Source organism: Mirounga angustirostris, unplaced genomic scaffold (genome assembly GCF_029215605.1).
Source record: "Mirounga angustirostris isolate CCGP_5_RB_7025 unplaced genomic scaffold, mMirAng1.0.hap1 SCAF_3, whole genome shotgun sequence".
NCBI classification, from domain to species: Eukaryota; Metazoa; Chordata; class Mammalia; order Carnivora; family Phocidae; genus Mirounga; species Mirounga angustirostris.
This window is the reverse complement of record NW_026991711.1, coordinates 144,655,158-144,799,336: the sequence shown is the minus strand read 5'-3', so window position 1 is coordinate 144,799,336 and position 144,179 is coordinate 144,655,158. Positions and strand designations below refer to the sequence as shown.

Here is a 144,179-nt window from a genome sequence, read left to right as displayed (position 1 = left end):
TTTATTGAGCATTTATAAGAAAACATTACCTTGTTTTGCCTGGAAAAAAAAAAGCCACCTCGACTGACATGAAGTGTCATTGACAATGCAATGGGATGGGCACGCTGAGGGAGCTTGACTGAAGACATTTGTGATTTACTTCAGGTCACACAGTTATTTTATTTATCTACTTCATTTTCATCTTAGGTATCCCTCACAGTACCTGTCGAAATCTCCTTGCTCTACAGACAAGGAAACTGAGTTTCAGAAATACTATGTTTTTAAGCAGAAAATGCTGTGAAAAACAAAACAAAACACAGAAATACTACGTTTTTACAATAGTATTGGATTTGAAAGTAGGTCTACCTATCCCACAATCTCTTGCAGTTTTCTCTTCTACCTTGTGGGATTCTAGCATATAATCCCTGCTTTCCAAATTGTACATTCTCACATGATCAAATGGAAAGAATACCTTCATTTTTCTTCAGAGAATGAGAAAGAGGCAGCTGTAGAGGAGGGATGAGGGGAAAAGTTATGGTCAAGAACGGCCACTTCTTACTCTAACATGTTCACAGACTTACTTTGCCCTCAGCCTGTCCAGACCTTCTACTGTACCCAAATTAGACTGCCACAGTTCCTGGATACACCCTTACTCACCAGCTTCCACTTCTCCATGTTTTTCTCTCCTGGAATTCCCTTTCTCTCCTCTCTGCTTATGGAAACCTGTTCATCCTTTACAGTCCATTTCATGAGTCACTCCCCTTCCATAAGTCTCTTCGAATCTCAGTTTTCCTCAGTTACAGAATAGAGAAAAGAATTTCTACTGGGATCATAATAACTACCTGGCAGAGTCATTAAAATGATCATGTGACACCTCAGTTAGTGATAAGATATAACAAGAAAATAAACACACTATTTCTCACTGTTAAGGATAAAACTTTAGTATGTCCATAGCTTTTATCCTCACTCTTAGATAATGTTCTGGCATTGAAAGTTCCAGTCTAGTCTAATAATTACAAAACTGGCATCCTATAAAGAAAATATCTAAACTCTTACTCAGTGTCAAGCTTTCCTCACTCCTCACAGCAAGGAGGGGAGGTGGGGATGGTTGGCTTTTTAAGCAGTTCCTCCTCTGCCTCCTCTCTCACTGTGCAGGCCACAGTTCTGGCCCCTCCAAAGTCATCCTAGGAAGAAAGGGACTAGAGGAATGGGAGCAGGTTACATAGTTGGTGTAACGGAGTCTGACCTCAGTGCCCTCTGGACTGAAGAAACATTGCTGACTTTTCCTCTGATGGACAGTTTTGCTCTTTGGAGATTCTCACTCAAGATCACCAATGAAACTCCCTTGGTGTGCCCTCTTCTGGGTAGCTCTCTTCTCAGCATTCAGCAACTCACCATTTCTTTGTGTATCGTAACCCACTGAGGCTATTCTTTTGGAAGAGATTCTCTTTTAAGATGACCCAGGTCAACTCACTTTTGGAAGGGGTCTCATTTTGTCCCCACAAGCCAAATTGAGTGGAAGTACATACTACCCCAGTGGATTTGCTATACACCTCTTGACTTTAGACTTCACAGTCTTAAGTCAAACACCATTGTCTATCTCCCTCAATTTCCAGGATACAAAATCTCCTGTAATACAGATACCAAAATCTCCTCAGAGTCTTCACTCATCAGCTTGTCATGAAAGTAAAGCATCCTATTCTCATGAGGAGGGAGCAGAGAATAATATCACACAAAGACATCTTTCTAATCTCCAACTTTGTTCTATTATATCAACTGCAAGGTATGATCAAGCTGGCAGGGGCATCTCATTATCCCTTAGTGTATTATGCAAAGGTGGTCCAGCACTTCACTTTAGTATCTGGGGCCTTAGGTGGGGGGAGAGAATTATTCCTTGGAATCTACTACATTGTTCTTTTTCTTTGAGTTCCATTTTAACAGTCTATTACATAGATAGTAGGCTTAAGCAGTAACTAAGCCATGCATGTGAAAGTCATTAGGCACCAAGGAAGCTTTTCTCTTTCTCTCTCTAGAGTCAAACCTTAATTCTGCTTCTCCTTGCTCATAAACTCTCTAAACTGTCTTTGTTTGTCTTGCACATACAAAAAACAGCTAGCCCACAGCTTCCAATGTTATGTTTGCTCCCACATACCAGCAGAGACTAATTAGTTTGAGTACCATGTCGAAATTCCTAGAGAAGAAAGATAATTGGCCTAGTCTGGACCAGGTGTCTATCCCTGATCCAGCCACCTTTGTCCAATAAACAGGTTATCAGAGCCTCTCCCCCAAGGCAGGGAAATTCTTAGAGAAAGGAGGTAATAGGCTGGGTAGACACTCCTTAACCGTGTCAGAAATACATGTATTGCCCGGCACAAGTTCTAGCCTAAGTGAATACTTAGCATGTTTTTCTTCCCTTTCAAGACATTTATTCTCTTCTGAGGAGTTAGATATACTGGACATTGTGGTTAGTTTTCCAACATTACTGTCCCTCTTCCTTAGTCACTATCCAAATTTTCATTCAGATACCTTCACCTCCCCTGAACATCTCATACACAATTGTTCATACACAATCCCTCTCCCTGGTCACAGTTATTTGTTCCAGAATGACTGATCTCAGGCTGACCAAATCAAAGGACAGGTTTTCTGATGGTTTCTGGAAGAATGGTGTCCTCCCTCTTCTGAGAACACTCTTGAAAACAATCCCCTCTATGGCCATAGATGTGCCTGGAGAAACACATTCCCATGGAAGTTGTCACAACCATCTTGTGACAACAAAGTAGAACCAGGCTTAAGAAGAAGCTGAACCTGCATGAGACAAAGGAGAGATAAAAGGAAACTGAATCTTGAAGACATGATTGAGGTAGCTGACAAACCAACCCTAAAGCCAATTTATATGTCAACTGCCAGTTATATGAGCCACAAATCCTATCATTTTAACCAGTTTGGATTGGATTCCAGAAAGACCTAATTTGTATATTCACCCAAAATTCTAACATGTGAGGACAAAATGTCAGTGAGTATATTTGCAAAAAATTCTGATGTTCCCTAGAGGACATTGTAAATGAACTCTCTAAAAAAAAAAAAAAAGAATCAAGAACTAAATCTTTCCAAAAAGAGGATAAAAGCAATCTTCTCAATAAATATAGCAGATACGTACAAAACTCAGGGAGAGGAGTAGGAAGGTGCTTGAACTGAATCATAAGAAATGGCTGAATTTATAGTAAAAGGTGATATTTCCAGGTAAGCTCATGGGATCCCCTATGGGTTGTCCTCTAACTCTGCCAATGAAGAGTTAGATCTAAATCTCTCAAGAAATTGAAGAGGATAACAGGAAATATGTAATACCTGGTAATACAAATAGGACCTGAAAGTTAAAAAGTCTACTCTACATGGATACTACATACATTAATAATATTGCTAGGGGGATTATACTTTCTATCACCATTAGTAGGCTCATCTAAAGGAGCCCCTGCACACCAGAACCCAGGACCAAGAGGAGACAGGGAGACCTCAGCCACCCTGTGTCACACTCCAAGGTAAGACGGAAAATGTCAGACAGGCAGCAGTCCTGAGACCAGTATGGGGCCCATGCATGTACTACCCGTAAGAACTCTATACCAGAAACCCTGAAGAACCCAGAGAAGAGAACTTTGTCATAGGAGTTCTAGCAATACCAAGAGATCAAGAGAGGTAAGAGAAATAGTTTAGAAAAGAGTACTGCTTTTTTTTTTTAACCATTGTTGTTACCTAGTTCTCAATTATTTTTTATGCATGGGTAAGAAATCTTACATTTGTGCAATGAAATAATATTTTGAAATACATTACTATGCTTTTCTTTTTGGCACTTCCTTGTATTTGTTGTTGTTGCTTGATCTTACCCCTATTCAAAACTGGAGCTGTTCATTACCTCTGAGAGGATTAAGATTGTTATCATTGAAAAGGAAAAAGTCAGTAATCAGAGTTTGGCTTTTGGCTTCCAGAATTAGGTTCCTAAAATCAATTTCAGTAAGGATAGTCTTGAATTTGGGTTTCGATTTCAAGAGACAAGCAAGAGATTGAGATAGACAAAGTTTTTGTTCTTTGTGTGTTTTTTGTTTGTTTTTAACTCCATAATCTTTCCTTTAAATGTCAAGAAATAAATCCTGGAAGGCTGAGAAAAGAGTTTTTACTAAAAACCTTTAAATATGAAAAATAGAGGAGATCTCAGAAAGGCAGTTTTCTATCCCAAAGAAAGGAAACAAAAAAATAACAAAACCTCCCTTAGGTGTGGTATCTTGGACTGCTTAGGGGCTGCTGTAGCGAAATATCACAGACTGGGTGGCTAAACAATAGGAATTTATTTCTCACAGTTCTGAGGCTGGGAAGTCCAAGATTAAGGTGCTAGCCTATCCAGTTCCTTGTGAAGATCCTCCTCCTGGCTTGTAGATTGTCACCTTTTTTTTCTCTGTGACCTCATTGGCAGAGAGAGAGAGCAAGCATATGGTATCTCCTCTTATAAAGACACTAATCATATTGGATCAGGGCTCTACTCTTATGACCTCCTTCAACCCTAATTATTTCCTTACTCCAAATGCAGCCAGTCTGCGGGTTAGGATTTCAACATATAAATTTTGGGGGGACACAATTCAGTCCAAAGCATGTGGAATGGATCCTCAGGGTGAGTAAAGCATGGAAGTGAATCATAGATGAGTTTCCAGAGAGTCCCCTGCCCTGCCTCCTCCCCAGGTGAAGAGGAGAGTGGGTTAGACAATAAACAGCTGGCAGAACACTCTCAAATAGCTCAGTTCTATGAGCAAAAAGGACTTTAATTTGTTTTGGGCCTGGAATTCTGATTGGAGGCAGCCTCAAAGAGTGTTCTATGCCAAATTGCCATGGGTTTCATAAAGTAAAGGGCAATCAGGAATATTTAGACTGAGAAGACCTATGAGAGCACCACCCTGTGTGCAGCACCTTCATCTTTATCTGCAGACATTTATACATGCTCAAGTTAGAGTTGCTGTAACATTTAGCAGAAGGCTGTAAGGAGTCCCCTAAACCAGACACTGATGGGAATAAGAAAATTTCACTGGACCTGAAATACTAACAAAGCTGAAATAGGCTCTAGTCAGCAATGGAGTTTGGTCTATTTCCTCCGGACTCAGTGGCTGCTACCATTTGTTGGCATTCTACTACTCCAATATACCATGCTATATTTTAGTAAGAAAACACTTATTTTTATTAGCATAGTGTTGTTCTGGAATTTTTTTTTAAATGGATGCATCCTTATACCAAAGCACAACTGCTCACAGAGCTTAACCTCCTACTACAAACAACTACAAAACTGGACAAAGTGGATGAAACAACTGTTTTTATACATTGAATAACTGTACTTTCTGAGAGAAGGGAACTAAGTAAGATGAATCCTGTGGTTGCTCCAGGAATCCCTGGACTGCAGTACAGGGAGGATAAACCCAAACAGAAGCTCGTGGATATAATGGGTTCAGAAGACAGAGCTTAGAGATGAGGGAGGCTGAGGCAGCTAGAATTTGCAGGGAGAATTACCAGAGAGGAGGGAACTATGTAAAGAATGAGCCCTAGAAATCTGCATAAAGGTCTTTGGTGTGTGAGGTGAAATTCAATATTGCCAGCCAAGAAACAAGTGCTGGGAGAAGATCATTACTAGGGAGCTGTAAACTAAACTATCCTCAGAATTTACATAAACCTGGGAACCATTGAGTTCACATCAGTGTGAGTGGAGAAATGTTGTCAAATACATGGCATTTCATTAGCGAAACCAGAAGGTTCAGGGGTAGTAGTGGGTTTAAAGGCTACTATAGGCCTCTTTGAAAAACTGAAAGGCAAGCTTTGAATGAATCAAGCTGATCTGCAAGTTGCTTACCCTGCCAGAGCAATATCTGATACTCTTTAAAGGAAGATCACAAAATCCAGCACTCCATGGCATAAAATCACAATGTCCAGCATCTGTTAAAATTGTTACTGGTCATGTGAAGAAGCAGGGAAATGTGCTCCACAACCAAGAGATAAGTCAGTTAATATAAACAGTTGCCAAAATGACAGACATGATGGAATTAACATCATTAAAAACATGATGAGAGAAATGGGAGATATAAAAAGAACCAAATGGAACTTCTAGAGATGAAAATATAATATTACAATTGAATATTTCATTGAATGATATTAATAACAGATAGATACTACAGAAAAAAATCCATGAACTTGAAGACTTAGCAATTGAAATATAGACATTGAAATATCCAAAATGAAGCATAGAGGGAGGCTGGGTGGGGGGCGTCAGGTGTTGGAGTGGGGTGGTGGTGAGTTGGTAGTATGGTGACAGTGGGAAGAACAGAACCACAGTGACCTGAGGAACAATATCAGAAGTTTAACATACATGTAGTTGCAGTCCCAGAAGGAAAGGAAGGGTAGGAAGACAGAAAAAAAAATTTGAAAAAAACTGACTAAGAAATTTCCAAATTTGATGAAAATATAAACCCACAGATCCAAGAATCTCATCCAAGAAACTCAAACCACCCAAGGCAAACCATAATCAGATTGCTGAAAACTAGTATTAAAGGGAAAATCTTAAAAGCAGCCAGTGTTGAGGAGTAAGGGCTGGAATTGGTATGATTTATATGTTGAGATATTCCCAGAGAATCATTATACTCCTTTGAAATCTTACATTAAACAATGATGCCCTCATTTAGAAAGCATCCTATTATACCACCACAATTCTCAATTTGAAGTTATACTTCATATTACCTTAAATAAAAGTCAAAAAAACCTTTTTCAGTATCTGTAACAATTTACACAAAAGCAACCTGTCATCTAACTACACCAGTATTCGAGGGCATTTTTTTCTTTAATTGTAATTAAAAACCAAATAATATTATTTCTAATGATTAATTAAGCACTCAGCATTTTATGAATCCTTGACTTAATATTTTTATTCTCTTTATATTCTGTTAATATATAATAGAAAATTTTTGACATTTATATTTTTATGCATTTATTTTCATTTTAAAATTTTTATTTATTTATTTTTTATAATTGGAGTATAGTTGACACACAATGCTACATTACTTTCCGGTGTGCAATATAGTGATTCCACAAGTTTATACTTTATGCTATGCCCAGCACAAGTGTAGCTATATTATTACAGTATCATTGACTATATTCTTTGGCATTTATTTTTAAATTTGTGATTTGTAATTTTTTCATGAAGTGTGTATTTAAATTTATAAGCATTTAGTTTCATTAACTATTTTGACTTCTGAACACACTTTCAAAATTAAAAAAATAACATAGATAATGGTTTTTAATTTTATGAAAAATAAATACCAACGTATTTGTATCATAATTTCGCTCCCTTATTAGAATAACAACTCAGTAGAAATTGCTCTGCATTTCTCATTTTGAGAGAAAATATAATTAATTGTATCAGCACAGTAAAAAGAAAAATGCCAAAGGGAGAAGAGGAAAAAGATTGACTCTTTAAGGGTATGTAGACTTGTCTTGACTTACTATTTCCATTAATTAGAGTAACTTACAACTGTAAAGAAGTAAATGTTGTTGTTGTTGTTTTTTAAAGGTTTTATTTATTTGACAGAGAAAGGGACAGTACAAGCAGACGGCAGTGGGAGAGGGAGAAGCAGGCTCCCTCCTGAGCAAGGAGCCAGATGTGGGGCTCGATCCCAGGAACCTGGGATCATGACCTGAGCCGAAGGCAAATGCTTAATGGACTGAGCCACCCAGGCGCCCTATAAATGTTAAGTTATAGAAAAATTGATAACATTCAAATTATTTTTGCCCAGCAGCATTGCAAATGAATTTGCCTGTATAGATATGTAAATGGTTTCTATATGGTAGAAATAAAACACAGGTTTTAAAAATCAGTTTAACGGGGTGCCTGGGTGGCTCAGTGGTTAAGCATCTGCCTTTGGCTCAAGTCATGATCCCAGGGTGCTGGGATCGAGCCCCACATCGGGCTCCCTGCTCAGTGGGGAGACTGCTTCTCCCTCTTCCTCTGCCCCTTTCCCCTTGCTTGTACTCTCTCTGAAATAAATAAATAAAATCTTTAAAAAAATAAAAATAAAAATCAGTTTAACAATATTATTCTATATTCTTTTTTTTTCAATTATAATATTTCTGCCTGTCCAGTACATTTTCCAATTAGCTTTATTATCCCTCTAATTCTCTCAGTAATGAATGAAATCAATCTTTGACACTTGCTAATTTTATATTTGTAGAAGAGCTATGTTTTAAATTATTTTGAAAATTATATTTTGATGAGTATCAAATGCAAAGAGATGGTGAGCAAGCTTAAATTTTTTTAAGAATTATTTATTCAAGAGAGAGAGAGAGCATGGGGTGGGGGGCAGGGGCAGAGGGAGAGAGAGAATCTTGAGCAGACTCCCCACTGAGCGTGTAGCCGGAGGTGGGGCTTGATCCCAGGATCCTGAGATCATGACCTGAGCCAAAATTAAGAGTCAAGATTATTTACCCTTATATGAACTTTGAAGTTCACAGAGTTGCTGAAAATAATCTTAAACAAAGGATACGGGCTTCTTTCTAAAGGAAGTCCTATAAAAGCCTATGTTCTATATAAGTCATCAGAGTTGAAGAACAGTAGTGTCTGGTCTGAGAATACCTGGCCTGCACCATACCCAGGGACCCTGCTATGGAAGGGTTGTAGTTGCTGTCTTGTCTTACTCAACCTTCGGTCTTAAATTAATAATTTGATAAAATTGGGTTTCTTTCTTTGTAAGTAAATGACTTTAGATCCAGAAGAAGTGACTAGTTGTTCAAACAGTAGAAAGCAATTTGTATGGAACTTGCATAGAATTCTAACTCACTGGGCCAAATTCTGTATATGTCTCTATGAAGCTGGGCAAACACAAAAGAGGGAAGCCCATTCACATTTTTAGGTTTTCATAAACAAGGATGACAGAGAAAAGGATGAGCTGCTGATGCTTTTCCATTTCATCTTGTGAACATTTCATTCTGGAAATTATCACCAGAGCTAAGGTCTTTGAGTTTGCCATAATTAGATTGCTTTACAAGGAATGCAGCTCACCTGGTACTTAGCTACTGTTGACATTGCAAATGTGTGCTGCACAAGGAAGGACATACTTCACAGACGGTCTGAGACAATTCCAAATATGTACCTGCTGCAACACTGGCTTCCAGTGCCAAAATGCCAAATGCAAAGGGAAGTATTTCAGATATATTTAAACTTGAATTCACCTCCTTAAACTTAACATAATTGAAGTGAGTAAAAAGAAACACACGGAATAATCTTTTCTCACTATTTAAACAGGATTCTGCCAATATTTACTATTTCTACTGACCACATTTGAGATGATATTTGCTTCCTACTTTATTTCCCATAATCCATGAACTGCTTCTCATAGAGGCAGTTGACAACGCAATCTTCTTGCTCTGGGATTTATGGCTAAAGAGGTTTAAGAAAATTTTCAATCACACCAGATTTAATAAGACAGATATCATCTCCATGATCACCAAGAAGAGTATTGTGGTAAAAAAAAGATACAACCTTGTCCTGACCTTTGACAAAAGCAGCATATCATCTGCTCTGAAACATCAAGTATAGTTCTGGCCAATATACTTTAAGAAAGACAGAGTAAAGGCAGAAAATAGATAAAAGGGAAACAAACTTTTGAAGGAATGTAGATGGTGGGTAGTGGGTGGGAGGAAGCTACGTTATGAGAGAAAAAAATCAAATTGTAGTTTTTCAGTCTTTTTTTTTTTTTAAATGTTTTATTTATTTATTCATGAGAGTCAGAGAGAGAGAGAGAGGCAGAGGCAGAGGGAGAAGCAGGCTCCCCGCCCAGCAGGGAGCCCGATGCGGGACTCGATCCCAGGACCCTGGGATCGTGACCTGAGCTGAAGGCAGTCGCTTAACCATCTGAGCCACCCAGGCACCCTGTAGTTTTTCAGTCTTAAACTCTGTGTGATGGTTTATTTGAAGCCTCCAAAATTTATTAAATTAATAGAATAGGGACAACATCTTGCTCTTCAGATTCCAGTAATATTAGAGATAAGAAAATGTCTTTTTTTTTTAAATTCTTATGTTAATCCCCATACATTACATCATTAGTTTTAGATGAAGTGTTCCATGATTCACTGTTTGTGCATAACACCTAGTGCTCCGTGCAGAATGTGCCCTCCTCAATACCCACCACCAGGCTAACCCATCCTCCCACCCCCCTCCCCTCTAGAACCCTCTGTTTTTCAGAGTCCATCGTCTCTCATGGTTCATCTACCCCTCTGATATCCCCCCCTTCATTCTTCCCCTCCTGCTACCTTCTTCTTCTTATTATTTTTTTTTTCTTAACATATATTGCATTATTTGTTTCAGAGGTACAGATCTGAGATTCAACAGTCCTGCACAATTCACAGTGCTTACCAGAGCACACACCCTCCCCAGTGTCCATCACCCAGTCACCCCATCCCTCCCACCCCACCCCCCACTCCAACAACACTCAGTTTGATTCCTGCGATTAAGAATTCCTCGTATCAGTGAGATCATATGATACATGTCTTTCTCTTTTTGACTTATAAGAAAATGTCGTTTGAAATCTGAAAATTTAAGACACGTAAAAGAAAGTGATACATCACCCAAGCAAGGCAATGAATAATCTGATGTAGCCCAAAGGTAGTGTGAATCGAAAAGGCCTGCCCCCCCTGCCTCTAAAAGTTGGGGATTGAAAGCCCTCTTTATTTTATATTGTTTTCAGTGGAAGGTGGTATAATTCTTTAAAAATCCTTGTGGGTTTCTTAAGTATTCTTTTATAACCAATTTCATTAGACAAAAGCCAGATTCACAAAGCTCCTCAAGGTAAAGGTGTATAGTTAGGCCTTTTTTGAGACTGCTGTGGGAGAACACCATTAACAATCTTAGAAGCCCTATTATTTAACTGAAATGATATGGCCAGGCAGGCATTAAGATCCTGAAACGAGGAGCAGCTGGGTGGCTCAGTCCTTTAAGCATCTGCCTTCCGCTCAGGGCTCAGGTCATGATTTCAGGGTCCTGGGATCAAGCCCTTCCTAGGACTCCCTGCTCAGCGGGGAGTCTGCTTCTCCCTCTCCCTCTGCCCTTTCGTGTGCTTGTGCTCTCCCCGCCCCCCCCCCCGCCTCAAATGAATAAATAAAATCTTAAAAAAAAAAAAAAAAGAGAGAGAGAGAGATCCTGAAAGGACCTTTCCTCTGTTTGAAATGTTCTATGAGTAACTGTCTTAAATCCTTCTGAGATATTAACAAGGATCTTACAGACTTATACTGGATTTGATCTTTTCCAGAAGCCATTGTTTCAACTTGTTTTTAAAGAATCTGGGTATGAGAAACAATTCTTTTTCAAATCCAGCAAGTTCTGGCTCTTTTCTATTTAGTAAATTATTCTTTAGCTCATGTCTTCTCACATTTTGTCATAGGCAATGAAAAAATAATCAGTTGGCATTTTGAATATTCTGCTTGGAAATCTCCTAGCTAGATCTTTGAGTTTATTAAAGGTACATTTCCTCTTTGCCACATTATCACAAATGACCATGTTGGCAAACTCTGTGATTACCTACAAAGGGTTCCCTTTCCCTCAGTTTCCAATAATCTTTTCCTCTATTTCCTTTAAGGTTTTGCTTCAAGGCCTTTTAGGCTTCCACTAACACTCTACTTGAGACCTTTGGATTTCACTAACAGCCTCCTCAAGAGCATTTCAACTTCTTCCCACAGTACAATTCCAAAGTCAGTGCCACATTTTAGGTTTTTGTTATAGCAGCATCCCATTCCTAGGCTCCAAAATTAGTAGTAGTTACCTGTTGATGCATAAACTATCCCTAAAACTTAGTGGCTTAAAGCAACATCTATTAATTATTTTGTTCATGAATCTACAATTTGAACGAGCTTAGCAGGGACCATTTGTCTCAGCTCTATATGACATCATCTGGGGTGGCATGACTGGCAACGAATCTACTACCAAGGTAACTCATTCATGTGGTTGGCAATTTGGTGCTGTCTGTTGGCTGGGAGTTCAGCCAAGGCCAAAGGCCGGAGCTTCTGTTCTTTACGTTGGCCTCTTCCTAGATGTTCTGGCCTTCCTAACAGCATGGTGCCTGGGTCTGAAGATCAAGCATCCTGAGAGAACCAAATGTCAGTGCATGGTATTTTTTATGTCCTAACCTTGAAAGTCAGGTCACTTCTACTACACTCTGTTGTTCAAAGCAGTCTTAAAGTTTCAGCCAGTTGCAAAGGGAAGGGATAGAGACTCCAGCTCTTGATGGAGAAGTGGCAAAATTTTAGAAGAGTATGTGGAACAGGATGATATTATTGGACCCATCTTTAAAAAATATAATCTAGGGACGCCTGGGTGGCTCAGTCGGTTAAGCGTCAGCCTTCGGTTCAGGTCACATCCCAGGGTCCTGGGATCGAGTCCCATATTGGGCTCCTTGCTCGGCGGGGAGCCTGCTTCTCCCTCTGCCTGCCTCTCCCTCTGCTTGTGTTCTGTCTCTCTGTCTGACAAATAAATAAAATCTTAAAAAAAAAAAAAATAAATAAAATAAAAAATAAAAAATATAATCTACTATACCAAGTAAAAAATGATTGCATAAGGAATTAATATGGGGGAGGGTAATGTGTCTTATCACTGACACCAGAATTATGGAGAAGAATTAAACATTTTATAATATAGCTCTCATTTCTCTGAAAGTAAACAGTATCTGTTGAGATGGATTATAGATCTAACCCAGGTTAGGAATCTTTTTATGTTCATCTAAAATAGACATATCCTTGTAAAACATAACTATCCTAAAAAAATTAAATAATTTGCACATTTCAATAAAAATAACTTAGTTTTATGGTAACAATAAAAAATGATCAATATTTTCCACCCAGCTAAGTTCCATTTAATAAGTATGTATTGAACAACTGCATGCCAAGCACTGTTCTAGGTGTACTATGGTAAATAAGGCATGTTCCTGTCTTACTGTAGTTTGAAAGACATACAATAAATAATTATACCATAGTAAGATAAATGAAAAAATAATAAAGTTCTGTACTATATCTTCATGAAAATTAATGAAGTTGGATCCCTACCTCACATGTATAAAAATTAAAACTCAAAATCCATAAAAATCTAAATGTATGAACTTGAAGCATAAAACTCCTGAAAGACAACAGTAAATCTCTATGACCTTGGATTAGGTGATGATTTTATTCAAATTAAAAACTTTTGTGCTTCAGGTGCCTGGGTGGCTCAGATAGTTAAGCGTCTGCCTTCGGCTCAGGTCATGATCTCAGGGTCCTGGGATCGAGTCCCGCATCGGGCTCCCTGCTCCTTGGGAGCCTGCTTCTCCCTCTGCCATTCTCTCTCTCTCTATCTCTCGTGAATAAATAAATAAAATCTTAAAAAAAAAAAAAAACAACTTTTGTGCTTCAAGGCATCATCAAGAAAGTAAAAAGACAGGACACAAAATAAGAGGAAAATTTTGCAAATCATATGTAAATCATATATCTGATGAAGGACCCATCTAGAATATAAAAAGAACTCTTAAAACTCAGTAATAGAAAAATGACTCAATTTTTAAGATGGCCAAAGGATCTGAATAGACATTTCTCCAAGGAAGATGTATAAATGGTTAATAAGCACCTGAAAAGATGCTCAATATCATTCAGAAAAATGCTCATCAAAACCACAATGAGATACTACCACCCACCCATTAGGATGGCTAGAATAATAATAAAAGACATGTGGAGGCTGTGGAGAAATTGGAATCCTCATACACTGCTAGTAGGGATTTAAAACAGTTCATATAATAACTCTATTTCATCTTTGGTAACTCTATGTTTAGCCAGCTACTTTGGAAAATAGCTTAGCAGTTCCTCAGAGGTTAAACATATGGTTACCATACACCCCAGAAAATTCACTTCTATCTAAGATAAATAAAAATATATGTGCATACAAAAACTTGTACATGAAAGTACTTAGCAGCATTATTCATAATAGACAAAAAGTGAAAACAGCCCAGTGTCCTTCAAATGAATGAATAAACAAAATGTGGTACATTCATACAATGGAATATTATTCAGCAGTAAAAAGGAATGAAGTACTGATACATGTTACAACGTGGATGAACTTTGAAAATATCGTTGTGAAAGAAGTCAGTTACACAAGCTTACATATTATATTATTCCATTTATATGAGATGCCCAGAATAAGCAAATCTTTGGTTTTTTTGTTCGTTTTTTTTTTTTTTAAGAGAAAGGTGGGGGAGAGTCACAGGGAGAGGGAGAGAGAGAATCTTAAGCAGGCTCCATGCCCAATGTGGAGCCTGATGTGGGGATGGACTCACAACCCTGATATCATGATCTGAGCCAAAATCAAGAGTTGGACACTTAACGGACTGAACCACCCAGACTCCCCCACAGTAATCAAATCTATAGAGACGGAAAGTAAATTATAGTTGCCTAGGATGGGGGTGGGTTGAGGAAGACTGGAGAGTGACAGCTAATAGGTACTGGGTGTTTTGGGGGTGATAAAAATGTTCTAAAATTAACTCTGATGATGGTTGCACAACTTTGTAGATATATTAAAAACCATGGAATTTACACATTAAATAGGTAAACTGTATGGTATGCGAATTATATTTCAATAAAGCTGATCCACACACACACTCAAACATAAAGGTATGTACTCCATAGAGTGGAGGCATAGGCAAAATAGTGATCTCTGCTTGGTAGATCACAGAGAGTTTCTTGGAGCAAGAGATGCTTGAAATGGGTGACACTGGAGAAGAAGGAAAGGACTTCCAAGGAGAGAATGGAATATGCAAATACAGGGAAGGATGGAGCAGCACAGTTGAGAATGGCTGAGGCACAGCTGCATATTGTGGGCTTTCGAGAAATAGGCTTGAAGATGCAAAAAAGGGTGCATTCGGACGTTAACTCAAAAAGAGCAGGGCATCATTGAGAGTCTTTGAGCACTAAGGGCAAAGAGGTGATGGAATCATATTTGCATTTAGAACAATCACTGTAATAGTGTGGAGGCATATGGGCAGCAGATGAACTACTGTAGGCAGAAAGGCCTAGGTGGCAATTAGTGCTGTAATTGCAAAAGGGCCTAAGAAGCAAGAGGGCCGGAACTGAGGTATGAGCAGTGGAGATGACTGGGTATGAAGGAGTTAGATGCTCAGGACTTGTGAAGAAGCAAGGTACCTGGCAAACAAAAACAATTTATATTTGGTAAGTGGAACTGGAACTTGGTGGGCCTTTTCCTTAGCTATTTCAACAAAGGGAAAACATAAAAAGTAATCTGAGATGGTTTATGCTTCGTAAATGTGGGCTCACTTATACATTTCTTCCCAAGAAGAAGCCAAATATGTATTTTAATAAGTACATAACCAGGGACTTATAAATACTGTGAAGTTCTTTTATAGTTATTTTTGTACATCATCGTTGTTAATTAAAAGTCCCATAATCTTTGAGAAATAATTATGGCCTTTTGTCCCAACAACCATCAAAATAGGTTGGTGGGGAAGACGCACCTGCTGCATATACTATTTTTTCTAGTATTGTATCAGAATCTTCAGGAGATATCTAAATGTTCCTTGTTTAAAGGAGAAACCAGGAAGTTGGCAGTAGCCATAACTTCTCAAAAGTGCCTCTTCTTTTTCTTGCCTGTCATGAGATATCAAGGTCATGAAATACTGATGTTCACACTTCCTGATCTTTAGACTCTAAGATACACAAGTCATGGTGAAGTAACTCTTCCTCCCTTAGCAATCCTTGTGACCCAGAGCTGTAAATTCTCCCATCTAGATAGAAGATGCCAACTCTTCATTGTAATGACTTTAAAAATTGTCAAAATTGTTTGCAGTTTCTACCAGTTATATTTATTAAACTTTAAATTGTATGACCTTCAGAATTATATCAACTTGAAAGTCTCTTAGCTATTATGTATCAATTAGAATTATAATATTCTGAATAGTAGACCTTCTCAAAAGCAAATCATCATAATGCACTCTGGGTATAGTACCTTCTATTTGTAATATTCCTACATTGATAATAAATTAGCTTAATTTGTTAGTTTTTCTCAACTTTTTAAAACCCATACTACACCCTTTCAGAAGATTTCAGAAGGTTGTGTTTTCTGTAGCTTGTATTTCAAAGGAATATTTCTCCAAATACAAAAGTATAAAACAATAAAAACAACATGCCCATGCATATGTGCATAAAAGCACACATATACACACACAACATATATTCTGTAATTACTCTTGCCCAGCTAAGAATTGCTATGCTTAGAGGGTTTTAAAAGCTTAACTCAGTTGTTCATTATTCATCTTAAAAAATGAAAAACAGAAAAGAAACAGGAGGATTATGCTAGGAGAATGTTGTCAAGGGCATTCATAAGAAAACAATAAAGGGCTACAAATAGCCAAAACTAAGGATTCCAATTCTCCAAGGCCCCAAATCCTTTAAATAAATGATACAGGGTAAAGCATCTCACCATTGGCAATTATCCTAATTGATCATTTATTGCGGTACCGAGTGTATTAAAAATAACAGAAAAGATAAACTTGTGACAAACGTACCTAACACTGAGCTTTTCCTGAATTAAATAAAACTTAGGCATGACAAATCACACAATGTTTGTAGTGGTTTATTTAACATAAAGTTGGAATAACTTCAGCTGTATTTTCACTCAGTTGATTAAGATAAGACAGTATATCATCTTGATATCTTAATACACTGCTATTTTTTACTTTCTCTTCTAATATTATCATTACTACCTCTTGCTAATAGTTACTGTTTTTTGAGCTCTTACCATATGCTAGGCAGTATGCTAAATATCCTTATGTTATTATACTTTATTAATCTCCCCTAATAAACCAAAGATGTAGGTGCTAATGTTATTTTCAGGAGAGTGAAGCTAAAACAAGTAAGAAAGCAGTAGAGCTAAGCCAGGAACTGAGGCCTGTCTGCCTCTAGGTTGGACCTCTTCATGCTTATGTTCTTCTACTCACTTCAGTTATGTACATTTTTAGCAATATTGTCTTGAAAAATAAATGAATATAAATGTCTGTGATTTTTAGCAAATCTCAAACTCAATGTTCAGACTAGAATGATACTGAAAGGGACATTTGTTGGCAAAATGTGATATTTAATCCAGTTCTATCAGATACTATAATGCACAGATTTGAAGAAGAAAACAGTGTTCTCAGAGTGGAAAAGTAGGGTTCAAGAAATCTCTTAGTAAGGAAATAATTTCTAGGTCTTGAAGGGAAAGAGGTGATAAAAGAAGAAAAAAGCAGAAAGGAAATGCTGAAATTGAGAACATACTATAAAAGAAATCTCTATTTCTCAATAGGTATCTATGGTTAGGATTTTTCCATCATAGAAGTATTTCCTCACCAAATGACTTAAACTCAGGCTATTACTAATTTCCCCCAACTCTCTCCTCCTTTGTTCCCTTTATTTTTGTTATTAGTTGGAGAATATAAAGAAATTCACTTTGTTGCTGCCTTGCTATATAATTCAGCTAATTCATAAACTAAGAGTGTAAATGGACTGTTAACAGTTTTGCTGATGTTCCATATTGAGTTCCAGGTTGGTTTTAATGAAGGCAGGCATTCTGTTACTTGGATTTCTTAAAAAAGAAAAAAAAAAATAACTTATCTAGGGGCAGACACAAATCCAGAACCTTTGGAAGGTTAAACCTATTTTGAAAAACTGTCCCCAGAATCGTGAGTGATAATTACAAGTGTGTTCTATAACTCACATAATTTCTGATAATGGATGAAGTTTCCTTCCTTTCATATATCTTCACAATAGCCCTTATCTATCGATTCCAAGTGATCTCTTCTCTTTATTGGAGGCTGCAGTGCTCCCCAGCTCTTCTACTGGGGTCCTCAACTGGCCAAAGTTGTGATGATACCATGCCGCACTGAAGAGGGGCGGGAGCCTCTCTTGCTATGTCATCGCTTACTCCATTGGCAGCAAAGCAGCACTGCTTATAACCCAGCTGTTGTGCCTTTTTACAAATAATTTCTGCCAACTGTGTATCTAGAGTCTAAAAAGGGAGAACGTTTCACAAGAAATGAGCTGTTTCATTCATTTCCCTTTCCCATTATGGCATTACAGGCAGAATGGGCCAAGCGAAGACTCTTCTGGGAAATTAATATCTACTCTAAAAAATGGGTTAGGATTACACCTGACTGATTGTAATATTATTTATGTTCTGCTTTGGCTTCTTATACAGCAATGAAAGATAATAATAACAACAATAAAAAAAATTTTTACCAAAGTAAAAATTCTCCTTTGTGAATCTTGAGAAACTTGATTCAAATGCTAGCAAAGTTAGCAAATTAGCAAATAGCAAAATAAGGCCATATAAAAATCAGCTTTGTTACTAGTGCCTTGTCCTCCACAGTTATTCACTGTTAAATGAATTTATGATGAGATTTCAGAAAATATAATAAAAACATGCATGTTCAACATTTGTCATTAAATGCTTGTCTGCATCCAAAAGAGAACCAGTTTGTACCTATACACACTAATTTGTGTTCATGCTAAAGATTCAGCCATGGTCAATTTGGTGTTTTGGCAGACAGCAAGAGAGCTTGCCAGCATCAGAGGAGAACAGGGGATGAGAAGGACAGCAAAGTGTCTGTCTTAAGTGCTTCTCACCCATGGACAAGCATCTCAGAGATGGTAGTGAAGCATAAACAAAGATACATTCACAGGGGATTCATGTGAGAAGGCTGAGTTATAAGCAGTGCTGCTTTGCTGCCAGTGGAGTAAGCGATGACATAGCAAGAGAGGCTCCCGCCCCTCTTCAGTGCGGCATGGTATCATCACAGCTTTGGCCAGTTGAGGACCCCAGTAGAAGAGCCGGGGAGCACTGCAGCCTCCAATAAAGAGAAGAGATCACTTGGAATCGATAGATAAGGACTATCGTGAAGACATATGAATAACTCTTGAGGACTTTCCAAATAAACACTCTTCTAGGAAGAGGATATTCTTCAGCAGTCCTGAGGAGGTGATGGAAAAAGATAAAAGAAAAAAAAGTCTATCATCATTAATACAATCCCATTTGTCCTCATAGACCAAGGAGGCCTGGGTAATACAATATATAATATAATATAATATAATATAATATAATATAATATAATATAATATAATGATTTAGTAATTGCTTTACAATACCTTAAGGGATTTTTTTTTTTTTTTTTTTACCTCAGGACTGAAGAAATAATAAAAGAATTACTTGAGATGTACCAAACAAAACCATGAATCATCTGTGGATGAATATACTAAACAATTAACTCAGAAACATGAATAACATATTACAATGTGTTTGACACAGGTGTAATTGTTTTTATTCACTAATCCCTTCCCAAAAGGAATGGTAAATTTTTCCAAACACCACTGAATGGCACAAATTTCATACTCTAGAGCTGATTTCCTCTTTCTACAGCATCTCCAGAGCTAGTTCATTCCTTTTTGGGTCTCATCCTGGCTCTTGAGTGGTTGAATTCAGAAGCACTCAGACTGTCTGCCTTTTCTCAATGTCCAGTCAACACAGTATAAAGCCTTATCACCTGCTATCATTAACAGCAAAATAGCTCTTTGCTTATGCTGTTATTGTTGCCAACAGACCTGTCTTGACAATTGTACATTTGCACATGGCCTTAGGTAGTTCCCCTCATAGTTTCCTCCTTATGTGCTGTGCTTATCTCTGTTCTCAATTTTGGACTTTGGGCTGTAATGAAAAGTTTCCTGAAGGGAGGATCTCAGGTGACATCTCCTTGGAGATAAAAAAAAGTCCTTTTCCTGCTTATCAGATTTCTGCCTTCAAAGCATCTGGCATACAGGCAGTAAGACCTACTAATCTAAATCCTTGCTACTAAAAGTACAGTTCATAGACTAGCAGCATCAATCTCACCTTGGGAGCTTCTAGAAACACAAAAATCTAGACCCCGGAAATAGGACCAAGGCCTACTTAATCAGAACCTTCATGTCTACAAGATCTGCGGTGATTTGATTTCTATGCATGTTAAAGCTTGCAAAGCATTGCTCTAAGTGGTATTCCATGAGCCAAGATTTTTGCCCTCAAGAACAAAATGTCTTTTTTATTGTTTTGAACACAATAATGTTCACCCTTCACAAAGTAGGAGAATCAGGGGTCTTTCGCCCATCCCCGGTTCTACTGCTTGAAAGAACATGGTGAAGATGAAAAATTCAGGCTTGGATCTATCAATTCATGTTCTCCCTTCCATATGAAGCTTAATTTGCGAAAACTCTTTACCTGTCACCCTGTTTCTACCCGTCGTGAGCACCACCACAAACCTGATTGAGCTGTGCCAAGGACTGTGCTAAGTGTGTTTACATTTGTCTAACAACTCTGTAAAAGAGGTACTAACTAGTATCACCCATCCCAGTTCTGGGTAGCAGATTTGAAGCTAGCTTGAGTCTTAACCACTAGAGAGGTGCACGTATATGTCAAGTCAGTGGTGACTTGAATCTCATATATACTAAGCCTTCTTGCTTAAAACATTTTGTTACCTTTTCTAGTAATCTAGTAACTTGTTTTCTGAGGAAGTGCCTGTAGAAATATAATGTTTAACCACTTTTATTTAACAAAAACCCTCAAACACTCCTTATGACTAGCTGTAAGCTTAATTACACTGGAAAAATATAGGTGTTTTATTAATATGTGCATTTGTTTTAAAAAAGAGTAGCATTTACATTCCTGTATCATATGAAGCAAAATAAATGACATTTAACACTATTTTTTTTAAATTTTGTTAGTCACCATACATTACATCATTAGTTTTTGATGTAGTGTTCCATGATTCATTGTTTGCAAATAACACCCAGGGCTCCATGTAATACGTGCCCTCCTTAACACCCATCACCAGGCTAACCCATCCTCCCACCCCCCTCCGCTCTAGAACCCTCTGTTTGTTTCTCAGAGTCCATAGTTCTCATAGTTTGTCTCCCCCTCCGATTCCCCCCCCTTCATTTTTCCCTTCCTGCTATCTTTTTTTTTTTTAAAAAACATGGAATGTATTATTTGTTTCAGAGGTACAGGTCTGTGATTCACTATTTTTAAAGGCAGAAAATCATAAAGGGGTTTACTTTGTAAAGTGTGTTACCCTGCTAAATTGCTTTTTTAGGAAAACTATGAGATTTATGCACATTAGAATTAAGAACAGAAAATAATTTAGCATAAAACATTAATCTCTAACTGCTTTAAAACATTCTCATCGTGGGATGCCTGGGTGGCTCAGTCGGTTAAGCGTCTGCCTTCGGCTCAGGTCATGATCCTGGGGTCCTGGGATCGAGTCCCACGTCGGTCCCTCTTCTCCGCGGGAAGCCTGCTTCTCCCTCTCCCTCTGCCTCCCTCTATCTCTCGTGAATAAATAAAACAAAAACAAACAAAAAAAAACCATTCTCATCGTTGTTGATGCTATACCTACCATTTGAGTGTCCAAGTTGAGTACACTTGTCATTCGATACTATTTTTATTGATTCCATAAAAGTGTATTTATGACATCAAGATTGATTCAAGGAACATTTTTAAAAATCTAAATCAATATGAGCATCAAAACAACAGAATGTAGGTTTTCTAAAACCAAAAGAACATACAAATATTTACAAAGTGCATTTTCTCTATAGTTTTGTTCCTCATGTAAGTAGTATAGTTAAAGTAACTTCTCAAGTTTCCTTTTTTTCTCCTTAGCTTACAGATAAACCAGTTATTTTCCTTAAAATATTTCATCACTACTTCAAATATTTTTATTTCTAAAATAAAGCAACATTCTTTTCTCAGTTTCAGTTCTAAGTCATTCTTCAAAATGCATTACCTTTCATATCATTCCAACTCACATTACCTACAATATCCTTATCTTTTCTATCCATTTGAAGAACCCATTGGATTTTTTTTATAAATGGACAAAAAAGAGACAATCTAATTCCTAAATGTATTGATTCCTTCAAAGTTCTAAACAATGTACTCTATTACTTGTCTTTAGAATGTGCTCTTATTCATTCTTTATATATCCATCTTCATCAGCTCAGAGCCTTGTAAAGGGTAGATATCCAGCAAACTTTTTTTTTTAAATATTTTATTTTGAGAGAGAGCACATGTGAGAGAGCACATGAGTCAGGGAAGGGCCAGAGGGAGAGGGAGAGGGAGCTGACTCCCCACTGAGCATGGAGCCCAACAGACTAAAGGGCGATCCCAGGACCCCAAGATCATGACCTGAGCTGAAGTCAGATGCTTAACCCACTGAGCCACCCAGGCGCCCCTCCAGCAAACTTTTATTAAGTGAGTCAACCCTCTAAGTATGCTAATCATTGTTTACAAGATTTAGTCTCCTTTGGGGTATCCGAAAAGACCCTTGTGAGGAAATGGATAGTGCTATTTGTTTGATAGGTTTCTTTGAGTACATTTCTAATTTATTGCTAAGCACACTGACATTCTGTATGTAAGCTATTATTCAGTGAGAAAGAGAATCAGGTGTGAAAATGAGAACAAAGTGAATAAGGTAAAGGGCTGGATTTAACAGTAATAAACAAATAAAAAAACATAGGAGAGGAACTATTAATTAGATATGACATCTTAACTTTCTCCACTTAGAAGGCAGCCAGGATAAGTGCTAATTAATTCAACATTTATAAAAGATTCTAATTATCAGTCATACATAACTTATTACAGCTTGGAGCTTCAGCTTTAATTACAAGAAAGAATATTTCCTCTTCCCACTTCTTGGAAGGTATCAATTCTTCCTTTCCAGGAGAGGAAAACAAAAAAGGAAAACCTATGCTTTGGTTTTGTATTATTCTTTCACTACCACCACACTCCCATGTGGACAAGTGAGGAGCATGGGCAGCATACCATCTCCTCAGGAATCCCCCAGACGTTTTCTTTACCTTATTTTACATGTACTTCACTGCATCCTTATTGTCCTCTAAAAAAGTTGAAGCGTATTGTAAACCTAAAACTGCTCTAAAAACATGAAGTGTTTTTTTTAGAAAGTTGAAGATGGCCAGCTGAGCAAATAGTCTTAACTGATGTAATGCATATTTTAAATGTTACTGAAATTCAATTGAACGTTCGTAGAGGAACAATATGTACTCAAGTCTGAGTAGCTGCCCAGTTTTGTCCATGGTATATCACTCACGGTGACTCCCAAATTCCAAACTACCATTTCAAGATTCTTTTTCTTCTTTGCCTTCTTTCTTCAGGCTCTGAGCACATGTGCAAGCTACAGACAACTTGGGTTCTTAAAAACAGTTCTTCATCATGCACGTAGGAACTCAAACTCAATTTATACATTCTGAATAACCTTTACTAATATTCTTGACTATTTGAACCCCATCCTTTCCACTTCCCATTTTTTAAGACTTCACACAAACCACATCTTCTTGGTAAAGACTTCTCTGACCACCCAGGCTACACTCTCTCAAGTTCTTTTTATGATTCTTCTTCATATTTTTTCATTTGGTACTTGTACACTTACCCATATAAAAAAAGATGCCTTCTTCTCTCTCATTCATTTCTACATAACAGGAGCTAGCATGGTGGCTTTTAAACACAAAGATTTAAAATGGAGAAAAGGATGAAACTCTAATAGTGAAGTTCACTTTATTTCATTTATACACTAGAGAAATGATCTGCCCATTGGTTTTGTCTATTACTGCAACTGTTACATCTCTAATTTTGATTATCAAACTCTGGGTATCTTGTATTGTCAGAAATGAACTGTAAGTGGCTACAAAGCTGAACAATTAAAATCACTGATGCCTGTATTACTTTTAATATGGGGTGCCTGGTTTATATGTATCATTACTATTATATTAGAATCAACTAAATTGAAAAATTTGACCAGAGAATAAAACGATACTTTAATGTCTGCTCTTTGGAGTTTAATAGTACATTTTAAAGGAAAGTTTTATTTGGCTTCAGATGGTAATCATTAGGACCACAAAACTAGATGAGACCAAGAGGCATCAGTACAAGCTCTTTCTCCAGGGTGGTCTGGTCTTAACTGTATTTTTCAAAGCATCATAGAAGCCTCTCCAGGAAAAGGGAATATCAACCTATTAGGTTATATCCAATTTTTTTGGACCTTGTTACTCATCAAATCTAATCCAAATTCTTCACATGGTAAAGAAAGAAACTATTAAAAAGATGTTAGGCAAAATAAATACTTTATTGTTTTATTTTTAGAAATCAGCCTTTGTGTGATAATTCAAACATTTATAAACCTTTTAGATATTCTTTCAAAGAATATTGTTAACATCTCAACCACCTTTGATTAAAATTTCACACAAAGAAATATAATAAGAGTTGAAAATTATAAATGCTAAAGGAATAATTCTAATAAATTTCGTTGTTACTTTACACATTTATTTAATACATACAAAACCAAATAGGAAACCACCTTCTTCCCCCGCCCCCCCCCCCCAAAACAAGAAGTTCTCACTGGTTAAAACTGAATTAAAACGATCTATTATGAGGAGAACAAATCTAAATTACTTCCATTTTGAAAAACAAAACCAGCTTATTCATTTCTATCCATTCAAGTCAGAGGTCCCATTATTTTGGCAATACTCTACTGTTTAGTCTAAAAGAAGGAGAAACATCTCCTTATAAGAAGTCTGGACAATGCAAAAAGTATAGTGTTTAACATAAGGCTTATTTCCAAAAGAAAAATACTACATAAGCTATAATAAAATTACATTTGTCTTGGTAAAGTAACAATGCTTACAGTGTAAGAACATTAAGTAGTTGTAGGTAACCTCATACAATTCTATCCTACTGCTATTAGTAACCTCCTCAAGAATTAAGAGCAATTTTTACAACAGAACAATTTTTCTTCTTGGAAGTGACACTAATTAATAGCAGTGGAGGGAAAATCATTGGTTGCTTCAAGCTCAAAAAATGAATCAGTTATTGCACAGTAAATACCTCATAGAGGTCAGTGTTTTAAGAAGCTAGTCTGAAGAAATATGTTATTTATAAGTTGGTTAAGTCTGGAAGTTTTCAAGTTTTAAAATTAATTCTATATAGGGAATCAATTGGAAAATATTGACATACAAATAAATATTAGGCTTTTCAAATGGCTACAGTTTTGGTAGTTTAGAAAAGAAATAAAGTCAGCAAAGTGCCTAAGTTTCTATGTACGTTTTTAAAAAAGATATGCGTAGAAGAAATAAACATTGTACACTGTATACAGTAGCCCAGCTCAGCAGCAAGTATCTTCTGAAGCACAAGTAACACCGCCACCAGTGTATATCATTGATAACTCCAACATCGCACAGCCAATAGGATCCATGCCAACCTTCAAAAAGAAAGAGAAGGGAGCATTAAACATTTTTCAAATATTAGTGTTAAAAGGTTCTTTAAAAGGAGGATGAGAATCTTCTCTAAATATGTATATACACATATGTATGTGTGTGTGTGTATATATATAACATCCTTTTTTATAAATTATGATATGATTACATATGGACCTATAGAATACTTTATTTTTTTAAAGATTTTATTTATTTGAGAGGGAGAGAGCAAGTGAGAGCACAAGAACACCGGGAAGGAGAAGCAGACTCCCCGCTGAGCAGGGGGCCAGATGTGGGGCTTGATCCCAGGACGCTGGAATCATGACCTGAACCAAAGGCAGACACTTAACTGACTGAGCTACCTAGGCACCCCGGGATACTTTTCTTTAAAAGACAAAAAAATTAAGAAAGATACTAATAATTTGTGATTAATTCTCAATCTTGGTCCAATGGTATCAAAATGATGTTTGGTTTGCAAGTTCTGATTCCTTCAATTCCAGTATTTATTTACTATAATGAAATTTCAGTAAAATAACACACTATCGATAATCCCCTAGAGGTGAGTATTATGAAATTTGACTTGCTTGCACTTCCAATAGGGCTGTATGAGTTTTTCACACTGCAGGGTAACCTTATATATATTCTAAAAATTAAAAATTAGCCAGAGAAACAATCCTGGGTACTAAGAAAACAAAGCATTAAAAACTAAGTAAAATTTACCTATAAATTCCATTTAATGACTATCTTGCTTAGAATTAGATGCTTTACTTGAAGATACCGCTGCCAAAAGTCCACTTACAATTTCCCGTCTGATTTCACCAACAATAGACTCTTTAATCTAGAATGGAAAAAGAGAAAAATAAGAATTCAACAATAGGACTATAATCTACTTTTCCTGTTTTCAGAAAAACAACAATAGCATTTAATTCCTACAATCAGCTAAGCCATAGAGAAACCCTCTTGTAAACCTTCATGAAATATAGAGAGGTAGTGAGGAATCATGTCTATCTATCCTCAAACCCAGGTCAGTGTGTGGTCTGGTGTAACTCAGATAATTCCATTATAAAATAACATCACATTTTTTTTTTTAAGATTTTATTTATTTATTACAGAAAGAGAGATAGTGAGAGAGAGAGCGCACAAGCAAGGGGAGCGGCAGGCAGAGGGAGAAGTAGGCTCCCTGCCAAGCTGGGAGCCCGACGTGAGGCTCAATCCCAGGACCCTGGGATCATGACCTGAGCCGAAGGCAGACGCTTAACCGACTGAGCCACCCAGGCGCCCCAACATCACAATTCTTAAGTTGAGAACATCAAACATGTTATTTTATAGATTAAAAAACTTCATTTGCTCCATGACACAAAGTAACCAAGAAGAACTGACTAAATGTTAGATTCACTTTCATGTTTTTTATTAATGTCTATTTTTGTATGGTCATCAACAGTGTACTTAGTGTTCTCATTGTTAAGAAAACTCATTAGTGGCAAACTAGTATATCGGTATATTGCCTGTTTATACCAACTGAAAACAAAGTATCTAAAGAAGTTGTATATTGTTCGAACCTAACACGCACATTTTAAGTGGAAAGAAAAAATAATTTAGTATAATTTATTTTAAAACATGAAAAATATCCTCTAAACCACAAACTCTAAAGAAGTAAGTTTTTCTTTAGTTGTATGGTAAAGGCTTGTCACCTGTCTGAAAATTTTGCTTCAGATAAAGATACACAATCTTACTTTATTGTTGGAAGAGGCAAACAGACTTAGGGGCAATGATAATTCCATCAAGATTTTCTTTTCCAGATGCCCAGACACTGCACATGCCTATCCATGCCTTTTTCTCTCTAATGATACAGCATCACCTCCAAATAGCTCTTTGTGAAGGCTGTAAATGTGGATTTCCTGAAATAAACTGATAATGTCTTCCCAAATTAGAACTTGAGACACTTTCAAGCAGCTTTTAAAAATTCTACATTTCCACAGTTTCCTGTCAGCCTGATCTATTTCCTAAAATGTTCCTAAGTACATCCTGAACACATCTCAATTGAAGTCTTTCCAAAAATGGCTCTGTAGTAATCTGTCATGCAAAACCGGTACATAATACATAGATTTATACAGAAGTATTCACAGCAACAAATGCTCCTTAGCTACCTACTATCTATATTGGAATATATTTAAATAAATACAGACTTCTCCTTTTATCTTCTACCAATATTTCTAAATTTTAAACATCAGGAAAAGTTTTTGACTTTCATAGTACTTCAGATTTATTTTTAAATGAGTATGTGTTGGATACAAATATGAAAACCAGAATCTCATAGCCACAACACATTATAAGCACAAATACAATGTGTTGAATCAGAACCTTTGCAAATCTGTTATTTACCAGAAGACAATGAGTAGTATAGTCTTCCCAGTCCTGTTATTCCATGCAATGTGGCAATTTTATTAACTCTCATCATTCTTTATCATTCAAAAAATAAAACAGAAGCCAAAAAGTATTCTCTACAAACCAAAAATGGGTGCCAACATTTTTTGAGGGTACGGACATTACTGGAATAAAGCATAAAAGAAGCATGGCCAAGGAGGATGTTATAATCTAGATGGGCACAAAATGAATACTGTTTCATAAAATATTAAGAGGAAAAATAATGTATTAATTTACTAAAACATAAGAACAGAGAATAAGAGACCAGTATGGGCTACAAGAGGAAAAAGTAAAAACTTCTCAGAGAATGACAGACCTTAAGAAAATAAGGGCAACTTCAGGTCACAGTGAGGAGAAAACTGCAGCAAGAACACCTCGGAAGAGAGGGGAGCAAGAAGGAGTGTCACCAACAGATGGTTCCCACCAGGGAAAAGGAGCCTGGACTAGGAAGGGTGAGGTCAAATGGGGAGTGTTGTGCTGTGAGCTACTTCAGGGAGAGAACTGGGTCTCACTTATCAATGTATCCTGGCATAAAGTGCTCAATAAATGTCTGAATGCTTGCTCTGATGAGAGAGAGAGAAGCGATACAGAGCAAAGGCATGAGAGGGAGAGAGAGACAATATCTGACACGAAAGTAGAAAAACAAAGGATTATAGACAGACTAGCACTGAAAACAATAAAATGCCTTTAATAATTTGTTGAAGGAATAAACGTATGGACAAATAAATTAGCTCCCAAGTCTCACATGCTACAGGGAGGATGGAAGGATTAGGACTGAGAAAATTCTATTGGGATGGATGGGAAAACTGCCCTTATGAGCAGTTTCCACAAAGTGGTACAGGCTGAACACAGACTTGAATGAGATTAAGAAAAGAATGTTCACTGGCAATAGAAGCAGTTCTCCTATTCTGTTCCAAGTCTGAAGTGTGGGTTAACAGGCATCTACTGGGTCGTGACTTTGTGGCAGCCATTAGATCAAGCGATCACTGAAAGAAATTATAGTAAGAACACAGACAAGCTACGTATTTACCAAAATACATGTTTAAAGCATGTCATATGGACTGTAATAAAGATACTAAAAGGCATGAACCAAGCCTAGGAAATTCATTAAACAAAAAAGAACTCTCTAAAGACAAAAGCAATCTATGTTTATTCTTTGATGTTTAATTCTGTTGATTTGCTTCTATGGCACTTGCTCATTTATTCTATTAAGTAATATTTTTAAGTAACTGTAAACAGTTTCAGGCCACTGATTATATACATCACAGACCACCTGGGCAAATTCTAAGAGTGTAATTTTTCCCCACTACAATATATACAATCTGTGCAAAAGTGGGTTACCTTTAGTCTGACAAAAGCTTTGTTATTGAATGAGTATACTAAACATTTGTCTGAAAGGACTTCCAGGGTTCTCCTTCGAAAGAATTCTACTGTATTAACACATTATAATGAAAGCATACTTTTTCAAAACTTCACATATGGTGAAATGATGAAAACAAAAACCTGACAGACATCATTGTGTTCATGCACCCATGCGTGCAGTTAAGAAAACGTCCCTGAACGTGTCTGCCAAACATGCTTAATCCTCACCTGCAATATTCAACCCAAGCTTAAGTCCTGCCGTCCTGAGGAGTGGCTTTATTAATGGTGTCAGGGTCACAGAATTTACTGGAAAGGCAGGGTCTAATTTAATTTTCTTGGTAGCTGATATAATAGCTTTAAAAAGCTATTCAGTACCATGTGTATTTAAGCAAAAAGATTATGGATTTGAAATGAATGGCATCAAGACTAACCTGAATTTTATATATTTTGTAAACTAAGTTTAACAGAACACCCTTATAACTGAGCTAAGATAGTATCAACACATTATTTTTTAAAATTATAATTGGCATTGTACTAACTCATCTAATAAGGTGTATTTTTTTAAGTGCTTCAAAATAGTTTATTTTCTTGGGTGCCTGGGTGGCTCAGTTGGTTAAGCGACTGCCTTCAGCTCAGGTCATGATCCCAGGGTCCTGGGATCGAGTCCCACATCGGGCTCCCTGCTCTGCAGGGAGCCTGCTTCTCCCTCTCCCACTCCCCCTGCTTGTGTTCCCTCTCTCGCTGTGTCTCTCTCTGTCAAATAAATAAATAAAAATCTTAAAAAAAAAAAATAGTTTATTTTCTTAAGTACATCAAAATTCCTCTTAACACTTTGTTTCACCTATATACTCTGCTTGGTAAGTCCTTATCTGTAAACAACAAAAGGTAAATGTTAAGCCCAACTTCCTCCAAACTATGCCAAATGTTGATTTAGGGAGTTTCTAATGAACAGGTTTAGTTACAAATTCTGAAAAATTCCTCAAACATTTGCCTTGCATGTCAGTTTAAATGTCTTTGAAATTATAAAATCTTTCTTGTTTTATGGGAGGTTCTATATAAATGATCAAATACTTCTCTAGGACCAAGAAACAACCATCTTTTTTCTATATGCTATGTTCTATCAGCCAAAGAATAAAAATGTTCTGGTCTAGGAATGCTTTACTCCTTGGAAATTACACACAGCACAAATCAGACCACCTATTAACAACTTTAAAAATGAGGACTCAAGTGTGCATTAAGGGAATATTCATGCCAAACAAGCAAAATTACGTCAAGTTTTCAAGGAAAACTTTCAAACTAAAGCAAGCTAAAGGGAACACCATATTTCTAGGGGAAGAAAATGCACCTTAAAACTTACTTCTTCATATAAAACTTACTTCTTAATATATAAATATAGTGTGGAGAAAAATAATTACTTAATTTCATGCAACAATGAGTCTTTGATATGAAACATAAAAATGGATTATAATCATCTGCACCTAACCGAGCAAGATGCGTGCACAGAGCCTGCTATACAGTAGCCCGCTACATACAATCGACTTATAAAAATTACATTTGTAGAACAAATAAATGTATAGAATTAAGACCTTTTAAATTTGAAGCTGGTAATTCAAGTCATGAAAAGAAATTATAAACATGCAGTTTCTTCTACTATAATGCTGGTTTTGAAAATGTAAATTTGTCTCAACATGATTGAAATATTAGGAAACAACTTGAGTATAACTTTCACGTCTGCTTATGTGCAGTATCATCTATAAGAAATACTGGGTGAATACAGATAACTGCGTTCAGCTGAACCTAGGAACACAGTACACAAAATACATATACATTAAATATCTACCAGTTATCTCAGTTCACTGTGTCATGAGCCACACCTACTCACATCTGGTATTAAAACTTTCTGCTGGATTCCATCTTACTCTCCTCTGCTACCTTGCAATACCTCACAAGCTGCAACCCTTCCAAAGTCCAGTTCCACAAGCAAATCTCAGGTATTTTTCAAGATCAAGTACCATATTTATTGCAGTATTTATGTATTTCTTAACCATTTAACATGTATAAAATTGTGCTATTTTTGTTAGGTTTCTATCCTCTTTTAAATATGTCACTTACAAAGTTTTGGTTATGCTCCTAATCCTATTTTCCCCATAAGCTCTGTGGTTATTACTGTACCAATGTGCACAGCACAACAATTTTTAGGAATGTATATATATATCATACCATAGTAAAACTGTATTTATTTTTACTGTACTTCTCAAGCTATTATTATGCAGCTATGAATGATGGCACCTCATACACATGAACTAATCTCTGGACCCAGAGGATCAATGGCCCATTTGAGAGAAGATTCTGGTCTGCTGCCACCATTCTTGACCTATAACCACTACAAATTTGTTCTATATTACTCATAAATTAATTTCAAAAATACATTAGGTTCATATTGCTGAATTTACTGGAAATATGCAGATTAAAAATAGGGAGCCATTGACCCTAATTTCTCTGGCCTATTTTGACCTTTTCTATTTCTAAATTCTTGAATACATTATATTACATGTTTTTTTGTGTAATTTTTGGATTGTTTCCTGAATTAGTCTTATTTACACCTTTCTACTAGTCTTTTTTTTAAAGATTTTATTTATTTATTCGACAGAGAGAGACACAGCGAGAGAGGGAACACAAGCAGGGGGAGGAGCAGAGGGAGAAGCAGGCTTCCCGCGGAGCAGGGGGGTCCAGTGCGGGGCTTGATCCCAGGACCCCAAGATCATGACCTGAGCCAAAGGCAGACGCTTAATGACTGAGCCACCCAAGCGCCCCTCTACTAGTCTTTAAGCTTAAGGATTTCACATCTTATATTTTTCTTTTATCCCTTACAGAGCATCATACTCATTAAGACTCTTATGAAGTGATTTTTTTTTTTTTAAATGTATAGGATATCCCCATTTTTAACCAATGGAAAGATCCTTTCTCATCATGGGTTTTAGTATCAGTGGGAAAGAACTATGGATAATTATGGTTCTTCCTTAGTTACTCTTAAGAGAATAGATTGAAAAAAAAAAAATTCAACATGTGTAATTTTTATCCTGTGCACTCTATTACATTTTGTACCCAGACAAAGTGTGATTTGGGAAGAAAAGGAAAAAATTAAAAGTCATCAAAAATTTTGATCTGTACTCTCACTTTTTAAATGATATATATATTATTCCTTCTTATTGCCTGATCCTAGTGTCCAAAACAGCTATTTTACTAATTTTCTCAATTAACTTTTGACCTGTTGACTACTAATCTTCTTAATTTTTTGCAGTCCTTTTGGTAACCTAGATCTATGGTTAAATGTTTCCGGTTTACACATTGCTATCACCCAGGGTAAACCTTCTTTTCATTCTGTATTTCTATCTTTGAACAACTTCTATGTATCTCCACTATCCACTAAGCCAAACAGATCAAATTCTTTATACTTATTATTTCACACTGGAGTATAAAATTTGCACAAATGCCATTAGAAACATATCTTAATAGACATGAGCTAGCTCAATGGGAAAGCTCTCTGAAAATTTAAAAGCTCTCTGAAAATTACTGAATACAGTGAATCAAAGGATTATCTTATAAATAATGTTCAAATAAAACCTCCTCCAACACATACTGCCAAATAAATTAAGCATAGATTTCACTCACCTCTCGTATGACTTGCTGCAACTCATCTTGCTCCACATTTTTATGCATTTCTCCAGCAGTTGGCATTAATGGGGTTTTTCCATTCCCTTCTTCCACTTCAGATTTAGGTCCCACAGCCTCCAAGACTTCTTCAGCTGCTCCAACTTCCTCAGAACTTTCCACATCTGGAGGTGTCTGAACAGAGCCCATTCTAGAAGGAGCAGTGGGTGTTAGGGCCACTGATGCTCGGAATACTTTCTTGCTTGGTACCAGATGGGTCTTAGGTTTGCCCACTGAGTCACCAGAAGGTACTCCAGTTCTTCTATTAGCATGAGATGGACCAGAACATACAGAAGATGACTCTGATGTTGCTTGGGAGAACACAGATTCTGAGCTTTCTCCAGGAGGAATTTCAAATCCCATTTCTCCAAGTCCCATGCCCAATTCAGACTTCAGATAGGACTGTTCCCGCATCAGTTCAGTGACCTGGAAGTCAGAAAAATTGCAATTCTTCTCTCTTGAAATTAAGACTGGTAGTTAAAAGATTAAAATTCTAGTTGTGATTACTGCCAAAAATCACTTAGCTTGTAAAGACATGATTCTAATTCATTCATTTAGTAACTACTCAATTTCATTTGCAAAAATGTAGGAAAATGTAAATTCATGGTGAGACAAAGCCATAAAATACATAACTAGATTATATGGTTGGACAAAACTTTACTTGTTATTGTATGGGTGTCCAAATTACTCGTTAAGGAATAGTAACTAGTGAAAAACAAAATAGCTAATCATAATGCTTTGGCACCCAAATTAACCACTTTCTTTAAAATATAATAAAAATCAGACTCTTGTTCAAAAAGTAGTCACCTTACAAATCCAACTACCTAAAGGACCTGGAAACAGACTGTGAAAGCATATTTCCTCTGGAGCATAAATTAAATACTTTTCATAATGCATTACATCCTTTACACCATAAAGATAAATCACCACTGCAATTAACTGGCTTTCTAGTGGCCTAAGATGGCAAAAGACTTTCAGAAGGGCCAAATTCACTTCCAATCAATTTAGCTACCATCCAATTCTGTATTTAAAAACAAAAACATTTCATCTACACTGGGAAAATTGTGTGTTTATGAAATGTTATTATCATTCCCTTCCCCAGTGATTTGAAAGGAGAGAGGCTTACTGGTTCCATTACATTCAATGGAGAAGGGCATGACAAGTTATCAGCGCTTCTACTGCCACACATTCCCTGAAAAAATAAGAACAATATGTATGTATGTATGTATAAATTACTTCTTCAAAATGCAAGTGTTTCACAATAAAATGAATTGGCTATTTATTGCCCTGAAACATTCTTTTATGTCACAAAGGTCATTCTCAACTGTCATGGGATCCTATAAAATGTGTTAATTCTGACTAAAGGTTCACAGGAGATGTTCTGATTCTCTGTTGTCACCAACAGGCATTTCTCAAAATAACAATTGAAACCTTTTACGGATAAGTGATAAGTGATAGTCTCACTCTATGCTACACATATATATGTGTGTGTAATACACATTCTTATTCTACTGATTCTTCTCCATATAGGTGCACATATATGTGTGTACGGAGTCATCTATTGTTAACAAAATCAAGCATGTGGTTCAAGTAACAGAAAAGTTCACTATTTCAACATTTCAAAACTGTATTTCATGACTGCAAAGATAATACCAAAAAATAATCAACTGCTAAAGTTTAAATTTCACTCAAAGAAACATTAGAAGTTTGAAAAGTGATACAAAGTATTTTATTCTCTTGGCTGTATGCATGTTTTCTGCCTTTAAAAAAGATCTCATTTAATTCCTTAAAAAATATAAAGACTGGCAAAGAATCCAAAATAAAGGAAAAATTTAAAAGGAATAGTTATTTATTCAAAGGCAAGAAGGGGAAAAAAGACTGAGTGAAATATATATTTATGTTCTTGGCAGTTAGTTACAGGCAGTGATTAAAATCTAATTAGTCATATATTAACCCACTATCATTTTTCCTTTAAAACTCCTAAAATTTTGTATTGCTCCTTATTCTTTATTAAAAAAATATGATTGGGCGCCTGGGTGGCTCAGTCGTTAAGCGTCTGCCTTCGGCTCAGGTCATGATCCCAGGGTCCTGGGATCGAGTCCCACATCGGGCTCCCTGCTCAGCGGGAAGCCTGCTTCTCCCTCTCCCACTCCCCCTGCTTGTGTTCCCTCTCTCGCTGTGTCTCTCTCTGTCAAAAAAAATAAAAAAAAAAAAATCTTAAAAAAAAAAAATATGATTAAGATTCTTCAGTATTTTTCTAAATATACTAAATAAGAAAAGAATCACAACTTGCACATTCAGCTGATCTGTGGGAAAGGTTCCTTAAACATTCTGCTTGCCTCAATACCATTAAAATGTTTTAAAATTAAGGCACTGGTTCTGAATGATGTGGAACACGATACATAAGTCCTAAGTGAAAACTGCTGACAAGCCCCAAGGCGCCATACCATGAGGGCTGAGGAGCGGAAGGGAGAAGGCATGCGCACAGCGCGGAACTGCTCCTCCAGGGCCAGCAGGCGCTCCTCCAGCTGCAGTTCCAGGTCCTGAAGTTCCATGCGGACCGAATTTCTCAAACCCTGAAGCTGATCGACTTCATACCTATCGGTGTGATGAGAGGCACAAGGTTGAAAAAAGCGGTTTGGAGATTTCACATTCACCACTCTCTCACAAGCCGTTAGAAGGTACTGAAATGGCCAGTTCTAAAAATTAGCACGACAGCAACTGCCGCAGGTGACCAGTAGGACAAATGGTCTTTCTTCCTCTACCCTCTCCCCCAAATATTCCAGACTAAAAAACAGAATACAACCGCCGTCTTCCTTAATACGTGAAAACAGTTTAATTAGTAAAACACTATGCCTAAGTTTATTTACAGTGATTCACAAAATAAAAGGTACACAGCACTAGACATAAAACCAAAAAGGTGACAACGCTTTTTTGGAATGAAAAATATTTTGAGTTACATTAAGACAAAATGAACTTTTACCTTTCCTCCTCAGTCATATGATGATAAACCATGGTTTGCTGACGCAGCATTGCCAACTCTAAATCCATCATTTGCGTTCTAAATAAATTCAGGCTCCGCCTCATTACCTGGAGTTCCTGAAAAGTATTCTAAAATACAATATGACAAAATTATACCTCTAAATCACATAAATTACTTTGTAACACAAAGATCTAAGTAAGAACTTACTTCATATAGAGGTAGAACAGATGATTTCTGAGTGCTATACACAGCAGCAGCAAGATCAGGTCCTCTCGTCATAGGGTACTTTAAAAAAGTGGAAGTATGATTACAAATCAATGTTAAAGTGGTTACTTCCAAATTATCTAAGGTGTTAAAAAGGTGGAATTTGGGACCTATACAGTTTTCTCTATGAGGCAAAAAACAAAACAGAACAAAAAATAACCAACAACAACCAAAGAAATCCCACTTCACTTTGTAAGCAGGAACCAAATCAGTCCTCAGTGCCACCCAGATTACCCCTATCTGTTTCAGGTATAAGTCAGCCTATATGGAACATGTATCATTTCAATCTATGCCTTACAGAACTTCCCTCTTGCCTTGAGAAAGTAGAAAACAAGAACAAAACTAAAAAATATAGAAGTGATAGCAAATTCTGAGATTACAGGAAATTACTGAGTTGGCTGGAGAGAGTAGCAAGTGGTTATCATACTTATTCATAGACATTTAAGCATCCACTATATGTCACTATTTTAGACAGTGAAGAAAAAAGACAAAAGGAAGACAAAAGGCATTCCTAGCCTTCAAGTGTTCTCATGGTGTAAGAAAAAAAAAAGAGAGAAGTGAGAAAAAACTTACAATGTTCGGGTGGGGGAGGGGAGTGCTATGACGAAACATACAAAAATCTAGATTAGGTGAATAAATGATCCCAGCACTGGTGACACCTGAGCTGAGCCTTAACAGTAAACAGCACTTGGTCAGGCAAAGAAAGGCAAGGGCAGGGCATTCCAGGTTCAAAAACAAAAACAGTGGCATTTGTAACAACAGACACCTAGGAACACACGCCTACTTAGAGGCCTGCGTGCAGTCCAACACAGCTGGTGCACACACACAAAGAATGAGACTGGAGAGACAGGCAGAGACCAGGTCAAGAACAGCATCTGTCTCCTCGGGGTTGGGGAGTGGTGAGAAGATTAATTAGCTGAGCTACTGATGGGGCATCCAAGAAGAGATGACCACACCCAGAGCAGAGTAACAAGCTGGTCTGGAAAGGTACACCATGAGGGTGTAGCAGGACAGAGCCCTGGAAACCCCGTGTTTCACATAATGACAGCTGAAAGGTTGGATATCTCCCTCACAGATAAAACTAACTACGATTTATAAAGAGGAAGAAGAAATACCCACATTTTGGTTAGACCAGAAATCATTAGGAGACAGTTGTCATAAGAATAAAATCTGTATTTAAAAGAAGGTATACTTGGGGCGCCTGTGTGGCTCAGTCCGTTAAGTGTCAGGCTCTTGGTTTCGGCCTAAGTCATGATGTCAGGGTCCTGAGATGGAGCCCCACACTGGGCTCCATGCTCCGTGCTCCGTGCAGAGTCTGCTTGAATTCTTTCCTCCCCCCTCCTCCTCCCTGCCCTTCTGCCAATCCCCCCATGCTCAATCTCTCTCTCTCTCTCTCTCTGAAAAATAAATATTTAAAAGAAGATATACTTTACTACATAACTTAAGAAGTTGCGACTTGGGGTGGCTGGGTGGCTCAGTCAGTTAAGTGTCTGCCTTCGGCTCAGGTCGTGATCCCAGGGTCCTGGGATGGAGCTCCGCATCTGGCTCCCTGCTCAACGGGGAGTCTGCTTCTCCCTCTCCCTCTCCCTCTGCCCCTCACCCGCACTCATGCTCTTTCTCTCTCAAAGAAATACAATCTTAAAAAAAAAAAAAAAAAAAGGCTGCACCTTTCGGGGAGCCTAGGTGGCTCAGTCAGTTAAGAGTGTGACTCTTGGGGCGCGTGGGTGGCTCAGTCGTTAAGCGTCTGCCTTCGGCTCAGGTCATGATCCCAGGGTCCTGGGATCGAGCCCCGCATCGGGCTCCCTGCTCTGCGGGAAGCCTGCTTCTCCCTCTCTCACTCCCCCTGCTTGTATTCCCTCTCTCGCTGTGTCTCTCTCTGTGAAATAAATAAAATCTTTAAAAAAAAAAAAAAAAGAGTGTGACTCTTGATTTCGGCTCAGTTTGTGATATCAGGGTCTTGAGATCAAGCCCCACATCAGGCTCTGTGCTCTGTTGTAGAGTCTGCCTAATATTCTCTCTCTCCTTCTCCCTCTGCCCCTCTCCTCCCTCCCTCTCTAAAAAAAAAAAAAAAAAAAAAAAAAAAGAAGTTGCAACTTTCATTTTTACTTTCCTAGTGGCTTCCTGTCTATTATGTCATCATAAGAGATCTGTTACATACATTCTAAGCCTCCTGATTCCTAGCTGAACACTGTGATCATTACATTACACTGCCATTTTCATTTCCTCACTGTCTAAACACAAGTAGCTTGGAGAGAGATTTAGGAAGGAAATGTGAAATGCAAACCTAAAGACAATTTAGTTATTTTCAAAGCTTTTTTGGGGAATTATTTCCAGCCCACTTAACGTATCTGAGAGCAATAATTTTAAAAGTGACAAGACACACAGACTATCCTTATTCAAATTCACACTTTACCTGATTTTTTTTCTTTTCTGGAGTAGTTCCAGTCTCTGAACCCAGTGGAAGCAGACTCGTTCTGTGCCAGGAGACCAGCACCAGGAGTCAGGAGATGGAGGGGAAAGCTTAGTCAGAGAGCATGAGCAGAACCAGGAGAACGCACGGCGACACAGAAGCTGAGGGGAGGGAAGCTTAGAAAGGAAAGAGGCGGTAAACACAATCAAATGGCAGAGAAAAAGAGAGAAAGTATTTGAGAGTGAAGATTTTTTTACTAATAGGGACAACCTAAGAAAAAGACCATGGAGAAGAGGCTAAAGAAGGGAGGCTATCTAATGAGCAAAATATCTTCTCTGGAAGGGAGGGAGATTATGAACAGAGAAATCAACCTTGTTCAGGACTAATTACAGCTACTCCCTTGAGACAGGAGGACAGAGTATAGGAGGAGGGCAGGTACCCATAAGTTTAGGCATGTAAGAAAATGAAGCTGAAGTGGATCACGCCTGATGGGACTTAGTTTCTCAGTGAATTAAGAGGTGCTCAGAGCAATAAAAGAAAAAAAAAGGTATTTTTTTCTCATACCTGTGAAAGATTCTGCAGTGAGTTTCTAATATCATGCAATACTCTTCGCAACTGCATTTCGATGGCAGAAGGAGGGTTCACAGAACACGCTCGGTAAGGGTAGGCAGCATGTCTATGCGAGTTAGGACACCCGAAAGGGGCAGTGAAGGCACTACAGGTGGTGCCTGATATGCTGGGAACACTGTGAGTGCTCAGAGTTCTCATGTGCTCACACAGGGGCCTCTCCTGCCACTCGGAGTGGACAGAGTGAAGAGAACAGGCGGACTGAGATACAGGCGCCGGAGCATACAGTGAACAGGTAGGAGTCCTTCGATGATGGCATTCCTCCGGCCGGTTCACCTCGCTCTGAGGGGCTGCTTCTTTCTTCACAGGTGACGGAGAGATGAAAATAGTGGATTTAACTAAAGACTGACCATCGTGCTCGATCACCTCTTTTCCTAATTCCTGTTCCTCTTCAGGTGTGTACTTATAGGTGAAGGAAGGTGGACTGCATCTGGTCTCCTTTCCTGGGGACAACCGGACATTGACAGAGGATACAACTCTTACTGGGCTCAATAAGGTGGTTGGTAAAGACTGAGACCTTCTTAGAGGATAGCCAGCTTTTGCAAATAAGTACCTCTGTTTTAAGAGATCTTTCGATTTTATCAAGCTACGCCCTACTCTTTGATGAGACAGACTGCAAACCTTCATTTGAGCTCTTTGCAAAGCTGTATTAACTCTGTCCACAGAAGAGGGAGGCCCAGTTGTATTTTCTGAGCCCTTCTCACTGCCTTTAGCTTCGAGAGAAGCCAGTGACTTCAGAATATGGTGTGTGGTATAGTGGGCAAATTCACATTCACTGCTTTTGTCCACATCACTTTCAGCACTTGCTTCCCTCAGCAGGTCCCCTGGCTGTGCTGGAGACAAATCCTCACTCGTTTCAGTAATCTCAGTAATGTGATCTCCTGTGCTGCAGGTGGGCTGCGTGTTTCCTGCATTCTCCACAGTCTTGCATTGGGGGAAATCCTGGCTATCTGGCCTTTTCTTAGCAGCAGCTGTTGCTGCCTTCTCTCTTCCCTTTGGGAGAGGGATGAGAGACTCCTCCTCTGATTCATTAAAATAAGGCTGATCTTGTGCTGTTGGTGTGACAAGGTCTTCACCAAATGAGGTGACTGTTGTCTCACTATCACAGCTATCAGCGCTACTCCCCATGGCCTGCAAGGACTCGGGAACCTGTGAAAGGAAAACACGTAGGAAGATGAAGAACTCAAGTGGTAAGTATCATTAACAAAAATACCAACTGATGTGATCCCTCTGTATTTTCAGGGTCTCCCACCTTGGTTAGGGCCCTGGTACTAATCAAAACTGCTTTTCACTGCCCCTAATTGGCAACCCCTCCACTTTCCCACAAAGATTATTCCAGAACTTTACTATTTTTCATAGGTCCCCATTTCCTTTTCTTCCAACACATGACACTGAATCACTGAGAAGATGGACAAACGTTTCTTAACTTTCTTCCCTAACATCTACAAATGTTCCCATACCTCTCCCCACTCCTCTCTGTTCTGAAAGAAAACTGTCCTTTTTTTCAAAGCTAATCCTCCAATCTGTGCGTCCAATCACATCCTCTCTAGGACTAGGTATCACTTCACAATTTTATCCCGGATTTTTCTGCCTCTTAGAGGTAGACTGTCCTCTTAGAGCTCTTTCCCTTAGCCAAGCAACTTCTCTGAGTCACTCCCATATGAGAAAGGCACAAAGACCTATCACCCTTATTTGAAAAAGGAGTCAACATTCCTATCTCCTCTTCCTTATCATTGACTTAATCTCCATTCATGCTTCTGCCTCATTTACTCCCTCAGAACCACTCAAACACTCACTTTCCAAAAAGCCAAATTCTTATCTTTCCACGCTCATGTCCACAGATTGCCTTTTAAAAAAAGGCTCTCCAACTCCCAGTTCTTCTGCCCACTGGATTATTCTTTCTGAGTCTCTTTCTCTTGTCCGTGTATCCCTCAAGTACGATGTTCCTAGAGGCTCTTTTGGGTTCTCTTTCTCTCTTACTCCACACTTTTGTTTAAAATTTGCTTATAGATATTTTAAACACTTTCAAGATACTTGTGTATCTTTGCATACAAGGGTTCCACATAAACTCCTTAAGGATAAAGATGTGCCTGTTATCTGGGTTATCTAACACACTCTAGCATAAAAGTCACATAATATTCAGCAAGCTATGTAACACAATTATTGTTAATTAAATAAACAAAACAATTACGGTAAACTACAGAAACAATTATGGGAAAACAGAAGAAAAATGCCAAACAGAATAACGATCAAAATAACCTGTTTACTGAAAGCCCAAAAATAAAGAAGAAGAAACTCTCTTTGTTTCTAATGTTCAGTCAGAGAGAGATGTATAATTAGTGAAAACGAAAACCTGTAGTCAAATGCTTAGATAACATCTACATCCTGGCATTTTTATTCTGCCATTTGAAAAATAAAGATTAGACAGATTCAGTCTTGAAATATATAGTTACTGAAAAATCACCAAAATATGAAGTTAATCACAGTGCCTACTACAATAGAAATTTTTACCTGAAGATGATTGAGGGAGAGGCAGTCTGTCGAATCTTCAGCAAAACCACTGCTATCAGAGTGCTGACTTGCAGTACGTAATAGATGATCTACCAAAAGAAATGTCGTTAGGCAAAACTGCTAAATATGACCGCACTGAAAAGAAAATATTACACATATATGATTCCTAACAGATTCACATATTGATTTCTTCTTCAACAAATATGCATCACTTATGCAAAATGGGGCTTCAAAGCACAGGAGGTTAACTCGAATTCATCCCAAAACGGAATCAGGTCTATCAAAAATACTCAGCATTCAGTTGCTAATTAAGTTCCAGTGTTAATATATTTTGGTAAATCCAATTAATGTCTTATCTTTGGAGGACAACTGGCTGAAATAAAGAATAATGCTAATAAAAATAGAAATCCCAAAGTAAACCACTTCCATTAGTAGATATGTAAAGATATTTAGCAGATGAAATTAGAAGTTTAAATGTAGTGTGTAAAAAGTTCTATTATTTTCCTAATAGAAAATAAAAATATAACTAAGGTGCCAATAAATTAACTAATTCGCATGCCAGAGTACTTAAATGTTTCTGATATTCCAAATGATGCAAACATTTTTAAGTCATGAAACGATGATTTCCTAACAACTGCATGAAATTCAAATACATTCAACTGGTACATAATATTGTTAATCTTATAAAAACCCTGTCTGGTTTTTGGCCTGAAAACTCTAATTCCTGGTTAGTATAACCTAAAAACACTTCTTAAAGTAAAAAGGCCACCAAGAATGATCACATGCCCATCCACACTGTAAGTAGAGGAGAGACTTCACAGCTATTAACATTTACTAGGGGAGAAGCTTCATGAGAAGGTCAAGTTCTGCAGAACTTCAAAAGCAGCACGCTAAATAAAGTGTGTTTACCAAATCCACATTCAAGATTTGAATGACAGAACCTGGTAATATGTTTGAATAAAATCCAAAATCAATTAAAATTCACCTGACTTTGAAAATTATCCCACTGTAGCCTCAGGTTCAACGTAGAGCATCACAGAATAGCATAATTTTTTCTCATCATAATTTAGAATAATTCTGTAATATTGTTTTGAAGTTAACAAAACGCATAATGAGATATAAGAAACTGATCCCTACCTTTGGTAAGTCTAGGTAAACTGGAACAGTAGTGAAACTGAACTGGAATAAGCTGTTATCATAGGTACTAATTATGCATTATATCAACTGAGAGAATAATTAACATCTTACATCAGAGCAATTATCACCATAATTATGTGTTTGCATGTCTTTTTTTTTAGACTATGAGTCTTCTAAGACAGAAACCTCATTTATTCTATTTTATATCCCAGTACCTAGAACAATTAAACAATAAAAAATATTTGCTGAATGAATCAATGATAACTTTCTCCTTAAAGCAAAAATAAAATTAAACAGTCACTTGAAGGATTTAGAAGTGAAACTGCCTATCTGGTTGGGCAAAGGGCAAATGCTGGAGGGCCTGGGGAAGCGAATGACCAGCTCGGCTCAGGTTCTCTCTCTGAGTCCTGTTCAATCTGCAATGGACTACAGTCTGTGCTGAGCTCACCTCTGGGGTTAGCCCTGAGTTCACACACACTAGATCAGAGCGTACACTACTCAGGCTTCAGAGCACGTGTTGGGCAGTAGAAAGAACAAGGAAGCCTGGGTTCAAGCTCCTACTTTATCACAATAAGCAATAACTTCTCTCCTCCACAAAACAAAATAGTTCTTCTATCTCACAGGGTTACTTCAGAAACTAAATAGGGTGTAAGCGAAACTATTCTGTAAACTGTAAATCACAATCTCTGTTCTTTAGTCACACATTTCACAAAAAACATAGTTCTCTGCAGAAAAAAGGTGGAATTAAAACCAATCAGACCTCTGTCCTAGCTGAAGAGATTAAACATTATTTCTAATAAAAAAACAGGAAGTTAGAGCAAAACATTAAAGTTAGAACAAAACAAAACTGAGCATTTGTATTTGTCCAGTATCATAAACAAACAGAACACTTGTATACTCCACAAGATTAAAGAAAATTTGTTCATCTCTAATAAGGAAAATGTTTGATTGCTCTCTCAATATAGCTTACTGAATGTCAGTTGTGACAAAAGTTGAGTCACTAAAACTCTCTAGGCTTCAGAATTTTTTTTTTTTTTTTTTAAGAGAGACAGAACAGGGGTGGGGGGGTGGGATTCTGAAGAGAGGGAGAGAGAATCTTAAGCAGGCTCCATGCCCAGCACAGAGATCAATATGGGGCTCAATCTCACCACCCTCAGATCATGATCTGAGCCGAAATCAAGAGTCAGATGCTCAAACAACCGAGCCACCCAGGCACCTGTAGGCTTCAGTATTAAATCCCAGGACTGGATATGAGATTAAGATTACTGTAACTTCGAAAGTCCTATGACTAAAGTGCAAAGTATTTTTATGCATATACTATATGCATTTTTACTAAACTTGTGAAATGAATACTTTACCAGAGATTCTAATTCTATCATCATTAACTAATCTAAGATACTTTCATATCACATTATTAAAATTTGATAGGCTATATTCAAAAATGATGAAAACACTATATTGTTCCCTCTCCCTCTCATGCAATATAAAACCATTTTATTGTTAATTTATACAAATGTGATTCATAAAAATGTTAACATTTTTACTTATACCACCAGAAGTAAGAGACTTCTTATTGGTAAGAGGGAGAAATTCAGATATGAATACAAACCACATTCTGTCTTTTCTACCACAAGGAGCCTGCTCTTGAAAGATCGTGAAATACTTATATACCATTTTTAATCCCTTTTTTTGACGCAGGGCAAGCTGCTTTTTCCAATGTATCCCATGTCAACCAAACTAAAGGAAAGAATTCCTTGATGACTGTGAACTGTTCTTATAGCTCAGAAACACATGCATATATTTATGGACTTAAAAAGGGGAAGAAAATTAAACAGGAAAGTTCTTTTTGTGTCTGACCAGAACTATAGTGACCTATCTTGTTTTTTAGTACCATAATGCAATAAAAGAAAAATTATATGCAAATTGTTCTTATAAAGTCATTTCAGAGATCAGAGGAGAATAAACATGCAATTTCCTATTCTAAGAACATACATATGAATCCTCGTTTAAAAAAACCAGGGTAGTTCAGCATGTGTAACCTTTAAAAATAAAGTCCTACCTTCAGTGGTCACTTTAACTTCTTTACTTCCTCCCTCCTTTTCTCTAAATCTCAAATGCTTTGTGACTTTAAACATCAGACATGTTTTTCTTGTTGCAAATTAAAAGTGAAAGAAATGGATTCAAAGGTTCTTTGGTCAAATCAATAATTCAAGAGTACTACGGTATCTACAGCCACTCACCTTTGATCCATAGTTTGAATTTAACTTAACTAGCTTTAAGCAGTATTGAGAGATTGGTATTTTTTGCTAGAGGCATATTCATGTATATACTTAGGAAACATGTTTAAATAATGAAAAGCAGAGGCGGATAATACAAGTGTGTATTTTGGGCGCCTGGGTGGCTCAGTCGGTTAAGTGCCCCACTTGATTTTGGCTCAGGTCATGATCTCAGGGTTGTGAGATCAGGCCCCGCCTCAGATTCCACATGGGGCATGGAGCCTGCTGAAGATTCTCTCTCTCTCTCCCTCTGCCCCTCCCCACCTTGCTTGCACATCCACTCCCCAAAAATAAATAAATAAAATCCTTAAATAAAAAAACAACCATGTATTTCAATAATAACGATGTAAAAAGTAGGCCTCAATCTGTTGTTCTATCGCTTCCCATCCAGCCCTTATGCAGAGTTGAAAATAATTATGAGTACAAAGAACTGCATTTCAGGATAAGCAAACTAAAATTATGTTAGTGAACACAAAAGTCTTCAAGAGGGTACAAAAAAATTCTATAAACAAAGTATAATGAAGCATACATACCTGTGTCCTTAACCTTCTTTTTACACTTATAGGTACTCAAATACTGATAGATAAACACCTTTTCCAAATTAATTAATGCCACTTGGTAATGTGCTTGGGAACCATTAGTCTACTTACCTCTTTTTGACTTCGTGAGACCTAGCTGGTAAGCAGCTGGAACGTGAGGAGCTTCTCCCTCTGTACTTTGAACCTAAAGAATGGTTTTAAGTAGTTAAAACTTGAAAAATATATGGCAAAGAAGAATACCTCTTGATAATTATTAAACAAATCAACATAACTAAAAGTAGGTACCAAAGTTTTATATTTAAACAATGCAAAGCATCTTATCTCAAAATTGTGAGAGCGTCCCACATCTTTATTTTATAACCTATTTTCCAGTTAATGATAGGACTGCAAGTTTGTAGCTAGCAATGAAAAGTGACTACATGTATAAACTACTTCATTAAAAAAAAAAGTTGCTGGAGTGCCTGGGTGGCTCAGTCAGTTAAGCGTCTGCCTTCCATCAGGTCATGATCCCAGGGTCCTGGGATCGAATCCCACATCTGGCTCTCTGCTCAGCGGGGAGGCGGCTTCTCTCTCTCCCTCTGTGATCTCTCTCACTTTAGCACTCTCTCAAATAAATAAAATCTTAAAAAAAAAAAAAAAGTTGCTATTAAATGAAACATAGATTCCTAAGAAATAGTTCTATAAATGTTAAAATTCAAAGTGTTAAGGCCAATCCAAGGATAAATGCCATGACTTTGCAGCAGATCATGACTGACACACAGTTCAGGCAATTACAAGTCTTGTGTCTTTAAAAAATTGTATATCATGCTCCCATTACAAAATTTTATAAAATCCCAAAAATTCTGAGCATCTCAAAAACCGCACTTGTATTAAGACTGCTTCATCCTAATATAAGTGGTCTTTTAAGACATAACTAGGGAGTTGTAAATAGAAAAGCATGTTTCGTCACAGAACTAAAATGTTGAAAGATCTTAACCATAAATCCTCCCTGAAGCCCATATTCAGAGAAGTTATCGAACCCAAAAAAAGTTTTTTTTTTTATGATATTTTCCCCCCATCTGCACAACTACATAATTTAGGAATTTTCAGATTCTTTATTCACCACACCCATCCCATTCCCCAAATACTCAAATGTAACTAACTCTAAATTGAGATTAAACATTTGGAGAGGGAGAGACCCTAATTCCTAACACTACTCGGTAATGATTAGTACTTAAAATAACAAATAGCATCCTAGTAAAGTAGGCAAACTAGCCAAACAAGGTTTTCAACCTTGAACAAATGAGAAAGCAATTAGGAAACAGGTTTTAGGTAGAACCCTGGTAGTTTTGAGCTATGAACCCATCCATGAATAAGAAATATTCCACAGGAATGAGAGTGGAATGACAAACATGAAAAAAATCTCAAAGGTTAAAGATACTATTACCTAATTTAAAAACTGCTCTGGGGCGCCTGGGTGGCTCAGTTGGTTGGGCGACTGCCTTCGGCTCAGGTCATGATCCTGGAGTCCCGGGATCAAGTCCCGCATCAGGCTACCTGCTCAGCAGGGAGTCTGCTTCTCCCTCTCCCGCTCCCCACTCTTGTGCTCTTTCTCTCTCTCACACTCTCTCTCAAATAAATAAATAAAATCTTTAAAAAAAAAAAAAAAAACTGCTCTGATTTGTGGTATCTTTGTTCTATACATTCCACGAATCCAAGGTTTATGAATCTTTTGAGAACTAAAACACACTGGTCTTTTAAAATCACCACCTATAAATTATTATGTAAAATAGTTTCTAACCTCTTTGTTATTACTGAAAAATTATATATATATTTTTCAAAGCAGCAGACATAAGTTCAACAGGAAAACCATTGTTATGCATGCAAGGAAACAAAATGCATTTTCTTTTTATATTCAACAAAAGGTCTATTATTAGTCTCTCCTCAAGCCTACCCTACTTCAAAGAGTTTTCTGTTAAAGTAAATATCAAACAGACCAAAGAAGTATAACAGAAATCCAAATGTCTCTTTAATTATATTCTAGGAATCTCAGTTTAGGCAGGGCATTATGATACACCAAACTATACTCTCTTTTTAAATGTAGAATTATCACATATTCTATTCCTTAGATTTATAAAATTAGTCACAAAATAACATGACTTTAATGAATATGTATCTTTAATATACTATCTTTCAAAATGCTACTCTATGGGAAAACAAAACAAAAACAAAAAACTACAAAAACTACAAACTCTTTAATTAGTTCAAAGAAAAGGGCCCTTAAAGAAAAGCTGAGAGGATCATCTTTTACTAATAAAACTACTAATGTCAGAATTCTTCTTCCCCCCTTACTCAATAAAATCATTAATCACTTGAAGACAGAAAACAAAACGACATGCTAGTGGTAACAGTTAAATTTCATAGCTTAGTATGTGTTATTACTGGTCACAGTTGTGTGAAGGAAAGCAGTCAAATTTGAGATGGAGTACAGCACAGAAAATTATGAAGCAAATAAAACTTGGATTTATTTATGTGGCAGGATACTCAACAGTTTCAAATCCTCAGTTGTGTTCTCGTCATTTGCTACAAATTGCCTTTCATTAAATTAACTATAGCTAAATACTGATAACTGAATTGAGTAATGGAAAATGGGTGTTCACTATACAATTTTCTTTGATCTCTGGGTTAAGTTTGAAACTTATCATAATAAAAATTACAAAAAAATGCTTTAAGGAGAAAGTTATCATTGATTCATTCAGCAAATATTTTTTATTGTTTAATTGTTCTAGGTACTGGGATATAAAATAGAATAAATGAGGTTTCTGTCTTAGAAGACTCATAGTCTAAAAAAAAGACATGCAAACACATAATTATGGTGATAATTGCTCTGATGTAAGATGTTAATTATTTATATATTGATGTTAATTATTTATTTTGAGATTTAAAACTGTATGAAAATAGCTTTAAAGTAAACCCATATTTAAAAGTTATTTCATTTTAAAAAATGTTTTAACAAAACATTTATTAAAACTCTATCTTTGTGAATCAATGTCCTGCTACCACGGCAGGCACCTTACTTTGGTGGGTTTTGTTTTTGTTTTTGTTTTTTTTAACATATCACATTTATCCTAATATACATCTTCCAGGCACAACACTATTGTGCTGTGTTCCATAGAGCTGCAATACATGGAATGTTCTAACTCAAATAACCCTTCCTCTAAGGTTTAAAGAGATAAGTATAGCAGTTTTAAAAAAAGAAAATCAAAACTGGAGTTTTAGAAATTCTAATTTTTAAGGACATCTCAAAAAATTCAAATAAAAGCATTTTCTTTTTTTTTTTTTAAAGATTTTATTTATTTGACAGAGAGAGACATAGCGAGAGCAGGAACACAAGCAGGGGGAGTGGGAGAGGAAGAAGCAGGCTTCCGGCAGAGCGGGGAGCCCGATGTGGGCCTTGATCCCAGGACCCTGGGATCATGACCTGAGCCGAAGGCAGACACTTAATGACTGAGCCACCCAGGCGCCCGAAAGCATTATTTTTCTAAAGAAGTAGTATGGCACCAGATGACTTGAGTTTTTGTCCAATGTCTGACACTATCAGCGAGTCTGACCTTTACCAAGTGGTATGGTGTAGTCAAAAGTAGCAAGTTTATACAAAGACCTGAATTCAAGTCTTATTCATGCCACTTACTGGCTAAATGGCTTCAGATAGTTATCAGAATTATCTGGGACAATTATGTCAGTTTCTTTTAAACTGAAAAATAAAGACTAAAACTCCTACCTCACAGGTCCTTAGGATGATCAAATATTTTGCAACAGTAAAGTGGTAACGATTTACAACAGATCTCTCTCTGCTATCATCCAGGGACTCCCTACCCTGACATCCCTTTAGCCCTCCCCCAAGTAAGACACAGATATCAAAGGGAACATTACTATATCCCTCAGAAAGATGACAGAAAACCACTGCTGTCAAGTAATATCAAATGTTAGAGGAGGAAAAATGCTTCCTCATCTGTAAAAGGAGGAAACTAGAGAATGAATTCAAAGATCTCTTTCTGTGCTAGTTTATTATTCTGTATTTGTTGCAAATTTTTATTTAAAAAAACCTTTCAGGTTTTACTTACAAGGTTTATTTTCTACTGTCAGGTAAATACTTATATAACAAAAGTTAATTTAAGTCTTTTAGATAAATGTCAAATAAAATTTGGTGGTTAATTGGACTTCAAAGAGACATGGGTGCATGTATCATGTGTTAGAGTTCATATCCTATTGCATTCTATTCTAAGACACAATGCTTGTCTTCAAAACACAGTCAAATTTGAAAGGCCAAAGGAACAACTTAACTATCTGTCAAGTATCTGACTGATTTCAGATTATTTTAACTCAGGCCAATAAATAAAACAAAAAAGAATTCTGAAACTCAATGACTAAAAATAAGGAGATACAGTAGTTAAATCAACAATCAGTGTAGAGACAGAATTAGAAACACTAAGACTTCAGTAGCTTAAAAAATTATATACACTTCCAGTAATAATACCTCTATTTGAATATAAATTTATTTGTAGAGTAAGACACAGAACCCATTTACAGAAATAAACAGCTAAAAGCTCTCTTTCTTTTAAGTATGAGAAATTTTTCCTTTACACCTAAAAGATGAATAATTGCTTACTGAGTAGGATCATTTTGGTTTAACTGTGGATCCTTCATTCTATAAATCTATGGCTCTAGACTGCTACCAGGATGTATTTATTAAAAATAAGCTATTTTGGGGCGCCTGGGTGGCTCAGTCGTTAAGCGTCTGCCTTTGGCTCAGGTCATGGTCCCAGGGTCCTGGGATCGAGCCCCGCATCGGGCTCCCTGCTCGGCGAGAAGCCTGCTTCTCCCTCTCCCACTCCCGCTGCTTGTGTTCCCTTTCTCGCTGTCTCTCTCGCTGTCAAATAAATAAAATCTTTAAAAAAAAATTTAAAAAAATAAAAATAAGCTATTTTGAGAAGAACACAAGAATTATCTAGGAAAGTTATTAAGAATTAGAAAACTCGAGAGGAGGGTTTTACAACTTTTAGACACACTCAAACATTTTAAATAGTCTACAAAACATTTTTTTTATAAGGCAAACTGACTTCTAATTGAAAATAGTCTCTGGCCTTTATTTATCTTTTCTTAACATGAGAAATAATCACTCTCACTCTCCAAGGACTGAGTCAGTCTTGTCATCTATTTAATTCCCCTTACGTTGAAATATTTCCTGTCTTTGTTCCTGGTGACTGTCAGAGCTTACCTTTGCCTCAGAGGGATTAGGCAGCTTCATGCACAGAGTCAGGTCTGCAACATATTCTCCTACCTAGCTACCCAAAGCAGCAGGCATTCAGTTAATCTGTTTGAGAACTGGTTGACGGAGAGAAAGGGAGTGTCCTCTAACTTAACGTTTATTTGCTGTTTTTACAGGAAGAAAGTTCCCAATAGGAATCAAACCTCAAGGGAAAGGAGTCTAAAAGAAAAACAGCAACAACCTACTTTGAATGGGATCTAAAAGTTTGCTTCAGTAAGACTGTTCTCTTCATTTGTCAGTATAATTCAAGTCACACTTGGGAGGAGAGGAAATTAAAGAAACACATTATTTCCTTTCTTTACCCATTGTTCTGCAAGCTCTCTTTAAAGTTCCCAAAGGGATAAAAACACAGTTCTAGAAGGTTTTTATCCATGTTTTAAATACATCTGAAAAACAAGGATTCATTATCCTTAAAATTCCCCATATTTACAATGCAGCCATGGTTGATCATATGCATATATTCTTTTTTTGAAAACAAAAATCTATTATTCTTCAACCACCACATTACTTTCTTCATTAATTGCTTTTGCCAGTAGAGGGAGCAAAAAACAACAACAACAAAAACACCCCATACATTAAATTAAATGTTAACCTGCCACCAAAGCAGATCTCTCTAGTACTTTACAAATGTTTTACTTTATTTTTTTTTATTTTTTTTCAAAGATTTTATTTATTTATTTGACAGAGAGATAGACAGTGAGAGAGGGAACACAAGCAGGGGGAGTGGAAGAGGGAGAAGCAGGCTCTCCGTGGAGCAGGGAGCCCGACGAGGGGCTCAATCCCAGGACCCTGGGATCATGACCTGAGCCAAAGGCAGACGCTTAACAACTGAGCTACCCAGGTGCCCCACTTTAAAGACCTTCTGTGTATGACAGCAATAATTTTAAAAATATATGGTTTAAAATTCAGGAACCCTAGGAATTAAAAAGCAACGTCTAAGAGTGTCTTCTCATCCGAGTCACCAGTATCAGGTTTGCAAATATCTAACATAATCTGTTTAAATTTTCATACTCTGCTATTAAGTTAAAACAAGGAAACCCACTGCCATATCTGACTGTCACAGAAGAGGGGCCCTAATGAAGGGCAAGTAGTTACACTTTAATTCTTAATGGTAGGACATGTTCAGACCAAAACAAAGTCAAAAGGAATCAAACAGTGAAATAGAACAAAAAGAGGCTTTAATTTATGAAGTAGTCATCTTATGAACTTATAATGAGAAATATATTAGAAACTAAATAGGAGAGATATAAAGAATATGTAAAGGAATAAAGGGAAAAGAAGCTTACAAATAAACTATTTCAAAGGGCCGCTCCTCTCCCTTTTCATTTTTTAGTTAGAATTAAAATATTAAAAGATAAATTCAAAGACCACAAAGAAGATAAATAGCTGTATCAGCAACAGAAATTCTGCAATAAATGAAAAATCTTCACTAATGTGAGAGGTAAGTATTTACCAAGAGGACATTTATGGGCAGAATCAATTATCCCATTTTCCAACTCCCTAAAAATATGGCATGTGATTCTAAAATTACTGGGAGTAACTACTATATTACTAATGCTATTCTGTAATAAATTTTAAAAAGAAAATTGCACATTATGTAATTTCCGGTCGTAACTCTTCAACAGTATTCATGTGCCTCAGTTTCCTCATGTGTAAAATAAGACTAGCACTGCCTGCCTCACAGACTAAAGAGAAAAGTAAGGGCCTGGTACAAGTGCCTGCCACAAGGTAGGTCTTGATAAACGTCAGTTTCCTGTCTCCAGCTATGCAGTGCCAATCATAAGTATTAGCTCTGGCCATTCAAAAGTAGTTTTAGTTGACCTCATCGAAATGCATCTCTTTATCTTGCCCAATTTGAAATTTATGTAAATGAAGTAATATCTCTAGGTAGGAATAAAAAATAACCAAACATTGGTCTTCTGGGCTTGCAGAAACCATATTCAGTGGTGTTTCAAACCTTCTTTCTTGAGGTTCCCTATCCTCCCCTTCAGAAACATAGTATCTTCAGGTTCTTTCCAGTCCCATGCCAAAACCTATCCTTTTCAAAGCCTTATTCATACTTAACTTATCCTTTCCACTAAGATACTTTGAGAAAAGTGTGCCCAAAGGCACATAGCTATTTAGTGGCAAAAAAAGAACTCAAACTTCTACTTGATTTCAGAGGCTGTGTTTTTAACTATTATGCAATATTGATTTTAATTTAAATATAATCTCTCAGAGGGCGCCTGGGTGGCTCAGATGGTTAAGCGTCTGCCTTCGGCTCAGGTCATGATCTCAGGGTCCTGGGATCGAGTCCCGCATCGGGCTTCCTGCTCCTTGAGAGCCTGCTTCTCCCTCTGCCTCTCTCTCTCTCTCTGTCTCTCATGAATAAATAAATAAAATCTTTAAAAAAAAAAAAAAAAAAAAAAATATATATATATATATATATAATCTCTCAGGGCTTTCTCAGGGCATCAAAATCTTAAACTGAGAGAGAAAGGGGGTTAAAGTTCAAGTATCATCAGTGAATGACAGAGGATCTAGAGGAGCTGATGAACTCTCACATTACCCTGGCGATGCATAGTCCTATGACCAATTCTTGGTTGGTGAAACACAGAACTAAAACTTGAAAAGTCAAAATTAGGAGGATTTTCTTCTAGTATAAATCTATTAGCTACCTTTGTTTTATAAACATCTTTTTGGTATTTTTTTCCTAACTCATTATTTGAAACAGGTCTCAGTGATATTTTACCCACCTCTTCCATTTCAAAGGAGTCCTTCTGCTGTGCCATTATATTTCTTATGGATGGGATCGTGAGCGGTGCACATGGCTCTTTTTCATGTGTGGACACATGGACACTTTTCACCTCGTTGCCATTTTCCAGCTCACTGTGCCTGGACATGTTAAAACTGTTACCTAAATCAGATCCCATAATACCAGATTCCTCACCCGGTGTATTCACATGACTTTGCGTTTCTTCACTTTGTTCACTTTCAGTTTTTTGGTTAAAATTACTATTTGCTTCATCACAAAGTCTATCAATGTCAGCATTCTCCATAACACATGCTGAACTACCTGATACTTCTTCTTTAACTGTAGCCAACATAGAAGATGAGTCTTTCTTCTTTACAATTTTTTGAGACTTTTGATCATTTTTATTGCCACTTTCTTCCATCACTGAAACATTCAGGATCTTTCCTTTTTCAATTGCTGGGAAAGGACTACTACTTTCTCCTTTCTCTGTTTTATCAACACATAAATTTAGTTTTGATAGTGTTTTCATTAAACGATTTGCAGTGTTACTTCGGGTTAAAGGTGGAGGTGAGTCTGTCTCCTTGTTAGAAGTCACTGAAGACATACTTCCAATTCTCTGGAGGGGAGTCCCAGAGACTTGAGAATATAAAGAAGAAAATGCATTGGCCACGGTAGTAAGCACTTCAATTTGACGGAAACGACCTACAAAAAGGAAACAATGTTAATTATATATATATTTATCTGTTTATATATTTATACATATATTAAACTATTAGTACTTTCCAGAATGCCAATAATTGAACTTAGATCACAAAGATTATAAAAGCACAACTTTTTTCCTTATCCAACATTTAAAAGTTCTCTACATTTACTGGGAAGAGAGAGGAAGATATTTCACTCTAAGCACTAGAATTTATGTTTTAAGAATTTAAGAATTTATGTTTTATGATTTAAAATCAGAAAGAAGCACAAAGCATGACAACTCTGAATTAAAAAGAATGGACTGGCTATTGATCTACAGCTGTGATTCTATTTTTAAGTCTTTGACTCCATTAAGACTCTTGCAAATGTTCTGCCAAGAAAATGTACATAAATTTGTATTTTATACCTAATTGTGGGGAAGGGAGGAGGTAGGATTGGATTTATAGATCTCTTAAAGCTGTTCTAAGGACCACCTAAGATCCCATTTTGGAACTTCTGTGCAACAGAGAAAAATAAGATATAATATAAATAAAAATTATCAAATTAGCCATGCTATTTTAGATTTATAGAAAAACACCTAAAATTGACTGACTTTATTTAAGAGTAACAAGCCACTCCCCTACTTCTTTCCTTTTTGAACATCAGCAATTTGGGGATAAGTTTAAGATAAGCACAAGGTTCTACATGTCAGTTACAGTAACACTTAAGTCAAGAATGAGGAGAGGGGGAAGTTAACTTCTATAAATAGAATAACAAAAATTCAGAATAAGTAAAATAGCTATTGTGTTAACTTCAATAATTAAGTTTCCAGCGCTATTCCTAAAAATTAGTAAGGCTTTAAAAAAATAAGACCATCTCACTGTGGATGTTAATATTTAAAAACCTTACTTGTTAAAGCATAATTTGGGTTTTCTACTTCCATCCGTTGCATTTGAGCACTCAAAAACACTTTAATATCTATCCCTCTGGCAAATGATGATGAATTAAAAAATCTGGAAGGAATTTTAGAAGCAATATCAGGTTCATCTCGTCCAAATCCAAGATTATAAAGAATTTCTTCAGGATCTTCCTCATAAAGTTCCAACAATTCTGAAACACTACAAAAAAAAAAAGAAAAGAAAAGAAAAAAAAGAAACATCAAGATATAAAATAAGTTTATAGTCACATCACATTATAAAAAAGAGCTTCTGCTCTTTACACCATTATTTATTTCAGCATCTTTATATACTGTGTACTAAATGTGATATAGAAGTCTTAAAAAGAGTCCATTCAAAAAAAAAAAGTCCATTCTTTCAAACTGTTAGGACTGGAAAAAAGAGCTGGTCCCTGAGCAGATACTCAGCAAGACTCCCAAAATGCTTCCTCACCTTATTTTTTTTGTCATTTTAAGAGTCCCAGTAAAGCAGCTAAAACAATTAGAGGACAGATGAGGTAGAATAAGGAATAAACAGATTACGAAAGAAATGAAAAGGAAAAAACACACAAGGAAGCTGGTAGCACAGGACATGCTGTAGAACTGAGGTTTTCTGCTATCTTGGCTGTCACTGAAGATGCAATACAGGTAACAAGCTGAACTCAGAAAGGGAGGGAGGGGCCTACTTTCAAATTTTCTCTAACCACTTTCACTCAGAAGTAGGAGGAGTAAGGTATGGAGAGAATGGGTTACTCAAAGGTTAAGTTCTTGCTCTGATTCTGTTGGGAATTAAACATTTCTTATCTCTTCTTCCTCATATCAGTGATAATCCACCTTCAGAGATTCACTGAGGAAAATGTTAAGAGATGAAACTTGAACTGAAGAAAATTTCAGTTTGTTTCAGAGAAAATGCTCAGATTCCAGTACAATAATCTGCATAACAATGTAAACTGGTCCCACAGGCTCACGTACTTGCCTATTTTAATATATATTTTGAAGAACTTTGATTTAATATGAAGATAAATAAATCTATGCTTAAATATCAAACTTTATATTAGAAAGGATTATTCTGATTTTTTGTTACAGTAACTCAAGACCCTAAAAAAAATGGAGAATTTTTGAAGAAGTTATTCCACTATGGACTTCCTCTTTCAAATTGTTGATAGGGCTCAAAATACTCACTATAACGGGAATTCCAGCAGCATTATAAACACATTTGCTTTTTACTTAATCTTAATTTTTTTTAAAAAGCAATGAATGAAACATTTTGGATTCTTTTTGATTTCATACTATCAAGCCAAATCCAAGACTGAAAAAGTGTGAGTAGGTCATCTATAACACAATGTAACTGTAATATAATTACAGATAAGTTACCTGGAAACTGTCCCACTACTTTTCCCAGATCCAGTGGAATTCATACTTCTCCCTTTCTGATGAAACTGTAGTCTTCTCTCTTTGGCCAAGATATTATTGCTATAAACAACATTAGATTATATAAAACCTTATTTTCATAAATGTTCTTCATTTTTGAAAAGAGAACAAAGAGCACAGCTACGTACCAGTTTTCAATTTGAGTATCTGTTTCATGGAGGTGGTTGGCTACAGGTAAAAGAATAAATGCAGAGCAGAATTGTTAGAACAGTAACTACTGTGATACAGTCATCAAGAAAGCAGATTAGCCAAATATTACAGCTAAATGCCTAATATCCCAAACCCTTGTCTTGGTTCATTAAATCTGCATCATTAAAAGTAACATACAGATCGATACGAACAGAACCAGTAGCTTCAGGAAACCAGTTTTCATTTGTTAGCAGTGTGTAAAACTACACCCTTCACTGAATGTTTAAAATAAAAGACTTACAGATAACCAATTAAATTTCTTTCATAGTTAGAAACAAATAGTAAGAAGATATACAGCATCTGTAGTAAATGTGATTCTAATTAATAAATTTAAAAGGTGTTACTAGAGAAGACCTTAAGAGCAAAATCATGATTTAGCATTATTTAAGTGTGGCAACAATATACATAAATTCTTACTGTGGTTTTTCAAAGGCTAAAAATTCATCCCAGTTACAACCAATTTTTCATGTATCTACTTTGAAAATTTCTACTCATTTCAAAATAAGCTTTCTTAAAAAAATTACTTTTTAGCTTTATTCTAGACTTATAAGTTTTAAACAGATAAGTATTGTTAATGTTAAGTTTAAAGTGAGTTAAATTGACTGCATTTAACTTTTATAGCAAATACAAAGAATGAAAATAATTACAAACATATCTATTTCAGTATACCAGATTTTTTTTTTACTTCTGATCTACAAAGTCATGGCAATTTCTTATATTTCTTTGTACATCCACTCAGAAAGGTGCCTAACACATAGCATTCAATAAATATTTACTGAATGAATGAAAATAATCTTGAAAATTTTTCAGTAAAACAACACAGTATTTCCATTCTTTTCTGGAACTTCCTTTTAGGTTCTGGTTTCCAATAAACTCACTCAATATGGATGAACAGGTAGAACAGAAATGATATTTAGGGCAGTGAAAATCCACTTATGATATCATGATAGATACATGTCATTATACATTTGTCTAAACCACAGAATGTACGACCAAGAGTGAACCCCAATGTAATCTATGGACTTCGGGTAATGATGATGCCTCGTTACAGGTTCATCACACCATTCTGGTGGGGGACGTTGATAATGGGGAGACATTGGTAAGGCAGGAAGTACAGGGAAAATCTCTAAACCTTCCCCTCAATTTTGTGAACTTAACCCTGCTCTAAAAAAAACAAAGTCTAAAAAAAATTCCGTATTGTGAAATTAAGGCAGATATCAAAAGTGCTATTTACAGTAACACTGAAATGCATTTTAGTAAGGGTGGACAGTATGCTCAACTGTACTAATTGGGAAGCAGTAAGTTTAACCTCTTTACAGAGTTTATTCCTTGAAAGCACATTAACTGAAATAATAAAACCTCATATATTCACATATTCTAGAGTTAGAAGGTTAGAAGGTTCTAAGTAAGTAATCCACCATAGAGTCTGACTTAAAACAGTAAAAGATCAAGGACACTACATTCAATGGATAAATTCATCATTCATCATTATAATTTAAAAGATTTACATTTTAAATCTTTTATAATTTGAAAAGATTCAATAAAATTTTTAATTTAATTTGGAAAGATTTAATAAAATCCTTAGTTCTTTTTGATAAAAAACACATTCATAACCCAGCTATACAGCTACTAATAATCTCCCAATACCAGTAAAATAATAAAATAATAAAAATGTTTAATTCTACATTGTGGAAAACTTTACTATATAAATCCACTGACTAGATAATAACATCTGTGAAAATTTAAACATGGCACAATGCACTTTTAAAATATTACTGCAGTCTGGAATAGACATCAGCGTAATGATTTCTAATTAAATTCTAATAACTCTATTTTGTTTTTGTCCTTTAGTGTTCTAAAAATCTGGAAAAAGAGGAAGGGGAAAAGACAGGAGACACTTGAATGCAAAGAGAAAGACAAGCCGCAGCTGTGTCTGACATAAGGCTACCTCACACTAAAAATAAGCTTCACTTTAGTCTTCTCATGTATAAATATTTAAGTTTCCTTCCTTCTGGCGGGGCAATTCTTCCCTCAGTTCTATGACCATTGTTTGCCCCTAAACAGTTCCTTTAAGCAATTAAGTCCAAGGAAGACATGGACATTTCACAATGGTTTTCAGAGCCATTTCTACATGTATCCTACAAGCTCTAACTAGATTATTAACATATAAAGGTTCTATAAAGTGTGTCTGAGCCATTGTCAAGACTTTTAACTTTGGCTCTAAGGACTGTACACCTGAAAGCACTCAATTTTTTTTTTTTTTTTAATTTTAAACCTGTATAAAAATACAGTTCTTCCAAACAAATGTTACCTTCAGCTCCCAAAGACAAATCATCTTCAAAACTGCCTCCATTTCTCACAAGCACACCTGAAAGAAACATTAGAAGACTCATCCTGGTGTTCTGTTCTTCTGGACCCCCATATAAAATCATAGTTTTAGCTAAAGCAAATTGACCAAGCAAAAAATAAGATACAATAAAGTATTTCAAACCTGAATGTACTCATTATTCTGATTATATTATTTCAAAAAGCAAGTATAAGCTTTACTTTATCACAAACAAACCATGATTTGCAGCCAGGTAAAGTTGTTAAAAGCCCTGATACAAGCTATTTTATACTTACTATGTCTTTGAAGATACTCATTTAGCTAACATCTTATCCAAGAGTTTCATGGAAAATCAGATCCCGGAGCAATCATTCCTTTTTACCTCCCTTAACAGTCAGGAGCTCAAGCTAGACTTTTCTAATACTATAAGTGTTTTTTATATGCCTTGTCACTACCTGCACATTCTTGTTGTACTTTGAACTTTACAATTCTGTCTTGCACAGCTGGTAAAATTTCAGGTATGGCAATTTCAGTTAATGTAAGCAAAGAAATGCTGCACTAAAGCTGACCCAGTTCACTCAATATTTTCCTTATGTTTACATATCATATTTCTACATTTAATTAATCTTCATAATATCTAACTAGACAAAAAAAAGAGTTTCACACTGTGGAAAGGTTTAGTAATTTGCTTGAACTATTCACTGTTTTATGGTTTATGACAAGGTTTCTTTCTTTTGGCTTTTCTCTCAGAATGGCATATTTTATAAAATGAACATTACTTTTATAATTTACATATGTATACATTCCCTCTTAAGTAGGGCTCTCATAAAGAACAAGTTTAGAAAGGCAACTTTCTCTTACCCTTGAGCGTATTACTGCTTTGCTCATCCAGCGAGGCTCCCAAAGGGGTACTGAAACCACATAAATATATAAACCTTAGTCTTAAAAAGCTATCTGGAGAGTTGTTACTGCACAACTTTACATTTAAAGGATCATAGCCAAGCAAGCTTCTAATCACAGTTTAACTATCCTCCCCAAACACAAAAGGAATGCAAGAGTATTACATAAGTAATATCCTACTAACTAAGCAAACACCTATCCTCAAGTCAGTTCACCAGGAATGATTTAATCACACATCTGATCTGCCAGCAATTAAGAGCAAGAATTGTAATTACAAATGATATTAATTAGCATTTTCTTTACAAAAACAGAAAAAGAGAATGTCAGAAGGCATTAAGAAAATGTCTGCTCCCCTCAATCCCTTCCCTAGAAACAGGAAACAGAATTAAAAGAAAACAAATCTTTAATAAAATTTAAAAGTCAGAGTCTAGTTAGAAATAAGGCTCAACAGTTTTTTTAAACCTCATCTGTCAGACCTATCACCAGCACTTTAGAGCATCTCTCAGTGCCTCCCTTACCCCAACTATCTTTTTTGGTCTAAATGAAGAAGCTTAAGATTTTTTTTCTGTTTTTAAACTATGAAATACATATATCTTCATTTAACTCTAAAAACTAAGAAGTTGGCTTGAGAATCAACCTTAAGAACCAGCCATTGCTAAAATTCTTTCACATTCTTCCCATTCAAACACAGATAACTTAGAAATTTTTTAACGTGAAAATGAAAATGTTTTTCATTTCTTTCTCAAAACTAAATTATATTAAGAAACACTTTTCTTTTGAAAGTTCTGTTTTGTGATTTGAATTTTTCATCAGTAACAGTTTATACCTGTTACAAATTCACATCAAATATGGGATCATAAAAATATCAGTCTCAAAAAATATTATTGAAATGACAATTTAATGTTAAAACTTTCTGCAAGCAAATATAAAAGCAGTGGCAGTTCTTTGAAAATTAGTGCTTTTGAAAAATGTAAAAGAATCACAACTACCATAAAGACAATAAAAACTTTGAGCTAAGTTTTTGCATATATTTTAACAAAACTGGAATTTACGCCTTTATAAAGTCCTTCTTCTTCCCTGGGCTACTTTCTTAGGACAAAACACTGTTTTACTCCTGCAGATGTCTCTGTGCGTGGGTGCCCTAACAGAAAATGGCAAATAAAGAGAATATAACTGCCACTCTGCTTCAGAAACAAGTTTCTCACTCTTACAACAGCTCTCTTCCAAATTCTCTCAAAAACTATCCTTTCTTAGATGTTAATTCAAGCAATTTATTTCCACTTAGTTAAAAAAGTGATTATCAAAATAAAGGACACCCCCTCCCCCTTAAAGGAATAACAAATGGTATCTTTATTCAGGATATGGACATCAATAAGAAAAAAAAATGAGAATGTATCAAGGGGAAAAAGCTAGCTTTAGATCACTTATAATGTACAAAGTAGGTAGATGCCTAACTCTGAGAAGGATCCTAAACTGTTACAGAAAAAAAAAAAAAAAACAAAAAACCTACAGTTGCATATATCCTAGCGGTGAAATCTGTGATAATACAGCTAACATTACAAGACTATTTGTTTTAGCTTTCCCAGGTACAAATGAATGCCCCTTTTGTACAAAATAGGTGCAACTGTAAGGAACAAGAAGGAAATCTATGCAGGAAACCTATGAGGGAAGGAGCAGCAGACTATAGAATCTGCCTACGTAAGATTAGCAACAAAACTTTCGGAATTTTCAGAGATGATATGTCTGATGAGTAACATTTGCCTACTGCATTTATCTTACAAGATAAACGTACTGTCTACTTGATATGATCGCATATAATCTTAATTCCTATACATCATTAAGTAAACACAATGTGATTTTTCTCTTGCTGTTAAACATTATTTTTGATGCACCTTTAGAGAGAAGGTCCATATACTTCTTCATTATCTCAAAGGGTCTATGACACCCCCAATAAAGGTTAAGGAGTTCTGCAGTGAAGAGTGCTTAGTAATTCATCAAAGTTACTAAAAAATCCAGGTAATTCATCAAAACGGGAAATCAATGGAGTAGTAGCCAATACTTTATCTGTGTTTAGGTTAGAAAAATAAGCTGACATATATGAAAATCACTTCTCCTTCCTCCAAAAAACACGTCCTTACCTCTGGTACTTGAACAAAAGGTTAAGAAAAGCCCAAAATGAGATGGCAAGTGTGTGCAGAAGCAAACACCATAGCCACATTAAAAAGTAACATTCTTCATATGAGATTTTACAAGTAGAAAATAAATTGGGAAAAAATTAAAATATGAAACAAGCCCTTTTTTACTGTAGTAAGATTTACTTGCAATATGATTCATCTCCTCTTGTACTTTATCAAAGATTTGTACCAGTTGCCAAAGCAAGCAATTAGATTTATGCCGTCTGAATGCCTTCAAAGCTCTATTTCCCTTCGTGCATTCCAGTACCATCTGACAAATGCATGTCCAAGGAGTAAACTACAAGAACAAAGTTAGTTTTATAGCTGTCCAAATAGAATTAAGGCACAAAAATAAAATTAAAGCCCAGTTCGTGCTGTTAAGTAAACTAAATTCATCTAAAACACATTTGAAAGGGAAATCATTCCATGCCAGATATACAGACGTCAAAACAAAAGCAAAATAAAATACTGTGTGAAATGTGAAAATCCTTTCGAATAAAAACAAGGCAAGAATAACAACACTGCATGATTATTTGTTTTAGGTCTCTGATCTCTGATGCTAACATCATGCACGGGGGCTGAAGTCCTAACAACTGTTAAGTCAACACGGTCACCAAATAATCAGCGGTCACAGCACTTCCATTTCTAATCTTTTAGAGGAGGAAACTATCCGCCGGCTCACTTTCCGGCTTATAGCTCACAACGGCCACGGGACCCACTGGGACTGCGGCCCTAGTGACTCCGCTCCGGAGTGCCATCTCCGCGGACCTCCCTCTGGGATGCGAGCGGCGAAAGCGAGGACTCACCGGCAATCCTTGAGCCATATCGCGATCTTCTCGTTGGGCACGTTTCCTGCGGGGCAGAGTGAGGGGACAGCTCGTTACCGACCCCGGGCGGACTCCGACCGCTCGGTCAACCTGGACACTCCCATGTAGGAAAATCTACTGGGGTTAAAATGCAGCCTAAGCAACAAGTCTTAAGTGTCCATCTGAAAGGAAACGAGATGGCACCGGGGTGTCTGTGTTGACTCTGGAGACGCCTCGCCAAGCGCGCGCATTTAAAGGTCCAAGGTGTCCCCTCTCCCCCGGCTTAGCAAGTCCTGGAGGATCTTCCAGAACTCACAGCAGTCGCCCAGGGCGCACGAGACTTCCCCCGCAGCCAGCCTGCACTTCCCCGCGTCCCCCCCGCCCGCCACGACTCGGCCGGGCGCACAGACCTCTCCCCGCCGCCGCCGGCAGCTTCGCGCCCGGGAGGTCGTCCTCGTCGTCCTCGTCTTCGTCCTGCGTCGTCGCTTCTGTGGACAGGTCCTCCGTTTCCGACGCCTGCCAGGAGCCGCGGCACTTGGCCCAGGCCTTCCTCCTGCGACTCGCCACTTGCCACTCCAGTTCCTCCTCCGCCTCCGCCGACGCCACCAGAGGCCGGTCCATGGCCGCACCGGGGGCTCCGCTGCCCCAGCCGGAGCCTGCGCGAGACACGGCGGCGGCGGGGACCCCCGCCCCTGCTGTCAGCGCCCAGCCGGGCTGGGGGCCCCGGGGAGCGGGAGCCGGCGCGGGAGGGGGCGGAGGAGGAGGAAAAGGAGGAGGAGGAGGGGACGGGAGGGAGGGAGGGAAGGAAGGGGAGGGAGGGGGCAGAGGGCCGGCGCTTCACATGAAGCCGGCGCGGCGCGGCGCGGGAGCGCGAGTGGCCCGAGCGAGCGCGGCGGAGAACGAGCGCCGGCCTGCCCCCGGGCCGCGCTCCCCGCCCCTAGGCCTCCGCCTCCCGCCTCCGCCCGACGCGCCAGGGGCCCGGCCGGCCGCGGCGCGTCTGCGCGCCCCTCCCTCGGCGGCGTCCCACGCCCCCTTCCGGCCGGGGGCGCGCGGGCGGAGCGTCGCTCGGCGCGCGCGGAGTGGGGCGCAGGGTCCCCCTCGCCTTGGCCTGCGGAGCGGGCGAGATTTGTTTGCTTGTTTGTTGGCGATCTTTGTTTCCTGTCAACTTCTCTCACAGAAAAACTGTGGAAAGGCCAAGTGCCTCTCTTCACCACGTCAAAACAAGTGTCGGCTTGGGCTCGCGGACTTACTGAAGTCCAAGGAGTTGAGGAGGAAGATGAAAGAAAGGCGCGTAATTGGTATTTGTCAAAATGTCAAAACTGGAGAAGACCAAACTTCGTGAAGTGCTACTTTTATGCTTAAGAAAGTTATATATCGTGGTTTTGTTATGTATGAAAATGAATTGAGAAAGAACGTTTAATCTGTAAATTCCACAATGAAGTTGGACATGGAGAAATGAAGGAAAATAGAGCAAGGAATGGCTAGGAAAGTATAGAAATATTTGCTTGGATTTTAGAGTTTACAGGATGCTACAAGAAACAAATGATGTCAAGGTTCAGAACTATTATAAAAATGCGTTTGGGCATCCCCCTCCCCCTTTTTAAATCTCATTTAGTACAAAGACTATAAAATCGTATTCAAAATCGCACACCAACTTCTGATGGTTTACCAATATCTACCAGATCATATCAAAAATACAGACTAACTTTCCAGAACCACCATTATATTCTGGGCCTATGTATATGTACTGTGAAAATAGAAGGGGTGCTGGGGTGCCTGGGTGGCTCAGTTGGTTAAGCGACTGCCTTCGGCTCAGGTCATGATCCTGGCGTCCCGGGATCGAGTCCCACGTCAGGCTTCCTGCTCGGCGGGGAGTCTGCTTCTCCCTCTCCTGCTCTCCCCTCTTGTGCTCTTTCTCTCTCTCACTCTCTCTCTCAAATAAATAAATAAAATCTTAAAAAAAAAGAAAATAGAAGGGGTGCTAGAACATTGATACTAGCCTCTCATTGGCTTGAAATTTCACTTTATTCTTTTTTTGAATCTTAAAAGACTTTTCAGTCTTCAAGAGTCCTATAGGAAACTGCAGCTAACAATTTAATGGTCCTTCAGAATAGGCTAGAGCCTAGTTCCCTGTAGGAAAGGTAAGAGAGAGAGAGGGAAGTAGCAGGAGAGGAGGCTCTGAAAGGGGTGGTCAAAAGCCACACAGAACAAAATATGCTGTCTTCACAGTTTCATTCTGGCCCTGACAGACCCCGCCCTACTCATCTGGGGCTCCTAGCTTCAACTCCATTTTCTCCACACGCTGTTGCTGTCTCTATGTCCTTGCATCTCCGTTTATTGCTGTTCTTTCTGTCCAATACCTTCATGTATTTCAAGATCCATCTGAGTCAGAACTTTTCCTCAACCACATCTTTCCACCACTTCTGGTCACATCTCTCCCACAATTCCCTGATACACAACTGAATGTCTAGGTCTCTTAGTTGAGACTGAATTGTGCAGTAAATAATATGACTGGCCTTTGAGGGTATGTTTGACTTCCCAGCCACACTGTAAACTGTGAGAGATTAAAGAACATTATTCTGTATTCTTCTTGTACCCCTTACACTTTTAGTACAGTGCTAATCCCACCAGGAACATGACTTCCGTTGAGGTAAATGTCCTGCTCTTTATGTTCTTCAGGATGGACAAATGGATAAAGTATTTGCTTTATGTTGTTTCTCTAAGGCCTATTTTTTTTTTTTTAAGATTTATTTTAGAGAGCACGCATGCCAGCCTGAGTGAGGGGAGGGTCAGAGGGAGAGTGAGAATCTTAAGCAGGCTCCGCCCCCAGCTCAAAATCCCTTGGGTCTGGATCTCACCACCCTGAGATCATGACCTGAGCCGAAATTAAGAGTCTGGCACTTATCTGACTGAGCCCCTCTAAGGGGTACCCCTCTAAGGCCTATTATTTATTATTTAGTTTTGTTGTTTAAATACTTTTAGACAACAAAGAATTTTTGGGAAAGGCAATGGTGAACCATATTTTATATTTAAAAACCAACCACCAGAGTCAAGCTATAAAGAAAGGGGGGGGGGGTGTGAATGCCAGCAGGTGGTAATATTAGAATAGAATACAGAAATTGTTGAATCTCCAATAGCACAATTGTATGTTTTCTTCTACATGATAATTTTTAATGCAAAATGTTAAGGGTACAGAAATAGTAGGGAAGGAAATCCTTGAAACAGCAAGCTATTTAGAAATATAAAGGGTTTTAATTGCATTCTCAACTTGGACATTTTTAAAAAATGTCCAAGTTGTTTTATTTATTTAGTAATGAAAGCCATATCACACATGAAGAGAGTCTAGTTATTTGCTTCTTCAAGGATTTCTTTCCCCAAAAAGTACTGTATTGTGGACCACACTGCAGAAGCTCTGCGTAAGGAATAATGTCTGATTCACCTATGCTTACAATGTAGAGGAACAAACAAATTTATATTAGATGTGGATAATTCCATCTAGCAAGTTGTAGTGGAAACAGTAGGGTCTTTGGTGTCAGACTGAAGTTTGAAATCTGTTTCTGTGTCTTTCTAGTTTTATGGCCTAAGGCAAGACAGCTATTATCTCGTCATCACATTCCTCATCTGTGAAATAGCAATCATGATAACAACCTTCCCAAACTGATGTGAGCATCACATGGAATCACATGGAAGTAGGTGCTCAGGATAGCTGCTGGAATTGTTATACTGCAGAAGGCAAAAATCAATTTTATAATAGGGAGATTGTTCTCATTACTGGTAAGTGACATCTATGTGCTTATGCAGATGAATTTTTTAAATGGCATAAATTCAGGCTAGGAAAGAAAACATACTCTGGTTAGACAGTTTTAAATGGAAAAGCTTAATCAGAAATGAAACATTATGCTCAGTTTAATTACTTTAGTTATTTTCTACTTTTCCAGACCTTAAATATGCCTCAAAATTACTAAACAAGATTTACTATTAAGTTAAGGCATTTTGTTCTAGTTATTGCATTGTTTGTCCAATAATATTTATGTAATCAAAATTTTATTTTATGCATCAAAATCTTAATAATACAGACTGATCAGAAAGTGGTAGCATTGCAGTTTACCACATTTTCACCCCTTGTTAAGACAAAAGGACGGTGGGAGGTATAAGTTAAGTAGAATTGCAAATTAAATAAATAGAGCAGCATTTTATATTTCAGTAAGATTGCCTGAGAAAAGAATTCTGTATGAAATAGTTTGGAAAATACTATATATTATGTCCCCATCTCTCCCACCCCAATCCAGTCACAATGAATGTAAGAGACTTGAGAAGTAAATTCTCAAGATTTATTGGGAAAAAAAAAAGAAGAAGAAAACTGGTTAACTTCATTTTACCCCATATTTCTAAAATTCATTTGAACATGAAATCTTTTGGGCCAGCTCAATATAGCTACTAACATTTACAGGGATACCAGTGGAATAATTTGCAACAGGATAAAAGAGGATGAAAGGAAAATATTATTCAACAAATGAATTCTTTGAAAACTTTTAAGGTTTATTTACAAACCATATAAATGAATAATGAAAGGTGGTTAGTCTGACTTAAGATTTTTTTCTGATACATTTCTTTAAGTCATTATTAATCATGAAAGTATTTTTAGTTGTGTATATTTTAAAGTAATAAAATTCATCTGTATAGTCTATAACTTGAACCTGTGACTTATTCTTAGGGTTTTTCCACATTAGCAAAAATTTGGGGAGTATTATACTAGTTCATTGTCCTCCTAAGTAAGCAATAATATAGCATAACAATCTGCTATTTTGATTTCCCTTATTTTCTCACGTATACATCAGAAGGAGAAGCAGGTGTTAATACCACTGGAACTTTGCCTTGCAGATTATGTACATAATCTGGGTAAATTTACATATTTTCTAATTTGTGCATGTTGAAGACTTGTCATTTTATCATCCATTTCACTGTCCTCAGATCACAAGTTCTTCAGTTTGCCACATAATGCTAAATTTACCCTCTCTATGGTAAAACCTTGTAGATAGCTTGTTTTCTTTTCAGTGGCTCAATTCTTTGGTGTTTCTGAGCAACAGGTAAGAATAGCTCATCTATTCTTCATCAACAATTGACTGAGGCAAGATTATGTAACAGAATAAGCTTTATTTGGTCTGTTTCATGAATTCATGAAAGTTTAGATCAGTCCTCTTTTCTTTTTCTTTTCAGTCCTGCCCTAAAATATTGTTTTTAAAGATCTCTGACATTTTGAATCATAAAAGCTTTTGAAGAGGTACATCTATCGATATTAAATACTCAGATATTAAACATTTTTATGTGGTACACAACAAAACAAGAGGATGTCATTATTGCATTTCCCAGTTTTAATACTGTCCTATTATATGATCAATGTATTGATAGACATTTTCTTCCTATTTTAATCTCTAGCTCATGTCACACATATTTCCTATTTGAAGCCATTTAGCCCTTTAAAAAGTTTTATAATGCATATATTTGAAATTATATACTTGTAAATCTTCCTACTTCATTTTATGAGAATCAAAAGAGGTTGGTGACTAGATGAACCATATCTAATACAGATGTATCTTTAAAAGCTTTAAATGGTACTGACCTCATAGACAGTTCTTTAACACACACATACACACACACAATGTCTTTTTTAAAAATAATTCTTATGTGTGCCTGAACCTGAATAAATATAAACTGCACTGCCTCTCCCACCACATTTCCCTTCTCTAATCTCCTTTCTGCAGCTCCTTCATGCCCATCTCAGAACAAACACAATCTGCATTCAGAACAGGACCATTTACAAGTTCAATGGAGTTATTTTGGGTGAGTCATTGAAAACACAGTACAAAACCTTTCCTCACTCACCAGAAATGCATTTTTAAAATAAAGCCAAAGTGAACAAGGCTTGGCAAGTTTGAGGGTGGACAAAATGGGGAGAGAGCGGGGTTTCTGCCAGACTCAGACAGGATTTTGCTAAACCATTTTTGTCTATTCCTTACATTTAACTCTACCAATTTTTCTTACCATCACTGACCAAAAAGTGTAAGATTGAGCAGGTGGGACATCAAAATAAGGACACTTCAATTCAACCACCACTGTGATACTGAGTAGAACCAGCAGATCCCTTATATCTTAGCATCAGTTAAGTCCCCCTTTTTGTCATTCTTTAATTCAGAAGCTATAAGATGTATCCACTGAATAATCTCTTTATGCTAATTAAATCAATTTTGACAAATTAATAACTTTAGGCATTTTTTAGAAAGTTGTATATAAATTTGGTATACAAGTCTTTAAAATTGCTTTTAAAATAAGAGAAGTTCCATGAGAGTTAATTAAACAATAAAATATTAAAGGAAATAGAGCTATAGAGACAGAAAATAATAAGCTAATTCCTAAAAAAATCTTTTGAAATTGAATTAATATAATGAAAGTCTATACAATGGCTTGATACATTTTAGACATTTAACAATCAGGTATTCAAGATTTATGAATCAGTGTAGATTCTTCTTTATCTATATAACATATTACTCACCCTTTATCCTGCAGAGAACTTTTTAGCAGAAATACAAGTAATTACTCTTCCACAACTTGGTACAAATCAGTTGAGGCTCACATCTCATGAATGAGGAGAAACCTAGAAAAAAATCAATAAAGGGAGATTCTTAAACATATAATGATAATTCAGAATTCCTTTGCTATAAAATTTGATAGGCCTTTCCAGGTTGACCCAGCAAGTTACTGTGTGGTAATTGACACAACCTGTAGGCGGCCCTACAGTTAGAATTGTTCACAAGGGGTCTGTCTGAAAGCTGCGGGGACAAGCCAGGTTCTACTAGATGGAACTATGCAAATGTTCTCCTTGAACTCCCTGCAAATTATCAGTTTCCACAAGTCAGGGTGACAATTATTGGTTAAATGGAATGAAAACTCTGTGAAAGTTAATCTGGCTATGAAAGCACTGGGGTCATAATAAACAAACACATATTTCCTGCTGTAGTTTAAGAGCATAGCCAAAAACTCTGGTTTCCCACATTTGGGGAATTTTTTCCTTTTCTTTTATGGTTAGGCAATTGTTTCTAAATTATAAAATAAGTACTTATACAGCCTTCAAAGCTTATCTCGACTATCTAAGAATGATTTTATCACATTTAGTTGTATTTAAATATAATCAACAAATGATCAAAAGTTAAAGGAACTAAATATCTATTGATGGGAACCCAAAACTAAGAACTTCCCCACAATCTTATTTCAAATCCAACAGAAAAATGAAACAAACCTCCATTAAAATTTCTCTGGAGCGGGCAAGAAAGGTAGCATAGTTGGCCTGGATTACATTAGCACTAAAGCAAACAGCTTAAAGTTCTGTTTATTAATAGACTGTTATTATATAAAAGAACTACAGGGTAAAGGTCAACACACAGGTTGTTTTGGTTAATTTTTAAAAAATCCCCTGAGCCTGTGTCTTTCCAATTTTTTTACTAGTCAGCCAAGTTGGCACCTTAAAACCTTTAACTACTGTAATTATTATAATAGTGCTGATATTCAATTTGGACAAGTGGTAGTAGAAGAACAATTATTTCAGGGGACCCAAGGAAATAACAATGTTGAAAATGGATACTTTTGATTGAGCACTTGCTTTGTGCCAGACACTGTTCTTAGGATTGGATTTACAGTATCTCATTTAATACAACTCTATAAGGACTTGTATTATTCTCACTTTATAGTTAGGGAAACTGAGCTTCAGAGAGGTTAATACTTGCCCCAGGCCATGGACTAATAAGTGGCAGAGTGGAACCAGGACTTTTCCCCTGCAAAGTCTACGCTCTCACCTAAGATGTGTGACTGTCTCCTAGTACTCCAGATCCACTGTTAGAGAAACATTAGTAATCACTCTCTTCGGACCGAGGAGATTCTTCACATATAGCTGATGGGCAGAGGGTCAGTGTGACTCAGAACTGGAAGGAATCCTAGGGAGCCAATTACCTACTACAACTCCCTCATTTTATAAAGGGAGGGAAACTAAGCTCAGAAACTTTAAGTAGCCTGCTCAAGGTTGGCTATCTAGTTAGTGACAGAATTAATTAGGGACAAGGATCCAGATCTCAAAGCCCTACAAACATTGATAAAGGCAAAGGTAGAAAAACTGCTTTTATCTTATCAAATGTTCTGAAGAACTTGGAGAATATAAAAACAAAGATTTTAGTATCTAGGCTTCTTAAGGGGATGTAATATTACAATTTATCAGTAAAGGTGATACCTCTGGCCCAAAATTTATAGCTGCACCTAGCCATCTTTCTGGAGAGGACTCAAGGTTGGGGACAGTGAGAATCTCTGCAAACTTGAGTATATCATTCAATTAATTTTTGAGTCCTTCTAGGATAACATCCTATATTCTGTTAGATACAAAAACCCAAGACTGTAGCATCCCTGGCCCAGCCACATTCTTGTACTCAGAGAACTTTCTCAGGGGGCATCATACTCTTGATCAAGAAGAGAGAATTGTTGCTTCTTAACCTAAAATCTGGTCTTCCAAGTAAGCCTTAATTGCCTAATAGGAGACCTGAAGTTTTAAGACTTCACCTTTCACCTAAAAACTATTTAAAATTCTATTTTAAAGAGAAACAATATTCAGAAAGTTTTTCTGAAGGGTAATATTCCGCCACTACTGTGACTAATATATATGTGAGTATTTCAATGTGTTAATATTTAGCCATTCTTTAAAGCAGACCAGCAAAGACCTGGGTGTCTCAATAGTACCAAATGATTTCCAAAAAGATGGTTTTTACAAAATCTCTCTGATTTGTAAAATGGCATCTGTCTATATTGATTCTCAATATGAGCAATGATGTGAAATGAGATGCGTTTTTTCTAATAAGGAGTCTTCCCAGAAGTTGTTAAGTACATCACCCTGTGTTCTCTTTAGGAGAAACTCAGAAGAAATATCTTTTTACAATATTTTTTCCAAGATGAGTTGAAATTACTGGGACATTTTATTCTAATCTCCTGGGCACCAGGACTTGGATAACTAACAAAGTTTCTGTTTTTAACATTGGTTACTAGAAAATTGAAAGCCAAATGTGTGGCTCACCCGGGTAGATGAGTAGGTCATCATGGTATGCATTCTAAACCTTATTCATAGCTCTACTTTGTCCCCACCCTTTTTTTCTTCTTCTTCTATTTTTTCTTTTCTCAAAATAATATTTTATAATTTTGTATATTCTTTTTCTGCACTATGACAAGGAAAAGCTAAATATATAAGAATAGTATGCAAAATTATGTTTACTATACAAATATATATATATCCATAGAAGAATATTAGGAGGGAAATAAAGCTGCTCCATTACAATGACAATATTATGGCTTTTTCTTTTATTTTCCAAACTTCTTGAAATTGCATTTACAATTTAGGGAGAAAAAGTTATTTGAACTTTGAAAACTCTAGCTATTTATTCCAGAGATAGAAGTATGGGAAATATTTGCAAACCCCCCCCCCCACAATGTACTTCAGTTTGATTATGTTAAAGCAAGTGAGGAACTGTCATAAAGTGAGGTTGGAATGGTAGGTGAGATCCAAATTTCAAAGGCCTTGGTGTGCTATCCTAAAATTGTGTTATTGCAAGTGGGAAGTTAGAGGCACCTTTCAGTTTTTAACTAAAGTGCTTTATTGAAAGATAACTAGTAACTATCTAGCTGAAAAAGTCAGACATGGGAAGTTGTTAGGCAAAGGAGCTAGTTAGGAGGCTTATTAGTATGGGGCTTGGGGATACAGAGGTTAAGACAGACTCAAGTTAGACTGGTAGGAATAGGGGCTGCAATCAGATTTGACAAATTGGAAATGGGTGGGAAGAAAGAAATGGAATGATCTTCAAGGTTTTTTCTACTTGTAGGTGCATGGATAGGTATTGGTGTTATTCAACATGATAGAGAATTTAGGAAAATTTGGGATTTGGCATTAATTTGTTTAGGAGTAAGAAGAACGAGAGAGAGGAAAGGAAATGAGTTCATTATAGGACATATTAGATATGAGGTACTTATAAATATTCTGATGGAAATGTAGCCCCAAGCATTCAAAAATACAGTACAGAGCTGAAACTCTGGATGAAAGTTTGGCTTAAATATTATTATAAGGTATGTGTGTGCTTGGACTCACTAACACTAGACAGCCATGTTTCTATTTCCCAAGTAAACTATTCCCAATATATCAAAGCAGTAGTCATCAATGACTTCTAAAATGCTAAATCCTCTGGATCCTTTTCAGCACTCTTTTTATAGTTATCTTTATAGCTTTTGCAGGACTGACTATTCCTCTCATTTCTTTCTTGATCTTATATTTTCCTCTTCTCCTACTTCTCAGTCCCCTTCACTGGTTTTCATTCTTTTACCAGCTTTATTGTTGTGTTCTTGAGAGTTTCCCTCTCTTAAGTGTACACAATCTCCCTGGCTGAGGTGGAGAAGACTGAGAGTGGAGAAGTTTGGGGAGAAACAAAAGTTTGTCAAATGTATTAAGTTTGAAAGCCTGTTAGACATCCAAGGGGATATGTTGTGCAGGCATTTAGATACGTGAATATAGAGTTCAAGGGAAAAATCTGGACTGGAATATAAATTTAAGAGTCATCAGCATATAAATAGTATCTACAGCTAAAAAACTAATTGGGGCCAGCAGGGGGGAATTGGTGGAAGAATGGTAAAAAGAGATGTCTGAGGATAGTGCTTGGAGTTTTCCACATTTTAAAGACAAATAAATGAGAAGAATCCAGCAAAAGAGGCTAAGAATGATCAGTTAGTGTAACCAGCAAAGTGGGAAGAGAACTAAGAGAAGTGGTATCTTGAAGGCTACTGAAAAAAGGGTTTAAAAGAGGAGGAAATGATCAACTCTACCAACTTCCTGAGAAGTTGATTAAGATGAAGACTGAGAATTGACCTCTGGGTCTGGCAGTACAGATATTAGTGCTGCCCTTGATAATAATTGCAGTGGAATGATGAACAGTGAAGCCTTGACTGTAGTAGGACTCTCTGGGGCCGGTTTCTTTTTAGAAGAGGGAAACAGGAAACAGCAGGGGCAGTCAAACTAAAACAATTAATTGGTTAAGATAGAACAAAAGAGCAAGAAAACCATTATATAGATATATGGCCATTCAAGATCATGATTATCTGTGTCTGGAAAAGGTTGGGGAAAAACCAGTTTCTAAAGCTTTGACCCCTCTGAGTTTATTTCCACTTAATTTTAATATTAGACCTTCTTATAATTACTGTCATTTGTCAAGTCATGAGAGAGGTAAAGATAGAAACAGTAAATGTAGACATCTAATGAAGAGAAGGATAAAGATAGGAAAATAGTTAAAAGGAAATACAGAGTTGAAGAAGGATTTCTGGTTATTTTTTTGAGGAATAAACCATGTTTATTGGTTAAAGACAAGAGCAAGTAGACAGAAAAAGGTTAAATATACACAGAAAAGGTTAGGTATTTGACGGATAAGATCTTGAGAAAGGGAGGAAAATTTATTTCATTTAGGTCATTTCTTAGATTGGAAAGAGATACAATGTACCAATGTAGTTAAATTTTCAGGGTAAGATAATTTTTTTTTGAAGATTTTATTCATTTGACAGAGAGAGAACACAAGCAGGAGGAGTGGCAGGCAGAGGGAGAGGGAGAAACAGACTCCACGCTGAGCAGGGAGCCTGATGTAGGACTCAATCCCAGGACTCTGGGATCATGACCTGAGCCAAAGGCAGACACTTAACCAGCTGAGCCACCCAGGCACCCCCAGGGGAAGATAATTTAAAGGAATTCACACCTAATGTCCTACATATGCTCTGAGAATTAGGCCAGATCATCGCTAAAGAAATGGATCATGAGCTGGTTGGAGAATTTAAAAGAGTAAAGGTTTGGCATAGTTGTTATTAAAAATGGAAACAAAACTATAGGGGAGAAGTAAAATATTTATTTAATCATTATATATCCCTCTAAGCACCTTATAAATATCAGCTCATTTATTCATCATATGTCTGTGAGATATGCTTGACTATTATTCCCTCTTTGCAGATGAAGAAAATGAGGCGCAAAGTGATTATGCTATTTTTCTAAGGGTACCCAGCCAGTAAGTGGAGGATCCTGAAACTGAGCTTCTGTGGTCTAGCTCCAGAGTCCATGCTCTTAACTCCTTTACAATGCTGATTGATGGCAGTGGCCTGACTTCACTTAGCAGGTTTAGGTACATAGATGCTGAATTTCAAAAGACAAAACTTTACACCCATCCAGGATAGGAGCTCAGAGGTTGAGTATGATGGAAGTTGAGATTAGTTGATGAGATAAGCCATAGCATGTAGGGTTAGATGGAAGACATAGGGCAGGAGGGAAAGAATCTGGGTCATGTAGGGGTTCAGGGACTTGAATCTTTGTTATATTCTTAAGGTTTAGGTTCCTTTGAAATCAAATAGTTTGATAGAAATAAGGAAGAGGGATCATTGAAAACAGCAGGAACTCAGAATAAGAGAGTAACATTGTGAAGTGTCATTAAGAAGGGTAAAGAGTTGCTGGGGAGGGCTAGGTAGCATTGGAGTATGGCACTGGTTGTAGATCACTGAAATCCAAAGAAGTTAAAGGCCTGTGCAGCAAAAGAGGTCAAGAAATGATGAGTCTAGGGTGTTGGGTGGGGCACATCTATAAATATTGAAGTCACTTATGAATCACTCAAGATGAGACAGGAAATGGGGTGGAGAAAACGGCTGCAGAAACCAGTGGATTGCAATGTGAACGTGTTGAGGGAATGAAAGATGGCGTAAGAGAGACCAGACAGACATAATGAACATACTCCAAGAAGTGCAGTCATATAGGTCAACCTTTCCTGTAGCCACCTGCCTCTGGCAGTGTGATAGGGAAGCCAAAAGTGCCATGGCACTAATATGCCTAAATTGGCAGCTTTCCTGAAGAGCTTTTTAAAGAGGTTGAACTGTTGAAATGATTAAAGCTTTAAATTACCTCAGAGGTCCAGCACATTAGTAAAGTAAATATTAACACAGTTTAGTTTATCTAGCCCATATAAAACCATTACCATTTAAGTACAAATATGGCCCTATGGATATTTTAAGTTTTCAAAGGTGGGAGAGTGGAAGGAGGAAGAGAACATAGAAAACTGAGGTATAATTTGGCCATGCATACTGTGAACAACTGACATAGAGGAGGAGGAAAGAACCAGCAACCATGAACATGGAGAACCTCTTACATGTGCCCTAGGAATAGTGGCATGTGGAAAGGGGAAATGTGCAAATGAGCCATACTCCTCCCTTAGTTCAGAATACTCAGTAAAATTTGTTATTTTAGATGCAGTGATAGGGGCTTTCCCAGTTCCAACAAAGAGACTCAAAGACAAAAAATAAATTTTTACAGAAAAGAAATCCTACCCCTGAATCAGAAGGTAGGCTGAATTACCTACTATGATATAATTAACTACTTAATATTAGAGGAAATTATGTTTCAATCAACAAAAATTCAGATTTGCCCTTGGAGACCTATATTGCTGGTTACCTACCAAACCACCACTCCTCCACCTTCTTCCTTACCAACAGAATCCTTATTATGCCACTGGATATTGGCATCTACATATGACACCAAGAGATAAGGCAGCCATCTTGTGACCATAAGTGGAGCTAGCCTAGAAAGAAAAACCAAGATGCTAATAAGTTTCCCAGATTTAGGAAACAGGAATACAGGGACCCAGCTAAATATGAGATTTCAGATAATGGATAATATCACAAGGGATATATATCATTTAACTAAAATTCAGATTTAACTTGATGTCCTGTATTTACTCTGACAACCCTAGATACTCAGGATGACAAAATGGAAAGTTAGATCCTGTCATTGATGAAGTAATTGAGCTGCTGAATTAAACAACTCTGTGACCACCTTAACTCAAAACATTTTAGTATCAGATAAATCTTCCTTAGTGTTAAGCCAGTTCTTTTTGCATTTTCTGTTACTTACAGCCAAAGGCATCCTAACTAATGCAGTTTTGTCAGCCCTCTCATTGAGCAAGTCAATACACATATTGTTCATCCCTAAGTATCAACTTACAAATTCTAATTAGTATTTTCAAAAGGTTTCTTTGTGAAAGTTCTTTTAGTATGACATACATCTATGTTTTCAGAATTCAAAGTTTTCCATCTTTGTGTAGTACTCCATAAAAGTTATTTTCATGAAATGTATAACATGAAACGTCTTTCTCTGTACAGTTTAGCTGGATTAGATGATCTCTAAGATCTATTCTAGTTCAGAAAATATTAGTTATTATAGAACAAAAGTAGATGTGAAATAAAGATAGGCACCTGACAATAAGGCCATACAACAAAAATTATCCAGTGTTAAAGTTAATTATGTAACAAAGGGCTTCTTCTGACAACAGTTACTTGTTTTAAGAATTAGCAGAATTATATTCATAATACCACCATTATGAAAAACAGTAATACAACAATTTTGATGTGATGTTTCTTGAGTTACAAACAGAAATTAGAATGAAGTCTTTTATCCATATAAATATGTAGCTTTTATTCTTAATATCCTAAAAGTACAGAGTAATCTTGGGCAAAAGAAAACAAGATAAGTGATGGAAAATTTCTAAATGATTATATTCACAGGCTGTGTGGTTCTGGAAGCACCAAAAGCTGGCATTTTCCATCTGTTTCCAGTGGCTTATCAGAGGCCTAAGTCAGTTTGTGCATGCTCTTAAAATTCTGCGTTTTTTTTTTTACCATGAGTGTAACCACAGTGATTGGAGAACGGAGTGATCTTTACATGAACTGACCTCCCCTGGTCAATGGGAAAATAGCTTATGCTAACAGACAGGAACATGGTGATATACATGGTGATATACATTTGTGTGCATGTGTGCACAGTTCTGTGAGTGTGTGTGCACACTTCTGCTTGTGAGTGATCCAGAGGTTATTAGATCAAGAAGCCTCTGCTTTTTCCCCATGCTCATGCACAAGACAGATCTAGCTGCACAAGACCAGAGCAGCAGAAGTCAGTTTTCAGAGCTGGAAAACGGAGTGAGGTTATTGAAACCTTTATAATCAACATTATCTGGCATATCAGTACTCTTCAAAACTATGTTCTGATCTGAAACCAGCCATCTCACCACTCTCCTCTCCTCCCTCTCCTAAGAGTCTTATTCAAATGCAGTTCAGCTCTCCTTCCAAGACTGCTTTCTAAGAAAACAAAAACACTGCAGTTATAGAAGCCATTCATTTTAGAATATGTCCAATTACCACTATTCTCACTCAAGCATATCTCCTGACAGACTTCCCTATGCACACTTCTCAACAAGCATATCACAGTATTTATCCAGCAAAACCAGGTAACTCCCAAGAAGGAAAAAAATTTGCTCCTTAAAAAAATAATTTTCAGGGTGCCTGGGTGGCTCAGCGGTTAAGCGACTGCCTTCGTCTCAGGTCATGATCGTGGAGTCCCGGGATCGAGTCCTGGAGATCGGGCTCCCTGCTCAGCGGGGAGTCTGCTTCTCCCTCTGGCCCTCCCCCCTCTCATGTGCTCTTTCTCTCTCTCATTCTCTCTCTCTCAAATAAACAAATAAAATCTTAAAAAAATTTTTTTTTCTCTGTCATTGATTTTTTTAGATCCTATACCAGGTTTTAGAAAGGAAAACCATGGCATATGTGTGCATGCATAGCCATAGACCTCCACAATGAACTTGGGAAAAGAAAAAGAAAGGAGGGGAGGAAACATGTAACATTTCAGCTGGGTGGTCTGAAGACACTAGAGATTGAAAAAATATATTTAGAAGTTTAAAAATCTTTTTTTGTGAGATAATTTTCATTTGAGATCTTTTTTATGTATATACACGATGTATTACTTTTAAAAAATGGTTTAAGTTTTCCCCTAAAAATTAATAATCATACTATAAACTCTTTCTAAAGACCATTTATTGATTTGACCTTGGAAGGATATTTCCAGTTCATTGATTACTTTTTTATATTACTTATTTTAATATACTAGGTAAAATTTTGTCTCCACATCTTCAATAGTGAAAAAACAGAAATAAAAGCTATAAATGGAAAAGAACACTTCTCCAGAGTCATTTAATTCAAATTTTCCTAAGAACGTTCTTTCCTCAATTTTAATTGTCTAATAATATCCATTATTTTTCTAATGTATACAAATATTTCTACGCTACCCTAGGAGAGACTATTTCAAATATTTCACAAACCCAGAGCATTTACTATTAAGCAAAATTTCTTATTTTCCAGATGCTTTAAAAAGGGATGATAGGGGGGTGCCTAGGTGGCTCAGTTGGTTGAGCGGCTGCCTTCAGCTTAGATCATGATCTCAGGGTCCTGTGATTGAGCCCCACATTGTGCATCCTGCTCAGGGGGGAGTCTGCTTCTCCCTCTCCCTCTTCCTCTCCCCCACTCCTGCTTATGCTCACTCTCTCTCTCTCAAATAAATAAAATCTTTAAAAAGAGGGAGGATGATAGGGGTGCCCTGGTGGCGCAGTCGGTTAAGCATCCGACTCTTGATTTCAGCTCAGGTCCTGATGTCAGGGTCATGGGATCCAGCCCTGCATGGGGCTCCACACTGGGCATGGAGCCTGCTTGGGATTCTCTCCCTCTCCCTCTGTTTTTCCCCTCCCTCCCCCACCTGATCATGTTCACTCTCTCTCAAAAAAAAAAAAAAAAAAAGGATGATAAAAACTAAAAACTATATGTAATATATAAATCTGATGCACAAGAGGTGATTAGGTCATAGTGTATGCCTGTTACTTTTATTTTTTATTTTTTTGCCAGCACAATTGCAAAAGTATAAAATGTCTGTGTGTCCATTATTGCATATGTGGTTTTAATCTATGAAAACAGGGGTCCTAGGTAGCTCAGTCAGTTAAGTGTCCAACTCTTGTTTTCGGCTCAGGTCATGATCTCATGAGTCATGAGATCAAACCCTGGGTGGAGCTCTACACTGAGCGGTGAGTCTGCTAGAAGATTTTCTCCCTTCGCCCCTCCTCCCCTTGCATGTACACACACAAACACTCTCTCTCTCTCAAATAAATAAATCTTTAAAATAAATCTATGAAGACGATCTAGTATCTTTTGATACTTCCATCACCAGTAATTTAAGACACTACAGAAAAGTGCCTTGCAGAATACACTGCTAGCTTATTAGCACTAAAACACTTGTTGAGTACCAAAGGTAGTACCCATTACCCCTTTTGCATACTTTAAATTCAGTGTCCTCTTCTATTGCCTTCAAAGTACTTCTTCAAAATAACCCCATTTTACCAACTCAAGCTTATATATCACGGACACAAACACTCCTCTCCATTTGGATCTATCTTTCTCTTCAATAAACATGCTTTCCCCTCCTCAGCTCTGTTGTTCCCTCCACCAGGAATGTCATTTCCTTTATCTCTACTCTTACTGGAGCACCTCATTTCCAGAAAGCTTTTTTGAGTGTTTTGCCCATATGGTGCTCTTACTGTCAATATGTCCATACAGCATTCCATCGTTCTGATTTCTGTTAGTTTATTCTTATGTTTTTCTGTAGGCTCCACCTGCCCTTGTATTCTGAAACACATTGGAAGTTCCTCTACCAAACTTTGTTTATTCATTGTTCATTTCTGTAGGATGCAAACTTCTAGAACCATCAAGTCAATAACCATAGTATATAAAAAAAGAAAAATAATAAAAGTTTTATTGTACAGAAACCACATTCAGAACCCCTTTTCCCTTATTTTGAAATGCAATTTCTAGGTGTTTCTCATGGTAGTTACTAACAGGGACATTATTTCAAATTTGGGTCCCCATAATATACCCCCTCTTTTCTTCCCATGGTACATGAGATACTACAGTGGTTTTCAAATTTATTTTTTTTAGGGACAGAATTTTTCTTTTCTTTTTAAGCTCATTCTTACCCAGAATTTCAAATATGTCAAAGAGATGCAAGCTGAGCACTCTTGTTAAAGAGATTGCAGTGCATAAGGGGAACGTGAGTGTCCTACCTGCCTAACCCTTCCACAGCCCCACCAGTGGCTCCTGTGGCTCCTTGGAGGAACTCTGGAGGCCCTTTGTAGAAACTGAGAAACCCTGGCCTTGGCTCTGCCATCTTGACTCAGTTCAGCTTGAGCAAGTCTCTTTCCTCAACCTTAAAAACAATGAACTTGATTGGGGCGCCTGGGTAGCTCAGTCATTAAGCCTCGGCTGTAGGCTCAGGTCACGATCCCAGGGTCCTGGGATCGAGCCCCGCATTGGGCTCCCTGCTCAACGGAAAGCCTGCTTCTCCCTGCCCCACTCCCCCTGCTTGTGTTCCCTCTCTCGCTGTGTCTCTCTCTGTCAAATAAATAAAATCTTTAAAAACAAAAAACAATGAACTTGATCTTCAGAGACCATTCATAGAAATTGCAAAGCACCACACTCAGAACAAATGAAAAAAAAAATTCATGCCTATTTTGGTGTTCTATTGTTGTATTGGGTCATACTTTTAGATACTTTCTTAGGACAAAAACTGGTTGATGTTTGATAAAAATTAGTACTGAATGTTGGTTATAGATTTGAACTTTTTTTGTTTGTTTGTTTACCTAGATTCTGCTTTGTATTATTATCAGTAAATTTCACTTTTGAAAACTCTAGTTTGAGGTAGCATTTCAAAAAAAGAAACCAAAGTTTGTATTCAACATTCACAACTTCTAATCTTTTGTATTCCTTCAAGAAAGCAAGCAGTGTAACATAGTGTTCCTACACAGAAACAATCTGGTATAAATATCATAGATACTTGTTTTGGTGGGTGTTCATTTACAGATTGTGTGAAGAAATACACAAACTCAGTATCAGGAAAATACCATTAAAGAGTTCTATCATTCTAGTTAATAAAAAATATTGATGAACTTGGGACATTTTGACTATATTTTAAAACTATTTCTATGGGGCACTGATTCATTTGTAAATGGAAAAAGTCAGGCAAAATACCAAAACAGTAAGTACTACTTGATTCCAAGCAACCTGTTAAATAAACTGTAGCTGCTTTTAACTGCAGAGTACTTAAATCTAGCTGTCTATAATTTTTTAAGAATTCCTGGCTTCCCCAGCAGATAAACTTGACTCAGCTGTCAACATAAAAGTCCCTTACCTGTCAGTTTGGCTTAATCAAAACAGTTTTGTTTTTTTTGTTTTTTTTTTTTTTTTAATTTGAGACAGAGAGAATGAGAGAGCCAGAGAGCACATGAGAGGGGGGAGGGTCAGAGGGAGAAGCAGGCTCCCTGCCGAGCGGGGAGCCCGATGCGGGACTTGATCCCAGGACTCCAGGATCATGACCTGAGCCTAAGGCAGTCGCTTAACCAACTGAGCCACCCAGGCGCCCAATCAAAACAGTTTTTGATGCTACTAATCTTCTACCAAAATTTTTCATTTTACAAATTAGATTTATAACATGAAAATCTCAATTAAAAAACCCATTTAACTCATGTGTATGTGTGTACGTGTATATGTATGTATATAGACATATAAATTTAGAAATATTGTTAAATAAAATTACTTCTAGTGAATTAAACTTTGCAAATAAAAGTAGTATATTTAGATAAGTTATTGAAAATTTAATTTGTTTTTACCATAGTGCCCTCATTACTAAAAGGTTACATAAAATTTTAAATACACTTAAATTAAGAATCATTCAGTCCGGGGCGCCTGGGTGGCTCAGTCATTAAGCATCTGCCTTCGGCTCAGGTCATGATCCCAGGGTCCTGGGATCGAGCCCCGCATCGGACTCCCTGCTCTGCGGGAAGCCTGCTTCTCCCTCTCCCACTCCTCCCTGCTTGTGTTCCCTCTCTTGCTGTGTCTCTGTCAAATAAATAAAATCTTTTTTAAAAAAAAGAATCATTCAGTCCATGCACATTTTTATTCATTCAATAAATAGTTATGTTGTACTTTGACCCAGATAGGAATTGAGTACTGAGATTTTGTTTCTGATACTCAGGAACTTGCAAACTAATGAAGATCATAATGTGGAACTACAGTATAATTATTATTTTAGTGACACAGGCCAGTGTTTTAACATACCACCTAAAGAAATGTCAAAAAGCAAATGAGGTCTGAAATGAATCAAAGGAGAACTTTTTTTGCCTGGAGAAGCAGTGAGAGACTCCTAGTCATACTTTGTTTCCCTCCTTCTGCAGAACCAACATCAGCCAGCTTTAAAAGCACTGTTATTGGGGGAGGGGGGAAGCCTGGCAAGGGTGAGAATAGTGATTTTGATTTGAGAAAGCCTGAAGTAGAAGGGAAGGATAAAGAAGTAAGATAAGGGGAAAATAAAAAGAGGAACTAACATTTATGGAATACTTAGCAATTGAGTTTTTATGTCTATTATGACACTGTGTTTCTTCTTAAAGGGAACTTGCTAGAAAGCTGTTGAAACCACTGAGGTAGAAGAAGAAGAAACTGGACAAATAAACTACAATTCTTTATCTTGGCTCTATTCAACCTTGTCCCTATTGACCAGTCTTTGAGGAAAAAGTATCTAGCACCAAACTAATAGAGAATGTCAAGTAAGATTTTCTTTCAAACTGTATTCATGTCTTGAATTTAGTAGGTCATCAATGTTTTTATTTGGTTTAATTAAGCAAAATAAGGAAAAATGAGTAAATAAAGGTAATGCTCAGAAGATATAGAATGAGTTTTTGGGCTAGAAGCCACCCATTAAGCTCTTACTATTGATAAGGCCTGCAAGAATTATAGTACAGTCATAAAAAGACACTTGAAAGTTGGTTGCATAAGCCTTTTTAGAAAAATGTTGAGTTTGGGGTCTTTAAAGAAAAGATCTCATTATTTTTCAATAGTTCAAATACTTCAAAATAAAAACTAAAAGCAAAGCATTCTGACAGTTAAAATGTAGTTTCATTTAAAAAAAAACCTCTAATTTTACTATACATTTGTGTTTCATTTATCTACATCAGTTCTTTATTTTATTCTCCAAATTAAATTGCCCTGAAATTTCTAGCACTAATAAAGGGGAGTCTGGGTTTTACAGTTTCTCTAAAGTTAACTATCTTAAGAGTAGAAAATCAAGGGACAGGCAATATTTTGAAGTTATGTATGTCTTCCAGAAAATCTGTATTTAGTTCATCTGTACGTTCAACTGGTGAGAATCTATTATCAATGGTACAGTTTTATATTACATATAATAGAATTATAGCACATCTTGTCCGAGGAGGATGTTTCTAAAGAAAAGAGCCAGATATTTGTACTCAAGTGTAAAACTCCCTAATAGGAAATAATGTTCAAAAGTAAGGTTCAATGAGCCTTAGTGCATATTTTAAGGCTTTAAGAATTATTTAGTATTTGTTTCTATTAAGAGCTAGCTAAGTACAAGCTAACCTTAAATGTTGGTAGGAATGGAACTGCATGCTATACTAAATTAGAACTGTATTAGTTCTACTTTAAGAGGAGACTTTTTGTACCTCTCTGAATTCATGCTAGTCACATCATTATCAATAAAACAAAACTTCCCTAATTATTTTACTGTAAGCATAAATATTTTGATACACTCCTTCCTATATTATAAAACAAAATATTAACACTATATGCTGTGAAATTCTATATTTCACCTCTCCTGGTATTCAGATTTCTCATGGAAAATGTACATATGATGTATCACACACTATTAAATTTGACATCATAAAATGGGAAAAACAGTTTTAAATTACTTCTTTATGGTTTTTAAGGACAGATTGCTGCACAAAGGGTCAGACTTTTTGTTGTTGTTAAGAGGCCAGATTAGTAAATGTTTTAGGCTTTTTGAGCCTAATGGTCTCTGTCACTACTCAGTTCTGCCATGTATCACAAAAAACAGCCATAGCAATACGTAAATGAATGAGTAGTGCTATCTTTCAATAAAACTTTATTTTCAAGCAGGTCAGTAGTTGTTAAGAGGCCAGATTTGGCCTCTGGGCCATAGTTTACTGACTAGTTGTAGAACATGAACTTTTTACATTTTCTCTGTTTAACAAAGATGATTTTGAACCACATTTCCCACTCTCTCTAGATATTATATATGATATATATTATCATTATATATATGGTTGTTATTAATATGTTATATGTTACATATAACATTTTCATATATTGAGATTTTTGAGCATCAAATACATGGGAAAGCACTTTAAAAACTAGAAGTATTGGTTAAAGAGTACAAACTTCCAGTTGAAGATGGATAAGTTCTGGAAATTATTTTATAGCATGGTGATTACAGCTTATAATTCTGTATTATACTTGCAAACTGCTAAATGAGTAGATCTTACATGTTTTTACCACAAAAAAAGAAATGGTAACTATGTGACGTGATAGAGGTGTTAGCTAACACTGCTGATGGTAATCATTTTGCAATGTATAAATGTTTCATCTCAACATGTCTTACACCTCAAACTTATACATGTTATATGCCAATTATATCTCAATAAAGCTGGGGGGAAAGCTAGAAGTATTTCTATCTGTAAGTGAAAGGCAGTAGGACTGTAAAATGAGATGTTTAACTATTCATAGCTAAAATGGGTATTATCTACCTTCAAATGTATCAGGATGCCTTTCTAATATTATAGTGGGTGAAAATTATTTCATGTTTCTAACGTGAGGAGATTTGGAAATATCTCAATATTATAATTATAATATTATATCTAGTAAATGTAATATATATAATACAAAACATATAATATTTATTATTATTTATGCTCCTCTGTATAGTTTATTCTATCATAAAGAGGAAATTTGTTTGGAACTAATTTGGTATATTTTCAAATACATGAAACCAATAACATTTCTTTTCCTCTACACATAAAAAATAGGAAGGTGCTAATTTTTTAAATATCCAACAATCTCACTAATTTACTATAAAACCAGTGTCACTGCCATGTGATTATTGCGTTAAGGATGTTAGGAAAGAAAGAAATGAGTTAAAGGAGTGACAGTAACAACATGGCTGACAATGGAAGCTGATGTTACCTTCACATGGAAAAGCTGAGAAAATACTAAACCTGAAATTCTCCTAGTAAATTGGGAAATGTGAGTTCTAACACAGGCTAGACAAAGGACATTCCTTTAAATTATTTTAATGTGAAGACTGTTGAGACTAAGAATTGTGAGGTATCAAATGTAGTGATCTGAAGGGATATGTGCACCCCAAAGTTTATAGCAGCAATGTCCACAATAGCCAAACTATGGAAAGAGCCAAGATGTCCATCAACAGATGAATGGATAAAGAAGATGTGGTTTATATATACAATGGAATATTATGCAGCCATCAAAAAAAACCCCTGAAATCTTGCCATTTGCAACAATGTGGATGGAACTGGAGGGTATTATGCTGAGCAAAATAAGTCAATCAGAGAAAGACATGTATCATATGACCTCACTGATATGAGGAATTCTTAATCTCAGTAAATAAACTGAGGGTTGCTGGAGTGGTGGGGGTTGGGAGAGATGGGGTGGCTGGGTGACAGACATTGGGGAGGGTATGTGCTATCATGAGGGCTGTGAATTGTGTAAGACTGTTGAATCACAGACCTGTACCTCTGAAACAAATAATACATTATATGTTAAAAAAAAAAAAAAAAGAAGAAGATAGTAGGAAGGGAAAAATGAAGGGGGGGAATCAGAGTGGGAGATGAACCATGAGAGACTATGGACTCTGAGAAACAAACTGAGGGTTCCAGAGGGGAGGGGGGTGGGGAGATGGGTTAGCCTGGTGATGGGTATTAAAGAGGGCACATACTAAATGGAGCACTGGGTGTTATATGCAAACAATGAATCATGGAACATTACATCAAAAAAATTAATTAAAAGAATTGTGAAGTATCCATAATAGATTAAAGAATTCAAATTACAGTGACAAATAGTTCACAGATTCCCATTAAAACTTTTCTGCTTCATAGGTAACAAAAAATTGCTTCAGTTTTAGAGAAATATTTTTTGCAGCTTTCAGTCTCAAAAGTATTTTAATTTATATAAATTGTGATAGCCACATTAAGTGTTCTTAGAAATACTATCACCTTTAGGTAGTGACTTGACTTTAAAAATATTTTATGATATATTACATAATATAGGGAAATAATTCTAGTTAAGTAGGTACATGTTACATAATTTGCATTTTTAGAACACTTACAAGGGAGACCGGGTGTTTTAAAAGATAAGGGAACTAGCAATTCCAGTAACATTCTCACTCACTTGAATTATGAACACTAGACAAGTTAGTGCTAATCAGATGTTTTCTGACCTATATAAAATGAATTAACCCTCCCACATCCAGGTTCTAGAGAAAAAAAAATATTACCAAATTGGTTCATTTTTTTCTACAGGTCTGGGGATGTTCCCTCTTGATTCTCAAATCTGATATGAATATGATGCATACTTCTAAATTAGTACTTATCATATTACATCATGGAAACTTTATATTTTTATACATACAAAATGAATACTCACAGTACTCCTAGTTCTTAATGCAGTACCTGGCATGTCCTCATACTTTACTGGTTAAATTGCATTAAAGACTACACTGCAAGGAGTTCCACTGTCACTGATATTAACCTTGTTAAGATATATGGTTTCTCGGGGTGCCTGGGTGGCTCAGTCGTTAAGCGTCTGCCTTCGGCTCAGGTCATGATCCCAGGGTCCTGGGATCGAGTCCCACATCGGGCTCCCTGCTCGGCAAGAAGCCTGCTTCTCCCTCTCCCATTCCCCCTGCTTGTGTTCCTGTTCTCACTATTTCTCTATCAAAAAAAAAAAAAAAAAAATGGTTTCTCAACATGGTGGCACCATACAAATAACTTTTCTAGAAACTATCCAGGGAGGCATGAGAAGGACAAAATTGTCTTTTAGCATAAGGAAGGTACTGTGCTAAAATTTCCTGGGGAGCTCAGCTAGCTTATATTTTAATTACTTCTTCATAAGTGGTTTTAAGTAATAAGCTTGCACTATTGAAACCCACTATTATCTTGAGATAATCTAGTTAGGAATAGAGTGTAAGGAGGCCCTTAAACCAACACTGCTCTGTAGCTTACCCACAAGACATTGAATGTAACCTATAGATGATCTACTGCCGTGAAAATGGTTAGATTAAAACACTAAAAATATTTTTTAAGCAGGATGTTGGGGAGATGGTTTCCCATTAGAAACAAAGGAATTTGAACATATAATTCTAATATACATAAGTTTCCTTAAGAAAGACTACCTGGAAGGGGTGCCTGAGTGGCTCAGTCGTCGTTAAGCATCTGCCTTAGGCTCAGGTCATGATCCCAAGGTCCTGGGATCGAGCCCCACATTGGGCTCCCTGCTCCGCGGCAAGGCTGCTTCTCCCTCTCCCACTCCTCCTGCTTGTGTTCCCTCTCTTGCTCTGTCTCTCTCTGTCAAATAAATAAATAAAATCTTAAAAAAAAAAAAAAAAGACTACCTGGAAGAAGGAAGTAGGGGTGATTTCTCTCAATTGTTAATGAGGTGATTTTCCTTAAAAGTATACACTACCTATAGGCACATCTGACCTCCCCAGGCCTGGGGCATACATAATATTTAAGAGGATTTAGACCTATGCCTCACAGTTAATGAGTACCAGCTTGTACATCTAAGGGTACTGATTATTTGGGGCCAGTGTGTAATCATTGTATACAAGCATTTGTGCTGCCTCTTCTTGACTTGTATTTTCATGGCTAGTAGAAGAGAACTGCTTCAACTTTATTCCCTTAAAATCAGGCCCCTGCTCTACCCCAGGTTCTACATTCCAGCCGAGCTGACCTCTTGTAAATACTGAACGTTCTGTGTCCTTTGCATGCAGAACATCCTCTCCACTCTTTTGCCTGTTGTTTCCTTTGCCTAGCACACCCAACCCCTGATCTGATTCCCGCCCACACCTCAAGACCTGGTTTAGCCAGTAAACTTCTATGGAAGGCATCCCCAGCCCTTCCAGGCTCGTTAAATACCCTTTTACCCGTGCTTCCAGATCAGCTTTGCAGAATTGTCCATTCACTTCTTGTTTTTCTATTTAAAGTGTTATCTTGAAGACGGGGCCAGTATCCATTATCATATCTCCAGCAACACAAAAGCAAGGAGGCAGTCTTGAGATAGAGTGAAGATCTGGACTTGCTAAGGCTGTAGTGCTTGGTAGCAGCGTTACTTTCAGCAAGTATCAATCTCTCTATGGTTCAGTTTCATCATCTATAAATACATGTAATACTTTGCAGGGTTGTTAGGAAGTGCTCAAATTGATACCTTTTGTAAGCACTTTACATGTATTATTATTTATTCCTCTGTACAACCCTATGAGGCAAGTAATGTTATCATTCATATTTTATAGTTAAAGAAACTGAAACATAGAAAGATTAAGTAACTTGCCCACAAATACTCAGAATAAGAGCATAACCAGGATTTGAACCTGGGCAGTCTGACTCCAGAGCACTCATTCATTCTAAACTGCATTTCACTTTGTTTCTAGTTCTACTATGTATAAGGATATTGTATTTTGATGATCTTCATCTTCATGTATTTTCATCTTTCAGCAAGTCTCACGAGACAGTACTTTTGTTTTCTATTTAAAGAAAATTGTGTAAGTTCAGAAAGGATTGTAATTAGAACAATTCCTTCTTAAAATGTGTATTTTATTCCAATTTGAAGAGCAATATCAAATACTTAGAATAATTGCAGTTTTCTTAACCCATTAGTCTTTATCATAGGCCTTAATACACAAATGCATTAAATTCTTGCTTCACTTCTAGTCGGACCTTGATACTAAATGTTCTCATTTAAATTATTACCCCCTTAGGCTCCCAAATTATCCTAGTATGTCTAGGAGGCCCCAGGCTCACTCAGGCAGGAAGCCAAATCTCTCTACTTTCTGCTCTTATTATTCCTTTTGTCAATGTATTTGTTCTAAAACTCTATTTCCACAGTTGTTGATTTTTATTTCTGTTTGCAGAGAGAGATTATCTCCCAACAGACCTGCAGATAGGAGATTAAACAAACATACAAACTGTGCTAAGAATCCAAACTCCCCTTACATTAAAATTCTCAGTTCGAAACAACCCTTCTTCCTTTCAAAACAGCAGTTTAACTTTTCTTGAAGAGATCAGACAGTTGTGATGGTCTTGAATGTGAAGGTCATTGGAGAGGTCATGCTGTAGTCATTGGAGAGCTACTGATGATAGAACAGTATGTTGTAAAACACTTCACAAAGATTCAGCTGGCAGGGGTCAGGAGGGACTTGGAAGGGACTTAGGAATTGAGGCTGAACTCATGACTGTTGCAACATGGCATATGTAGGTTTCTCACTTGCAGAGGGGCAGAGGGAATGCAGAGGGGTGCTTTTGAAAAATAGAGTGAAGCAAGAATCCACGTACAACCTGACAGGAGATAGGAGTCCAGGCAAGAGGGAAAGGGAAAAGCCATCTTTTCTCTGCTTTAAGGCTGAGTGACCAAAAGATGATATAAACAGAGATGGGGAGAGCTGATTTGGGCAGCAGGCATGAAAAGTGGTTCAGGGTGCTGGACAAGAAAAGAAGACAGAAGCGAGTAATCCAACTGCAGATGTGTTTCATATAATGGCGCTATATCTGTATCTTTGATTTTTCAGACAAAAGCAAGATTGAGTTGAAAATTAATACAGTCTTGGGATGCCTGGGTGGCTCAGTCAGTTAAGCATCTGCCTTCAGCTCAGATCATGATCCCAGGGTCCTGGGTTGGAGCCCCACATCAGGATCCCTGCTCAGAGGGGGGCCTACTTCTCCCTCTGCCTCTGCTGCTCCCCCTGCTTGTGCACGCTCTCTCGGTCAAATAAATAAATTTTTAAAAATTGAATTAAATTTTAAAAAAGAAAATTAATACAGTCTAAAAACCTCTTATTAAAATTCTTTTTCTCCTAAGTAATTTCTAAATCATCAAAAACATGAGTCATTAACTCTTTAAAAATAGGACATCTAATTTAGTTCTATTAAAAATTGAGAATTCTTTTAAAAATACCAAGTAAGTATTGAGACATATCCTGTAACACTTCTTCCTAGAAAGGACATATTTAAAAACTGATTTCTCAAATACTCCAATGGCCCTAAAATAGTCCTCTCACTGTATGTACTCTGTCTAGTGAATGAATAAATGAGAATATAGTCAGTGGGCAGTTAGTTTTAAACTGTACAAAAGTGATAAAAAAAATAAAGATGTTTATTTTGGAGCTGTCCACACATTAGTGACAATTAGTCAAGAAAAATCTAAGGGAGAAAGACCCAATACAGAAGAGCAGAGGGTCTGGGAATATATCTCATATTACACCTAAATTTAATGTGTGGAGAGAAGAGTGAAAGCCAAGGTACAAGGCTGAGTAATGCCACAGAAATGAAAGAGTATAAAGAATAAAGTGTAGACCATGGTGTTAAATGCAATAGAAGACTAGGAGTGGGGAGGGCTAGAAAAAGTTGCTGAGTATGTGTGCATTCTAAGAGAAAAGCCAATGAGTAGGAGAGTGGAAACTGTGCTAAAATAACAAAACTGAATATGTGCATAAAGAAACTGTTTTATACAGTTGGGCTTTTTGCATATGTCCCACACCCACAATTTACAACATTGGTTTAGTTCACAAATGCAGGTAATTGCAGATCAGCCCTTACCTACGATCTACACCCTGACAATATGTATAGTTTGCTTAAATTCTCTGTGCAGCTAGCCATGTATCGTTGTGCCAGTCACAATTCAAGCACCTTTCTTTATTTGCCAGGTATTGTTTGAACGTTAAAAAATAAAATCAAGTGACGCAAGTAGCTTTTCTGTGGCTGTATTGTTTGCCGAAGCTGTGACTGGATAAGGTCCAGTAATACCTTTACGATGGGCTCAGAAATAAGTAAAAAAGCAATGTGTATTTTGATAGAAACTTCTAGAAAAAAATCTCATGATTTCGTAGCTTTAATTAACCTTAGGAATCGGAGCCTAGCTCCTCCTTTATAGTGAAAAACATTTAAGGCCAAAGGAGATCAAAAGAACTGCCCAAGCTCACCAAACTAATTACTGGCAAAGCTAGAACCAGAAGTCAAGTGTCATTCTTGTTCCCAGTGCCCTGCTTATTTTATAAGCCATACTGCCTTCACCTGAATTCACAAAACTCCCAAATGTCATTTTAGCTGTGATATGTTCTAAAACTATGTTTTTTCTGTGTAAACCAATCTGGTTACATGCAAGTATTATCTGAGACATTTTTTTTTTTAATTTTTTAAAAGATTCTATTTATCTATTTGAGAGAGAGAGAGCACAAGCGGGGGGTGAGGGGAGAGGAAGAGGGAGAAGCAGACTCCCTACAGGGAGGGAGCCCAACATGAGGCTAGATCCCAGGACCCAGAGATCATGACCTGAGCCAAAGGCAGACGCTTAACCCACTGAGCCACCCAGGTGCCCCAAATTAACATTTTCTACTATTCCAAACTGAGTCTTGATAAGCAAAATTTTAATCAAGTATTTAATAACCAGTGATTAAAACAAATTAGATCTGTTGAACAACTTCTCTGATTTTACCTGCCTGATGTTTGGTTTCACAGGTTAAAAATTAGAAAATATTTTATCTTTCCCATAAGAACTTTGACATGGTTTCAATGATTAATACAATTCATGTTTAAGAATCAATATTTCTTTTGAGCACACCTCCTTTTATAGTGAGACAGTCTAGACAACATTAGCTCAAAAGTTTTTGTTAGGGAAAGCCTGTTAATATTTTCTCCCTATCTCTGTCCTTGACAAATAAAACCAGTCCTTAAAGACATTAAAAATGTCACTTTTTTCTTTTTTTAAAAACCGTGCTCTTTAAACTGTGGCCATCACTATCTCATCCCCTGTAAAGATGCTTGTTGCTAATAGAAGGAACAGTATCTGATGTGGGTTTGTTTGATTTTCGTCAGTTCAGATTTGGTTTTACAGTTCAGATTTCGTTTTGTTTTTCACAAGACCATTTGGTATCAGTTCAAACATTTAACAACACCTTAGCAAAACAACCCAAAGTTGATCTGATACACATCACACACGTACACACATACACACACCAGTCCCTTTGCAAATGTCAGATACCTGTAGATAAAAGAAAATGGTCACCTGATACTCTTCTTGAAGGTTCATCTCTCAGGCCTATCTAAACAAAGGGAAGACCCACATAAGTATTATAATACAATAACAGAAAAGACCATTTAGAATAAGAGCTAATTTATTTTCTAATTTTTTAGGACTCCTAAGGTTTTCTGCAGTTCAATGCTTGGGTCGTTATGAGGTTATGCAAGCAAAGAGAATACTCAGAGGAGTCTAACTAGCCAGGTATATTTTGGCAGCTACCATAGTTTGAGAGCTTCAGGAAGGCCATGGGAGGTAGACACAAAGCTGGGAGGGGCAAAGAGTTGTTATATTTTAGGCTGGAGTCCAGGGAAGGCAGGTAAGGCCAGCACAGCTGGCAAAGGCCATCGTTCTAGGTAACCGAGGCCCAGAGTCCGGGAAGCCAGAGAAAACTGGAAAGAAAGGTCCTGGAGAACAGGTAACACTTTGTTCTTGCTGCTCTGTGTGGCCATGACAGGCCCTGTTGTTGATTGTTACCAGAGAGAGGTCAGAAGTCAGCCTGTGAATTCTGCTTCTCAGTGAAGCAGAGGAACCAGGATCACTTGGTACAGATTTTTGCCATTTTAGGGCATAGATGACTGACTTCTTTATTTCAGACTATGCTGGTAATCTTGAAAGGAGGCTACTGACTATATATACCTATCATATTCTCTTTATGCATTAAAGCTAACAAGATTTAAATTTATGATACACACAAATATTATGAGGGAACAGAAATAATAAAATGTCAGTTGTTGGTAGGTGAGTCCATCATTTCACAAGCTGTGTTATCTTGTTATCACATCGATTCACATTTTATTTGCCTGTAAGAGCAGATTTAATGCCATACTATATACAAAACACTAATCCCTGGGCTTGATATAAATTACTTCCATTAATTCACTTATTCTTTTGTCAGCCAACAAAAACTTATTGAGGACACTGCTATGGGCCATTCTGGATTCTAGGTTCTGGAAACAGGGTGGTGAGCCAGTGAGATGTTTTTGTCCCCAAGGAGCTGGCACTCTTGCTTGTTTCCTTTGTTTGTTTACATATGCCAATTACCCACTTTCTTCTTCACAAAGTAATAAAATGTTGGGGAACATAGTTGGGTAATAAGGAAACCCACAAACAGTTACAATGATCATGATCCAGGGTGTGGATCCCTTAAAATATCAGTAAAATATCTTGACTCATCACAGATTCCGGGGAATGAGGTCACCACAAATTAAATTTACCACTTCAAGTTATCCAATACTGTTAAATGTAGTATACAACCTGAATAGTTCACATACATGTATTTATAATATCTGCTCAAACACCTGATTCATTTTACTAAGAAATACTTACTTAACTGCATCTTGGATTCCTTCATGGCTTCTCCTATTACCTACACTCAAGTCTTTGACTTCTCTACTTCCAAAATACAGACGCTAGCTGGAACAAAACGTTTTTAAAAAATTAAAAGCCACAATTACACATAAAAAGTAATTTTTTCTTATTTGTATGCTACATTTTCTTGATTATCTCTTTTCAAATATCACTGTATCACAAAAGTAAATATAGTTAGGACTTCAATACTTTTTGTTCAAAAGGCTAAAGATTGAGCTTCATTTCTCTCATTGCCAAAGATAACTGGCATCTCACAGGTTAAAGGGTTATAAAGTTTTAAGAAAAACCCCTTCCAAAATGCAAACAAGAAGAGCAAGGGCACTCAAAGGAAGAAATGTGAAACCACCAGTGAGGGTAGGAAACACTTAAATGAAGGAGGCATCCCCATGTCAGCCCCCTGCTAGGCTCTGCTCAGCAGGAGATAATATTCTTCATTTTCCCACAGTGCAGAGCAGCTTAGTAAGGAGTGAAATGAAGTTGATCCTTCAATACATAGATGAAGGAAACTTGACAGCTTCCCAGGCCCTTCTGAGAAGGACTGCAATCTCATTAATTTATAATTGGAATGATTTATTTGAAGTATGTAGATATCCACAGTTTACTAATCACTGCAGTGCACCAGTGACAAATGATATATTGCTCATCCTTTTAGATCGTCCACGGGGTTATACCTCTCTCTTAGATAATGGATACATGATTGCATGTTATATTTTCTATATCTTTAAATATATATAGGCAACACATATATACATACACACATACCCACACATACAGGCAAGAGGGGCTTCTGTTCTCTGGGCCTGGGGCTTCAGAGAACCTCTCTGCACATCTTCTAACTATAGATCTTTGCACAAGACTAAGAATTCAGGAACTGAAGAACTGTGCCCATCCAGAGGCAGAGCAATGCCTCCTCCTATGCCTTCTCTGGTTACTCAGTGTCCCAGAACTTCCCACCCAAATGGCCATGAGCCTGTTTCAGCTTCTAACCCCAGGACTGTTTCCATGCATGGATTGTTCCCCAAGGCTTGAGGGATGCCCAAGCAGCAGCTGTTTGTAGTGGATCAGATATGGTTATGTGGGTTGATCTGGCCATGTGCATAATCTTGAGGTCTCTCGCCTTGTCTTCAGACCTCTCATCTTGTGGGACGGAGCTGGGAATGGGAAGAGAAGGGAGACTGGGCTGTGGGCTTTCAAGCATACTCTCCCAGGAGTTACACTATTTAAACATGAAACTCAAAGTTTTCAAACAATTTTAAATTTGAACTTCGCCTGAAGGTATATTTTTTAAGGTGGGAGGATAGAACACACTTTACTTACAGATATCACCACAATTTATAACTGGATATGTTGTACAGGGGCTTCTACTTACACTCTTTTTCAAATCCCACAAATGTTAGGGAAGGGACTCTATGTATATATTAAATAGTGTTAATTTTCCTTAGCATTTCTGGTATATGAATTTCCAAGAGGATGGCAAAAGATCCTTAAAATCATAAGGTGTGCTTCAGACTGATTTCTTACTAAGTCCACATTACCTTGGATTGCTTTTCCCAACATGTCTCAGCAAAACATTATACAACCTGATTAAACAAAGCCTCTTTCCCACACAGCTCCACCTTCCTTACTTGGCAGATTTAATCTGGTAACACCCTTTAAAGACCATCATTCCAGCCACATTTAAAAGAAATAGCCATTAGAACTCAATATAACTTTTTTTTTAAGGTTGTATTCTATTTCTGACCACAGGGTAGGTAAAACCAAAGAAAAAATATCCTTAAAGGAAAAATACACTTTAAACTTTTCTTCCCACTCTTCCTCCCTAATTTTTTTTTAAACCAAAATCACACAAACTAAAACAAAATTAAAAAACCAAAATAAAAACAAAGTTGAACACCATGGGATCATTCTGAATATCTCCCTAATACTTACTAAATATTTATTAAGAATTCTCTACAACCCTAGGATATGCTCCGAGGTGATGGCAATCTAGGGATGTATGTATAATACAGTGTGCAAAATAAGACATAAAAAATGCTAGGCAAGAGAAAAAGGTTTTAATGTGAGTTTAGGGGCAAGAAGGATTATTTTACCTTAGCCAGTGGGTAGGAATTGAATATATTTTGTGAAAAGACAAAAGGGCATTCCCTGATTGCTTTTTAATTTAATTTAGAGCCTTCTAGAATATTACAAGTTTAAATATTGAAGGTATTAAAGCATCTTGCTTTCACATATCCAGTCTACTTAAGATTTGCAAACTGCCTAAGGTAATCTGAAACAGGATCACAAAAATGGGCAAGGAGGAATAGAATAAGGTTGGGGCATTAATTTTCAGGGCATTACTCCTGAAAAGGGATGACTTTTAAAGAAAAGTAATTGGCTATAAAATGCACTGAAATTTTCATGGCAAGTATATCTTCTTTGGATATTGATATTTAGTGGGAACATAATATATAGGCAACAACAACTGATTTTCTAATATTAACTACAATGAGTCATTGAATTACCCTAGTTATATGTGGCATAAGTGATGGACTGACCCATGGTACACACCCATTGTGTCATAGACGATGACACTCAAGGTGGGCTGTTCATAAGCCCTACAGATTCCTCAACATACAGCTCCTCGGACTTGAGTCATCCCAGTGGCATTCATTACATTCTGGATCATCAGAATGCAAACATGTTACCATACATTACTAAGGCCTGACTGTCTTTAACTGCTCGAACCCATTGTCAAGTCCCTAGTGGAAGCTCTGAACCACAAATATGGCCCAAACAAACTATGATTTGGGAAACATCACCACAGGCATCCAGTTAAGTTTGTTGAATTGAAATGAAGTTTCAACATCAGAAATAGTGTTTCAGCAGGCGGCAAAATGTAATGTAGGAAAATGCTTTGTTTCCTTTGTTGTTTTTGCCTTAGTCTTAAATTTATCTAGTTTTGAAACATTATTCAAACTGAATCTTCTAAGATATGGTATAATGCACAATCCTTGGTGGCAAATTATTTTTAGAAAAGAAAGTATGGAGCAAGTGGGATATGTACAGAAATAATGCTGTTTGCACTAGAAATATAGAGGCACAGGAAGAATTTGAGCTCAGCAAACCATGTTGCCCCTCAGGTCACTTGCACTTGCTATTCCCACTGCAGAGAACACTCTTGCTTAGCAATCTGCATAGAGAGCTCCTTGCAACCTTCCAAGTTCTGATGAAATGTTGCTTTAATCAAAGAGACCTCTGACCACTCTTTATAAACTAGCAACCTCTTTATGCATCACTCTCTCCCTCTTTCTTTGCTTATACTTTTAATTTTTTAATATACTTTTAATTTAATGTTCTCCTAAACATGTATCAACAGCTCGCATGTTATATATCTAGAAGTGTACCTTTTTTTTTTTTTTTTGCTTCTTCTCCCTAATATGTTCCTTAAGGACAAGGACTATATTTTGTTCATTACTATATTCCCAGCATTATATCCATGGCACATAGTATAGTAGGTACTCAATAAATTTTTCATGAGGAAATGAATGGATAATTGCTAGCTCTTTGTAGGTCAAGTTTAATTACTTGTAACTGTTCTCACTCATTTTAACCTTAAATATAGTAAATGATATATTTACTTTGGGAAAGAGAAATACATCTAGACACCTGAAATATTCGACAGAACAAAACTCACAAATTATTCAGAAGCAAGAAGAGATGGTATAGTGTATACAAATCTATAGAACCAAATACTGGTACCTGAAGCTTCTCAAGGTTGAATTTGCTTACTAGATACTCAGTGATAGGTAGGTAATGTAACTGCTAACTGAGAAGCTTACCAGGTATGGTTTAAAAGCATGTGCAATTTCAACAGATAGTGCTGGGATGATAACTGGATATCTATATGAGAAAGAATAAAGGTAGATACCTACCTCACACCACCTGCAAAAATTAATTCAAAATGGATCCTAGACCTACAGTTAAAAGCTAAAATTATAAAACTCTTAGAAGAAAACACAAAAGTAAACCTTTGTCACCTTGGGCTAGGCAATATTATCTTGGATACAATTTCAAAACAATAAGCAAATTGGACTTCCTCAAACTTAAAAAATTTTGTGCTTCAAAAGAAACCAACAAAAAAGTAAATAGACATCCAATAGAATGGGAGAAAATACTTGTAAATCATGTATCTGACAAAAAAATTATATCCAGAATATATAAAGAACTCTTACAACTGAATAATAAAAAAGACAAGTAACACAATTAAAAATAGGCAAAGGATAGGAATAGATGTTTCTCTAAAGAAGATATATAATAACCACATGAAAGGTGATCAACAGCTTTAGTGATTAAGGAAAGGGAAATCCAACCCATAATGAGAGACTACTTCACATTCACTAGTATGGCAATAACAAGTGTTGGTGAAGATGTGGAGAAATTGGAATCCTAATACATTACTGATGGAAATATAAACTGGTAAGCCACTTTTGAAACAGTTTGGCAGCTCCCCAAAATTACCATATGACCCAGCAATTCCAGAATAAGATATATTCCCAAGAAAACGGAAAACATATATCCACACAAAAACTTGTATGCCAATACTCACAGCAGCATATTCACAATAGACAAAAAGTAGAAATAACCCAAATGTTCATCAACTGATGAATAGATAAACAGTGGTGGTACATTCACATAATGGAATACTATTCAGAAATAAAAAGGAATGAAGTACTACAAGATTCATACTAAAACATGCATGAATCTTGAAAACATTATGCTCGGTGAAAGAAGCCAGTCACAAAAGGTCACATAGTGTATGATTCCATGTGTATGAAAAATCCAGAAAACACAAATCTATAGAGCCAGAAAATAGATTATGTATTACCTTATGCTAGGTTGGGGTAATGGGAATGGGAATGGGGAATGACCCCTGATGTACAGGGTTTGTTTTGGGATGACGAGAATGCTTGAAAATTAGATAGTGCTGATGGTTGCACAACCTAGAATAGCTAAAAATAACTCAACCGTACACTTTAAATGGGTGAATTTTATGGCATGTGAATTATATTTAAATAAAGCAAAAAAAAAAAAACATAAGTATGAAGCATAGCTATATAGCAAAATATCACCTTAAGTTGTGCTACACTATAGGGTCACACAGAGTAGCAGGAAACCCATGTCTGAGAGGTGCAGATCATACAAAGACAATGGAATTCTTCCCTTCAGGGCCACTTCTATTCAAAGGCAGAGCGATAGCCTGGAGTTAGAGGTGCTCAAAAGCCCATTTGCTAGTTTTCTCCTCAGTTTATTGCTTCAGGATCTGAAATGCCTTTTATAGGTCATCTTGTGGAATTAGTCATGAAGGACCTTATTAAAATAGAAACACTGTATGTGGAAATGCATAGTACATTAACTTATTAACACTCATAAGAATAAGCTTATGAACTTACTTAGCCAAGCATTTCAGTAAGGACCTAAAGGAATGAAATGTTAATTAAAATTGAAGGGAAGAGAAAAAGATTTGGTACCTGGCACACTGCCTAAAGCACTGATTTTAGAAATAAAATCTGAGAAACATAGATCTAAAATGTGGGATGGCACTAAAGATTAATATTTTTGTATATCATTTACCCACCTTGCTTTACCTTTCCTACCGTGTAAATAAACTCTGACCGCATAGCCTAGACTGAGACCATTTTAGTCTTTTGTTCTTTAAGCTTTAGTAGGCAAGTGGTAAATCTAGGATTATAAATCATAATCCTTGGCAGTGAAAAGCCACTGAAGTGTTTTGAAGAAAGGGAGTGTCATGATCAGGTGTTTTAGAAATATCATTCTGGCTACAGTGTAGAGAACAGATTTGTGGAAACAAGACTGAATGTAGGGACATGGTGTAGGGACCAACAACCCACCGAGATGGTATGAAGATTACTTCAAAGTGAAAACAACTGCAGAAAGAAATCTTATCTACACTACCCTTATTTGACTAAAGCAGGGCTTTATGAGAGTCAGTTACCACAAACCTCCTCTCCAGGGAAGTCTTGAATCAGGGAGACAAGTGGCCTTGGGCACTGGGACATTCCAAAAAATTGTGTAAGCAAGTCTCATCAGAACCTTCCATCTTTTGAAGCCCTAAACTCACCTTCCTTTATTAAGCTGGTAGATAAACTCTTATTCCTATCGATTCAGGGAATCGCTTCTTGTGGGGTGCTCCCATATGCATGTGAAAATAAATTTTTCTCCTGTTAATCTATTATCAATTAATTCATAGGCCCCAATCACATGGACCTAAATTGATAGAGGATAATGTTTCTTCCCAACAATAGGTTAGGAGACTATTAGACTGATCTGGTAAAAACAAAACAAAACAAACAAACAAAAAAACAAAAACAATGCTGGTTTGAATTAGGGTAGGAGCAGAGGGAAGAGAGGTGTTTTAAATAGAATCAACAGGATTTGGGATTTGGATATGGTCAGGAGGGAATAGGTAGAACATGGGAACAAATCCCAGGTTTCTTCTCAAGGCCCTTCAGAGCTTAGTACTCTGCTGGCTGAATAGTCTTCAAAATGTAGAATGTGCTATAAAACCTGTATGTGGGTGGGTCGGCAAATAACTCAAAAGCAGGTGACACAATTCCTCATGGAAAAACTGCTTTGTTAAGCAAAAACATCTTGGTAAGGCATCATTGGCTCTGCATTTGGAGTTTGTCTAAAATGAGCTTAAAATTGGACAAAGAAAATAGTGCCTGCATAATAAAGTGAGAAGAATGTTTGGCTTCAGCAAGGGATGGATGAATCAAATGTTTGAAGACCAGGAAAAGCATTGGGGGGAACAGGGAGTAGGGAAGATGGCCCAGGAAGCCATCAGGAGCTAGGTCCTGAGCAGAAGTCTTGGCTAGTGGTGAGTACTGCCAATGAACAGGAATGTCTCCTGTTCAGTGTGATGTTATTTGCTGTGTTATAATGTCCCTGTATCTTAAGATACAACCCAAATCTTTAACCCCACTGCCTGGTATAAAAACACATGTGTTTCACATTTGGGTCCATGCAGAATGGATAGAAGAGGATAGCTAGGGGGTGCATGGGTGACTCAGTAGGTTAAGCATCTGACTCTTGATTTTGGCTCAGGTCATGATCTTGGAGTCACAGAATGGAGCCCCATGTTGGACTCTGTGCTCAGTGGGGAGTCTGCTTGAGATTCTCTCTCTCCCTCTCTCTCTGCCCTCTCCCCCACCCCATGCTTACGCGCTCTCATTCTCTCAAATAAATCTTTTTTTTTTTTTTAAAGAATAGCTAGGAGAGGAAGGATGTAAAAGGCATACTCTAGCAATAGTAGGAACTGAGAACAAGAAGTAAAGTAGGGAGGATGTACCCCCTGACCTTCACCACATCTACTGGGAAGTGGGGGTGGCAGGAGGGGAAACAAGAAAATTATATGTGAGACCCAGAGTAGGGGCAGAAGTGGGGCCACTTCCAGTCAACTATTGTAGGACAAGACAACTCTGAGCAAACTGGATGACTAGGGCTACCAGGCAGCTAATACATGGGTAAATACCTCAATGAGAATCTTTTAAATTGTCTTTTCAGAAATCTAACTCCTGAATTTCCTCATCCTTCATTTCTATGCAAAACTGAAAGTATTCCCCTATTTGTGAATGTAGGTTATGTTTGACATACATCTAGTGGTTCAAAATATTAAAAGACCTATTATTTGTATAATGTACCAATTAGGTGGAAGAGCTGAGTGTTGAAACGCACAAAATACTATTGTCTGGAGTAGAAAATAATACTGGACAATTTTCAGTCTTATGACTCTTCTTAGTACTTCAGCAAGGTATAGGTTTTTCTTAATTAGGACTTCTCAACTAATGAAAATGTCGAAAATCCAAGTATAAAACTAATGCCTTCTTACTCGGAATATATACTAAGTCAGTGAAATATATTTTGAAGAAAATATATTGAATGTCTTATCTAATGTTTTGAAGTCTGTTTTCTTATTGCTTGAATTATTTTTCAGAGAGGCTTCCTTGAAGCAGGACAATTTAGAAAATAAATGATGTACCTGGAAATTATCATCATGGTTAATCTTGTTAAAAATATGTTCTTCATTCCTGATTTCCACAGAGACATTATTGTATTTACCAACTTACTGGCTCTTACTGTGGTTACTCCTGGGAATTCTAATGAAAAATAGATTGTTTTCTCTTCCTATTGAGATGAATACAATCTGAGGTATATTTTTAATTTTCAAATAAGAGTTAATAGAACATACCATGAAAACAAACTGGAAGATTGAGGGGTTTTTAAAGTTGAAAGCCACAGACACTGTTTTGGAATGTCCTCTGAAGTTGTATATTCTATCCACAAAAGGTATAAAATTATATTGGTTCTGTAATATGGATACATTTTTTAACTTTGCATAATCAGGTTTAATAGATCGTGTAGAAAAATTTAAATTTATTTATCTTTTCAGCAGTGATAGAAAAATACAAACATGAACACTATAATTGGTTACCAGCTATTCTTGGAGCTATTATCTGTCCATGTACAATTATTTGTAATAGTTAATAATGCTCAATGGTGTCACTGAGCTAACCTAAACTTCATCAGCCTGACATACTAAGTAGATGACAGTTAAAATAAAGTATTACCTTTGAGAGATTTAATGTGTCACCAAGGCTGATTCCTAGCATCATCTAATAGAAAAGATGTGCTCCTAGATCATTCACATGAAACCAAGTCTACATTGGCATAAATTTAGTAGGCTTTCCACATACAACTTTTAAGTAAAACTCACTATCTCTAAGATTTCTAAGATTTGTGATAGCAGGAAATTTCTGCAATAGCTTCACAAAATGGGAAGTAGACAAAATGTTTGTTTATAGACATAAAAATTCAGGAAATGAAATATAACTAGTTCTTTTATATTAGCTCCTTTTCCCAGTCTGTTAATTACACTGTCTAACCAAAATTGGGTATTTTATTTTATTTTATTTTAAAGATTTTATTTATTTGACAGAGAGAGACATAGCGAGAGAGGGAACACAAGCGGGGGAGTGGGAGAGGGAGAAGCAGGCCTCCCGCAGAGCAGGGAGCCCGATGCGGGGCTCGATCCCAGGACCCTGGGACCATGACTTGAGCCGAAGTCAAACACCTAACGACTGAGCCACCCAGGTGCCCCAAAATTGGGTATTTTATTATCAGGACTTTCCAATAGTTATCTCATAGCCATAGTTCTGTCTGACATTTGGAGAAATCTCAAAAACAGCAGTATGGGGTTTATCAATAAAATATTCTCTTCTTTTCCCTACACTCAAAGCCATTGATAAAATTTTAGCTCTAAGAGAAAAGATTCTATTTGTACATATGGAAGGAAATAATTAAAAGTCAATTTTTAGCAATATTTTCTTCCTAGAGTGTACTTTGAACTTTTTTTTGGAGGATTTTAACAAAGTAGTGTTAAAAAGAAATATGTCTTGAAACTGATCAAAAATGGGAAAAATAAAAGATTGTAGTTTAGAATTTCTCTCCTCTCTGCTTTAAATACATAAGCTTTGGGTGAAACTTTACCCAAATGAATATACCTACTAAAGTTTTGTCACTGACTTCACAGAAGTCACTGATTTCAGCCATTTGCAGCATTTATGGAGTGGGAGAAATGAGAAAAAATTCCTAACATGTTTCCCTCCCACTGTCCTTTCTTCATGCTAAAGGTCACAATTTTGCTTTATGATAGATTGCATTATAGAGTGCTGGAGCTAAAAGAGACTCTTTCAGTAATCTAGACTCATGTTCTTATTTAATACAGAAAAAGAAACTGAGGCCCAGAGAATTTAAATGACTTGCCCAAGGATACAAAGCTAAAAATAATGGGATAGAAGCTGGAAAATATAGAGGAGTTTTCTCTGTTAATTGTTTTTTTGCAGTTGTTAGTTCAAATAGGTTAGCCCGATAAGAGATTAATTCAGGTAAACCAGCTAAAAATACTTGTACGTGTTTCTCAATATAACGAGGATGGGGGGTGGAAATCACAGGAATGAAGGCATAGGAATAAAAAGAAAAATGGCCCACAGAACAAGTGAGACACAGCCTATGTGCTTTGGTTTTTAAGCCTCCGGGCCAAAATCACACTTACGATCTTGGTAACCAAAAAGAATCTTGTTCCTGGAATGCTTGTAGAGACCTGAATTAGTCATAAGCTTCTTAGAAAAGAATTTATCCTTTGTTTGATATTGCAATGATTCTTGATCAGAAAGGCAAGCAAGCCTCTTTCTTGTTAGAGGCCTAGTCAGACTCCAGTTGCTGGTGTAACAAATCCCTGGGAAACCTTTGACTAAAGAACCATGTATTTGAATGATTTTAGTATGGATTAGGTGATCTCATGAGGTCTCTCCCTGTTCTATCATTCTTTCCCTATTGGTGCTAGCAAAACAAACTTCATATGCTTGTTTCAAGGAATTTGACTAGCTAGCAATGATAGGCTTTCTAATTATAGACCTATTCAACTGGGGAAATAACTATAGAATGTTTATTTCAGAGTATTGCTAGAATCATTATTCCAAAAGGTTTAAATGAGGAGGACTCAAATGCCCATATCCAGGACAAACAACTCAAATGAAGTCATTAGGCTTTGGACCAAACATTTGGACCATTTGATAACTTAAGTGATAAGTCTAGGTTCTGGTTTTCCTTGTACTCAATTCCTTCCCCAACTCCCGACAGGTAAATCTGTTACTGCCTGTAGCCAAAGGATAAAAATTCCTTTCTAATCTACTTTCATAGGTAGGAGATGGACCAAAAGTTCTATTTGGTCCTTAATTGAAGTTTTCCATTTTACTAAAAGATAAGAAAGAAGCACCCTACCTTTATTTCTGAAGTCTCTAGGAACAACTTTAGCTTCTTATTATATTAAAATACAGCATTCAAAATAATATCTGGCATCTTCTTGACATTCCAGAGGCATACTTGAAATAAATGATGCCAACTGTAGCTAAAAATGGTGAAGGAAATTACAGAAGTATTTGACTATCATCCAAAAGATTCCAACAGAGGAAAATTTCCCTCCACCCACAAGCATCTTCAGGCTTCATACCAAAGAATGCTAAAGATTTTAACTGGCTGGCAAAATACATAGCAGGTGGCAAAATATTTTTGACATGGTAGCTGAACAGTTTCTTTCTTTCTTTCTTTCTTTCTTTCTTTCTTTCTTTCTTTCTTTCTTTCTCTCTCTCTCTCTCTCTCTCTCTCCCTCATACTTGACTATATTATAAGCAAAGATAATTAGAAAACAACAAAAAAATCAGGAATAATTTATATATGATAGAATCCATTCCATTTGAAAACAACAAATTTCTTAAATCTTTCATAGCAAATAGAAACTCTTCCATCCTCAAACATTTGATTCTCTGGTCACCCCTTGTGCCTTCCTGCCCCGTTGAAATACATGAACAACCCTTCAGGCATATTCTTATGAATCAACATGAAATTTGACAACACTTTCCCTTCCTCATTTCAGATAGGACTCATTGCTCTTGGTGTAATCCCCACGGACTGGAGTACTTTAGAGTACTAGAGGACTTCAAAGTAAGGAAACAAAAGAAGCACCTTTAATTCAAGCTGGTTTACCCAGAGAACTCTAATAGTTATTATTCACTGGCTTCTTAAGTACAGCATTATAAAGCTGACTGTTTGAAGTGTCCTCTCTTCATCTTTCCCCAGGGAAACTGCTGTAGAAAAGCTGGGGAGGTAACCTGCCTGATAAGTCTTAGACTTGAAGTTTATCAGCAGTTCTACTAAAACCATCCATTCTCTCTAGGATGCTATTGGATTTTAGCTTTGGGAGCATTTTATTTTTCTTCCAAGATTTTGGATCATCTTCCCTCCAGATCCTTCTGACTTTGTATACAAAAAGTAATAGATCTGAGCTATTTCTTAAAAGTCTTTCTAATTTAAAACTTGACCCTTTCTCTGCTGAGGGATAACCATCACCCCACCTCCCAGTCTCTCAGAAACGGCTGCAGAGCACAATTCACTTCAGAAATCTTAAGTCAACTAGAAAACCTGTGGTCTTTCAAACAATATTTAAATAAGAAGGAAAAAAGAATATGTCACTCTAAGTAAAATTCTACTTACCCTTACTTGAAAATAGGAAAAAGTAAATAAAAAGCTGAGGCCCCTTTACTTTTCCAAATCTTACAAACATCTAGTCCCAAGAGAAACTGTTTCTTGGTTTAGAAGATGAGAAGAGTTGAAGTTAAACAATGATCTTTTTTCCATTAAAAAAAAAAAAAAAAGGCCAGCAGAGGTAAATGTTCTGTTGGACAAATTATTTCAGCAGATGTTCATTGTCCCAGGGAGAAAACAGTCTCTATTTTACAGCTTAGCACTTGCAAATTTAGAAACTTAAATATTTTTAACTTGAAATGGTCCATGTGGCATGAGTGAGATGTAAATATTAAAATCATTTATATAAGTGGTTACTTTCTAACATAAACATCTACAGAATGCTGAGGACTGTTGCTAGGTCAAGATATAATGATGCAACGACTATTGCCCATCTGTGCTTTTCAAGCTTCTGTAAGTTGTTATTCCCATTTACAATGGCACCTGGGAAGAATATTAACATTTATATAACATTTATATCATGTACCAGGCACTCATAATTATCGTGTAGGGTAAAAATACTAGTAGCGTGCCTATTTTAAAATGTGTAAACTAAGGCTCGCTAAGATTATGTAACTTAGGTAAGTCATAAGAAGTGGTGGCTCTAGCATGCAAATGTAGGCAGTGTGACTCTGGAACAGGGGTCATCAAACCTTTTCTCTAAAGGGCCAGGTAATAAATAAATATTTTAGGCTTTCCAAGCCATAAAGGCCATTGCAACAATTCAGCTCTGTCTTTGCAGAACAAAAGCAGCCTAAGACAATATGTAAATGGGCAAGAGTGGTTTGTTCCCCCCAAAATTTTATTTGTAATCACTGAAATTTGAATTTCATATAATTTTCATGAGTCACAAAGTATTATCCTGCTTTTAATTTTTATCAACTGTTTAAAAGTGTTAAAACAGTTCTTACCCCATGGGCAGTACAAAAACACATAGCAGGCTGTATTTGGCCCACAGATTAGTTTGTCAACCCCTGCTCAAGGCTCTTACTGATTATACTATTTTTTTAATTGTGTCTTTTTATAATTTTTTTAACAGCTAATGGAACTGCATTTACATTCTAGCATTATCAAATTATGGCAGACCTATAAAAGTGTCAATTTCATATGTTTCAACATAACATTTATAACTGTCTATTGCTGTCAGAAGTAACACTTATTAGCATTATGAAAGTATAGGCTAGTGACTAGGGGAATATTATATAAACAATCATCAGATGGGTAGCACACTAGACGATCTTTAAAATTCCTTTAGAATCTTTTCTATGAAATGAACTAGGACAGTCTAGGACTGACTGAAGTGATCAAGAAAGGGAAACACTTACTGTTATGTAATTGCTCTGTGACAAGTAGTAAACTGTGTTATCTCATTTGGTTTCCGTAATGACACTGTGAGATCAGTATTTTTACTCAATTCACAGTTGAGGCAGTCTAGGTTCTTGGAGACTAAGTAACTTGCCTGCATCAGACCACTGATAGATGGCAAAGCCTATCCTTGAACAAAGAAGAAAAGACTCCTCTTTGTTTTGCTCACACAACAAAGGCAATTTCACTGCCATCTGTCAGTACCACTAAGACTTTTAAGATAAAATTCAGTTTTTTCCTCAAGTTCATTGCTAGAAAACCAGTTATAAGCCATAGTATTAGAATTTCTCTCATTTTTTAGTAAACTCCAGAAAATACACTTACATAATTTAAAAACACTTTTTGTAGCCACATCTATATTGTTTCTTCAGAATTTCTTACACAAATAACTCCGTAGTTGGGTAAGATCTCAATTTATATTTAAATGAAAGAGAAGAGGAACGAGAAATCACAGCTTTTGATAAACATAATTTTTTAAAGATTTGTTTGTTTATTAGAGAGAGACAGAGAGCATGAGCAGGCGGAGGGGCAGAGGGAGAGAGAGAGAATCCTCAAGCAGACTTCCCTCTGAGCTCTGGAGGGACCTGAGGAACCCGGAATCATGACCTGAGCCAAAATCAAAAGTCAGACACTTAAAGGACTGAGGCACCCAGTCACCTCAGTAAATATCTTAATAAGTTAAATGGTTACTTAAAAACTGATAGGTTTACAAAGTCTGAGAATTTTATTTTATTTTAAGATTTTATTTATTTATTTGACACAGAGAGACACAGCCAGAGAGGGAACACTAGCTGCTGGAGTGGGAGAGGGAGAAGCAGGCTTCCCGCTGAGCAGGGAACCTGATGTGGTGTTCGATCCCAGGACCCTGGGACCGTGACCTGAGCCGAAGGCAGATGCTTAATGACTGAGCCACCCAGGTGCCCCCAAATTCTGAGAATTTTAGAGCATCAAATCCTTTTTTTCACATTTTCACATATTAGTATAACTTTTTAAGTCCTGCATATCCTAAGAAAATTTTGCACACACTAAGAAAACAAGCATTAGGGAGGGAAAGAAACTATAAAGTAAAATCAAAAGAAATACTGAGATCAGAATATTAACAATGTATTACATTGCTTCATTTATGCTTCTCATTCCCTATCTAAAGAAGAAACCAATAATTTCATCAATGACCACTGTGGAATAAGCTATAAAACAGGTAAGAAATTCTAAAGGATTCACCAGAAGAAAAAAATTATTCCAAGTCACATTTATACTGGAAAGGTACATTACTGCTCTTTTTCTTTTCTCCTGTTTTTCTTTTTCTTTTCTTTTCTTTCCTTTAACCATTTTTCTTGGCATAGCAAATAAAATAAACTTCAAGTGTGACTGGCCTCTCCTCTCACAATTTTCCATCTGTATTTTTATGTCTTTTCCCCCTAAATGCCAGATTGACTGTTCTCATTAACATTATTTCAACTCATCAAATATTCTATTTTCCTTCATTCAAAATTTACTTCAAAGTCAGTGTTCTATGGAATGTACACCAAGCAAGTTAAAAATAGAGAGATTTGCCAGAAAGCGAAGTTCAGAAATTAATGAAAAGGTTCTTGGCAGTTTCCAAGAAACAGGGTTTACATGCAAAAAAAAAAAAAAGTATGAACGTTCACAACCATTTATGATGCACCAGATTCTGCTGCTGTTTTTCTGTTTTTTAATATAGAACAGACCAAGATCAAAGATGGTTGAAGGAAAAGGGATTTGAGATCTTTGGATCTACTGTAACATAAGTACAAAAGTAGGGTTGGTATCGTATTCACTACTGAATTTCCAACATAAAACTGTTTCTGGAACAAGATAGGTACTGAGTAAATATCTATAGAATGAATGGATGTTTGTTGAAGAGTGACTTTGGACACAAAATCAGGAACACAGCAAGTAAACAGAAGATATTGTCTTGCCTTAATGAATCCTTCCTTATCCATGAGTAGAAGCAATGAGGGAAATACTCTACAAGTAATTAAAACATAGCACTGGTCAGTAATGTGGATAGAACATGGGCTTAACAATAATGTGACCATTGTCATTTTGGTACTGGTCATAAGTAAGGAAAAGAAAAGTGGACAATCCAGTTGGATCATGATTCCTACGCTTTACACAGGCAGAGTTCAGAAAGTTCAATTAAAAATTAAGTGTCATCCTATAGGCCAATATGATAAATAAAATGAAAAGGCACATGGGATTTCAGGACGTTCTGAAAACAAAAATTCTAACCTGTAATCATGCATTTAGCTACAATAAGGTAGGTGAGACCTGTAAAGCAGGGCTTCTCAATCTCAGCATTATTGACATTTGGAATCCCATACTTCTTCGCTGTAGGGAGTGTCCTGTGCATTTTAGGATGTTTAGCAGCATCCTTGTCCTCTATCCACTAGATCCTGAGTACCTTACCCACTTTGTTGCAGTGACCAAAAAATATCTTCAGACATTGCCAAATTGAGAACTGCTCAAAAGGAAGGAAAAGAGAGGCAGCATTCTCAGGTTTTAGAAATATTTCTAAGCAAAAAAAGAAACTTGTAAGAGTTGTTCAAAATCATATCATTACAGTTGAGAAGTTAAAAATCTCAGTTTTAACAAAAACTTTAAGGACAAAAGAAAGGAATATTCCTAGTGCCTTATGAGAAGAAGGTAAAATTTGGTGCTGATTATGTATAAACAATAGGACAATTAAAATTACTAAAATATTTTGCATGTGTCTTCTTCATTCTGAAAACAATTTTCTAATATTATAAAGAGACCATTTTTAGGTAAGAAGAGAATAAGAAAGCACTTTACTTTATGTATTATTCTGAATTCGTGAAGTTAGGCAAATTTCATATCAAGTGTATGGGAAAATTAGTAATCAAAAGCACAATGTGTTTAGGAATTCTTGAAATGATGTTTAACAGTAGTACCATGAAATAAATAATCCCAGTTTTCAAAAAATAAAAAAAAAAAGTAGTTTTTTTTTTTTTAAAGATTTTATTTATTTATTTGACAGAGACACAGCAAGAGAGGGAACACAAGCGGGGGAGCGGGAGAGGGAGAAGCAGGCTTCCCGCGGAGCAGGGAGCCCGATGAGGGGCTCGATGCGGGGCTCGATCCCAGGACTCTGGGATCATGACCTGAGCTGAAGGCAGACACTTAACGACTGAGCAAACCAGGCGCCCCAAAAAGTAGTGTTAAAGAAATTGATAAGCTGATTAATAAAGATCCCTGAAATATTTCTAGAATGAAAGAAATGTTAAGTGCCTGCAGTAGAAGAAATGACTGCCGAAAACTTTGAGTTCATTATAAATGAGATATGTCAAATTAATCTCGTACTTGACCAGGTTTCTTGAATTGTACATCAGGGTAATGCTAGAAATACAGTGTATCATGACTGTCATGAAGTGTGTCAAATAGTCTTAGGCTGTATATATTCTTGTGGACAAACTAGAAGAGCATGGCTGGTTGCTAATACCATTTATTTCCCCTACACTGTCAGCTAGCCATTCTCCCCACCTTCACACCTTCATCCAAAGCTTTTGGGAATCTCTAGGAGTCCAAACAATAAAGTTTCAAGGCCATTAGATTCACTAGTCAATAAATGCCCTTAAATGCCTATCATTTTGTGGTATTTCAGTCACTGATCTATAAACTACCATTGAATTCAGTGTCTTCTCAATTTAAGGTTGAATATAATTTTATAGACTGATTCCTATCCCAACCTAGATAAACATTATTTTTTTGCAAAACTCTTAATCCACAGAGAAGTAATCAACATCAGTTAATATTTGCTTAATTTTAAATACCATTCAGAAGGGCGCCTGGGTGGCTCAGTTGGTTAAGCGACTGCCTTCGGCTCAGGTCATGATCCTGGAGTCCCGGGATCGAGTCCCGCATCGGGCTCCCTGCTCGGCAGGGAGCCTGCTTCTCCCTCTGACCCTCCCCCCTCTCATGTGCTCTCTGTCTCTCTCATTCTCTGTCTCAGATAAATAAATAAAATCTTAATAAATAAATAAATAAATAAATACCATTCAGAAATAAAGTCAAGATTTTTTGTTATACTGTCAAATGTTTTCTTTACAGTTACTTTATTAATATCACAATCACTCTGTTATACTGACAAATGGTGTGCTAAATGTGGGAAGAAATCTGCCTATAAGATACTGTATCAGTCTGACTTTTGCTCCACTCCACCCATCCCACATAACCACCTGTCATCTTGCATCAATAATTGCAAAAAAAGACTGAGCAAAAACTTTACCAGTACAGATTTTTTTAAGCACCATGGCACCAGTAATATCAAAAGTATATTTTCAGGGCACAGAGCACTATTTGACAAGGCAAAGAAAGGAATGTAAACTAGAACAGAATTGTTTAATTACATCTTACCTGAAAACAAATGCAGTTCCAACAAAAAATGGTGATAAATCACACCAAGTATACATAACTGCAAACTATGCATTTATTTAAAGGGCTGCTTCAATTTCATTACCATATAAATTAAAAAAATAGAATGTAATGAAAATTTGTGATAGCTGATAATACAGTGACTATTTTAGTTAATTAAAAAAAATGTATAGGAATTCAAGAAAGGAGACTCCATTTTGGCAAGTTAAAAATAAATGGATGGATTGCATCTTATTTAACGATCACTTCATCGACATTATTCCACATAATAATTTCATTACCAGAGTTTGTTTGTGGAAAACCCAAATCATATTATCAGGTAAAGGCATGGTGCAATGATTTCTTTCCAGCATCAACTAGGGTTCATTTTACACAGGTCATATTTATACTCAGGTGTCTTCAAACTCTGAACAAATGGAAACTTACTTAATGAGACAACAGATATTTGATCTGACTTGTATCCATTTTGATGATCTTCCTTGTAAAGGAAATATATTCCCAGGAAACACAGAACCATGGGAGAGATGAAAGAAAGGATTAATAACAGCGCTCAACTTTGCAAATTTGCCAATCAACTTGTTTTCAACGTATAGTTCCACATGAACTCTGAGGTTTTAAGTGTAAGCTCATGGGATGGCAGATTCAACCTAACTCTGTGAAAGTATGAATGGGAGGATGATTTGACCCAAGAAACAGGACTCCCAGAGTCCTTTTCCAGCACTTGTCCCACATTATTACCCACTGTGAGCACTATATTGGTGAGCCTGGGAGCAAGTGACTTTGAATTAAGAAATGTGATCTTCCTTGCTGAGGAAGAAGGGTGACTTTTTTGTTTGTAGCAAGCCTATTAGTAGTAGTATTAAGTACAAAGACTCCGATTTTATCTTCATCTTTAAGACAAAATTATGAAGAAAATAGCCAACAGAAAGGGATAATGAAAATATATGTGGTTTTAAGAGACAAGTAACCACATTATGAATAAAATCAACAAGTCTTCCTTTTAAGGTAACAAATATAAAACCCATTTCTCAGTTGGAACAAGTCAATAAGATTTGAAATCTTTTCTCCAAACAGAAATAATGATATTCGCTGCCATAGCAATGATTTTAATACTTCAACCCTAAACACACTCACAACTTCTTGGTTTACATGGATTTACTACTCTGAAATCAAGAAGAAACCAACTTGAGCCAGTCTCACAGCTGTCTATTATTACCTCTACCTTTTTTTTCTCAGAAACTTCAGCTGGAAGAAAATCAACTTAGCATGATTTTACATGAAACTATCCCAAGTATCAAAAATCATCATTTTAGATCCACTCATTCACTCAACATAAAAGCATTTAAATGATTTAGGAAAAGTGAAGCATTAGGAAGAAGGTAGCACTTTCAAATCCAAATCTTACCTGGTCAATTGAAATGGAACAACACCCCTGAAAGCCTTCTTGATTTGTGCTCCTCTCCTCAAGGGACAACTAAATCACGGCAGCCTATATTCTTAAACCCTCAAAGAAAAATCAGGAAGCTTGATCTGTGCACATAATGGCCTGCATAATGTAAGAAAGCACCGTTTCTTGGCAACTAGAAAACAATCCTTTTCAATTAACTCACAGCAATTGGCCCACATTTGTTGTTAAACACAGAGTAAAGAAAATGTTTTAAGAACTCAAAAGAACTTGGTAATAGCTCCACCAAGAAAGTCGGATCAGTTTGTTCATTTTGAAAAGCATTTTTAATTAATTGACTGCCCATTCCAATTGCCTTACTCTTTCCTAAGACCTTTCATTGACATACCTGTCTCACTTCCTTGTTGCATATTATTTACTTAGAACCCCAATCCTGAATAGTTGCATCTGCTATTGCAGTGAAAACCGGAAAGATAGTTCTAGCAAAGCAGTGGCATGTAATGTTATCCTGCTCTTGTTCATCTTGTATACCATATTTACTTTCTAAAGTAAAGAAAGTAAAGTTTTCTTCTCTGCCAGCTTCAGTGTAGTCCCGGATGTTCATTAGGATACATAATTCAAAGCAGTTGTAGGTTATATTCTCTTAGCTGTTAAAGACCACCTCCAGCAGGCATAAATTTTAGGTGATATATAAGAAGTGCAGCTGGGCTAGATTGATTTTGTGCTACAGTAACTGTTTTGAAGGGGCTCATATATACTTATGAGAATTTGGACAATCTTCTTAGGGCACTGTGCATTCTTACCTATGTATTGGGAATTTCATGTATCAGAAGGAATCCATATATGGGACCCCTATGTAAGAATGTCTGTTCAGAAAAGCAAGTGCTTAAGTGGCTCAGTTGATTAAGCATCCAACTCTTGATTTCCACCCAGGTTATGATCTCAGGGTCTTGAGATTGAGCCCCGTGTTGGCCTCCGCACTAGGCATGGATCTGCTTAAGATTCTCTCTTTCCCTTGCTCTCTGCCCCTCCCCTCCTAAAAAAAAGGCAAGTGGTGAGGAAAATACAAGTTATACACGGATAATTTTTGCTGTTAAACTTTACCATTACAAATAGCAAAGGTTTAACTATCTGTATGATTCTATTTCCCAAATGAGAAGATAGCTAAAGATGGATAATTTCCATATCCAACCAAAGCCAAATTGCTTGAATTTTGTCTTTATCCCTCCCCTTCACTTTGCTGGGATTGACCAAGGGTATATATTATAGTGTTTAACTTCAACAGCTCTTTTATTTTCTTTTTTCTCCTTTTATCATCCAAATCTTTCTAAAAGGTGTCTACCTTATCTTGCTATCATTAACAGGCAATTCTTTTTAGGTATTATTTTTAAACTATATCCTTTGGGAGGCATTATCTTTGCATAAAGCACCTTTCTGTTGGTGGGAATTTGAGGCAGTGTTGTATACTGTTGAAGGTGATGTATTTAGGCAGAACTTCTGGCACCTTCAAATCATACTCTTGACAGCTGTGTTCACTTTCTATGGATAGAATGGGCTGGGATAATTTTACAAGTGTTTCTTCAGCTTTAGTACTAACTCTTCCCCTTGCTCACTCTATGACCTTTGGCAGATTTGTTAAACATTTTATGTCTCAGTTCTCTTTTCTGTCAAATGAATTTAATAACATTTACATAGTAGAATTGTTGTGAGGGTTGACCAAGATTACATATGTAAAGCTTCTTAAAACAGTGGCCAGAAGATGGTAAGTGCTCAAACGTTAGTTATGTTATTAACATCCTTGTTATTAGTATTCATGAACTAAATAATTTCCAAGGTCTTTTTCAAAGTTAGGAATTCAAAAATCCTATATAATTCTTATGTAAAAATCTGAAGTAATGTAAAAAAAGGTTCTTGAGGCATTTAATATAAAACTATTTTTCCCTTCTTAATAGATCAATCCTCATTTACTATCTGTCTAATATTTAGAACTGTTGTATGCCCTTTCACTAATAAAAGAAAACACACATTTATTTAAAAAGTGAGATGTTTCTTTACCTTTATGAAAAATGCACTCATATTAAATACATTGACTTAGCTTAGCCATAGGCATAGAGAAACAGAAATTCTGAAGAATTTTTCAAGACATTTTATTACATGTAATACAATTATTAAAAGATTCACAAGCCTTTCCTCTTATATTCCTAAAATGTATGGACCATTTGCTTCAGTGTTTGACATTCCTTTGGGTGTATTTTTAGCCAGCAGCTGCAAATACTAATATTTGAGAGGAAATATATGCTTTTGAGTATTTGCTGTAAACACAGTCCTGCCAGAGTGGGCCATAAAGACTCCACCTGATCCTCTCCAGTTTGAAAGGCAAGTTTAACCTGAGGTAAATCTGTTCTGCAGCTCCCTCAATCAAAATCCCTTGCCCTCTCTCTGCTAGGAAAAAAGTCGAAATTAGTTAAGAGGCCAAATGAACTAGTTTTCCTCAGAGGGATTAGATTCAGCTACTCAGGTAGGTATTTACTATTATCTGCTCTGTACATGACAGTGCAACCCTTGTTTTTTATTTCTGACAGTCTTGTTTGCCTCAGTATCTTGAAATAGCAAATTTTGGCACAGGGGAGATTAACCTATGAAATCTGCAAAACAAAAACAAAAACAAAAACAGAACAAAAAAAACCCTTAAAAGGACAATGTTTGTTTAAAAGTGCTGAACTCTGGAGATTGTAACAGAAATACTCTGTAAAATATCAGTCTGGTGTCTCTCTTCACAGAAGATTACGTGTAATATAAAAGCAGTGCTGAGGGGCGCCTGGGTAGCTTAGTTGGTTGAGCGTCTGCCTTCGGCTTAGGTCATGATTCCCAGAGTCCTGGGATTGAGCCCCAGATCGGGCTCCCTGCTCAGTGGAGAGCCTGCTTCTCCCTCCCCCTCTGCCTGCCACTCTGCCTACTTGTGCTCTCTCTCTCTGTCGAATAAATAAATAAAATATTTTTTTAAAAAAAGCAGTGCTGCATACTCTAGTGGGAAATGTGAATTCTTCATCACAAATTCTATGACGGTCTAACTCACAGAGTAAATTTCCTTCCATAACTCTGAAAAAGTCCTCAAAGTTCAGTCCTACCAGCACAAAAGCATTGCATAGCATGATATATGGCATTTATTAGTAACTTTTGGGTACCCCTATTTTTAATTCAAGTATAATGCTGATTTACATGAGAAACATCAGCATTTAAATAAAAATAAAGTCAGCACTGTTCCACAAATATATGTAGAAGTCATAGATAATCCTTCCACAAATTATCAGTTTGCAAACAAGGTATCAAGTCTCATCTGACACAAATTGATGAGGACTGTGCAAAACAATTCTTTTTTAAAATTTTTTATTATGTTAATCACCATACATTACATCATTAGTTTTTGATGTAGTGTTCCATGATTCATTGTTTGTGCATAACACCCAGTGCTCCATGCAGAATGTGCCCTCTTTAATACCCATCACCAGGCTAACCCATCCTCCCACCTCCCTCCCCTCTAGAACCCTCAGTTTGTTTTTCAGAGTCCATCATCTCTCATGGTTCGTCTCCCCCTCCAATTTCCCCCCTTCATTCTTCCCCTCCTGCTATCTTCTTTTTTTTTTCTTAACATATAATGTATTATTTGTTTCAGAGGTACAGATCTGTGTGTGCAAAACAATTCCTATGGATAGTATTTAATGATGAAATATTTTACAAAATAAAGTATTTTATAAGCATTGACTAAAAATAGGAATAAAATTTCAGCAGATTACAGTCAGTCATAATATAATAGAGGCAAACCAAATATTTCAGAGTTCTCATTTTTGGAACAAGGGAAAAAACATCAGGTATAAGAAATTGCTTGAATGTCTATCAAAAGAGTGCTGTTCCTATAGTCTAGAATTTTAATATGCAAGCCTCACAGTAAGAAACAACTGACCTTGGGAAACTTGTTAAACTTGCAGATTCTTTGGCCCCAAGGCCAGAGACACTCAGACATACTGATTGAATGTCTTCAGTAAGGCCAAGGAATCTGTATTTCAGGAAGTGTGTCCCCTTCCCCCTTCTCCCTGCACTGAAGCTGGTGAGTTTAAGGCCATTGTTGAGAACTACCCATCCAGAGAAACACAAGTTGGCTGGGTTTCTGCTTCTCTGACAGAGGGAACATTTGGATAACTGAAAGAGGAGGAAGGTGGCCCAAGGGAAGAAATGTGATTGGTCATGAGAAAGAGTAGAGAGAGCTCAGTTTCCCGGGGCCAGAGAAAAGGATGGAGAAGGGTGGTGAATGAATCTTGAGAGACAAAGAGAGACAAAGAGAAGATGTGGATATACCTTTAATGGTGTCCTATTTCATACTTGTCATGCCATTTAATGTAATGACATAAAAGCCGGCATTCATAAAATAGGCTATCAATCAGACAGGCCCCTCTTATGTCTCATTTCTTACTATTCCCTTAGCTGACTCCTCTTGTCCTGCTAACTATTCCTTAAAACACAGTGTCTTCCTCTACTTCCTTCACATCTTTCCTTAAATGTCATCTTCTCAAGAGTCCTTTTCTGACCATGCTACCTAAAACCACGCTCACTGCCCAACCTCAGTGACACTCCCTTTTCTCTTCCTGTCTTAGTTTTCCCTTTATCATTTGTTACTGTGTTCATATTGTTCATTTTCTCTCCGCCCCCCCCCCCACTTGACTGTACACTCTATGATGGCAGGGATTTTGACCTGTTTTGTCTCCTGGTATATGCCCAGCATCTAGAATGGTACCTGGAAGACTGTAAGTAGTACTACACAGGATTAAAGAGGTTCCCTATTAAAAGGAAAAGGATTTTATTCAGAGCTAGAAGTAGAGAAAAAGTTTATTTTAAATATTCGATTTTTAAAAAATTCCTCTGTTTTCTTCTAGGAAAAAGAAAAAATAAGAAAGAACTGAAGTATGGGAATCTTTTCAAATGTTTCACTGCTTGAAGGTAGATTTGTTTTCCATTCTTTCACAAAAATAAGCATGGGTAGTTACTGTTTAACTCTATCAAAAGCTAATAATTGTGTCACTTTGGCCTTGGGGAAATGAAAAACAGGAAACACTTTATTGAGGTGCATAGATTCATAAGTAATATTTTAAAAGGTTACCTGAAGGTTGTTTTTGAACAGAACTGTGTTAAGGTAAAATAAAAATATATATTTTTGAAAAGGCATTAAAAAAACTAGAAAGTTGGCCACTGATACTCTGTCTCTTAACAGACATGGCTAAACCTGAGTATTATTTTTTGAACAAAACCATTACAGAAATGAGCTTAAGCAATGGAAATTATTATTCTAATTAATAATGGCAAGATTACTGCACTTTATTGCAGAATGTGTTTCTTCCAAATGACCTGACATATGAAGATTGAGGATAGGAATGACCTCACCAATTCACCTGAAAAGGGAGAAAAGGCCTTGTCCACCTAAAATCTTTCCTTCACTCCTTCCCCAACTCTAGTTCCTTAGAAAAGTCCACTTTTATTTGTATATCACACTGGACTCTCCTCCCATTAATAACATGAAAATACCTCTCAGTTATTTGCAGTGACACTGTAATGGCCTGGTGGCTTTTCAACTGCTTTACCTAGTGGACAGCTGAGTCCTGTTCAAGGGACATACCTCTGACATTGGGTACATGGAAGTACCAGGCCAGGTGCAGAAGTATGGTTGAAATGGAAATCCCAGGGGGAACAGGAAGTGGGAAATGTTTGTGACTTTCTGTTTCTGTACAGAAGACTAGTGAGTTTCATAGTGACATACATTTCCATATATTTCCTGACATTTCATTCCTGTCCCATTCCCATATCTTCAATATTCAAAATCTCTTCATCAGATAAGTTAACATTAATAAATAACCATCACATCCATACAGTGTCTCCAACAGGGTTCTCTATGTCCCTTTCAAAATAGTCTCTCCCTCTGTCTTTTCCCTCTCTTTGTTTCTTTCCCCCATCGCTCTCCGCCTCCTTCCCTGCTCTCTCATACACACACACACACACACACACACACACACTACTTACTAAGAGTGTGTGTTTACTCTTATCTAACTTGTTAACTGTGCATGTACTCTGTGCCAAGCACTGGTGAGTAAAATACATATGTTATCTCATTTAACCATTAAACCAATCCTAGAAGGTGAATAATTTTATCTTCAATGTTACAGATATGGAAAACGAGCCACAGAGAGGGTAAGTAAATTTCCCAGTCACATTTATTAGTCAGAGAAGCTAAAACCAGAGCAGACCGACACCAAAATCTATACATTTAACCAACACATTCTATGTCCTCTCCTCAGCCTCCTGCCATGTCCAACAAGTGAGTGTACTTGAAAAGTCTCTGACCTTTGTGGGTTGAATAAATGATAACATAAAATGAAATGCCTGGCAGATCTATTGCTTGTGGCCCTCAGAATGGATTTCTTTAGTGTAATTAATTTTTTTTTTTTTTGCTATTTATAAAACACCATGAAGTACTTTTAAAGACAAAAGAAGCAGACATTTTCCTGCAGTCTTATGTAATGATGAGCAATTTAGACCTAATCCTTTTAGCCCAGAGATGGCAGACTGACACTCTAAACAAAACTCATTGTGTTCTTTTGTGCTGCCATAATAAGGTATTTAAAGGATGAAATTCTGGCTGGCAGATGGATTTCTTGGCATTACTATACATGCATCACAGAAATTATTTTGTTTCAGAGGATTCAAACAAGATACTTGACATTTCTCAGAAGATATTTCCACTTGTAAATATGATAACTTGTTAGGTGGTGGTGTTAGTGGACAATAACAAAGGTTTTTAAGGCTTGTGTCCTGTTTATAATTTTGTGTGATGTGTAAAAAGTGAATTTATTGAAACTCATTCTAACTCAGAGTCTAGGTATTTGGTCTTGGTATATAATATTCCTATAGCTCCCCTCATCCACACGTGGGATTTCTCTGTATCCCATGGCACAATATATGGAAACACTCTACTATATACCCAAACTAACAGGGAATAGAGAACATTCAGCTGTATATCTTTGTGGCTGGAGTTGTTCCTGGAATTGAGTGCCTGAAGAGCATCCATAGTTCTCTCAGATCACTTCCTTTCCATACGTTACTTGAGGCTGCTATAGGTTATCATAATGCCACATATTCTTGGAGTACGGGAACTTGATTGTCATTAAAAAATTCAAGTAAAAGCTCTGGTTATGTAGGAATCTCCCTTGGGCCTAGAATAATCAAAAAATGAAAAGGGCCAAGAGAAGAACATAAGGGTCAGCCTTTTGCTTTTAGACAAGTGACTGCTTATATCACATAGTGGTGTCTCCTCTTCTTAAAGATCTCAGGGGTGGAGCCCTCACATGGTGCCTCACTAGTGTTAGCATAAACACAGAACTTCTTTTCTTTTTCTACCAAAATTCATTATTTCAGCAAACCCTCAAGGAGTATCCCCTAGGTATCTGGTATTATCATAAAGGCTGGTGATACAAGAGAAGGCAAGACAGCAAGGCCCCTTTGGTGGGTTTTAAAAAATGGTTGCAAAGTTCTTAGATACTCCTCACATTGAGAGATGAGTATACATTCCCTTACTTTGAATGTGGGTGGGTTTGTAACTACTTTGACTATAGAGTAAGGAGAAATGATGCTATGTGATTTCTGAGACCAGGTCATAAAAAGGTGATACATCTTTTACCTTGCTCATGAGAACACTTATACTTGGGGTCCTGAGTTATCATTTAAGAAGTCCAACTACCCAAAGCTACGAGGGTGTGAGGAAGCCAAGCCATATGTACATGCCCCAGGTGACAATCAAGCTGAGCTCCCAGCTGACAGCTGGCTTCAGCTGCCAGACATGAGAATGAGCGTTCTTGGACCTTCAGCCCGGTTGAGCCTTCATATGACCAATATAGCTCTGGACCACATTTGACAATGACTACATGGGTGGCTCCAGGTAGGATCTGCCCAGCTGAGCTCTTCTGAAAATTACTGTCAGAAAAAAATCATGAAAAGAACGAAATGAATGTAAGTTTTATATGGATTTGCTATCTATCAAGAGTAACAGATTTTGTTACCTGGACATGGGTGTTACCAGGACCAGTGAGCCTCAAAATGGCCATCAGTGAAGGCTTGAAGGAGGGTGAGTGGAATGGTATTGGGGGCTAGAAGATAGAAGATCTTTGATATATAGTGATAGAAAGTTTGGGAAAACTGTCACCTGCAGAAATAGAGAAATGTATCTAGTGAACTAATTGATCTGGCTAGGGCTATTTCTACGCTAAATGTTGAAAGTGACAACTAATTTCTTTTAGCTGCATATCATAAGATAAAGAGATATGAGCTAAAGTAGAAACTACTCCATTTTTAAGAAGAATGTAGGACAAATAAAAATGGCCCTTGATCTGCTAGTTTCAAAATAAAATATTTCTCATCCCTATTTTCTCCCTGAAGAAGACTCTCAAAAGTAAGAAAGAGCCTCTGGGGAAAGATCAAATCCAGGGTGCTGTCAAGAAATGTCTTAGAATAAACATGAAGCAAAATGTGTGGCTGTAAAACCCTTTCTTTTTTTTTTTTTAAGATTTTATTTATTTATTTGACAGAATGAGAGAGCAGGAAAGCACTAGAAGTGGAAGCGGCAGAGGGAGAGGGAGAAGCAAGCCCCCCGCCGAGCAGGGAGCCCGATGTGGGGCTCGATCCCAGGACTCGGGGATCATGACCTGAGCTGAAGGCAGACGCTTAACGACTGAGCCACCCAGGCGCCCCAATTAAATATTTCAATTCTTAAGAATGGGTTTTACAGGGGCGCCCCAATTAAATATTTCAATTCTTAAGAATGGGTTTTACAGGGGCGCCCCAATTAAATATTTCAATTCTTAAGAATGGGTTTTACAGGGGCACCTGGGTGGCTCAGTCGTTAAGCGTCTGCCTTCAGCTCAGGTCATGATCCCCGAGTCCTGGGATCGAGCCCCACATCGGGCTCCCTGCTCGGCGGGGGGCTTGCTTCTCCCTCTCCCACTGCTTGTGTTCCCTCTCTCGCTGTCTCTCTCTCTCTGTCAAATAAATACATAAAATCTTAAAAAAAAAAAAAAAAAGAATTGAAATATTTAAGGTGATTTCTCATAGACCTTTTCAAAAAGTCTACAGATCTTCAGGATATCCCTCCTAGGCCCTCTATTTTCAATTAACTCTTTCAATAGCTCTTCTAAGAATCTTAAAGGAATAAGTCCCCCATAGCCTCACAAGGAACCCAAGGTAGAGATCCACTCTGAGGTCAACTTTCCAGTTTTTGTTTAGGGACACACTGTTCAAGATTGAATATTTGAAGCAAAAATCAAGGTATCAAATCATTATATAAGCCAAAATCATGCCAAGTTACAGGTGAGGGATTTTTTTAGAGGTTTACCTCAACAGACTCTAAAATATAACTTTTTTTTTCTAGCAGGAAGTGTGTATGTGGCCATTGGGCTTTTGCCTCTTACCAAGCCCTATTTGTTGAGTCCCTCCGATGTAGGACATCCACTCTTGAAGCAGGCGTCAGGCATACATTGGAATCCCCACGAGACGTGGCTAACCTGTTAACCATACACTAGATACATTCTCAGGCCGTCCAATTCCAGGGAATGACAGAAGGATTTTGAGCTTGAAGAGAGCATGCTGGGTTGCAGTAGTGGCAGGTTTCAGAGGCGGAGATGTGAAGATTAAAAGGAAGTTTACGGACTTGGCATTAGGAGGTACATATGATCTCAGTCCTGCCAGAGCTTCACATCTGTGACGAAACACTTGACAGCATCCAATAGTGCACTTGATAATGGGGAGAGTTGCTGGGACTCGCACATCCACTTCCCCACCATGCACCAACAGGAAGGAGAAGAGTTCTCTGGAAATGTGTTAATAATAGTCTTTTGCAATGAGCCGTATGACAAGGTGTTATTGAACAGTTTGGAAAACCGGATTCAGTTAAAGCATGTTATTACAAGAGCAACATACAGCAAGGCCTTATTAGAGAAGCTTTAGAGTTCATGGGAGATCTAAATTCTCCTTGTTAGCAAAGCTTTATTCAAGAAGAGGAGAAAGAGAGGTGACAGATGTTGTCTTTATGGAACCCAACCAAATAGCAGAGTTGAACTGGAGGCCGTAGTTGAGACTTGGGGAGTTGCAGTTGATGGTGCTGGTTTACCACCCTTCCTAGTAAGTCGGCTTCCCTGCAAGTAAGGTCCCACAAAATGGTTTCCGACCTCCAGCCCTGGTCTGAAATTCAGAAAAAAAAAAAATGTGAAGCCTGGTGAGAGACTGTGTCCATTAATTTAGTTTTAGTGTATGACATCTGAGTTCAGAGAGAACAGCTAGGACCATCCAAGTACAAACTACCTTTAACTTAGAAGCTACCCATTTATATGGTACTTACTCAATGCATAAGGTTGCCAAAAAAGGAAAGTATCTTCCTCCCATTTTTTGAAAAAAATTGGTTATAGAAAAGATGGGTATTTTTTAGCAAACAACAGTTGCCATGGGAAACTTTCCTTAGCCATATAGAAATTAAGATCATAAAACAAGGAAGAACCAAGGAGATGAGTCGTCCCTGCAAGCAAAATTGCCCAATAGATATTCTGGCTCCTTCTTGTAGGAGGCAAGGATCATGCATGCAGGGGCTGAAAAGAAGAGAAGCTAATGCTTTTCCCTGTACGTACGAGTCCTTAACCTAGAAGTAAACCTTGATCCTGAGTGGAAAAGATGATAGAAGACACTAGTGAGAATTTTTTTTCAGGCCCATATTTTATAATGCTACAATCTGCTAGCTAAGGACAACTACATAGCCCCCAGAAGGCCACATGCCAGAGACATGTCGGCTGATGCAGGGAAACCCAGCTCGATTAGGCTGGGCCAGTGGCTGTACTGTCATGGGTGACCAGCACTGTGGAGGTGAATGTGAGAAATTTTCCCAGTATCCCAGTGACAGGGCAGAGCCAGAAATAAATACCCCGAGTGCCAGTTCAAATCCTCAAAGAGAAAAAGTTGTTTGGGCTCAAAGGAGGAGTTGGAGGCTCGGACACTTCAAATAAATTCAGTCTTGTTTTCTTTCCCATAACTTAAGAAGATTTTTATGGAAGGTGAGCAAGAGGCTGACTTTTCCCTCTCAGGGATGCCCTATAGGATGCTGCCGTGCACTACTTAGATGCCCTTGTTGGCTGGAATCTGGATGCTGATGGCTCACAGCTGCGTCCTCCTTCAGGCATTGTCCTTGGCTCACAGAAGCTGGCCTCGCCCAAGGTTATGCCCTCTTCCTGTGACACAGCACACATCCAGTGTCTGGGCAATGCAGGATACAAGGGCTTATCCCCCTGGCCTTGATTCAGGACATATCTAAAGGGCCACGCCACCTTCAGAGATCCTCATGGGATTCACTGAGGCTGTGAGACTGTTCTTGTGAGTACCTCACAGGTCAGCTTCTCTTCTCATGTGTCTTGGATTAGTACTAAATCCCTTAACAAATGAATTTAAATACTGGGTCCTAGCTTGATGTTAAAACACTTTACTAGATTCTGTGAAAATCAAAATTATGATCTGGTCTCTGCCTTCAAGGGGATTTTAACATATAGAAATGATAAATAACTACAAAATATAATACAAGGCTGTGTGGCCTGAGTATAAGGTGCCAAGGCATTCATTCATCAAAGCGTCAGCACCTACTGTGTGCTTTGTGCAGCAGTATGAAGATAGGTAAAATAGGCCCTGTTATTAAGGAATTCAGTGTGCTTGGGGGAGGGAAAATCTATTCTTGACAGGAGTTTCTTCACTGAGTCTCAATTTGTTTGTTTGTTTAAGTCCGCACTAATGTCCAAAAAGAATTTGAGTTGGATCATAAAAAGTAATTAAGTATTTCATGGAGGGTTGGGGTGTGATGGAGTGGGAGGAAAATTCCAGGTTGAAGTAATAACATGAAGGCAATAAATGGGAGACCAATTGCTCACAGTGGTTTCTGATAGGGTCTTCAAAGTGTAGCCGTTAAAAGAATGTTTACCCGGCAAATGGAATCCGAAGTTGGGAGAGGCCTGAAGATAAAGGTAAGGAATTATGGCTTTGTTTTGTATAAAGCATAAAGATTTTTTCTAGTTTATCTCCTATATTGATTTATAAATTCATTGTCTATCTCACAGTCTGTGTCACATCCTTTCCTTGTTTGTTGACAGTGATGTCACAGTCCCTATTCTTCATATCCTCATTTTATGAATTTCACTTTCATTCACTTCCATTTGTCTTCATCCCTGGCCATGTTTGTCATCTCTCTTTAAGAAACCCCTTAGCTTTAGGGTAGTGTGATACACAAGAATAGACAACTGGTAGAGCCTTTGGACTATTGCACGCTGATAGCAGTGAACTGATAGCAGTAACACTAGTGCTGACCCCCCCAATAGAGCACCAACCCTTGAGGGGACCTACTAGCCGAAGTTGATTACACTGTGTCCATTCCATCTTAGAAGGCAGAAATTTATTTTGAGTGAAGTTCTCTATGTGATTGCCTTTCCTGCCCACTAGGATCACTGGCAGCACCATTATTCAAAGGGAAACAGAATGTTTAACCTGCAAACCTGTGATCCTAAATAAATTGCATTGTACCAAGCAAAGCACTTTACAGCAAATGAGATGTGACAATAGGCACCTAAAAATGAGATTCACCGGTCCTATCACATATCCTGTCACTTGATTCTGCTAGTCTGATGGAATGATGGAATGGCTTTTTGAAGGTACACCTAAGGTGGCAACTGGGAAATTATACTCTACAGTGATATCTTAAATTCTCCAGGATGAAGAGCATTCCTTAAATCATCAACCATTATATATAATGCTGCGTTCCCTAAAAGGAAGAATACATGCATCTGGCAAGTAAGGGTTGCAAGGAGGAGGGACTTACCACTCCCAGTGACCCACTTGGGAAATCTATATTTCCTATCCCCACAACTCTAGGCTCTGTAGTTCTAACGGTTGTGATTCTCAGAGGGAGGATGCTTCTACAGGAGCTCCACTAAACTTTAGCTATGACTGCCCCATGGTTACTTTAGGTTCTTTGTGCCAGGAATCTAGTAGGCCAAAAAAAAAAAAAAAGAAAAAAATCCACATCCTGGCAGGAGTAATTGTCTCTGATCATCAGGAGAAGGTAGGACTGCTGTTAATAATAGGCATAGACAAAAATACATTTGTTACCCAGGTGATCTGCTGGAGAAAGAGTAGGGTGGAAGGGGGCTCTTGGTATTCCCCATACCAATTTTTATAGTAAATAGACATGTGCAGAAGCCACATCCTGAGAAGGTCACAGCAGCTAGGAGTTCAGACCTCCTCCTCTGAGGAGAGCCTGAATCATCCCACCAAGTAAGTGAGGAGGACCAGCTGATATGATACTCAAAGGTGAGCAGAATTTAGTAGTTGGGTTAATAGATGAGGGAGACTATAAATATCAGATGCATCCTAGAGAAGAACTGCAGGGAACACTATAACTTGTCCCACTATAGCTTTCCTAGGAAAGGATACCAGTTACAATCCTGGAGTTGTTCCCCTATGGAGGCAATATACTATATGAAGCAAGTGGAACTGAGTGGTACAGGAATGGATTATAGTGGATGCATTTGGACACTTCCCAGATTCCCCTTCAAAGTCAAAGCTTCATGATCTCAGATGTTGGTAGTGTTTGCTAATGACTTACAGTTGCATGCAACTCTGGGAATTGACCTTAGGCTGCCTTGCCCAAGTCTATGTACCTGTCCCTGGCTGCAGCTATATCCAATGATTAATTGTTGTGGGCAATGTTCCCCAATGTGGGACATCTTTGTAGGATCATCTCAGCCTTGAGAAATCTCTATGACATTGAGGCTACTGTTTCAACTGTATCTCATTTTAACTTCTCCCTCTGCCTGGTCTTGTCTCCCTTGCTCCTTCACAGATATTGATTCCAAAAGCACTCCCAGTAAACCTCCTGTATGCAAATCCTGGGGGAACTTTACCTGCAACAGTGGGGTAAATTCATAAACCTAAGTTGCTAGGAAGGGGAGATCCTGAGGCCTTTTTGGGGGTTTTGTTTATATAATGCTGAGTGTAAGAGCTAGTTAAACTCCACATAAAATAAGAATTCAGAATTCACAGGGAGCAATTTCATAAAAAGGGAACAAAATGATAGAGTTAAAAAAAAAAAGAGGAAACCCGATGAACATGAGTGGGAAAGCGAGGGAAAGACTTCTTGTTGAAACCAGTGAAGGGACTGAGTTTTGCATCCAGGTTAATGAGAGGAGGTAGGCACATGTAGACATAGGAGTCACACAGGATCTATGCCCCCTCTGACAACCTGGGGACTTCTACGGGTCTTTGAAATTGGTACTTTGAGGGGCAGAAAAATCCATGGCAGATAAGTAATTACAAAATACATTTGGGGGATGCCTGGGTGGCTCAACTGGTTAAGCATCTGCCTTCAGCTCAGGTCAAAATCTCAGGGGTCCTGGGATTGGCCCGCGTCAGGCTCCCAGCTCAATGGGAAGTCTTCTTGTCCCTCTGCCCCTCCCCCAGCGTGTAGTCTCTCTCTCTCTCATAAATAAATAAGATCTTTAAAAACAAACAACAACAACAACAACAAAAACCCAAAGTACATTTGGTGTATCAAGTCATATTTTTCTTTAGTGTTGATTTTTTTTTTTTACACTAGTATCTCTTCCTTCCTAAATGTATTATTTTCTATTTAATTATTTGCTGCTCATTGTGATTTATCAGCAGCTCTATTATAAACTATAGGGGTCATCTTTGACTTTGCTTTTTCTCAAAGGTTACATCAAATACACCTGGAAATTTTATTGGCTCTACATTTAAAATATATTCAGAATTTAGGAAGTTCTTCAGGCAAAAGGAATATGAGACCAACCATAAACTTGGATCTACATCAAGAAATGAAGAGCATTGGAAGTGGAATCAAGCAAGGTAACATAAAATTTTTCTTATTTTAATTGCTTCAAAAGATAACTGTCTAAAGCAAAGATGGTAATGTATTATATATTTATCATAGGTGTAAATATAAAATGTATGACAATAACAGCAGATGGAAGGGAGGAATTGGGTATATAGCATTTTAAGGTCCTTATACTACATATGAAGTGATATATTATTTTAAGGTAGATCCTGATTAATTAAATTGCATATTTAAAAACATACAACCATTAAAAGTTGTTTAAAAGGGCATATACTCCTATATTAGAAGTAAACTAAAATTTAAAAAAATATTCCATGATTCAAAAGGAGGGAAAAAAGAGGACCAAAAAAACAACAGATAGAACATTAGAGAACAGTTAGCAAGATGATAGAGTTTGACCTAACCACAGACTAATATCATTAAATATAAATAGTATAAACACACTAAAAGGCTCAGATTGTCAAACTGGACAAGAAAACAAGACGAAACTATATGCTTCTTCTTCACTCAGAGGCAAAAAAATCAAGGGGAAAATAAATGTTTTATAATTTCATTTTGCTAATATTTAAGGGTAGATGTTATATTTGAAGTTTTGGTAAACTCCAAACTACTCGTTATAGAACATAACTACTCTAAAATATTCAGTGCCAAATCTTTTCTGTCTCTCACTCTTTTTTTTTTTTAACCAAGTAAATTTTATTCACAGGTGAGCCATAAGGTACAAACCTTTTTTTTTTCTCTTAATACTTGTTTATTTCTGTGATAGGCCCTTTAGAAGTCCACTTATTGCAATTTTCATATTTCTTCCCATTTCTCAACATGAGTTTGTAGATTTTTCTGGTTTTTAAGTATGGTGTTTTTGTGAGTAAACATGGGATTCATAAAGGGCTGGGGCTGGCTGTGTGTATGTCCACATGTCCTGGAAATTACATTTCAATGTATATATGTATATTTAGTCACAGGGGGATGTACATTCATGTTTCAGTTTGAAAAAAGTTTGAAATCTTCATTGATTGTGTTTATAAGGCAATTTAGAGGTTAAGAATATGTGCCTTGGAATCAGACTCCCCGAGTGGGATTCCTAGCTCTGCCCCTCTTACTAGTTGTGCAATTTGAGCATATGACTAACCATGCTGAGCCTCTGTTTCCTGTATAAAACGGGGATGCTGATACTGACCTGGTTTGTTCTTTGTGTGTACAAGAAGAGACGATACATATACAAGGCTTAGCAGTGTATATAAAACTTAGTATTCAAATGACAATTATTATAATCATTAATATTTGTAAAATCCTATTTTTAAATAAGTTATGTAAAACTTGAAATAGTTTCCCTTTACAATGTTATCCATACTGGGTGAATTCCCAGACTCTATGAGATGGCATGCAGAAAGTCAATAAATACAAATAAATTACATTGTACAGCTGGATTAACTATATAAAACTGTCCTGTAGAAAGAACTGAACTCCTGTAGGAGAAAGAAAGGTCTGTGTTCATTCACTTATTCATTCACTGAACTAACAATTTGCAGCACCTTTGTTTTGCTAGATGTGTATCAGTCGTAATTTTCTTCAAGCAAAATAGACTCTGAGTTATGAAATCCTCTTGCACAGAAGCTCTATGAGTGAGACCAAGACGTTGTCCTGCACAGGGCTCACCCTCTAACCTGTCAGGACCTCCTCACCTTCTGCCATTGGAAATAGTTCCATGACTTTAGCAAGGCCTATACTCAGGGTTATTTCTCAGATTCAGGCTGGTTAACCCCATTTGTTTCCTACCAACAATATTTTTACTACTACTAACTTTCTCCCTACCTCCATCTTGATCCACATAAGATAATTTAGTTTCAATTTCTCTCGAAAGTTAAATGTCCCCAAAGAAAAAGCTACATCTTTTTTATTAGCAGAATTAGGGTGTGAGGTGAGGGCTAATAATAAGAGAGATTACAACTCAAAATATTCCCTCTCCCCCAAAAACCTGCATAAATAAATTATACTTGTAGTATAAAGCAATCTAGGTCCTGAAGTTTACAGTTTTTCCTTGATTTTTAACTACAACTGCATTTGCGTTCTTGAAACTCCCCTGCTGTATAAATGACAGATTCCATTTCGTAAAGTTTGCCCGCAAATTGGTTTTAGTTGTTAAAATTAGTTGTTAAACTTACCAAAAGTTATTGACTTTGAGACAAGATTAGGTTTTGATTTCTTTAAAAGGGCCAAATTGGCAGTTTTTCATTGGCATCACTTTCCAGACAATAATAAACTCATACTATTTAAGTCTGCTTCAGAATCGGAATGCTATATACAAATATGTGTTTATCAGTGTGGGAAGGGATCTTGCTTATTCTGAGAGTGCAGAGCCAGTTGAAATGACACTAGAATGTTGTTGGGATGCCCATCAGCATTTCACGATCTCTCAGTCACCCTGTGTTTTTCTGTCTAAAGCATAGTATATTTTCATCTTTCAGATCTTGAAAATTTAACTTAGAATCACTTCACTGGCTCTGTGAAGAACTGAAATAAAAGTTGTATTCAGCCTTTCATTATGTTTCAATTAATTATGATCCTAGGAACAATTTGGGCATGAGAATTTCAACTGTCAAATTTGCCTTCTGGGATGCTTTTCTTCCACAAATTAGTGTTTCTCAAAAGCATCCCATAAAAATATGACCCCGACATTCTAGACAAACAAAGCATCTGCTTTTTCTTTCAACAGTTCTCTTTGAGCTAGGAGATACAATTTTACATCTATAATTACATAGCCAACTATATTTCAAAAACATTTGTAAAAACTGGCATTCTCTGTCCTGCAGATGACGAAACCCAGGCTCTGTTGTTGAAGAACATATACTTTGTGAATGATTTAAAAAAAATTTTCACAGAAACTTGGCCAATGGCCTGATATGAGTGACGAATTTTTAGGCAGTTATTGAAATGTTTGCCTTTCAAAGCACTTCTTTGGAAAAGGAAACCATTCCCCTTGGAACCACCTATCAAACTTCTATTACCTGCTGCCACCGCTATCATTAATAACATGTGAACAGAACTTCATCTCTATATAACAACTGGAAAATCAACAGCTATTCATTCACCAGATGTTTTTTGAATTCCGTGTGGGCAAAGCTCTGTACTTTGTTTCATATAGGTGGAAAATATGAGACCCGACTTCCTCAAGGGGTTTGTAAGTAAATAAGGGAAAAGAGACATTGATGTAAGTAATTATGTCCTAAGGAAGAAAGGTCCCCTTGAAGATCCATTTTATTTTAATGTAGAAAATAGAAGTATAACCCGAGGTAATGTTTAAGAGACTCACATAAGAAGAATCCTTGGTCTTCTTCACTGTCATTTCACTGGGTCCCTTTCCCATCTCCTGCACTTCTCCTCAGTCCCCTGCACCTCCTGCAAATGAATACAAGCACAGACCCTTAAGATGTACTCTTCTCACGGTATATGCTTCAGAATTTACACACAGCTACCTTTGCCGAGGCTTTTTCCATACTAAGCATAAAATAAATTCTACAGCTCAAATACCAATCTTGTGGCTTGTTTCTCTCAAAGTGTTGCATATATTTGGTGTCATTTAATCTTAACAGCAGGGCATCCATAGAGATTGATTTATTAAAAGAATCTGCTGAGATGTACACAGGCTGTTATCCAATAGTTCACATATCCTGTTAGTTATGAGACTGGCATTAGAAGCTGGTTTTCCAAAAGCTCTGCCCAAAGAAATGCTCTATTAGGCTTTACTGGTAGTTTATAACAATGATTATTAGTCCGTAGTTATCCAGAACAGCTAACCTTGCCATAGAAATGGGCCCTCTCCAGTCTTCCAGGGATCGTAAAAACCAAAATGAGCAGAGTTTAGAGCTACACGGTATCAGGAGACAGTCACTGCTTCACATGCTGACTTCTAGCTACCCCACCTTGAATAATGATTAGATGCCCTCAGGACCCTCTTCCTACCCATCAACTGGGAACACAGAGCTGATATTGGAGAATAGTGTGTACAATTTGGATCCATAATCCTAGATTCCAGTTCTACTTTTCTGAAATCTTTTTTTTTTGGGGGGGGGGTCCCACGGATTATACCACTTTCCCCAAGTAGTTAACTGACAAAGTGTACTTTTGCTTTTAACTCTGAGCCCCACCCCCTTTTCAAATCTCCTCTTTCTTTTCTTTTTTTCCATGTTCAGATGTCCCATTATTTCCTCCTCCTGATGCTTCACCATACTATAGGCATTTATAAAACAGGCTGGGGCAAGGGAGTGGTGCTGACACAGAAAGACTATTAAATACTCGAGCACAAGTGCTCTTTCAGACTTTATTTACTTTTCACATCCTATGTTCACTTCTGACTGTGAAGGGCAACCATGTCCTTGGTATACCAATCAACCAAAAACAATACATCAAAGCTCTACTCATGTTCCAGGAACTGTCTAGCACATCATCTCTTTATGTGTAGAGAAAACATCTATTGAATCTCTTCCTACAACTTTAACATTTAGACATCCTTCTCCCTTGAAATGTTGCTCTGATTTTTGTAGTGTTGTACTTTTCAATATAGAAATATCTACCTAAGAAAAAAATGGAAAACATTAATTTAAAGCAGGCTTGCATTTTCACAAAATATAAGTATTCATAAAATACCCAAGCTATTAGCTATGTTGATATCTTTCATGGACTTATCAACAGTGTTTTCTTCAAAGTATCCTGAAGAACAGTAGTAGTGAACAAGATCTCAAATTCTCAACTAAGCATTAAATGAATGTTCAAAGTAAGAACTGGTGCTAGGATATTTGTTTTTTTAAAAAAAAGTCCAAGTCCCAGAAAATTATGTTGATAATACCAAAGCATTCATAATAAAAAAAAATCTTATTCAACTTATTTTCACTAAGGAAAAAAAACCCAGATAACAAATAGAATAAGCAATAGCATCATGCCTCATTTACCTCCAAAGTTAAAATTGTAGATGACTTCCTATGAGCTAGTAATTTATTTCCAAGTCAAGTCTGTTCTTGTTGGAGACTTCATTACACTGGATGATTCTTCATTGCACTGAATCCAGATGTTTTCCAAAATTCTACATCAAACAGCAAAATGAAAGCCAAAATTGAGAAAAGCTGGGTTTGGTTCTTATAATTTTCACTCAATTTTTTCAGGCTAATTTTGTTTTTAATTAAGTAAGAGTAGATTCTTCTAATGACAATGTTGGTAATGACTTCTCCAAGAGAAAAATGAAGCTGTTTGATGTATTGGGAATGGGTCTAAGTTCTCTAAGTCCTTTAGTTCTTATTCTTTTGAAACATTGTTTCTAATGAATTGAGTTATTTCACATTGAAGACTCAGGTCCTGTTGTAACATAAATGCCATTGGCAGTTATCTGTGAAATGCTTTGAAGAATAGAGTTGGCCAGTGTCTCTTCAGGATTCCAAAAAGCCAAACTCAAGATTTCCCACATCCTTAAATGCCACTCTTCTACCACCTCTCACATTTGGCTCACTAAACTTTCTGCCAAGATTCACTGAGGAAGTTAGAGAAAAGAAGGGTGAGGAACAAAGAAAAAGTCACTGAAAACGTAGGTGTTTCGGCATAGACCAGTCCTTTTCTGTCATTTTACAAAGAATGTGCTAATGAGATTTCTACTATCAATATTTCCTTAGGTGCAATATTATAATGATCTACAGGGCAAGAACGGGATTTATGGGGTTCTATTAATTCAGTCCTCAGTACCATACCAACAATGGCACTTAATCCATGCTTTTAGGTAATCCTTTCTATAACTCAGTGGAGCCAAACATCATGGATTAGGAGAGTAACAAGCAAATTCCATTTTTTTTTTACATAAATAAAAATTGAATTCCAGAGTTTTGGATGAGACATGGCCTCACACAGGTTCCAAGTCTCCCATTTTAAGATGCCCCCATCTTAAAGCCACATGTGCTGAAAAATATTTTTGCCTAAACTTTTGGTAACTGCTTACACACAACCCGTACAACCCCTCCATCAGTGGAGTGTGCTGTTGTCTCACTGCTCTCTCCTTCTTTGACCATTCTCCCTCTTCTCTTTGATTCATTATTGTGTTTAGAGAATGCTGTTAGTAATCCTGATGCGGTCTATGTTTTTGAGCTCTTAATAGTCTTACACATACAACATAATAATGACACAGTGTTCTACCTGGGTTGTGTGGGCTTGATCTCCAGAGCTAGATGGGAAGTGCTTGAACGGCAGAGCCTATGTCTTACCATTTTATCATCCCCTCAGTGCTCCCCATTGCTGGACACACAGGGAGACAAATAATGTCTTCCAAGTTTCCCAGATCCTGCAGAACTCCAGACCTCTCTAGCATGATGCCCTCCTGTGTTCTGCCACTGTAGAGATCTTACCCCTGAAACGTTCTTTCCTCACTCCTGTTTCCTTGCTACATGGTGAAATACCCTGTCCTGAGTCTCCAGTTTGATATGTAATTTTTCTAACAATAATGATTTATGATTATGTTTTATTTATTTATTTTTTACCAGCAGCCAACTAAAGATAAGGCCCAGCCTCTTTAAACTGATGATGAACAAAGATCATGGCAAATCAGTATTCAAAAATCTGGAGACATGTGGGGTTTTGAAATCCCTAAAATTACATAAAATAGATGGCTAAGTACTCCAGCTGGGCATCAGGATAGGTTTAGTCCCCACATCCTGGTCATTCAGCATGTTGCTTGTTCTAGTTGTTTCCTTTTGGCTTCAGGGGAAGCTGTTATAGCAAATGTTGATCACGAATGAAAAAGGTCGTGCTGATTTTCAAAAGTATAAAGTACACTGTAGAAAAGAAAAAGAACAGGTGAAATGTTTTAAAAAAATGGAGCTACTATGTTTGACAGACTTACAGATAGAAAACAGAACTCTGGAACTAGCACAGGAGACATAGGGAAAAGGGCCTCAGTGTTTTTAAAGAGCTAATGAACTAAGCAAATCGAAAAGAGAAATAACTAGAAGTGAGTTGACAATAATGGCAAAAACTTGAATTTTTTAGAAACATTGTATCTCAAGCATTAGTCACACTATGCATTGATCTTAACCTCATGATCAAAAACATGATGTCAAGTGTGTGAGTAGTAAAGCAGGGCAAGTTTGAGGGAAATAAATTGTGAAAGTTGATTATCTTCTTATAATTACAGTGAGGCAACAATTTTGTATTTATAGTGAAAGTACAGTCTTTAAGGGTCTCTGGAAGAAGACTGATTGATCTTTAAAAATTTCTTTCAATGTTGAATTAGATAAGTGTATTTCTTAAAAATTTTTACATTTCATCCAAGAGAATAGAGTTCGAATCCAGGCTGTTTGTGAATAGCTTATGGAAGGGGTAGGACTGATTTGTGATATGCAATTATTGGCCTTTTGAATTATTTATGGTTTTGTGAAATGTTGAGTTTCTTAATTTTAATATTTGATCTCACCATATGCATTTCCTTGGTAAACTAAAGATTTATGGCAGTATAATTAGGATTTCATTAAACAGGATCACTAGTCATCAGATTTTAGTCCATTATGGTCCATTAGATCTTACTAGCTGCATAAACTTGAGTAAATTACTTTTCGATGCATAATTTTCTCATCAGTAAATTAAGTTACTAATAGTTTCTATCCCATAGGATTATCATAAGGATTCAATAAAAGAAAACATGTAAAATACTAAGTATGGATCAGCTATAAAGCAAGTATTTGATTAATATTATTTTTTATTCCAGTGGTAATATGGGTACCAAATCTTAAGCCATGACTTGTAGAAAATGTCTTAGGGAAAATTGCAAAATCCAGCAATTAGTACTAGGGAGCCATCACTTCCAGAGATTCTGTCTGTGACATATACATACTTTGAGCCTTTAACAAAAAGGAGTAGTGGATTTTCATAGATAAAAATATACATATTAAAATGTTGATTGATTGTCATTAGGGAATTTTTAAGCTTTATAATATTTTGCTTGTAATGTATTTCTGGGCAAATTAGTTCTTTATATGTATCAGAGCTTACCATGGTTTTGGCCACTTTTCTCTTAACATAATACTTTAATGATCTGATGTCTTTGATCACCAGATCTATTGTTTCTTTCATACTAATTTTAACATGTTCACCAAATAAGTTGGTATAAAATTCTTAATTCTTCCTCTTAACATTATTTTCAACATTAATTATAAGTTAAATATGTAGAAAATATGATGTTGGGGTGGAAGGGATTGGTATAATGAAGAGGTAAAAAGAACATTAGACTGAGTTTTTTGTTTTTGTTTTTTTACGACAGCTCCATGCCCCATGTGGAGCCCAGCACAGGGCTTGAACTCACCACCCTGAGATCAAGACCTGAGCTGAGACCAAGAATCAGATACTTAACCAACTGAGCCACCCAGGTGCACCTAAACTGAGTTTTTACAGATTTGGATTCTAGTCTTGGTTTTGCCCATGAATAAGTCATGTGCATTTGGCATATATAATTATATAATGACATTAATGACCAAACTTTATTCAGTCTTTAGTCTTTATGTGCCAGATACTCTTCTAGGCTCTTTATGTTTATTTGCTTTACTCAGTTCTTACAGAAATCCATTGTCAAGAACTGTGAAGGGTCTGAGATTTTACCCTTCTTGGAAGCTAATATGTTAACCTGCTACAATTACATGGATGTTGGCAGAAGATGTGAGACTCCTGAGTCACAGATGAAGGTCTTTATTACCCACATAAATATTAATAGACAGAATATCAGCATTTGCATCAGTTCTCTGAGGTCCAGGCAATGCCTACACGCACAGAGGATCATAGTGCAGGAGAAGAATCCTGGAATAAGGGAACCCAGATCTTTTATAATGGGAAGGAAGCACACCTGCAGAGGAAGACATCTTTATTTTGCTGGATAGTAAGCAAACTTGCTCTTTGCCCTGAGCCCTATGAACCTTCAAGGCTGTCGTCTATACAGTTTTGAAATGGTAGTCTAGAACAAAGGTAGTCAGTGTGTCTGTTTAAAAGATAGAATCACGGGAAACCTATGGAGAATTGTCTACCAATACCTCTGAGTAGATACTATAAAAACTGATTTCACCGATGCAGAAACAAAAGATCTGAGAGGCTAAGTAATTTGCCCAAGGCTTGTGTGATTGTCAGACCCAGACAACTGATTCCAAGAGCCTGGGATCTTCACTAGTGTAATCACTAATATTCTCTGGAATGCCAACATTATTATTCAAATATATAACAACATGTAAACGTTAAGTTCTAGGTGCCATCGTCCCTGTACCTCAACTTCCTCATCTATAAGTGGGCACGGGGCCAGGGCAGAGAGGGCTGAGTGAAAGGCTCTTTTGGAGTTCCTTTCAAATTTAATAAGCTATGATTCTAAGATTTGCCTCTTACAATGAAGAGAGCATGTGTAAGTGAATGTGATGCAGACTAGAAACACCAAAAGGAAAATAAGAGCATCTATTTCATTGTCAGTGTACATTTTAAAATTTTTTATCAGGACCTTTGCATTCGTTAATTAAGTTTTATGAGATTCTTGAGAAACATGAGTGTTAAATTACTACTTATGGTATTTTGGGCCTTTCTAATTATAGTTCATGGCTAGGGTAAGCAGACACTTTATTTTCCAACTACCCCTATCATAAAACTTCCTTTTTCTATAATATGAGTAAGAATATTATCTAAGGATAAAATGAGGGCAGTCTTCAAGCTGCTCGTGCCTGGCATGATACCAGGGAAGCATGTCCTGGATAGAGCATTACCAAAGAAGGGAAGGAAAAGCAAAGAAACTGTAATAACATTAGTGAGATAGTCAGGCTATGAGTCTTCTTCACATCCAGAGGAGCTCAAGAGATGTTTTCTTGAGCTGGAATCTGGCTTTAAAACTATATTTAGATATGGACTGACGCTCTAGCCCAGAACATAATATCAGACACTTTATCTTATCATCATTGTGGGTCATATGCTGCCTGTTTCCTGGAGCCCTTTGAAGCCTCATTTTCTTGCCAGAGAAATGCAATAGCAGCCCTCCTCCTCTTTCACAAGTTGATGTAATGAAGGGAGTCTCTTTTTGAGCCTCCTCTTCTTTCATTCTACCCACTTTCTCCAGGGTGTCTCATCTACTCTCCGAGCTTCAAAGGCCATTTGTATGCTAATGAACCCCAAATCTCTAAATATGGCTCAAAATGCTCTCTGAGCTCCTGACCTACACAATCAACTTTGTGTTTGACATCTCTACTTGACTATATCAAGGATATTTCAAACTCAACTTATCCAAAAGGGAATGCACTATCACCACCCTGCAAAGCCACTTTTTAAATATTCTCTATACATGCATTCAAGGGCATTACTGTCCAGTCAGGTTTCTAAGCCAAAACCTAGGCATCTTTTACTTCACTGCCCATATCCAGTTAATCACCAAATCCTGTGAATACTCCTTCCTAAATTTCTCCATTTCCACTAACAACATCTTTGTAGAAATTGCTGTTAATTTTGATCCTGACCATTGTATAATTCTCTAATTGGTCTCTTGTAGCCTGAATTACCTATATAAAATGTATATCTGAGCATGTTAGCCTTCTGCATAAAACCTCTCAATGGCTTCCCAACTACCTACTAGATAAAGTTTGAATTCCTAATATGATATACAAAGCCTCTATAATTTGGCCTCCCCTCACCTCTCCAGAATATTGATTATCTTTATTCTAGACATAATAGTCTATTATTAAGATCTTTGGGGGTCCTAAGCATTTCAGTGGCTACTTGGGCAAGAAGTAGATCTAGGTTTTCTTCAGCTGAGGGGAAAGTGAGTAAGAAGAAGAAAACTGGGGCATATGCTTTCTTTTTTCTTCTATACCACTTCCCACAAACTATGTTGTTTTTGTGAACCAATGATAAGTAACTGTGAACTGCCTGAGAGGAACCTTGGGCCTTTCGTGCCAGCAACAATAAAATACGTAAATGATTGTGAAGTTATATCAAGAGATAAGGAGTTCTGACGCCTCCCTTTACCCTATTAACAAAGCAACATGATTATAATTAGAGTGAGCATACCTCCAGATTTGCTCAGGATAGTCTTCGTTTGGCCGGCTATCCTGAGCTAATTATTAATAGTGACCCCTTCACTCTGAAAAAAATGTCCTTGGGGTATAAAGTATATTATATGGTTATCTTAAATATAAGGGACAGTTAGCATAATGCCAATTATGGGTTTTCTTTCTTTCTTTCTTTCTTTCTTTCTTTCTTTTCTTCTTTCTTTTTTTTGAGAGTTTACTAATGTGCCCGCTGTGATGACTTTTTCATTTGCAATCTAACTTATTTTTTTACAATAAAACCAATAGGTAGACAATATCACTCTTATAAAAGACAGGAAATTTATGGTATAGAAATATTAAGGCATTGCCCTAGGCCACACAACAAATACATGACAGCCACAATTTAAACCCTTTCTGGGCAACTGGAAAACCCTTCTCTTTCATTTACATTATGTGCAGGTTCAAAGTTGAGCCTTAAAAACACACTCCCACCTTACCCCATAAATAAATAAAACACACAGACAGAAGCAGCAAGCACTCCAAAGTGACTAGATGCAAGATAGTCTAGTTTACTTCTGGGTAATGAGGTGTGACTGACTTAACCACAGACTTGAATGGATTATAAATTCTAGCACAGCTTCATTGTCCTGAAGATGTTTTCAGACGACTGTATACACATGCTGGGGGCTCCCTTGAATAAGAAAAAACTACAGCAGGAGAACTTTCACTACGGGCTTCTCACTCGCTCTGTGGCGCTGGAAACAGAACGGAACTCCTCCCCTGCGTGCTGCCCACTGCTACCAGTCTTTCCCACACCCCAGATATGAAGAAAGATAATAAGGCCCTCAAATAGAAGTTTCCTGATTGTGAGTCATGGCTTACTCAGCCTTTGTTACAGAGAACCTGGAAGCCTTTGAAATACACTGTTGATTTTGGCAGTCTTAACTCCCTGCGCTGTTATCAAGAAACAAGTTACACGACTAATTTGCTTGAGAAATTGCCTCTGTAATGAGTATATTAAGAACAGCCTATGCTGAGGGGCTAGTGTTTAATATATGGTGTTTAATGCTTGTATTTATGAATATGTACTCATTTCCTTGAACAGTGCTTCACAGCTTATAGTTCCTAATAAATATCTGTTATATTGAATTAAATAAAAATACCAATAAGGCTAACATTATTATGGGGGTATTTAATATAAGTACGAGCCAGGCATTATATTAAGAGCTTTATGGATATTATCTCTTCTCCCTTCCTCCCTCCCTCTCTCTCTCATAGATATACTATGTGTATTTTTTATACATAATGTCTTATGCATAATAAACACCTAAATATACAATTAAATTTAAAACAAACTTCATATGAAAACAACCACATACATCAGCATATCTCTCTTAACTTTAGTTATTGCTTTTGATATACTTCTGATACTTCAGAGAGGTAATTTTTAAAACAAATGAGTAATGTGTATTATATAGTTATCAAGAAAAATGCCTCATTATATTCATTTAAATTAGAGTAGACAATATGTATTATTATATAATACTGAAGTATAAATACTGTATAATCCTTATCTGCAAAACATAGATAATAATGTTACCTAATTATTAGGGTTGCAAGCAGGTAAAATTAGATAATGCATGTGAAATACAGTTTTTGGCATATCTCACCTATAGATTAATGACTCCCTCTTCATAACTACAATGAGTCTTTGGATATAGACAGCTACCTATTTTATTTGGGAAAAATCTCATTCAGTATCATGTGTTAAAGGCACTGTTTAGAAATATATATACTTGTGCTTTAATTGTAAATCTTGTTATATTGTTATTAATATATAAACTTAAAATATTAGCTTTAAAGTTGACCTGGGAAGGCAAAATTTTATATTCTACAGTTTTCCAAAGATAGATTCTGAAGATTTTTCTTGAAAGAAAACTTTTCTTTGTCTTTTTTTTTATGTGCTTTGAACCAAAACAATAGAAAAGAAGGTAAAATAACAAAGTTCTTTTCCTCCATCTAAAGACTACAATTCTTGCTGTTCCAGGGTAGTTCTTGAATGATGTTAGAGGTAGGCCATGCTTCTTGACTGTGACTGGTTCAGGAACACAGGCCTAAGCCAATCAGCAAACAGTGCTCCCTCCCCAGTAGAATTTGTTCAGAAATAAAGAGGTGATCTAACTTAGGTTAAGACCCAATGAAATTTTCTGTAGGCTTTGGTAAAGGAATTTCCTCGTTCTTACAAAAAATGCTGAAAGAGTGGGCTTCTTTTTTCTTGGATATTTTTACACACAGATTAAAGGATTAAAATGGCTGTCATCATCTTGCTACTGTTTGAAGATTAGGTAGAGACACAGAGAAGATGAACACCTAAGAAAGATGCAGAGAAATTGAGTTGGAGAGATTGGGTTAAGCCAACCTAAGACTTGAATCTTGACTTCTACAGCCTGTGCTGTAGAATTTTCTCAGAATGTGGTCTCAGCCCAGGAACAGCAGCCTCACCTGGGAACTTATTAGAAATGCAAATTCTAGAGCCCCATGTCAGCCCCTGGAATCAGAAACTTGGAGTGGGGCTCAGCAATCTGTGTTTCAAGAAGCCCCTCAGGTGATTTCCAATGCAGGCTAAATTGAAGACTATTGGTTTAAGCCAGTTTGAATGACATTTTCTGTTACTTGTAGGCAAAAATAGATTAAACCTAACATGTAGACTTGTAAATATACACCAATCATACACTTATTGAAAAAGATTGCTTGGAAGTATACTCAAGTTGATTAATGATGAGTTAAAAAAAATTCAAAAAGGGAAGTCATGATATAATAGGAATGGAAGATTGTCTTCTCTGAGGCTAATAGTAAAACTCAAAGGCTTTCGACCCAGACTGGCTGGGTCTATATCACGGTTCCAGTAGTTATTAACTGTTTGACCAAGGGAAAACTACTCTAATTTCTTCCTCTGTAACATATAGAGAACTGTACTATTCTTTTGAGTGTTAAATGAGTTAATAAAGGAAGAGCAGTTAGAACTTTTTCCTAACAAAACTAAGCACTCTGTAAATGTCAGAGCTAGTATTGTTCTTGCCATCAACAGGCAAAATACCACATCAGAGAAGCTCTAAAGAACAAACTGCACCTGACTAAACTGACCACATCAATATTCTTTCAATAATATGGAATTGGTGCCAAATTACTCTTACGATAGCATTTGGATTCAAAGTCAATAATTTGATTATGAAATTTATATCTCATTATGGGGATAACACTATAATTGTTCTTCAAAAAATTCCTCTTAAAAATAACTCAGAATTTAATTGAAGGTTATTTCTAATTTATTCACCATATATTAAAGGCACAAATGTTAATATTTTGTTATGTGAAATACACACACATAACCCTCTCTTGAAAGCTAGAAAAAGGTTAGATGATAATAGACCTGTTGCAGTGTTTGTCTTTGGGTAATGGAATGCGGTTTATATTTTTCTTTTCATTTATCCTCTATTAAAAATATGTTACTATTTAATGAAAGATGAAAAGCACTTCTGAAAAGCACATATAAAAATTACCTTTGGGTCGCCTGGGTGGCTCAGTCGGTTTAGCATCCGACTCTTGATTTCAGCTGAGGTCATGATCTCAGGGTCTTGGGATCGAGGCCCATATCAGGCGCTGCACTGGGTATGGAGCCTGCTTAAGATTCTCTCTCTTCCTCTCCCTCTGTCTCCCCCCTTCCCCCTTCTTTCTCCCTCTTTAAATAATAATAATAAATCTTCAAAAAAGTTACTCTTAAGGGAATACAGAGGTCCAATCTCAGAGGACCCAAGTAGCATTTCCTACTTGTGATACAGTGGTCAGTCAGCATTTAGTTCCCAAACTGTGGATTTGTTTTTGTTCCTATAGCCACATTGGGTCAGAGTTCACTGCCTGAGTTCAGTACCAACTCATGTCTTCATGATCTCAGACTTCAGGGTAGAAAATCAGCTGTGGCTACTTTAGGGCGGGGCATAAGCTCCAAACCTACAGCCAGTTGGGCAGATGTTAATCAACTAGTCCATTCTGTATAACAGTCCTGGAGCCATCAGATGGGAAATACACAGTAAGGAAGTTGACCAAAGGATTGAGGTTAAATATCTCAAGGTGAATCGTGAGCCAAAAGCCAGCCTAAGGTCTTTCACACTTTGATTCATCAAAAGTGAATTCTCCTGGCTCAATTTAGCAATGTTAGTAATTACGTACACATCAACCATGGTAGTGAGCTGTCACCTAGGACTCTAGAAAATAGCAATTTACAGACAAAGTAATGGGACACA

At 37.0% G+C, this 144,179-nt stretch overlaps 1 protein-coding gene and 1 long non-coding RNA gene across 6 annotated transcripts; one reads left to right on the top strand and one right to left on the bottom strand.

The window, feature by feature from the left end:
• Positions 1-24,662: 24,662 nt before the first annotated feature.
• ITPRID2 (ITPR interacting domain containing 2) lies at positions 24,663-63,868 on the bottom strand. 4 transcript variants are annotated; one of them, XM_045868411.3, is made up of 18 exons: positions 63,473-63,864; positions 63,063-63,108; positions 60,044-60,093; positions 59,168-59,224; positions 56,796-56,835; positions 56,611-56,709; positions 55,212-55,420; positions 53,623-54,323; positions 45,691-45,763; positions 41,628-41,716; positions 39,054-40,265; positions 36,023-36,100; positions 35,816-35,943; positions 35,280-35,430; positions 33,971-34,024; positions 32,794-33,258; positions 26,056-26,173; positions 24,663-25,340 (listed from the first exon to the last, which is right to left on the bottom strand). In XM_045868411.3, exons 1-17 carry the CDS (start codon positions 63,681-63,683, stop codon positions 26,069-26,071), a joined length of 3,768 nt encoding a protein of 1,255 aa, XP_045724367.1. In that variant the 5' UTR covers positions 63,684-63,864; the 3' UTR covers positions 24,663-25,340; positions 26,056-26,068. The 4 variants fall into 4 exon arrangements, with proteins under 4 accessions (XP_045724367.1, XP_045724366.1, XP_045724369.1 ...); XM_045868410.3 differs by having other exon boundaries at positions 33,959-34,024; positions 63,473-63,842; XM_045868413.3 differs by lacking the exon at positions 26,056-26,173 and having other exon boundaries at positions 33,959-34,024; positions 63,473-63,868.
• Positions 63,869-63,878: 10 nt separating this feature from the next.
• LOC135363898 (uncharacterized) lies at positions 63,879-132,178 on the top strand. Of its 2 annotated transcripts, XR_010410236.1 has the most exons (7): positions 63,879-66,836; positions 68,825-68,903; positions 118,809-118,872; positions 120,090-120,114; positions 125,889-125,966; positions 128,708-128,859; positions 131,659-132,178. It is a non-coding gene; the product is annotated as an uncharacterized LOC135363898 (long non-coding RNA). The 2 variants fall into 2 exon arrangements; XR_010410237.1 differs by lacking the exon at positions 68,825-68,903.
• Positions 132,179-144,179: the final 12,001 nt, after the last annotated feature.

Coding starts and splice junctions, on each gene's coding strand:
- ITPRID2 (XM_045868410.3), bottom strand. CDS start 63,683: ATGGACCGGCCTCTGGTGGCGTCGGCGGAGGCGGAGGAGGAACTGGAG. Junction 56,836..59,167: donor TTTGTCTTTGGGAGCTGAAG/GTAACATTTGTT, acceptor TTTTACCTGTAG/CCAACCACCTCCATGAAACA. Junction 36,101..39,053: donor CACTGCAGAATCTTTCACAG/GTATGAGAAAAA, acceptor ACTTTTTTAAAG/TACCCTATGACGAGAGGACC.